Raw genomic sequence first — 143809 nt, forward strand, 5'->3', positions numbered from 1 at the left:
CAGGGCCTCAGACGACCGCAACCTCCACCAAATGAAAGGGGGTTCGCGTACTAGTGAACTCAGCGATGCAGTTCACCAAACAGCTGAGCGGACGGCAGCAAAATCACAGTCAGTCTACACAGCCAGAGAGCTGGAGCCGCAAGTGTGATTGCGGCTCCTTTCGCCTCTGCAGGCGAATTCGAATAGTGGCGGCGGCCCCCACTGTGCCGTCTTCATAGGCTGCGACTGCTGTGAAATATCCTGGTGTGGAATTTTATGCCGCGCCGACATAAAGGATATCGGAGCGGTTGCTGTATGTTTTGGTGTATTGCACGTCAAGATCCCCAGGTGGTCGACATTATACCGGAGACGTCCACTACGGCACCTCTTTCTCGCTTTCTTCTTTCCCTCCCGCCTTCCTCCCTTTTCTTAGGGCGAGGTTCAGGTGTCCGCCGAGATATGTGACAGATACTGCACCATTTCCTTTCCTCAAAAACCAATTTACCAATTTATCTTGGCCACTACAGTATGAAGCATTAAAGGCTTTCCCCTTAGTCTTAGAAAGCATGGAATTGAAGGTGCATGTGTCATCGGTCCGAACCCCTGTCGCAAGCTTCCCTCCAGCTTAACTAACACATGTAAGCTATAAGTCAAGAGAACTGCTATGACACCACCCGGAATGTTGTATTTCGAACGGCTGCTCAAAAGTTTGGTGCCAATGTAGTCGGGAATGTGGCCACCACATTGACGTCAGCCGGTGATCCCATCAGAGGTGTAGATGGTGGCGCTCGGATTTTATCTACGCGGTCATCCCATGTGTACGGTGCGGCTCCTGCCGTATTGAGTGTGTGGTGCGCGGTGTCGGTGCGCGTTCATCGTATTCAGTGAGCGTGCTTCCCCGCGATGCCTGGACATTATGGACCCTTTGAACATTTTGTGCTGTGAATGATTGTGTGTGAACGGCGGCAGCAGTCGCCGTCGTGTTCTTGTTTCATAGCTTTTTTGTACCGAGCGACACTAGTCGCTGCCTTGGTGTTTTTGTCTTTGTGAGGGACTATGGTCCCTTTGTATGAATAATCAGTCCAATAAACTTCTCTGCGAGTCATCTAATGTGGGTGTTGGATCAGTGGCAGTCCGTCGTAAACACTAGCAGCTAAGGGGGAGATCTCCCCTGCCAAGTAATGATCACATGCTTTTCGAGAGTCCGTAATATGATTCTCGAATTGGCGTGGGCGGCAGCAAGCGCTATCGCTACTTCCTCGGCTCGCAATGAATTCGGGGCTCGAAAGAAGAGTCTATCAACGTGCAGTTCCTCGTGAACGGCAGCGGCCGTGTAAAATCCCGTGGGCGATGGCCCTGCTACGTCTACATAATATACACCGGGTCGGGAGCCGTGTTGTCTCCAGTCTTGTCGGTAACGCGTTACAAGTAACGGCGTTACCGGTAACGCGTTACTTTTTTTGGTAACTTAGTAACGTACTCGTTACCATTTCGGAACTGTAACGGGTAACGTACTTACGTTAACATTTTTCGGTAATGTGAGGTGTCGCGTTACTAGTTACTGTTTATTTCAATTGTCCCCCTCCGCCTCATTTTCAAAAAAAAACGCCGAAAATGATGCTGCAAATAAACAAAATCTACCGGTGTTCTCGACGACCCTTGTTGCGGCTCGCATGCATGCCAGAAAACACCTGCCCTTGACGACGCACTCAACTAAATAAAAAAGAAAGCACGAACACGCATTCACAAATTTGTCTCCACCCCCAAAGCACTCACACACACAACTCTCTAAAGAGTGGACGCATGCCGAGCCACCAATTAATTGAACATTTGCAGAAATCTGTAAGTCAGTTTCTGCGTCAGCTTGTTTTCCAACCAAAAAGTCTCGTTCCCAGGTGACACTCTCGCATTCTTTGCGCAAGCAGTTCCCTCTTGTGAGCAAACTCAGGAATGCCGTCGAAAGAGGACTGTGATACACCTCAGAAAAGGGGATTGCAGTCAACCAACTGTTTCTATCTGCAACATCGGCTACGTTTCTGGTTATTGAGTTCCTAAGCGAGCGAAGCTGACCTTGAACACCTTGACGTAAACACTCGCATTTTTGCGATAATTATGCTGGTTCAAGTAAAAAAAATGTTTATGAGCGCAAATATATTTTTTCCGGAACTATGACATTTAACCGTTTCTTTATTGCTACACAATTTCTGCGTAATTTCGTAAGCAGAACGACACCAGAATTGCTGTATATTCATTGAGTTCAGCTATGTTTTCTTTGTGAAGTTGCAATTATATGAAATATGAGGTTTATAAAATTATCTTGAGTTCTTACAGCGAAGACGCACTGATTAAAATTTATGTCCATGGAGTAACGGCAAAGTAACGTGCGCTACTTTTTTCGGTAACGGTAACGCGTTACCTTTTTTTGTAGGTAAGGTAGGGCGGTAACGCGTTCTTTTTTTTTAGTGTAGTTAGTAACGTATTTAGTTACTTTTTTTCGGTAACGCCTACAGCACTGGCTGTCTCTGAAGAGCCCGAGCCCGCGCTTGTCGCCTGTTTACGTGCATGTCGGTGTCCATGTTACGGGGGAGCGGGGAGACCCAGAGCACATGGCGCCACATTACTGGGGTATGCACCGCCTCCTCTGGAGTACAGTCGTGCTGGATGTGTAAGCGGTTTAGCAGGCGGCGCCCAGGGGCCGTCAGCATGAGCCGCGAATATTGGTTCACGACGTGGGCCTCCCGCAGCTCCTAGTAGGAGTTTAGCACCCCCATTGCCTTAAGTTTGGCATTAGAGGTAGCCACCGGGAGATCCAGGGCTCGCTTAGTTGCCTTGCGGATGATGGCGTCTATTCGCGCCTCGTCTTGCTTAGTAGTGCGGAGATATGGCACGGCGTAGAGAATCCGGCTAGTCACGAAGGCATGGACGAGCCGAAGCGCGTCCCTGACCCGCATACCGCCCCGCTTGTTGGAAACGTGGCGGATCATGCGCCCTACCTGTTCGCCTACTCTCTTGAGTTTCGCAATAGTGGAGTCCGGTCTGAGTCCGTGGTGAATGAAAAGGCCCAGAATACGGAGCTCCTCTACCTCTCTAATAGGACCTCCTGACAGATACATGTGTATTGCTGTCCTATCCTTTGGTAAAACATTATGTTGGGCTAGTTGGTAACGGCTTGAAGGAATCATAGTCTTAGCGGTAAGAAACAGACACAACACCAAGAGACACACACACAGGAGGCCCGCTAGCGGGTGTCCTGTGTGTGTGTCTCTTGGTGTTGTGTCTGTTTCTTACCGCTAAGAATATGATTCCTTCTATCCTTTGGGTTCGCTCTGACATGCAGTAGCTCTGATTTCGATGGAGCACATTGGAGCTCACAGTCAATAGCATACGCATCCACTACGGAAGCCGCCTGCTGAAGGCGGTCCTCCATGTCCCCAAGGTTCCCCTGAGTGGTCCAAATTGTAATATCATCTGCATATAACGCGTGTTGAATGCCTTCCACCCGGGCCAATTGGCTTGGGAGGCGCATCATAGCTATGTTGAAGAGGAACAGTGATAACACCGTTCCCTGAGGGGCACTCCGCGTTCCCATCATGTAAGGGCCGTATTCCTCGTCCTCAATCCGAAGAAAGGCCTGGCGATTAGTCAAGAAATCTCTTACATACGCGTAGGCCCTACCCCCACAATCCGTAGAACTCAATTTGGCCAGGATACTTCCGTGTTTAACATTGTCGAAAGCCCCTTTCAGATCAAGGGCGGGGATGGCTTTGTCATTGTGTTGCATAGTTGTGGGTCGTATTACATCGCTGTGCAGCTGGAGGAGGACGTCCTGTGCAGACATGTGGGGCCGAAACCCGAACATGGTGACTGCAAAGAAGCCCTTGCACTCCAGGTATGGAGAGAGGCGATCCCGTATCATCGTCTCCCTAAGCTTGCCCGGACATGAAGTCAGTGATATGGGCCTCAGGTTGTCCGTATTCACGGCCTTACCTGTTTTAGGGATAAACGTCGCAAGTGACGTTTTCCACTCGGGAGAGAGTGGACGCCCGTCCCAGATCTGGTTGATGTATTCTAATAAATGGAGGTAGGCTCAGTCCGGTAGGTTCGCCAACAGGTTCACTGTTATGTGGTCCCGTCCCGGAGCCGTACCCCAGCGCATTTTTGCTAAGGCCGCCTTAAGGTCGTGCAACTCAAAAGGGGCATTGAGTGTTTCATTAGGCCTGCCAGAATACATGTACTCAGGCCCAGTCGGGTCCTCCGTACGACAGAGATATCTGTCGCACAGAGTGTCCGCAAGTTGGGCCGTCATACTTGATACCCTTGCAGAGCCCGCCGGAGCTGCTTTTGCGCCTCCCCTCTCGTTTGGGAGGGGTCGATTAGACTGCGAAAGAGACGCCAAGCCCCCTTCGAGCTCATCTGATGAGCTGCGGCGTCGCAGCGTGCTATCCAATTTGAATCTGAGAGTTCGGCAGCATACGCTGCAGCTTGCTCTGTGAGTTTGGCTATGCGGGCGCGTAATTTGCGATTAGTTTTCTGCTTTTTCCACCGTTTAGTTGAGCTCCGGCGCGCCTCCCACAAATGCAGGAGGTGGGTGTCCACTGCAGCGATCTCTTCGATGGTTTGTAGTGTTGTGACGTGTTGTTTCTGAATGTTGTATATGTGGTCAGCCCACTCCGCGTAGCCGCCGGAAAATAATACGGGAGGGATAGTGTGATTTCGGAATTTGTGCGAATCGGTCAGCTTTGCCTGACCCCATTTTTTGCGCGCTGCCTTTGCCACGAGTGTAATCCGGAGAAGGAGGTGATCGCTGCCTAGATAATCTTCCAAGTTCTCCCAGGCAGCCGCTCTAGCATTTTTAGCGAGAGAAAGGTCTGGAAACGTGTCGCGGGTTACCGAATTCCCCACTCGGGTGGGATACGCCGGGTCCGTGAGCAACGTGAGGCTGAGGGTGAAGATGAGCTCCGCCAGCTTACGTCCTCTTGCCTGTTCGAAGTGGTAGCCCCAATGAAGGCTGGGAGCATTGAAGTCACCAACGATCACTAGAGGCTCTTTGGCTGCCATTTTGATCGCGCGAAGGAAGATTTCATGGAAAGTTACGCGCGGCCTATGCGGAGGGCAGTGTATATAGTTGAGGATATGCATTGACGGGTCGCGGCGTCTGAGAGGCAGCGCCCGGACCATTGTATATTCTTGCTCGACGCTCAAGTCTAAGTCGACCTGAGCCTCGGTGTAAGCTATTTTCACCAGGATGCACGTAGAGGGGGCCCCTTGAAAGGTGCTGCTGCCCGAGAATTTAGCGTCTATGCCGGGCTCCAGGAAGGCAATGAGCGCCGGCATGTCACCTAGAGACTGTAAGTAAAGCTGGATGTGTGACCGCTTTTTCCAAGCTCTGAAACCCCTGCAGTTCCATTGGATGATCTGGAATTTTCAAGGTTTTTAGCAGTCCTGTTAGATCTGCTAGCCATCTTGTTGTATTTATTTACGGGCGGGCGGACTAGCTCTGGCCGGGAGCCGGCGCAACCCTAGTGAGGGGCCGCACCGACCCACCAGCTGCCGAGCCTGAACCGTGTTCCTCCGTTGCCTGGCGGGAGGCTGTCTTACGTTTGGGGTGAGGGGATTCGCAGCTAGTGGAGTTCTTAATTTGGGTGCTGACCCTGGGCTGCACGGCTTTAAGGACAGAGTCAGTGACCTGGGCCATAAGGTCGGGAAGTGCTGGCGTTAGAGCCGCCTTGAACATGTCCTGGAAGGACTCGCGGACTGCTGACATAATTTGATTCGGGAGGGCCGCCACTTGCTCCTCCAGTTGCTCGGTTTGGCGCTGCAGTGCCTCGACGCCGTCGACGCGACCAGCAGTGGAAACTGATCCAACTACCGTGTCCCCGGTCTGCCGCGAGACGCTAGTGAGGGAAGATGTCACGGATGATCCGTCATCCTCGTCATCTGGCTCGGCTTCCTTGATTGGTTCGGATGACCCGGCCTGTTTGGCCTCTAATTCTTGAATTTTACGTGCTAGAATTTGGTTCTGGCGCCTGAGATCCTCTACCTGCTGCTGTAGGGCGGTTTCGGTAGGGGAGGGACGGGTAGCGGCCCGGAGACTGCCCTGCTCCAACTGTTAACCTGTGGTTGGACGGGTGCCAAGGGCGGGAAGTCTCTGGCGTTGAGTACCAGAGCCACCGCCTGGGTCCCGGACTTGACGGGTTTCGATGGCCCGGTTGGGGCCTTGGGTTCCTTAGCGGCTGGCGCTTTCTTGTCCTTGGGCGGAGGAGCCTGCTTGGGCCCCGTCTTGGTCTTCGGCTTGGATCCGGATGGCGAGCTCGGTTTGATGGCTTTCCGCAACCGCCCGGCACAGCCAGGAGCTCCGGTTGGGTGGCCGCCTCCGCAGATGAGGCAGCTTGGAACGCAGTCTAGGGAGGAAATGCTCTGAATGTGAAGCCGTGATGCTGCGATATCACCGTTAAACTGGACGCTGTTGTCTGGCTATATTTTCGAAGCTTTCTCTCACCGTGGAATACGCAACTAGTGCGGTCGTGTTAATGCTTGGCCACGGCACTGGAAATGCAACGGACGCTATGCTGTTAGCCCGCTCAAGAAAGCACACTGCAGAAGTAATTAATTGGTCTTTGAGGCAAGAAAACGGAGCTGTATCTGTCTCGGTGGACACTTGAACCGAGCCGTACGGGAAGGAAGGTGGGAGTGAAAGAAAGAAAGAAAGAAAGAAAGAAGAAAGAAAGAAAGAAAGAAAGAAAGAAAGAAAGAAAGAAAGAAAGAAAGAAAGAAAGAAAGAAAGAAAGAAAGAAAGAAAGAAAGAAAGAAAGAAAGAAAGAAAGAAAGAAAGAAAGAAAGAAAGAAAGAAAGAAAGAAAGAAAGAAAGAAAGAAAGAAAGAAAGAAAGAGGTGCAAAGCGGAGGTTTCTGGAGTAATTTCGACCACCTTGGGATTTTTACGTGCACTGACATCGCACAGCACACGCGCGCCCTTTGCGTTCCGCCTCCATCGAAACGCAGCCGCCGCGGTCGGGTTCGAACACGGGCCCTCCGGCTCTGTAGACGTGCGTCTTAATCACTGGGCCACCGCGGAGGGTCCGCAGAAGTACAGTTACGCGTTTAGCACTGTGACGCAGACAGCAACGCTTGGCGCTGTGGTTAGGAGCATGCCATAAACAAAAATTCAGGGGGCACTTTGTTGACCTAAAGTGCGGTGAGGCGAAAGCCGCGCAGTGTTGCTGCTTTTGTCACTGATGTGCGGTTAAGAGGTTAAGCTTCGCCTCTAAGAGTGGAAAGCGACAGCGTCTTGCAACGCTGCCAGGGAGTTCACAGAACACCATCGACCATTCTGCTCAACGCCTTGCTCGTCGGTAAATTGGTTTTTGAGGAAAGGAAATGTATCTCTCTCTCTCTTTCTCAGATCTCGGTGGACACCTGAACCTCGCCGTAAGGGAAGGGAGGAAGATGGGAGTGAACGAAGACACCGTATTCGCCAGACGCGCCTTTGTTCATCCCAAACCATCGATCTGGCATGGCGGAGTGGTGAAGGTGCTCGTCTCGCACTCCGGAGACCCTGGCTCGATTCCCCAACTCGACCAATTTCCTACTCGCTTTTATTTATTATGGGGTCTGACTAGAAAGTGTATTTAGGCTAATTGATCTTTACCATTATTCAAATGCCATTAGACATGTCCTGTCACTCACCTGTGAAGTAATGGAACTGTCTGGAAAGTTCAAGAAAATGTCTATGAAACGTCTAGAAACGTCTAACTGTTAATGGTTGGTAATGAGAGTTAATCATGACTTGAACATTTAGTGATACTAGTTAACGTTGGGTTAGTGATAGTTACGTGACCTTAACTAGTACAATGATTAATTTGTGTTGTTAAGGTACCGGCGCAGTTCACAGTCCCACATGCCACTTAACTACTACTAATTACCAATCATTCATTTAGTCATTAAGTACAGTGACATACTCATGAAATCCCTTTACATCATGTCTCGATGTCTTTCGATTGCACGGGATTAAGTATCAGTTGGCTATTGATTGGCATATGCCCATATAAGGCATGCTTCTGAAACGCGGACACGTTTGCTAACACGTCTTGGTCACGACAGTAGGATGCATTGAAGGCTTTAAAAGCCTTGAAAGCACCAGGCGTGTTCCTGAAGCATGGCGCTGCGTTTGCCGCAGTGTCATTGCGCTAATCTTTTTCTTCGCGACTTAACACTGCGCTGAATTTAAATCTGCTGTAAACTGAACGTTGTGCTGTTTAGAAAAAAAATTATTTACATATGTACACATGCCAAGGTTACCAGATACATTGACATTTACAAGAACACATGACATTGAGCATGTAAGGCGAGCCAATTAACGAGGTACCACAAACATCTCGTGGAATTGCTCGTGGGCGATGTAATACCCCTGTCAGACGGGCACTTTCGATGCTCATTGAACTCGATCTGCATCGAGATTTTCAAGCACGCTTGGAACATCCGGTGCTACACGGCCATTTTCAATGCTCTTTGGGAAGTTTCCCTCATGTGTGTTAGGTGGCGCCAAATGTTCCTCCAACAGCCTTAACAAGGTGATGTCCAGCAACACTGTGCAGTCGGGAGCAGCGGCAGCCAAATCCGTAGCCGGACGTGCGACGCACCTCTGCTACCTCTGCTGTTGTGCGATAGAACCCGAAGGTCCGCAACGCCTCCGCGATTTCTGCGCTGACTACGGCGTTTCTCTTTTGGCGCCGTAAATTATCTAGGCGGTCTAGGAAGGAAGGAAGGAAAACTTTATTTACACTAGTGGTTTTTCCTGCGGTTTGGGGGCATCTTCAGAGACGTCTTGGTTCTACCCCCAGGAGCCATCTCTGTCGAAGTTGTCCGCCTCTAATCAGTGGTCGGTTGCCCTCAGTCCAGGGCTCCGCTGGCCACTACCGCCCGTTGAGCTCGCCGTACCAGACCTTGTTGGTCTTCACAGCGGTCGCTGGACAGCAGAGTCTCCCAATGCTCCGCACTCGGGTTTTGTATTTTGGGGACCACGTCTATGTTTTGGCAGGCCCATGTGATGTGGTATAGAGTAGGTTTTTCGTCGCACCAGGGACATTTGTTCGTGTATATCGTAGGGTGCATTTTGTTTAGTATATGTAGGTTTGGGAAAGAGCCTTTTTGTAATTGTCTCCAAGTGACAGCTTCCTTTCTGCTGAGAGATTTGTGCGGTGGGGGATATCGCATTCTTCTGCCTCTATAGTTTTGTAGTATGGCCGAGTATTCCCTGGGTGCTGGCGCGAGTTCCGCGGTCTCGTCGGATGCTCGGAAAGTAGCCAGCAGTCGATGAGAGCGGCTGTCTCGCGCTCGCTCCACAGTTTGCGCGTCGACGAGCAGGAGGACGCCATCTTTGTTGTTTACACTGACGTTATTAGGCAGTATACTATAGTGCCTAGAATATTACCAGTATATTCTAGGCACTATAACTATACTGACGTCGAAGCTTGGAGCGTGGTGTCGAGAATATTTATAAATATGTTTGCATATAAGCAGGCATAGTGCTTGAAAATGTTCTGTGCTGCATTTTAATCAATTACAACAACATCAGTTGTAGTTTTGTTTTGTTAACTAGTGTTTATTTTTATACCTTCGTGAGAGCGAGAGTGCTTTCGATTGTGCTTGGAACCTCAAGCACTCTCGAGGGGCCGGCATCGAGTCAAACAGGATCGAGCTCGATTGCGCTTGAAAGTGGCCGTGTGACAACCGTCGACCTGCATTGAGTTCGATGAGCATTGACTCAATGAGGATCGAAAGTGCCCGTGTGACAGGGGTATAAAACATGGATGGCATATTGACCTAATGACAGAAAAGCGAAAAGGCAATAATTTGATATTGAAACACCGAAGAGAAGACCTTAGCGCCAGTTTGGCCTAAAAAAAATCAGGGGGGCACTTTTTTGACCTAAAGTGCGGTGAGGCGAAAGCCTTAGGCGCGTTGTTGCTGCTTGTGTCACTGATGCGTTGTTGAGATGGATGGATGGAAACAACTTTATTACACCAAAAAAAAAAATCTTCCAGGGTGGTCCCCTACTGGCCCCTACTGGTCCCCTACTGGTCCACGGGCTTGCGCTTCACGTAAAGCCCGATCCACCAGCCATTTCTGGCCGGCGGGCTGAGCGGTCCGTAAAGCAGCCTCCCAGGAAGAATGAGTGGGATTGGGGATGGGGGGTACTGCCTTTGGGGAAGGACATTCCCAAAGGTAGTGGAAAAGTGTGGATCTGGGCACGCCACAGGTGGCACAATCAGGAGGAAAGGTGGGGTGAAAGCATGAGAGACGGTGGGGGGAAATAAAAATTGCACCTCTCCCGTAACCGAGAGTAGAGTAAGCATGAAATGTTTACGGGCCTAACACAGGCTCCATTGCTCGGCTTAAGCAGCTGTGACGGTGGCGGCATTGAAATCCAGGACGATGCAGAAGCGTACGCGGACACGACGAGACGCAGGCCTGACAAGAATGTATATGCAGCGCGTTCGAATACTCCGCGAGCCTGTATACATCTGCCTGCAAGAGGGGGAAAGGGCTTGAAGGCCAAGCGGCCGGTCTTTTACATGCGTGAGTGTGGGACCGCAGCGCCATCCTTGGGGAGGGAGCGAAAGTTTTCCGCTGAAAGCTCATCTCGCCCTCTTTCTCTAAGCGGCCTTCTCTCAAAGCCCCTAACAGATCACGTATGACAACGAAGTGTGTTGTGGCATGTATGTGCTTTTTCCACGCGTTATTAGAAATCGGAAATTATAATTCTGTGCATTATCAAATGCACAGCTCGACTGATATCTTGATAAACATTGAGAAGACACTGGCAGCTGTTTTAGGTGACTCGTTTGGAGAGCAACCGGCGCTTGTATGCCGGTCCCGTAGGAGGGCTTAGAGAGTCTCGTTGAATCTCGTTAAGTCTCGTACGGTGCCCGGATGTTCTCGTTTCAGAGCCCGGAGGAGTGGAATTCAGAGCCCGGATGAGTGGATTTCAGTGCCCGGGTGATGGCTCTCGGTCTCGGCCTGACGTCACCACAATGCCGACAACGGGAGCTAAAAGCATTTCATGCTAAAACAGCCTGTCTGTAATTGTCGCCATGTGGCGCTGGATGAGGGCGACAAGGTACTGTGGGGTGGTGGCAGTGCCATGCGGCTGAGTTTGTAGAATGTTGTAATTTGATGATATGTATACAGGACCGATGTAGCCTCTTTCACAGGGTTGGGTGCCTGATCATCCGGAGTCCGGGAGGAGAGTTCTCGGGCCAGCGCATGAACGCGCTCATTACCGGGGATCGAGGCATGCCCAGGGACCCACGACAGAGTAACCGTTCGGTCGAGAGAGGTCACTGTGGCAAGAATACGATGTGTTGCCGGCGTCGCCACGCCCTTTAGGTAGTGGCGGTACGCGGCCTGGGAATCTGTGCAAATTTCGGTTACGTTTTTGTCAATGGTGGAGTGGGCCAGAGCAAGTGCGATGGCGGCTCCTTCCGCTTCTGCAGGCGAATTAGTCTGGATAGTGGCGGCGGCCCCCACTGTGCCGTCTTCATAGGCTGCGACTGCCGTGAAATATTCTGGTTTCGAATTTTCTGCCGCCTCGACATAAAGGATATCGGAGCGGTTGCTGTATGTTTTCGTGTAATAGCTCGCTCGTGCCTGCCGCCTACCCAGATGGAGACTAGCGCTCATATTGCGTGGTAGGGGCTTCTGATATATGTGATCCTGAGTGCGCAGAGAGATCATGTAAGGTGTAGGACTTGTTGGGGTGGGAATGGGTGGATTGAGACGTAGCTGTCGCAGTAGGCGTTGTCCTGTTTCTGTGCGACTCAGGCGGACTCATTGGTTGGTGCGTTGAGCCTCTATTAATTCGGTCACTGTATTGTGGGTACCAGTGGCCAGGAGACGTTTCGTGCTAACCGTCCGTGGAAGACGTAGGGCGGAGGTGACAGCCGTGCGTATTAGGATGTCTGCCTGTTGTGTTTGCCGCTGAGTGAGTATGTGGTATGGAAGGTGGTATGTAATGCGGCTATATATGATTAGTGCATTTGTCCCGTTCAGACACCCCATGATTGCGTGCTGCCACCCGCCTGATAAGTGCAGCGACCTGTTTGGTCTGAAGAGCTGAAGGGTGTGGTTTCATCGAGTGTGTTGCTAATGAGAAGGCCGAGAATCTTCACCTGAGGCACAATGGGAACTGGATTGCCGTACATGTGTAGTTCGATCTGGGGGCCACTGAGGAGGGGCTTCAGTTGCAGGAGTTCCGATTTATTTGGAGAGGAACGGAGGCCTGTGTTTACTAAATGAGTGGTGGTGATGTCTATGGCAGATTGCAGGATATCCTGGGCTGTTCCAAGGGACCCTTCCGTTGTCCAGAGGGTTATATTATCTGCGTATATGGCTGTGTGCAGCCGTGGGATAGCAGCAAGGGCCTTTGCCAGTGGCACTAGGGCAATGTTAAAAAGTAAAGGTGACAGAACTGCCCCTTGTGGGGTACCCCGGTTAGGCAGGGGAAAAGGCTGGGAGGCAATATCCCCAAGGTGGAGTTCTGCTGTGCGTCCCTGAAGGAAGGCCCGAATATATTGCCATATGCGGGTGCCGCATCCCGTGGTGGCTAATGTCGTGAGGATATGGTCATGGCTTATTATTGTGTCGAAAGCCTTATGAATAGAAAGCCTGTTGTTTCTACAAACGGTTGCAGGCGATTGAGAATAACATGCTCGAAGAGCTTGCCGACACAGCTCGTTAAGGAGATGGGGCGCAAATTTTGAAGAGTGAGGGGTTTGCCCGGTTTGGGTATAAATCGCATGATGGCATGGGTCCAGGCTGATGGGAGCGTCCCAGCGTGCCAGTAGTTATTAAAGAGCTCCGTGAGTTCCTGGATTGAGTAGTGCCGTCCAGATTGAGTAGTGCCGTGTACGTTATGCCATCCGGCCCCGGCGCCGTAGAGCGGCGAATACTGAAGAGTGCTCGGCGGACTTCGTTTAAGGTGATGTCGGCATCAAGTTCTGGGTTAGGTGGAGGTAGATTGGGTGGATCTGCCGACTGAAGAGAAGTGGGTATATAAGTGTCCTGTAGTTGGCCAATTACGTCGGTGCCCTTTTGGAGCTCTAGTTGTATTAGACGTTGTGTGTTTACTTGTGTCTGAGATTTAGTGGCTGTTGGATCCAAGAGAGCACGTAGGAGGGACCACGTGCGTTTAGTGCTTAATGTACCCTTGAGGTCGTTACAAAATGTTACCCAGTTTGCGCGGGCTAGCGTGTTCGCATATTCTTCTGCCTCGCGAGTGAGAGCGGCTATGCGGAGTCTCAATTTACGATTGTGTCGCTGGTGACGCCAGCGCTTGAGAAGTCCCTGTCGGGCCTCCCATAGATGAGCAAGATGCGGATCAATCTGCGGTGCCTTAGGGGTATTTTTAATGCTTTTGCTGTTCGCGTGGATGGCCTTCACCAGACGGTCAGTCCAGTCAGTAACAGTACGGGGTTCTGTAGAATCAGCTGCCAAATATAAGCGCAATTTATCCCAGTGAGTGAGAAGCTGCGAACGAGGGTTGAAAATCTTGGAATCATAAGATATAATAGTGCAGACTGGAAAGTGGTCAATTCCAAGGCTGTCTTGGAGCACCGTGTGAGATTTAACGATTATGTTCGGTGTGGCCCATGTGAGATCGGGTGTGGTGTCGCGGGTGACGCTTGTGCCAATGCGAGTGGGTACGGTGGGGTTTGTGATCAGGCTAAGGTTGTAATCGTTGTAATCAGCCATTGCGGTAGAAATCAGGTTACCTTTGGGGGTATCCGAGGTGTATCCCCAGTGCGTGTGACGTGCATTAAAATCACCCACCACAAGGAGCTTTGAGGAACGGAAGGAGCCCAGGATGCCCGGAATAACTCTGATTTAACTTTAGGATAGCTGTATATGTTAATAATAGTGAGGCCATATGTGTGTCCTGGTGAGCTGAGCTCTATCGCGGTATATTGAGTGCCCTTGCTGTCTGGGGTGTTTGTAGGTGTGCGGTCTAGTACCGGCATGGATGCGAGTGTCAGGATTGCCGTACGTGGTGTAAGGGCTGCCGTGTGATAACCGCGGATATGAGTGTGATTTGTTTCCGTCTCTTGCAGAGTGATGACATGGGGGGATTAGGGGAGTTTGCTATATATGCGGCTAGTTGTGCTTGTTTTCGGCGTATGCTGCGACAGTTTCATTGCCATATAATTGTTTCTGTTGGTGTAGTGGACTGTCATCACCGCCGACCTTTTCGCGTGCTTATTGTTCTGCGCCATGTTGCTAGTCTGGAGATACTGAAGCAGCGGGTTGAACTGCACGCTGCTTGCGAGGCAATTCCTGATGCGGTACAAGTTCGAAAAGCTTGTTGATGCCGGCTTCATGTTTTTCCAAGCGTGTGTTAATCGTAGCTTCTATCCTGTCAGCCATGGACTGTATCAACTGTGCATGGGCTAGTATGAGCTGTTGCTGCCTTGCTCCAAGTTGTTAACTATAGTGTTTATTATGGTAGGGAATTCTGAGCGTGATTCAGCGGAACGTATGTACTTTTTAACCGCCTCTTGAGGTGTAATAGGGGGGTCAGGGTTTCTAAAAGAGGTAGAAGTGGAGGCTGCTTGGACGGACAACTCACCCTTTTTAGCAGGGCCGGCTTCTTTCTCGGGTGTAGCGTTCCGGAGTGACTGCGTCTCCTGGGTGTCCTGGATGTGGGCTGCGCAATCACTGGCTTTCGAGGTACAGGCCCGTGCCTCGGTGGCGTCTGTCTCGGTACCACTGGGCCCCCGAAGGGGTTGAAGTTCGTGTGATGTTGGGCTTCGCCTCTGAGTGAAACGCGACGGCGTCTTGCAACGCTGCCAGGGAGTCCATATAACACCATCGCCCGTTCGGTGCTACGCCTTGCTCGTCGGTAAATTGGTTTTTGCGGAAACGAAATGTATCTGTCTCGCATATCTGGGTGGACACCTAAACCTCGCCGTAACGGGAAGGGAAGAAGATGGGAGTGAACGAAGACACCGTATTGACTAGGCGCGCCTTTTTTCATTCCATACCATCGAGTTGGCATGGCGGAGTGGTTAGAGTGCTCGTCTCGCACTCCAGAGACCGGGGTTCGATTCCCGAACTCGACCAATTTCCTAATCGGTTTTATTTATCTGGCCTGACTAGAAGGGTTAATTAGGCCAATTGGGTAATTAAGGAGGAGGAGGATATAGAAGAGGAAAGTCAGGTAGGTTAACCGAAATAATAATCGGTTTGCTACCCTACACGGGGGGAAGGGGGTGAGGGGATAAAAAAAAGAAAGAGAAAGGAGAGTAACAGAAAATTGAAGTCACTATAAAACGTCACTGTTCGTTAAAGTCACAGCCTATCGTGCAGGCCAGAAGTTCTCAAGAAGCGGAGCAGTGCCTTGCAGGCCTTCTCCGCCGACGACCGCCGCGGCCAGGGGCCGAGAATCTTCATTTCCGTGAAAGGGCGTGTATCTAGGCGCTCCAGCGCACGGCTGAGAGACTGCCTTTCGGTGGTGTAGGCAGGGCAGTCGCAAAGAATGTGGGTTATGGTCTCGTCTTGCCCGCAGATGGAACATGCAGGACTATCAGCCATACCGATTAAGAATGAGTAGTGATTGGTGAACGCTACACCAAGCCAGAGGCGACACAGCAAAGTTTCTTCTCGTCGTGGTAGGCCTGATGGTAGCCGGAGCTTCAGGTCTGGGTCCAAGGATTGTAAACGGGAATTGCAAAATTGGCCGGAATTCCACGCGGCAAGCGTGATGTCCCGCGCAAGTGCGCGAAGCCTGCTCGCTGCATCCGATCTCGAAATGGGGATCGATACAAAATCGCCGTCGTCGTGCGCAGTTCGCGCGACCTCATCCGCGCGGTGATTACCTTCTATGCCGCTGTGCCCCGGTAGCCATTGGTAGATAATGTCATGCCGTTTGTTGATGGCAGAGTGATGTAGCTGTCGAATTTCTGAGACCAGTTGTTCATGGGCTCCACGGCGAAGAGCAGCTTGTAAGCCTTGGAGGGCAGCTTTCGAATCGGTGAAAATAGACCACCGCTGAGGGCGCTGCTGACTGATGCATTCAATGGCGACACGAAGAGCGGTGAGTTCTGCACCCGTCGAAGAAGTGCGGTGACCTGTCCTAACTCTAATTTCTGTAGTGCTTGCGGGTATGACGACGGAGCCAGAAGAAGATATAGGGTTCACTGAGCCGTCGGTGTAAACGTGCAACCGGTTTGCATGGTGCTCATGTAAATATTCAAGGGTGACTTGTTGTAGTTCTGTCGGCGATAAGTCTATCTTCTTCCTGATGCAAGGTATCGAAAGAAGCACACGGGGATTATGCAGGCTCCAAAGTGGCGAGGACGGTCTAGAGGCAGGTGTAAACTGGGACGGCAGAATGGCGGGATGTGCGTCAATGATGTCTGTAAACGATGTGCGTGGCCTGGTAATAGGAAGACTGGCAAGATGGTGAGAGGGAACCCGGGAAATGTGCCGGAAATGTGCCCTCAGTGCGTCAACTGTTAAGTAGGTAGGGATTGGATGCTCCTGGGCGATAAGTACAGATGCGGCCGTAGAGTCACATTTTGGCAATCTTAGGCAAGTCCGGAGAGCTTGAGCTTGAGCGCTCTGCAGACTTCGTATGTTTGTTTTTCGAATATTTCCAAGTACAGGGAGGCTGTAGCGAAGAAATCCCATGAATAAGGCGTTGTAGAGCTGCATCATCGACCGCACCGACGCTCCCCACGACTTTCCCCCAAGAAAGGCGAGAACGTGAGAAATCGCTGTCAGTCTCTTTTTCATGTATGAGATATGAGGGGTCCATGATAGATTTCGGTCGATGATTACTCCCAGAAACCGATGGCTCTTTACGTAGGGTATTGCTGTGCCGTTTATGCATACGGTATAAGGAGACATGTTCTTTCGTGTAAAGGCAACCAGCGAGCACTTTTCGGTTGAAATCTGTAGGCCTTGCTGGCGAAGGTAGGCAGCAAGAATACTTGACGCCTTTTGAAGTCTCGCTCGAACTTGTGGGCGCGTAACTCCAGATGCCCAGATACAGATGTCATCCGCATATATTGAGAGTTGCGCCGACTGTGGTAGTATATCGACAAGCCCGACAAGTGTAAGGTTAAACAGCGTTGGGCTGAGCACTCCACCCTGCGAGACTCCACGGGAAGTGAAATGAGAAGATGTTGGACCTTCCTCTGTCTGCACAAAGAGAGATCTGTTGGATAAATAACTACGTATCCAGCAGAATACGCGGCCACCAAGCTCGGCAGTTTCCAGAGCGTCCAAAATAGCCTGGTGGGTTACATTGTCGTATGCGCCCTTTACATCCAGGAACAACGCCGCGGTCAAGCGCTTCAAATGTTTTTGGCGCTGGACGGATGACACTAGGTCGACCACGCTGTCGATTGAAGAGCGTCCACGTCGAAACCCTGACATTATATCCGGATATATGCGGTAGCGCTCCAGGTACCACTCAATGCGTGTAAGTACCATCCTTTCCAGTACTTTGCCAACACAACTAGCCAGCGCAATTGGACGGTATGATGTCAGGTCAAGAGGCGATTTCCCTGGTTTCAGGAGCGGAACTAGACGACTGGACTTCCAATCGTCTGGGACTGTGCCCTCATTCCAAGATTTGTTGTAATGCTCCAGAAGGACACGCCTAGCTTCTTGTCCAAGGTTCGCAAGTGCAGTGTATGGCACACCGTCGGGTCCCGGCGATGATGATCGTCTGCAACAAGCCAGCGCAGAATCAAGTTCCTCCACGGAGAAGGGAAGGTCCATCCGAGAATCCCGAGAAGCAGGAACATCGCTGCAATGCAGCGTCGCAGATGGGGAAGATGGTCCTGCTACCCTAGCGCAGAAATCCTCAGCTACCTCGACCTCGCCACGTCGTTGGAAGAGTGAAAGAGACTTGAAAGGGTGCAGCTGGTGTGGGGATGTTCGAAGGCCACGAACTACATTCCAGATGCGTGACAACGGTTTCCGTGGATCAAGCGTTTCACAGAATGACCTCCAACGTTGTGCCTGTACTGCTTGAATTCTGCGCTGAATTTTCTTTTGCAGGCGCCTCGCATCTCTGAGGTCAAGACTCGACTTTGTGCGTCGGTACCTACGCTCGGCCCTACGCCGCAGTGATTGCAGGCGCTGCAATTCCATATCGAATTCCGTGTACTTTTTAATTGGGGTGAATAACCGTGTCGCGTTCTCCATGGCCTCCTTAACTTTCCCTTCAAAACTTGCGGATGAACCTTCTCTTGATGCATCTTCCATAAGTGCTTGAAACACTGACCAATCGATGCGTCGCATGCGTGTGGCAGAGGTGCATGTGGAAAGGCCAGTAATTGTCAGATATGTAGGGATATGGTCACTGCCGCGGGTTTCAATATCCGAAAACCACCGTACATCGCTGATAAGGCATCGAGAAACGAACGCCAAGTCAAGGCAGCTGCTGTAAGTTGTCCCTCGAATATAAGTTGGGGAGCCGTCATTTAAACACTGAAGATCATGGTCAGAAGCGAAGGACACAAGTTTCCGTCCCCTAATGTTGATTCTAACGCCTCCCCACATGGTGTGGTGAGCGTTAAAGTCACCCATGACGATCCAAGGGCCGGATGTAAGCGCGATCAGGTCACTCAGTCGTGCGGCGTCAAATCGACTTGATGGAGACAAATACGCACCCACAAGCGTAAACGTGAGATTACGCCTCTTCACTGTTAGACAAACGTACTGGTTGTCGTTATTAGGCGGAACTGGATGAAGCACATATGTAAGTTCACGCCGAATGTAGATGATGACTTTACTGTTCCCTCGGTGCGTGGGAGATGCAAACGCCTCGTAACCTGACAGTCGCAATATCTTCGGCACATTAGGCTCACAAATGATAAGGATGGGGAAATTGTTTACGTAAACATACTGCCGAATATCTGAAATTCGGGGCTGAAGTCCGCGGGCATTCCATTGAAAAATAGAGGCTTGCTTGGTAATTAAGAAATTAACTAAACTCAGGCCCACTTACTTGGAGCATCACTATAAGATCCCTTTAATTGGTTGTAAGGTTACTAGCCAAAGTGCAATTGGCCCCGATTGAAATTCGCGCACTGTGCAGTCACGACCGTTTCGACCAATTGAAAAGCGTGACATTTCTGTCGACAGCTCCTGCTTACAACGATGGGGCATTAAAGCCTTCCGCCTTAAAAACCAGAACAAGACGACCGTTTACTGAGGAAATGGTATGACCACTGCCCGAAAAAATTACCGACGATTACGTTACCTCCTAATGCGAAATTTCAGCGCAGCAAATAAGCTGTTTCACCTATGGTGCTCGGCTGCTGGCCCGAAAGACGCGGGTTCGATCCCGGCCGCGGCGGCTGAATTTCTTTGGAGGAGAAATTCGAGGCCCGTGTACTGTGCGATGTCAGTGCACGTTAAAGAACCCCAGGTGGTCGAAATTTCCAGAGCCCTCCACTACGGCGTCTCTCATAGCCTTAGTCGCTTTGGGACGTTAAACCCCATAAACCAAACCAAACCAACCTTTACGATAGATTGAGGCAAAGAAATCGAGCAACACATGTATGCGCTATCACAGAATTTTTTTTTATTTTTCACACGTATTCCTTTAACAAAGACTCCACTAACAGTTGTTGACAGTCATGAAGGAAGCTTTGTGGTCGGAGAAATAGAGTGATATATGTTCGAATTGGTACGCCAATGCTTGATTCTGTGGGTTTCTACGTGGACACAGGCCACCACCCACCGCGGGTTCGAGCTTCGCGCGAGCCAAGGGCCCCGATCAGCCGTCACCACACACACACTGGGACACCGCTGCAGCGCACTCAACCTCCGTAGGGAGGAGAGCGATTCGCCGCAAAGAAATAGGCCTCCAAGTTCACAAAGGAGACGTTTATTCACATCGTCCTTCAGCTGATACACACACACTCAATAGTCACCCCGTCCCGGGGGCGCGAGAGGAGCAAGGCTCCGCTGTGCGCACGAAGCGACTCGAGCAATGCGCGCCGCTAACACGCCGCTGCAGGAGAATGTCCCCGCGGCAGTGCTGTGATCTCTCTCTCGTGTCGACCGTTGGGCCGGTTGCGAGAGAGAGTGGGCAATCAACACAAGGTACGCCTGTCAGAGGTCGCTGGACCCCGCTGGACAGGCTCGAGCCGCTGCAGGTCAGAGGACACGTGCGGGCGAGCTCGAGTAAGCACTGGTCCGAGCGGCAAGGCCGGCACGGACAAACAGTAACGTACGCACCTTACGCTGTCTCGGAGGGATCTCTCTCTCTGGGCCCCGCTCGGACGGTCGCGGGATGCGCGGCCGCCAAAACGGGTCCCGGATTCCCGCCAAAAGGCGCCAATGGCAAAGGCCCTTGGGGAGCCGTGGCGGAGCTGTGGCTAAATGACAGTGATTACTCACCCAGCCGCCTCTCCACCGCCTGAGGCGGGAGCAAGGGAAAGAGGAGAAACAACGCGGGCGGCCGGCAAAGCCGCGCAAAGGCGACGGCGGAAAGCCAGATTCCCACAATTCTCAAAGACGAGATCTATACAAGTGCCTCGCGAGGTTGTCACAGCCGTGGGACGCGTTACGAGCGAGAGGAACGGGATGTTCTCCCGCATAAGTGTTAGGAAATTGCTGTTTGTCTTTATGTCAACATTAAAGTCCCCCACTACTAACATCGGTGTGGATCGATGGACGGTTAATTCGAGTTGCAGGAAGTGCACGACGTCTTTCGTGAGTGCGGTAGGGGCGAAGTAGGCAGCTACTACCAGCAAGCCGTTGGGTAACTTTGCGGCGCACAGTTCGCCAACTTCATGTGACGTGCCAAACATTTCGACTGGTATTGCAGAGAGACCTGTGCGCAAGTAGATAGCGACTCCCGCCGCTCTGTTGTGGTCTCTGCGAGCACCACAGCAGTATAGGAAATCTATGATTTCGAGAGGCTATTCGGGATCCATCCAGGTTTCAGCAAAGCAAAGTACAGAGGAATGGCGCAGAATGTGATCGTGGTGTACGTCCTTGGCATGTGCGGCAAGGGAGCGTACGTTAAGAATGTGGTTGTGAATGATGAATCAAGTGCTGCCAGCGAATGACGCGTCCATTGGCTGTCTGCGTGTGTTACTGATGTGTGGTTAACATGTTAAGCTTCGCCTGTAAGAGTGGAACGCGACAGCGTCTTGCAACGCTGCCAGGGAGTCCACAGAACGCCATCGCCAATTCGGCTGTACGCCTTGCTGGACGGTAAATTTATTTTTTGAGGAAAGGAAATGTATCTCTCTCGCATATCTGGGTGGACACCTGCACCTCGCCGTAAGGGAAAGGGGGAAGATGGGAGTGAACGAAGACGCCGTATTAGCTAGACGCGCCTTTGTTCATTCCAAACCATTCAGCTGGCATTACGGAGTGGCTAGCGTGCTCGGATCGCACTCCGGAGACCCTGGTTCGATTCCGCAACTCGACCAATTTCGTTCTCGGTTTTATTGATTTATGCGGTCTAACTAGAAAGGTTAATTAGGCTATTTCATATTTATATTATTGTATTTCTATCCATCGTGTTCTGTCATTAACCTGTCAATTGTTGGAACTGTCTAGGATGTTCGACACAACGTATATGAAACGAGCAACGTCTTACTGAGTGGGGAAGTGCGTGGTGGTGGAGGGAACGCGGGTTCGTACTTATTGTTTTTTTTCAGCAGCGTCTCCTTCCGCGGACGCTGTTGTCGCTGCGGCGCGCGTCTTTCTTTTCTTTTCTTTTCTTTTCTTCTGACCTCTTCATTCTCCTCTATATTAATTAGGCTAATTAATTAAGCAATTAACTAAACTCAGTTCAACTTAGGTGCAGCATCACTATACGATCCCTTTGATTGGTTGCATGGTTACTAGCCAAAGTACAATTGGCCCCATTTGAAATTCGCGCACTGTGACGTCACGAGCATTTCGACCAATTGAAAAGCGTGACATTGGGGGCGGAGCTGGTTATGAGGCCGACGACGACGCGAAACCCAGGAACGGACGCCAAAGAGCTGCGCTCTAAAACAACGTTGTGCCACCCCACGATAACAGTTGATCGCTCTCGACATGCGCCAAGTATGAGGCTTCGAATGACGAGAAATGTTCTTTTCTATTGATTACCAAGGTCTTATTGCCGGCAATGAAATATCGCTTTAATAAATGCGCATTTAATTGATATTATGCGCATTATACCCGACACAGCGCCCGGCTCTTCCTTGGCGCCGCCTTAGTAAGAAAACATTGTCAACATCCCTTCCCCACCTCAGCTGAAACCCGCAGATTAAATAAATTTCTTTTCAGGAAAGGAAATGGCGCAGTATCTGTCTCACATATCTAGGCGGACACTTGAACCGCGCCGTAAGGGAAGGGAGGAAGGTGGGAGTGAAAGAAGAGAGAAAGAGGTGCCGTAGTGAAGGTCTCCGTAATAATTTCGACCACCTGGGGGCCTTTAACGTGCACTGACATCGCACAGCACACGGGCGCCTCTTCGGCCGCCGCGGTCGGGTTCGAACCCAAAAACCGCAGAAGTACCGGTTACGCGTTTCAGCTGAGATGGGGAAGGAACGTTGACGCTGTTTTCTTACTAAGGCGGCCCCAAGGAAGGCATTGCGCTTTGTCGGGTATAACGCGCACACTAGTAATTAAATGCGCATTTTTTAAAGCGATATTTCATTGCCGGCAATAAGATCCTGGTAATCAATAGAAAAGAAAATTTCTCGTCATTCGAAGCCTCATACTGGGCGCATGTTAGTACTGCTCAGCTTAAAGAATACTAACACTGCTAGATAGGGACACTGGCTACTCATGTTTACAATGGTGATCTGGGAATTATATGCAGGATGTAATTTGCGATAGTGCCGTAGAAATAAGGTCATGGTGATTCTTGGTGGCCACCCACTTTGTATACATTTGTTTTCCCCTCAGTCATGAGTGTGTATGCAACGTTTTGTTTGTTTGCACTGTTCAATAAACTTCCATTTTACATAGCTAATTTAAATTCAGCTCAGTGTTAAGATCGCGCAGTGGGGCAGGCGTAGCGCCACGGCATGCCCGCAACTACAGCACCAAGAGTCCCTATCTTCCGCTCCGGTGGCACGTCACAGTGCTAATATTTTTACAGCGCAGCTTTCTGGCGCCCGTTCCTGCGTTTCGCAGCGTCGCCGTTGTCCCTTGTAACCAGCTGCGCATCCGGGGCAGCGCGCTGTTCTAGCTGCGCGCGCTCCTGGCACCATTTCTTCCGCACGCCCAAGCCTAGCTGCCGCCACTCGCCCGCCGTTCCCCTCAAGGACGCCCGCAGGTAGCCTGCAAGCGGATTATCAAGCCAGTGTGAGAAGCACCTGAATGGCTTTCTTAAAGCATGTTGTGGTCAAGGTCTTAAAAAAAATTAGTGGACACACAAACTTCGTCTTAAGAATATATAAGGTGATAGCGTAAGGTCTCAATTCTGGCCTTAAAGGGCCGCTGAAAAGAGCGTTCAAAGGTTGTCTATAATAGGCTTGCATTATGTAGAGTACAGGCCACCGAGTGTTCATGGCGCGTACTGGACCTCAAAAGCGAACTGATAATTTGCAACAAAATTTGTAAAAATTCCAGCTTTCGCGCCTCGGGGCGACCTGCAGTGCCGAGTTTTCGTCCGAATCCGGGCGAAACGCGTCATGCCACGCTCTTTACGTCACTAGTGAAGGGCTGCCATTGGTTCGTCGTGCCGCTTCTTTCTGACGTCACGCAGCTCCCATGGCTCCCCTCCTCCCGCGAACATCTGAAGTCGGCGCACGCCGGCGTCTGTGCCAAACGTTCCGAAAAGATTGTGCTTCACTGCCGCAATGCGAACTAATGGTTTCACCCAAACGGTATCATCTCAGTACACCCCTGTGCTTTCTTTCTCTTCCACTTTTTCTTTCGCTCTCTCTCCCAGACACTGAATCAGTGGCTCAGCCGTTCGGCTGCTGAAAACAAGGTCGCCGAATGGAATCCGAGCCGCAACGGCTGCATTTTAGTGGAGGGCACGTTGATGAACTAGACAATCAAAATTGGTGCTCAACCTTCCACTACGGTGTCACAGATGAGGAGCTTCAGGACGTTGAACACCTCATACAGTACCATGCCACAACCTTCTACGTTACTGTTACCATAGCGTTATGTGTTGAGGATTTTATTAAGGCGAAAGCCTTTAATGTCTCATCGTTGTAAGCAGCAGGTGTCGACAGAAATGTCACGCTTTTCAGTTGGTCGAAACGGTCGTGACGTCACAGTGCGCGAATTTCAAACGGGGCCAATTGTACTTTGGCTACTAACCATGCAACCAATTGAAGGTGATGCTCCAAGTGGGACTGAGCTTAGTTAATAGCTTAATTACCTAATTAGCCTAATTAAGTTTCCTAGTGAGGCCATATAAATAAATAAAACCGCGTAGGAAATTGGTAGAGCTCGGGAAGCGAACCCCGGTCTTCGGCGTGCGAGACGAGCGTGCTATCCACTCCGCCATGCCAGCTTTTTTTTTTCTTTATTAAACTCCGCCATGCCAGCGCGATGGTTTGGAAGGAACAAAGGCGCTTCTAGTTAATACGGTGTCTTCGCTCACTCCCATCCTCCTCCCTTTCTGCTGGCGAGGTTCAGGTGTCCACCGAGGTATGAGAGACAGACACATTTCCTTTCCTCAAAAACCAGTTTACCGACGAGCGAGGCGTAGAACCAAATGGGCGACGGCGTTCTATGGGCTCCATGGCAGCGTTTCAAGACGCTGTCGCGTTCCACACTCAGAGGCGAAGCTTAACATCTTAACCACACATCAGTGACCACACTTTAGGTCAAAAAAGTGCTCCCCTGAATTTTGACGGCTGTCCATCGAGATACGCGAGACAGTTACTGCGTAATTTCCTTTCCTCAAATACAATTTTCATTTTCTTCATTACGGGCCCTCTTTGTCTTCTTTCACTCCCACTTCCTCCCTTCCTCTACGGTGCGATTCAGGTGTCCACCGAGATGACAGAGAATTACTGCGCCATTTCCTTTCCTCAAAAAGCGTTGCGTTCAAAGGGCAAGGCATCGCGCCGAGCGGGTAGTGGCGTACTCTGTAACGATAGCTGTAAGATTATCATTCATTGTTTTGTAGGGCGTAAGCTGCTCGGAGATCCTGAGAGAAGAGGGGAGACAGGGAGCGCATGACAACGGACGCACTCCAGATGAGCTCCGCTGATTTCGTGTCTTCACCCTAGACAGTGAGATCCTGGTATGATTTCATCGATATCACCGGTTTCCTGAAGAGGAGAGGAATCCAGGGACACCAACCAGAAGTACGTACGACGAATTTTGACCATTTTAGGTCATCTTTTCCCTGCGACCAAGCCAGATGCCTCACTAGGCCTACCGCGCAGCGCCGAAGAACACGGAGCTCCGCGTCGCAGTGGCGTTCGCCACCTGCGTCGCAGCAGCGTTCGCCAGCTGGGCCGCGCCGTAGACCGTGCCCGCGCGCCGTAGTTCGTCATGAAGGTCACCGTAGAAAGCATCCCAATTTCTCAAGAAGAATTAGCAGCCAGTGATTGGTTGACTAAAGTTAACAAGCTCCGGGAAGCGCGAACAACATCAAGGCTATCCGTGCCCGATTTCCCTGGAGACAAAGCGTGACCGCGCCAAGCGTCCCAAATCACCAATGGGCTGCGTGTGAACAAGATGACAGCTGAACTCACGCCTCGGCAGCGAGGACGCCTACTAGCCAAGAAATCTGTAGCTTCGAACCAGCCTCGCTTACCCAGCAACGCTCTCAAGCTGATTGTGCGCCCACGCGGCGGACTGCTACTCTCCAAGATTACAACCTACCAACTACTGGAAGCGATCTGCACGGCTGCTCACTTCACCAGGGACGCTGTTCGTCACGAAGACCTAATACAAGCTAACCTGATTCAGAATACTTTCGCGTACTGCACCCCAGTCGTCGAAAGAGCTGGACGGGTCATGCAACTCAAAGAGATCACCGTCGACAACAAGGCGTATGAGATATCCGTCTACTGCGCTCCAGATGATAGTTCGAGCCGCGGTGTGATTCGTGGCGTCGATCTCCGACTGGATCGAAATACAATTCAAACAGAGTTACAAGACAACCGTAACCCACCCATTGTGGATTTTCGGCGGCTCGGGAACACCACCGCTGTACTCATCACGTTCGCTGAGCCCCAAGTGCCTACCTGGGTCTACTTCTGCAATAGTCGCCATAGGTGAAACTTATTCAAGAAGAAATACGAGGTGTGCTATCGCTGTGGTGAGCTCGGTCATCGAGCCGACGTTTGCGCAAGCCCAACTACTAAATGTAGAGGTTGCGGACTATCCAATCCTACCAAAGACCACACGTGCAAACCAATCTGCCGCCTGTGTGGCAAGGAACATCTCACGGGCGATAGTCGCTGCAGGGAAATCTTCAGGACTCCTTACGAAGTCAAGCGCAGGAAGTGGGAGAAAATCCAAAAAGCTGAGGCAGATAAACTCAAGTCCCAAGAGACCGCCAAGCGGGTCACGCTCCAGCACATCAGCCGATGGGACCGGCAACGCTCAGATAGCCAGCAACGGCAGCCCCGAGACCGCTCGAGTTCTTTTCCGCCACTCAAGTCTCCCGCTCCACGGATGGGGTCTCAGGATACCTCCCGGACCAGGCCCGGGCCACCTGCAGTCGTCCAGCAGACACGGGCCTCTTCTCAGCCTCAGCAACAGCCACCTGGGCTACCACCATCACTACCCGATCTACGACAACGTCATGAACCGGTGAGTACGCAGGGAGGGACTCCCACTACTCCGGACACACACAAAGCAATTATGGAACTGACAGCAGTCATCCAACAACTAATACTCAGAGTAGAGGCTCTCGAAAAGCCAACGGCCACAATCACTCCCCCGTATCCGCAGGGATCACCTGAAACAGTACCTATGGATATCGCTGCCCCCAACCGATCCGCACAAAAACGCAAAGCAACGCCCGACACTGACTCCCCCACGGATGGTTGGCAGGCGCGTTTTGTCAAAATCGAGGAAAGCTGCGCCCTCAGTCAAACTCGCATCACAGCTTTAGAAGCACACATTGAACGCTCACTCCACACAATCGGCTCACAAGTCACACGACAATTTGAGATTCTGAGCAAAACTATAGAAGCACAGGGCAAACTTCTCGCTGCTGTGGTACCCGTGGCCCCTGCGCCAACACCCGCTCCAACCCCACAGCTTTCCCAGCCTAATCATGGCGAACAGCTCGGGTAACACCACCATCTGGCAGTGGAACTGTCGCGGGTTCGCGCGTAAGCGTCCGGTCCTCGAGCAGTTCCTCACCGCGAGTGATCGCCCCGAACTAATAGTCCTACAGGAATGCGACAAGAACACGCAACTTGCCGGTTACACTACATACCTATCGGAACGAGTAAAGCCTCGATTAGCCACTCTCGTCAAACGTAATCTCACTGTCCTCCAACACAATATAAATCTAACTTTCCCCGGACACGTCTTCTTAGAAATATTACCTCGGCCCTCGCGCAAGCGTCGCACCAGTCTGTTTGTAATTAATGTCTATAGTCCTCCCCGAGCCCGTAGGGATATTTTCGGTCCTCTTTTCCTCAAAGCCCAGCAGCTAGCGCAGGGACAACCCCTCCTCATCCTCGGGAGGCGCGCCCCGCCGCTGCGAGAGGGAAAAGGGAGGAGAAGGAAAGAGCGCGCCAGATGCGGGGGCGCGCGGGGTGCGGTCGGGTTCCTTTGAAGGGACGCCGCAGACTTCGACCGCAACGGCGTTCACCTCACGTTGCCGGAGGCATAGGGAAGAAGCACGCGTAAGTTGTGCCGGCGAGGGCTGGCGCCATCGCTGGCGCACTACACGGCTCCCCCCCCCCCCCCCCCCGAGAGAGGAAGCCAAGGCGACGAACGATTTACTTCTTTGGGCAGCTGGGATGCCAGTGGACGCGACGAGCCGGAGGGGCTTGCTGTCGGTCGGAAATGAATGGGGCTGTCGCAAGTGCAGGCGCCGAAACGCAAGAGACTGGGGCCTCGATGTACGCTGGCTTGAGTCGTTCGAGGGCCACTGCATCTCGCGTTCCGTTCAAGTCTACCAGGAAAGTGGAAGGACGGCGCTCAAGGACGCGGAAGGGGCCGAGATAATGTGGTTGGAGGGAACCACGCACAGGGCCGTAACGCACGAAAACATGGGTTGCTGTCTTTAAGTCTGGAGTCACGTACACAGTGCGTTGGTGTTCTCGCGTCGGCTGTGGTTGAAGGTGGCGGAGGATATGCCGGAACCTGTCGACGTATTCACTTGCTGTGGACGGGACGGCGGGATTCGTGCTTTCCAAGAAATCGGCTGGAAGACGAAGAGAGGTTCCGTAAACAAGCTCGGCACAGGCGCACGAAAGGTCTTCTTTGAAGGCAGATCGGATTCCGAGCAGTGTGAGCGGAAGAGCTTCGAGCCACTTGACGGGGGGTCCGTGCGCCGTAAGTGCTGCTTTGAGGTGCCGATGGAAACGCTCTACGAGTCCGTTTGTTTGTGGATGGTAAGATGCAATCCGTAGCCGTGCTGCTCCGAGCAGTTTGAGGAGTTCTGTGAAAAGCGATGACTCGAACTGACGACCGCGGTCCGTGACGATGGTTGTGGGGCAGCCGAACCGCGCCACCCAAGTAGAGACGAAGGCCGCGGCGACAGTGGCTGCTGTGATGTCGGCGATTGGTGTAGCCTCAGGCCATCGGGTGAAGCGATCGATGCATGTCAATAAATACCGGTAGCCTTGGCAGTGGGGTAGGGGGCCAACGATGTCGATATGGACTACTGCGAAGCGTTGGTCGGGCTGCAGGAAACGCTGCATTGGGGGCACAGGGTACCGGTGTACTTTCGCACGCTGGCAGGGTGCACACGCGCGGACCCAGTCGCGAATGTCAGTGTTCATGCGGAACCAGACAAAGCGGGATTTTATCAGCTTTTGAGTTGCACGAATTCCAGGATGGGAAAGGGTGTGCAAGGATTCGAAGATTTTCTTGCGGAAATCGATGGGCAAAACGGGCCTTGGCGTACCGGTGGAGGTATCACAAACGATTGGCACGTCTTCAATGAGGACTGTCTCGAGCTTCAGGGATGTTTGCGCTGTATGTAGGCGGGAAAGCTCGGGGTCGCTTGCTTGCGCTGCAGACAGTTCATGTATGTCGAAGGGAAAGGAGGACGAAGTCGATGTTTCGGAACGACTGCGCGTGACGGCATCGACGCGACTGAGGGCGTCAGCCGGGGTGTTGTCGGCACCACTGATGTGTCGGATGTCAGTCGAAAACTCAGATATGAAGGAAAGTTGTCTCACTTCCCGTGGCGTATATAGGGATGCAGGACGGCCAATTGAGTAAGTAAGAGGCTTGTGATCCGTGAAAACGGTAAATGCTCTGCCCTCAAGCAAGTGGCGGAAATGACGCACTGCCAGGTATATGGCGAGAAGTTCGCGGCCAAAAACACTGTATCGTGTCTGGGCAGGAGTCATGCGTTTTGAGAAGAATGCGAGGGGTTGCCACACGCCACTGACCTGCTGCTGAAGGACAGCTCCGAGCGCTGTGTTGGAAGCGTCTGTCATGAGTGCCAGCGGATAATCGGGGTTTGGGTGGGCGAGTAGAGTGGCGTCGGCCAGAGCGCGCTTGATGCCATTGAAGGCATCGGCCGCAGTGGTGTCCCAGTGTAGTGTTTTCGCCGAGTCCTTGCCGCACAGCATGCGGTCAAGTGGTTCAAGCAGGGTGGCACAGTTTCTGATAAATCGGCGGTAAAAATTTACGAGGCCAAGAAACTGGCGGAGCTTCGTGCTTGAAGTGGGCTTGGGAAACTCGGTGATTGCTTTCACTTTTTCGGGAAGCCGGCGGATGCCGTTGTTGTCCAGGTGATGGCCGAGGAATACGAGAGCTGGTTGCCCAAACACTCTTTTCGGTGTTGACAACAATGCCGTTAGTCGAAAGACGCTCGAAAAGTTGGCGGAGGTGGTGCAGGTGTTCTTCAATACATGAACTTGCCACGAGAATATCATCCACGTAGGCGAACACGAAGGGAAGGCCACGTACGACGGAGTCGATGAAACGCTGGGAGGTCTGCGCAGCGTTGCGAAGTCCGAATGGCATTCTCAAGAATTCAAACAGTCCGAATGGTGTCGTGATCGCTGTTTTGGGGATATCTTCTTCTGTTACAGGGATTTGATGATATGCCCGAACAAGATCGATTTTTGAAAATATGGTTGCACCGTGCAGAGAAGACGTGAAATCTTGTATGTTGGGCAATGGGTATCGGTCTGGGACGGTCTTGGTGTTCAGAAAACGATAGTCTCCGCATGGTCTCCAGTCTCCTGACTTCTTCGGGACAAGATGGAGTGGAGATGCCCAGCTGCTGGATGAAGGTCTAATAATACCAAGTTCCAGCATATGCTCGAATTCTGCACGGGCCACCTTGAGTTTGTCTGGAGCCAGGCGTCGTGGGCGAGAGAAAGTAGGTGGTCCCGATGTTATGATGTGGTGCTGAACGTCGTGGCAGACGGGTTGAGTCCAATCCGGGGGTGACGTTAGCTGTGGAAATTCATTAATCAGGGCTGTAAACGGCTCTTTGGCAACTGTAGCACATGAGGGTGCTACATCGGTAGTTGCACGCGTTGCTATGCCGTGAATAAAGAGTTTCGTTGCGGAGTCAATGAGACGCTTCCGCTTGACGTCGATGAGGAGCTCGTGCTTCGTTAGAAAGTCGGCACCAATTATGGCAGAACCAACGTCTGCGACTAGAAATACCCACCGGAAGACCCTTCGAAGCCCGAGGTTGACCGTCACAGAGCGCTGTTTGTAAACAGGTATGCGCGTTCCGTTCACTGCTTGCAGGTACGAAATTGCAGCGGAAGCACGCTCTGCTTTTGTGGCTGGGAGAACGCTCACCTGGGCCCCGGTGTCGATAAGGAATTTCTGTCCGGTGGTTCTGTCGTAGACGTGGAAAAGGCGACACTCTTCTTGGCACAGACCGCTCGTCGCCGCTAGTGGTCGGCCGGCCGGTTTTCCGTCCAGCTGCAAGGCAGGAGGCAGTGGCGGGCGTTGGCGCCGAAGCGACGATGGTAATAGCAGATGCGTGGGCCTGCGGATGGACTTCGCTCACGCTGTCCGCGCTGTCCAGGCGTTGAGGAACGGTGACATTGGCGTCCACGGCGTAGAGGCGGCTCTGAGTGTCTAGTTGCCGCAATCAGTTTTTCGAGCTGCTGACAAAGGCGGTCAACTTCGGAAGGCGTAGCGGTGGTGGATGGAACATGCGACGGCTGAGGAGTGGTGATGGGGACGGCCAACGGCGACGACTGTGTGGGAGTACCAGGACAGCAGCTTGGGCATGTTGGTTATTCATTCTTGATGGAACAGCGCAAAACATCGGGACAAGAGACAAGCGCTGAGAGTGAAACACTGAAAAGAGCCCGAGGTACTAGAAATGAAATCAGCCAGGACAGCAGCTTGGGCATGTTGGTTATTCATTCTTGATGGAACAGCGCAAAACATCGGGACAAGAGACCGCGCTTGTCTCTTGTCCCGATGTTTTGCGCTGTTCCATCAAGAATGTGTGGGAGTGCTGACGGCAGCGACGGTCAAGTGCGGGGTGACCACTTCCATCACCTTGTCGGCTAGCGAGGCGAGTGATGTTAAGTCCATGGTTGTGGCTGTGGCAAGCACCATTTGGACGTTGGACGGCAGGCGCTGCAGAAAAAGTTCACGCAGCACAGCATTGTCCTTGGTCTGCGCACTGCTACCGAGAAGCTGCGTCATCCGCCGCAAGAGCTGACTTGGTCGCCGGTCACCGAGATCCTCGGAGGAGAGTAGCTGCTGTATTTTCGTCCTTTCCCAGTCAAAACGCACTACAGGAATTTACGACAGAAAACTTCTGTAGTCTGTCGTATTTTGGGCATGTTGTACTTCTGTAGTCTGTCTTCTGTAGTGTAGTATTTCTGTAGTCTGTCTTCTGTAGTGTAGTATTTCTGTAGTCTTTCTGCAGTGTAGTATTTCTGTAGTCTGTCTTCTGTAGTGACGTAATTCTGTAGTGTCGTATCTCTGTAGTCTGCCTTCTGTAGTGCATTTGTGTAGTGTGTTGTATTCCTGTAGTCATTACCAAGTACGCTTTATTTGTCAATTAATATGCAGCTAGAGAGCAGCAGTCTGACTCTGAACATTCGATGCATTCCTGCAGTACAGCCAGGTATAAAAACACCTCACTTGGAGCAAATCGACTATTTATTTACATATATACAGAATTTTTCTTCAGCAGGTCTCTCTTGTTCAGACTGTCCTAGGTGAAGAAAAAGAACAGTGATATATATAGTATGCTTACACAACAAATGCATGCAAATGTTACAAAAGTCATACAGTGGAATCTTGATTATGCATTCCCCTTTCATGCAACGATCCACATTTAACATAAAATTGGCACGGGCCCGACGTAAACCCATAGGAATAATGCATTAAAGCCTCAATTATACAACTGAAGAATATGCACACGCCGCTTCATACGATGGCTGGCGGGAACCGTCCGGAATGGGAGAGACATTGGCATGCAGAGCACTTTACTGACAGAAGTGACGTCAACCAAGCTGTTTCCAGAGAGAAATCAAGATGCAGACGTGCATGCAACGTGTGACCAAGTGCATCATGGCCTGTAATGACTGTTCTGCCAACGGCTCAGAATGAGTCCGTGCATGCAACCCGCATCTATCAGTGCGAGGCGGTCCGCCTGGCCCGTTTTTCCGCGCGCTTCACTTACGAAGACGTTGCGGGAATAAACTGCACGTTCATACCACCATAAAGTTATTGTAGAGGCGGTAAAAAGAGTAGACATTTCTGTGATCGCTGGTGGCTAGTTCAAAAGCGCTTCTCGCTACACCTTGAGTAAAGCACATGTTAGGCCTACAACACCAAGCAAGCGGTGTACTGTCAGCCGGCAGAACGCACATCACTGCAGAAATCGTGCCAAAGGTGGACATTGCGCTTTCTTTTTTCCTTTAAGATACGAATTCTTAGTACAACATGAACTGGTGGGCGAGTTGGTCTGACATATCTTAGTGAAGCAACGCAACGGCACAAGGCCAAGGGAAGAAGGGGACAAACAGCGCTGAACTGACAACAAATGTTTATTCCGGATGCTAACAGCATATATATACTCTTTTGCACCTTAGAAAAAACAAAGAAACAGAGAGCAGCAGAAAGTATCAATCCCAGTCATTGTGCGCATGCAGCTGTATCGCGTGTACATCGATCATTTGAAATCAGGAAGTTGTGCTCTTTCACCGAGATGGCAACGGAAGGAGTGCTGATACAATTCACACCCAGCTTCATGATCTCAGATGCCTCAATAATCTCTCGTGTAAGCTTATCCTTGTGTTTGGTAACAACTTGGCTGTTTTTGAATTCTGGGTAACATGAACAGTCACGACAGTGAGTACCTATGTGGCGGGCCGCATTCTTGACATTGTTTGCGTGCTCTTTAAGTCTTTCATTAAGACACCGGCCAGTTTGGCCGATGTATTACCCACCACACTTCAACGGGACTGAGTACACCACGTTGTCTTGGCATGGCACATACTTCATCCTGTGGTTTTTCTTGCAATTATGACCAGATTCCGATCTTTTATCCGGGCGATTAACTCTCGCACACAAGCCACTCAGTCTGACAGGAGCCGAAAAAACAACATCTACTCCAGCCTTTTTGCCTATTCTCTTCAAATTGTGGGACACAACATGAACATAAGGTATTACTGCCAGATTTTTTTGCTTGGAATGGGGGACAGCTTTGCCCTCCTTCAGCTTTTTCAATATCCCTTCTGCTACTGATGCCAGAATATGAAGGGGGTATTTTGCGTCTGTTAGCCTATCAACCTGATTGGAGAAACTAAATTCAAACTTGTGTGGGCAGGATTTTTGCATGGCATTTTGAAAGCATGACGCCACAATGCCTCTTTTAACAAGCTTCGAATGGGCTGAGCTGTATGGAAGTAAGGGCTTTTTAATCCTAGGATCAAATGCCCAGCATACAGGGAAATCAGTAAAATATAAGGTCAGATCAAGGAACTTAATGCGATCATTCACAGCCACTTCATGCGTAATTTCCAGCGGCGAAAGCACTTCACAGAATATCGCGCACAGGTCATTCACTTCTGCAGCGAAGCTAGCCGGGTCACAATCTAGTAAAATTAGGTAATCATCTACATATCGGAACACTCTTGCAACTGTTGAGCTCATGAGTGATTGTTCGAGTGCCCTGTCAAGCTTAGCAAGGAACATGTCACTTAGCAATGAAGCGATGCAAGATCCTATGCAGATCCCATTCTTTTGAACTGTTTTTATTCAAAAGAATGGGATCTGCATAGGATCTTGCATCGCTCCATTGCTAAGTGACATGTTCCTTGCTAAGCTTGACAGGGCACTCGAACAATCCCTCATGAGCTCAACAGTTGCAAGAGTGTTCCGATATGTAGATGATTACCTAATTTTACTAGATTGTGACCCGGCTAGCTTCGCTGCGGAAGTGAATGACCTGTGCGCGATATTCTGTGAAGTACTTTCGCCGCTGGAAATTACGCATGAAGTGGCTGTGAATGATCGCATTAAGTTCCTTGATCTGACCTTATATTTTACTGATTTCCATGTATGCTGGGCATTTGATCCTAGGGGTAAAAAGCCCTTACTTCCATACAGCTCAGCCCATTCGAAGCTTGTGAAAAGAGGCATTGTGGCGTCATGCTTTCAAAATGCCATGGAAAAATCCTGCCTACACAAGTTTGAATTTAGTTTCTCCAATCAGGTTGATAGGCTAACAGACGCAAAATACCCCCTTCATATTCTGGCATCAGTAGCAGAATGGATATTGAAAAAGCTGAAGGAGGGCAAAGCTGTCCCCCATTCCAAGCAAAAAAATCTGGCAGTAATACCTTATGTTCATGTTGTGTCCCACAATTTGAAGAGAATAGGCAAAAAGGCAGGAGTAGATGTTTTTTCGGCTCCTGTCAGACTGAGTGGCTTGTGTGCGAGAGTTAATCGCCCGGATAAAAGATCGGAATCTGGTCATAATTGCAAGAAAAACCACAGGATGAAGTATGTGCCATGCCAAGACAACGTGGTGTACTCAGTCCCGTTGAAGTGTGGTGGGTCATACATCGGCCAAACTGGCCGCTGTCTTAATGAAAGACTTAAACAGCACGCAAACAATGTCAAGAACGCGACCCGCCACATAGGTACTCACTGTCGTGACTGTTCATGTTACCCAGAATTCAAAAACAGCCAAGTTGTTACCAAACACAAGGATAAGCTTACACGAGAGATTATTGACGCATCTGAGATCATGAAGCTGGGTGCGAATTGTATCAGCACTCCTTCCGTTGCCATCTCGGTGAAAGAGCACAACTTCCTGATTTCAAATGATCGATGTACACGCGATACAGCTGCATGCGCATAATGACTGGGATTGATACTTTCTGCTGCTCTCTGTTTCTTTGTTTTTTCTAAGGTGCAAAAGAGTATATATATGCTGTAAGCATCCGGAATAAACATTTGTTGTCAGTTCAGCGCTGTTTTTGTCCCCTTTTTCCCTTGGCCTTGTGCCGTTGCGCTGCTTCACTAAGAGATTCTTAGTACAGATACTGCTACCTGCTTCTGCGTAGTGACAGCGGTTTTAGAGAAAGTTTGAACAGAAAGACATGTCGCTGGCATGGCCGTATACTGTGCACTGCACATCTCCGAAGGGTTGTAGTAGTCATATTCCTGGCGCGTCGTTCATATTTTTTCGAGATTCATCCGACATCTACTTAATGTGCAGGAACAGAGCGCTCGCCTGCCTTGTCTAAAGCCGCCTCTTCCACGCTGAAAAGCCTGGCTGCGTGCGGTCTCAGAACAGTCTGCTAATGTGGTCCATAAGTGCTGTTAACAGTGTGGTTCATAAATATAATCTTCTGTGCGTCATCGCAGTAGCAGACTATCCTTAAGCAGAACTTGGGTAAAGCAGTATCTCACTATAGTAGGCAAATTCCAGTGCGATTTGCAGGTTATTCCAGTGCCTAAGTGTACCATACAGACAGTTAGGAAATACAGTCAAGTTACGAGTTTTGTAAGCACATGAGCTTACCCAATCTATTCATGCATATAACAAGAGACTATTGGCTTGAACAGATATTTACCGCCGCAGGCCACAGCACTTCTGTGCCAGGTAGCGCGTCACCTTCTTGTGGTACTTTTGGAGATCCTCAGCCGAGCAACCCTTCAGCTTCAAATAGTGCCAGAAGGAATCTGCACAGATGGGGTAATAAGTAATGTTAGTGTTGTTGAATATAAAAAATGAGCAGATCGAATAATGAGCATTAATACACCTAACATAGGTTGTCAGTTCGAATCCGTGCTGCAAGAAAGGCTCTAACTTAACTAGTAAGTTTATGCTGCACGACAGGCTGAATCGTATGACACCATCTGGTACATTCATGCCAAACGGTTCACCCACTAATTTTACAGGAATGTCGTGACTAAGCAGCCAGACTTTAATGCCTGCCAGACAGATATACATATACTGATCGATATAGTTTAGTTTCGAGCTGTGGTGCTCGAGCATCACACTGCCACCTGCTATTATTTTATTCCATTATCTAACCACCTCGGCTCCCATGGCAACTACTGGGATACACTGCTGCATTGGAGGCTGCCAACTTGGGTTCTATCCGTGGAATCAGCACAACTCAGGCTCAAAACGCAACCAGGCTGAGAACGCAACGCAATGCTCTAAAATTACTACCTCGGGCTAATAGCTCTGGGAGCAAAGCTTCACACACTGGTGCATAATATTATACTTCAGATACACCCAGCAAAGCAGTAGAGAGAAAAGCCCTTTGATGAATAACAAAATTTAGCTGGAGTTTAAAAACCCACTTGCACTCTGCGTAGGTTTGGGACTTGGGGGAAAAAGAGAGGTGCAGGAAATTGCAAAGGTTTTCAAGCAATTTCAACAAAATTTCAAAAATTATACAGCCCCTGAATTAGGGATGGCATACATCAAAGTGGTGACAAATGGAGTGACAAAGTTCCTTACACAGTGTGTGCACTGATGACGAATGAGGAGGATTTGGTGTTTAACTGGAAGATTAACAGCAAATAAAGTTTATTGCGCATATCTGCTGCCTATGAAAGGCTAACCGCCGAATTCAGAAGTGCGCCTCAACTCGATACTCCGTCTCCACTCTGTGGAGTGGAGAAAACAACTGCTCTTCCATTTGATGGGCAGTTAGGATTGAAGAATGCCACTCGGCATTTCTTCAGACAAGGAGCTGCTCTAGAGACCTTCTTCCAACTGCCGTCCCTCGAGGAAGCATGAAAGGCAAATGATGATGAGAATAAGGCGAAAAATTGCCTTTGGCTACAAAAAAGCATGGCATGGCTATTAAGTGTCTGTTTTATCACGCTGCACCACCTTAAGAACACGAAGAACCTCACCGTTTATTAGCCTAGTAAAACATCTTTTGCAAGCTGCCTGACGAAAGCAACAGAGAAAAACTACCGGAAACGCTTGCACATCTGGCAACCTTTGCCACCAATGATGTAGCGTCTATGTAGGCATTTACGAATGGTGTAAAAACTGCCGTTCGTCAACTTGTGGGAGGTTTCGCTGGCCTGCAGAGGCCAGCGGCGAAGCTGAGAAGTACCAAAATGGGTTTGGATTTATGGGGTTTAATGTCCCAAGTGACTCAGGCTATGAGGGATGCCATAGTGAAGGGCTCTGATAATTTCATCCACATGGGGTTCTTTCACGTGCACTGACATCGCACAGTACACAAGCTTCCAGCATTTTGTCTCCATCAGAATGCGACTGCCGCGGCCAGGATCGATCCTGTGTCTTTGAAGTCAACAGCTGAGCACCGCAACCCCTGAGACTGCTTCATCATCAAATTATGCATTACATAAATGACACTGCATCACAGAAAAGGACTAACAGTCATGGCCAAACTGTAGTTACAGCCAAAAGTTGGCACCATGAACCTGCTCCCCACATCCAAAAGCTTAGATAGCTTCAGCCAACACACAGGAATCAGATTGTCTCCCAAACCCCATGACACTGCCTCCCAAAGAAGGTAGCAGCCAATAAGTGGGCAACAAAAAAGTAAACTGTGGGTAACAACTTGAACGTCTTGCATCACGCTACAAGGTGATGTGAAATTTGAGGAAAGGCCCCAAGAAGCACATAATTTTTAGATTTTCAGAGCACTCTTAGCCCTTTAAATGCCAAATGTTTTCCTAAAAAACATGCCAGAAATTTTAAGCAATCAATTTTTTTGTGTACATTATTCTTGAAGCCACTTCACTGCATACACATGGGTAGCTGCAGAGCAGTCAGCTCAATGCACCGATTGTGGTTGACAGCACTCAGACATACAGACAAGGGACAGAAACAAAAAAGATGATGGCACAGGCACTGAACTTAAAACTTTTCCCAGAACTGCCGACATACTGCATAAATACCCACACCACAGGCACCAACACGCAGCGATTTATGCACTCGTGGTAACAAGAAGTGGTATGAGAAGTAGTGGAAAAACAACAAAAGCTAGAAGCAAAAACTAGAGGACACAGCACAGGATAAAACCAGAACAAGGTGAGAGAAAAATTTGTAAGCAAGTCATTTTTAAAAGACTGCCAACAGTGGATAGGTTTGACCGAAAGAATATTTAAGAACTGGTCTGATAAAATGGAACTAAAAAACCTTATACACAAACACAGACCAAGCGCAGTGAAAAAAAAAATGAAGGAGAAATGGCAAGAAAAAACACGCAATAGAAGCAAAATGGCGATTGGGTAAGCAAACGAGAATTAAGCAACAAGCGAAGGTGAAGTGTGCTAAAAATTAAAAGGATAAAAGGGGAATAAAAACGCGCATGAGCCACAAAGGTGAAGCCAACAATTAAGATGGTTAAAAGTGGAAGATGACGTACAGTGAAGCCGAGAGATAAAATATAAAAAAGTGAAATTCAATAACCCGTATGAAGACAAAAATCAAGGAAAAACACCAAAAGAGGGAAGTTGGCAGAAGAGGCAAGGCATGTAACACACATGTAGAACCAGGGCTAGATCAAGTACGTCCACAAAGAAAGGCAATCCTCCGAGTGAAACCAAGCGTGTTCTTTACATTCACCCCGGAGCCTGAAAATCTCTGCGGCTTCCACCATTGCATTGCGTCAGCTTATTACGGGGCTCTATTAACACAGTGGCTTTCTCGAACTTTGGGCAGCATGGCTTTTTTGCGTCCCATTATCAGCAGTGGACTTGCAGGTACCTAAGAGATGTACCCGAGAAATCAGTGTAATGCTCTCTTAGCCTTCCATTGATGCCAATGTATACCTTGCAGCAAGAAAAAGGGATTGAGAAAGCACTTCTTGTGCATGCCACTAAGGGTTTCTGTGCAATGCAGTGCAGCCTGTTTCTTTTTTCTTTTTCATTGACGATCCTAGAGAGGTGTGATAGGTGATGGGGGGGGGCGGCAGCAAAAAAAGCATCTACTCTATCTCTCGAATTTTCTAAAGGTAAATTTCACAGAAACTTAAGAAAATCGGAGAGAAAGCAGGAGTAGACATTGCCTTTTCTGACCCCCTAGCACCTATTGCAGTTGCGGAATCCTAAATGAAAAAAAAAGACGCTGCACCACGCAGCACAGAAAACCCTTAGCGCCATGCGCAGAGGGCATTTAATCAATCCTTTTGTCTTGCGGCAAGGTATACATTGGCATCAATGAAAGGATAAGGGAGCATAAGATTGATTTATCGGGTACATTTCTCGGGAATCTGCCAGTCGGAAAGAGCAAAACCACAAAACTATCACACAGAGGAAGGTGACAACACAAGGCCGTACTGACAACTGAAAATTTATTGAACAGCAGTGCTTATATAGACAAGTCACGTGTGTAATCTGCAAACAATCGTAAAGAGGCAAAAAAATTCAATGGCAACCATAGAGCTGAGCAAATATGACAATCACCTGCTCAAAAACGAAACAAAAACAACCGGGGGAAACACAGACAGAAACGCTAATTTTCCTGAAAAATGAACACAGTAGGCGTGCTGACACACTTATCTGGCTCCGACCTCAAGATGGCAACAGCCTCGACAATTTCTCTTTCCAACTGCTTCTTTCTTCATCCAATAATCTGTGTGCAGTTCAGTTTGGGATAGCAGTCTACAATGAGACAGTGAGTGGGACGGCAAATGCCTCCGGGTCTACTCAAGGAACACGCATACTCTTGCAAACAAATGTGTAAACATCTACCACTTTGGACGATATAAAACTGGCCACAGCTGAGGGGAATCTCGTACAACATGCCCGTTGGCGGTACTTTTTGAATGCCTCATGCCATGTGCAACGGGGGTGGTGTACACGATTCCTCTCAGCTGTGGTCGATTTTATACCGGCCAAATTGGTAGATGGTGAAACACTCCCTTGCAAGAGTATTAGCATTCCTTGGGTAGGCCCGGACGACCTTGCCTGCCTGTCCACTGTCCCAGTTGTAAAGACTGTTAACCTAAACTGAACTGCACATTATTATTGGATGAATAAAGGGCCAGTTGGAAAGAAATTCTCAAGGCTGTTGCCATCCTGAGGTCGAAGCCAGATAGGTGGGATAGCACGCCTTCTGTGTCCATTTTTCAGAAAGAATTGGAATTTGTTTCCCTCCCTAGGTTGTTTTTGCAATGATTGTTTGCAGATTACATGCGCAACTCATCCATATGAGCACTCATTTCTTCAATAAATGTTCAGTTGTCGTACCGCCTTGTGTTTTGCCTGCCTTTGTCCCATTCTGTTTTGCGGTTTTTCTAACGATTTCCAACCAACTGGCCTACAAGCACGTCCTAAATCTGCAAGTCCATTGCCAAAACTGTGACCGAAAAAAGCCATGCCACCCATGTTCGAAAAAGTGCCATTGTGTTAAAAAAGCACCAGAATAAGCCGACATGACGAACTGGTGGGAGCCGCCGGGATTTTGAGGCTAGAGGATTAATGGGCAAGAACACCCTCAGAAAAAAAGATTGCCTTTCTTCAGGATGTTTGACCTAGCCCTGGTTTTAAAAACATCTTGCATGCCTTGACTTTTCTGCCAACTCCTCTATTTTCGCGTTTTTGTTTGCTTTTATCTTTAATACTAATTGAATTTCATATTTTGATATTTTATCTCTCTCGTTTTTACAGTAGCTCATCTTCCTCCTGTAGCCATGTTAATTCTTGGCTTCACTTTTGTTGCTCATGTGCATTTATTGCCCTTTTATTCTTTCAGTTTTTTAGCTCACTTCACCTTTGTAGACCAATTCTTGTTTGCTTGCCCAATCACCATTTTCTTTTCACGGCATGTTTTTTCTTGCCATTTTACTTTTATTTCACTGCCCTTGATCTGTGTTTGCGTGTAGTGTTTTAGTTCCGTGTTATCAGACCAGTACTTGAAAATTTTGGTCAAACCGTTCCACTGTTTCACGTGCTGGTGGTTTTAAAAATGACTTGCTTAAAACTATTCCTTTAACCTTGTTATGGTTTCATCCTTCCCTGCTCTATAGTCTTGGTTTCTGTTTCTAGTTTGTGTTGTTTTCCCACTATTGGCCATATCACTTATTGTTGCCACGAGTGCATAAAATTGCCACCTGTTGGCGCCTGTGTTTTGGTTATATATGCAGTGTTTCGGTGATTCTGGAATAAATCTGTAGTCAGCACCTGTGCCCTCATATTTTTTCTTTCTGACCCCAGTCTGTATTTCTAAGCTCTGTCAACCACAAAGGATCAGACCAACTAGACCGACAGCTTGTCCTATTCAAGCTCAATGCGTACTTTTCAAAGAAATGCTATGGCGAAAACACTGTACTTACAGTAAAGCCTGCTTGACTGAGCGAATACCACTGGCAATTCGCAAATTCCCAGCCTGCTCCTGATTGCTGGCTCAAGCCGCACGCAACTTTGTGGCTTGCACGACTTCCACGCAACTCTTGGTCCCTTGAAACTGAAACATAGAGGGATGAGTGAGAGATATCAGATTTGATATGCTTGTATTGCTGCAATGACTAAGAAAAAACGATATTTTCCATAAGAACAATTATTATTTCACACTAGCTTCGCAGAGTAAACCTCGTTTATCACGACCTCGTTAACACTGACATACTGCACAGTCCCAGCCTGACTGCATCTAGTTCTATGGTGTCATATGCTTGTTAGCTATGAGCCCTTGGCCTTGCACCGGTTAATACAGACAACCACGGAATGGGCAATCAGCTCCGACCTTTTGAGTCATAGATACTCACAAGCTCAGTGGTCCCAGGGGTTCTAGAAATATTGGCAGGGCGACACAGTAACAAGCATTCCGCACCACTTGCTCTCGCTTCATTGCAAAAAAACTCTCACAGCAGACCTGTCCTCCATTTTGCAGTGTGAAAATAATCAAATTCAAAGCATGCACACAAAATTTGGACCTCTCTTCGAACAGAGCTTCAGAAATATAGGTATAATTATTGTAATTAAACCTACCTGCAGTTTTCAATTTATCCTAAAATTTTATGCAACTCGACAAGCAATAAGCATTAAAAAGGAATTAAAATAGCCAGCACTGTTTAAACAATATAGCTACGAAGAAATACGAGACGTATCCACTACTCTCCAGTTGTTCTTTAGCTTCATGCATTATCAATCTACACTTTCTTACAGGCACATTTGCACGCGAAACTTGGGTTTAACCCAATCTTGATGAATCTTTCTGGAATGCAACAATCAGGAGAAACCAGTTTTACTCAAAAACAAAGGGCCCTATACAATGCATCACAAGGCCGGCTAGGCGCACTCAAGACTACAGCCCCTTCCACAAGTCTCCAATTTGCCTGTCCTCTACAAGTTGCAGGATCCCTGTTCACTGCTTGTCGAATTTCGCTATCCCGCCTTGCTAGTTCTCCCACTGCCCTTCTCAAACTCTTGGAATTCTGTTGCTCTAGCAGATCATCAGCTATTGTATTATTTTTTGTTTTAGCACTACACACTCCATGCCAACAATGCTGGATAATGTACTTTAAATAGGTTTGTAGAGCGTGCAAGTGGCTTGCAGCTTGACGAATAGGTGAGAAAAAAACGCGGAGCCTGACAAATAGGTGTGAAAAAAACGTGGGTTATTTGGAAGAAATGGGCTTGGGCAGGAGATGTAATGCAAAGGCAAGATAACCAGTGGTCCTTAAGAGTGATACAGTGGATTCCAAGAGAAGGCAAACGTAGCAGGGGGCAGCAGAAAGTTAGGCGGGCAGATGAGATTAAGAAGTTTGTGGGGATACGGTGGCCACAACTGGCGAAGGACAGGGTTAATTGGAGAGACATGGGAGAGGCCTCTGCCCTGCATTGTGTGTTAGACTGATGATGATTGCAACCTGGTGAATTTGCCTCGCAACAACCGCTGCAGCCTGATATTTTGTAGAGCAGCACAATGGCCTTCATTTTTTGAGTGGTGAAGTATTCAGCATTTTGTTTCAACCATGAGTGTAAAGGGAAGACATTTTATGTTGCACAAAATGAAGGAATTACATGCATACTGGGCTTTGGAAGAATGCCCTGTGGACATCACAAAACACTGCCATCCTTGCTTTATCTCTGCCAGGTAACAAATATCATTATTCTCCAAATACTTTGGACAAAGACAAGCTGCCGTGCACTCATTCGAGCTCAGTGGACTTTCCCTCAAACCAATCTTCAGTAAATAATATCAGGATTAGGCAAAAGTAACTGTAGTGTATTTCAGTGAGTCAGTGCCTTTTACAGAAAGTTTTGGAAACAGAAAAGTTTATGAGCTTTGTGAGCACATGATTGCCCAATCTATTTACATAGTCAAATGGGAAATTTGCCTTCCTATTCAATTTATGCACATTCAAACAATATTTACCGCTGTAGGCCACATCAGTTCTGTACCAGGTAGCACATGCCAAAAAAAAGCCTTGATAGCGTAATAAGTAATGTGTGGTTGACTATAGAACTTAAAATCTAGGCCATATCTCTTGGATCTAATCTTGACATATTTCTGCATAATACTATACTGCAGATACAAAAAGCAAAGCAATACAGAGAGACAGAGAAACTTTGCTAATGAAATGAACAAAATATTTACTTAAAATCACTGACCTGTTACTCAGCATGAGGGAGGAAATAAGAGGGAAAGACGAAGGAAAACAGGTGCAGAAAATTGTTAACGTTTAGAAAATAATAAATTTAAACAATTTTTGGAAATGATGTATCCATTACTTTACTTGGTTTTAAAGGGTTTAATGCCACAACGCGGGGCAGGCTATACAGGGCGCTATTGTAGAGGACTGGAAAATTCTTTAGGTGTGCTGACATCACACGGTACCTGGGCCTCTAGTATTTCGTCTCCATTGAAATGAGACTAGTACAGCTGGAATCAAAACTGGCTGGAATCGAACCTGCCTCTTCCGGGTCAGCAGCCAAGCACAATAACCACTCAGCCACCATGACGGCTCCCATTTGGGGTGACATGCATCAATGTGGTGACTGACGGGGCTGACAAAGTTCACTTCACAGAGGGTGTGCATTGATGAGGTTATATAGTTCAATTCTCCCTGTGCCACATAATTAGACAGGTAAAAATTTATTATGAGCATATGCTGCCTATGGCAGGCCAAGAGATGTAAGACACAAAGCATATGTCCATAAAATGAAAGCAAGAAGAGCACAATTTCCTGCTGTGAGTAACTGCTCCACTATCCAAAAGGATAGCCAGCTTCTTTAAAAAATGTATGTCCTGCCTATGTCCATTTATGATTCCCGCTCAGATTTTAATTCGCATTTATTTCCAACCAACTCAGTTCTCTCCCAATCTCTTATCATTAACCCTATGATTTTCCTGAGTGGTTCACCGCACTGTTCTCAATTTTAAGCCCTTTGTAAAGTACCCCACTTTTCCCGACAGCTTAGCAAAGGCAAAGCAGTTTAAAATTTCTTTTTGAGCATACTGCAAGGTGCTGCTCGTAACTTCTGAGTGCATGCCTAAGGCAATAAACCCGTTTCTTATTCTCCCAACCATTTCTTTCAAATGCTCTATATCTGTGCATGACCTGGCCGAGGTGTATTCTGTTTCGACTTCCAGTACCTTACTGCATTTCATAAAAAGGCCTCTTTCCTGATTATTAAGTATTGATTTAGCTCTCATTTTCACACTGAGTATTGATGTCCTCAATCATTTGCAAGAATTCATCACTTATACTACAACTCACCATTAATACTACAATAACATGAAATCAAATATAACTGAGCGGTTCTCCATGAGTCTTCGCATTTCCTGAACCAACCTGCTGCTATGCAGAGAGGGTCACCTCGTCTAGCATCATCACATCTTGTTCAGGGTATGTGGGTTGTGCAAAGTAAACAACCGTTGATTTCAGGTCACTGCAGTCAAAACTACAAAGTAGCTGGTGCAATGAAATGTTAGTTCTAAGAAGGTCTGCTCGTTTTTTTTTATGCGGGCCCAAGTGAACACAGGCTAAACTGCATGCTGTTTGATGTCAGTGCAGGATAAAGATCCCCAGGTGGCCAAAATTATTCTGCAGCCCTCTGCTACGGCACCTCTTTTCTTCTTTAACTCCCTCCTTTATCCCTTCCCTTGCATCATTGTTCAGGTGCCTATCAAGATGTGAGACAGTTACTCTGTCACTTCCTTGGCTCAAAAACCAATTTTAAATTTTTCAAGGATACTTTCAAGAACGTAGAGGTACAAACTGTACAGTATAACCACATGCCACAGCAATAAACCAGCAATACATCTGCGCTGACAGGAGCTTGCCAAGTACGCTGCAAGGATGCTATGCCACGCAAGATTTGGTGTCATCATACAATGTTACTTTACTGACTGACATTTCAGTGTACAAGCAAGAAATACCATTAAAGTATTATTGTACAGCACAACGTTTTTAAAAGATAAACGAACATTTTGGCCTTTTTAGAGGACACACATGCATAAAAGGCAACAGGTGTGGAATAGTCACTGCACCTGAAGCAGGCTCAACTTTATAATAACAGCGCAGTGTCAAGAGCTACATGAGCGGCTATATTTCGTACAAATTTGCAGTTCATGTAATAAGCTGAGGTACTGCTGTAAAGTGCATGTAGAGTTCTGCATGCATTTTTAAACACAGCAGTGAGCCTATGTTGAAAATATTTTTCAAAACAGGCAGGTAAGGTATGCGTAACTGAAAAAGATAATTACCATGAATGGCTTGGAGGGATGGCACAGATGAAGGCAGGAAGCACGCATGGCCCAGAAGATGCTGGCAGCTGGCAACTGCAGATAAATACGTCCCGACCAACAGCTGTCAGTGCCAGTGACAATGTCATGAATGACAACAAAACAAACTGTCGACTGCTTCAGAAACTAAAATGAGGTATTAATATAGGAACACAAAAAGCAATGAGGTGGCCCATGACAAAATAAATAAGGAGATTGTATGTGAAACACCCATACACATTCTTTGAGTACATTTACATGACTGTCATAACCACATTGAAAGATGAGCTGGCTGGAATACCGCTTTATTCTTATGCATAATGAAAAGAGCCCAACTATTCGAATATAGCATGCGCAGGCTTTAGTTAATTACTATTAGGGTGCCTTGCACCAGCGTCTAATGTATTCTTAAATTGAACATAGCACCCAGTCGACCAGTTTACCTTGCATAAATGAGAAGAGAAAATGCAAAAGACATGCATTCAATACCAAGGAGCCCGATATCTCACGTCACAACTGAGCATGATACGAAAATTAGTAGTGCATTTAACAAATTGCACACAAATAAAAACAGCAAAACATTTGTCGAGTGGTAATGCAAGTAGGGGCAAGAGCAAAAAAAAATACCGAAGAACACTGGTGAGTGAGGTGCAGGGAGGTCTGTGGGTAGGGTTCCGTGCCTGGGAACAGTTCCGAGCGCGGAGAACTGCTGCCGGCAGTCAACCAAGAATAAATAAGAGAAAGTGAAAATGAACAACAAACCATCACCAATTGCGAACGACCTGAAAGCGGGCCGCATAAGCGAGGCATACAGCAAAAAGCTTGAAATCCCAAATAAGTGTGCAGTTGCATCCCCAACAGTTCAGTGCCCTGAAGGAGAGGAAGCATGGACGCCTACAGTTCAGGGAAGACACAAGAACGACCTAACTGACATAATATTGCCAAATTCTGTTCCAATGGGGAAGCACAGATAAAAAGTTTACAAATGACTAGTGCATATGCGCCAGCCTTCCACATGCGATCACTGTCTTCAAAATAATTTGCATGACGAATATTAAGAAGTAAGCACTGATCCGATGAGCACCAACACCGAGCAAAACCATCCGTCGTCTGTTCGCAGTTCGCCTAGCGCGAGTGCTCCATCGCGCAGCACTGCCGCTCATAATAATCTTCTAAATAGCACAAATCCATCCGATGGGTACCAGCCGCGAGCAAAATCACCCGTTGTCAGTTCCCTCGCCTGTTCTCAGCTGTCCACGCAAAAGCGCTCTCACCCGCGGCACTGATCGTCGTCTTCTACGCAGTACAAATCCATGCCAGTTGAATGTAGTAAACATTGTCTGTAGTTTTTCGCAGCGCTAGCAAGCGACCGCATAACTCTGTTGTGATCTCTGGTGGCATTTTTATTTACCACGGCACCTGAGTACTAAACGCAGACATAGACTATGAAGCAAGACTTGTCACGCAGGCTATACGTCCGTTCTTTTCAGGCAACGCATTATAGCTGAGGCAACCGCACGCAGACTGCCTCCACTGCCATCCCTATATAGCCGCACACTAATAACGCGTGTGAATACAGATCAGTAATAGAGAAGCGGTGACGGTACTCACCAATCATGCAGCTCATCCAGGCTTAGTAAAACCGCGCCGTCGTCTTCATTGCCTTTCCAGATGACAAGACGTCGTAGCGCTGCCTTTCTTCATGGCTTTGCCCGTCCAAACTCACCGATGTTGACTGGGCGTAATACTCGTCGTTGGCTTCCAAAACACACTTCTGTTCTTCACACATGTCCGCCGCACAAGCACTCAAACAATGCCATGAAAAGCCAAATAACACAAAACGTGAGGCAACGCACGCACTGACATGGCGCCGGCGCCAGCGGCTTTGCCCTTGTTTTTGCGTCGTTGAAAAACTGCAACTCAAATGCGCTTTTTTACTACTAATATTTAAATTATGTTCAGAAGAAAAATATTTCATTTTTTTTAAATTTATTTTTTTATTAAGTGCGAACACTAAAGCGCTTTTAAATACTTTTGTAGAAGCTGCGATCCTGTGATCCCATCACCCAGGTACCCAGGGCAGGGCTGTGGCATGTTGCAAGTTGCGCGTCCGCGCCGAGGGTGGCGCCACGGTCGAAACGATTGCAGCGATCCTGGTATCGGCGGTAAACGCGGCTGCAGTTAAGCCTAATAAAAGTGAAATATTTCGGCCGTTATCAATAATAAAAACATGCTTATGAACTAAATTATAACCAGCCATAGGTGTTAAAAATAAGACATCAAAGAAATTAGTTGCGAACATGACGCCGCGGGCAACGCGGCAGCAGACGATAAGCAGACGACGCCCGGTCAGCCGCGCAAGCGAAAACGGCGACGTCGGCGACATTCGCACTGCAGCAGCGTCATTGGCGTCATGTCGAGTCACACAGTGAGCTTTTCTTGGAGTCTTTATACTAAGAACTAGCACTGCAGCATATTATGTTGTCCCTAGCCCAACGCACTGTGATTTCTTCTACACGAGTCAAAGGTTGAAAATTTTCGCTGCCTTTCTCTGCGTGTGTTTATTCATAGCCACAGACTGATGCGTTTCAATACATGTCCGATGTTTTACTTCCCTGCTATTTACCTGAATCTCTTACAAAGTCGCGTACAAACCTATATTCAGTCACGTAGCATTTTATTAGGTATACTGTATCTACCCTGATACCTTTTTTTATCCCCCATATATTCTCTGTGCGCTCATGTCTTCTAAGTTTACATAATGGCGTTTTTTATCTTGATTTTTAGTATGCCTGTTTCTGATACTGCAATGTAACTGATACCTAAAATCACTTTTTGAACATGGATGGTCACTGCTGATGTTCTTTTAATAAATTGTTCTTTCTACAAAACCATTTACGCTTTTCCTTCTCGAGCGAGCGCAGCTGCTAAGCAGTCGCGCCGCTCGCCAACATACACCATGCTACATCAACAGACACATCGAAATACAAAAGCGAGTGAGCAGATTTCGTAAGTACTTAGGAAATCAAGCGTGAATGCAGTGCGGGATCAGTTAATCACCAGTATTTACAAAGCTTGGATCGAGCTAGCGGCCGCCAGCACCAGGCACGCGCGAGTACAGTGCACTGTAGCGCGACCAACCGGCCACAACCAGCCGCCTAAACGCGCGCCGCCATATTGGATTTTTGACTGCGTTTACCGCCTCTCCCAGGTGTCGCCACCATCGTCTTCGAAAAAAAACGTCCCCATTGGCTCTATGAGAGTGTCACTCCCTTGCCCAGGGTGCCCCGGATGTTCTAGCAGACGACGGAGCAGACGACGGCGCAGACTACGCTGTTGACGGAATGAAATTTCGTTTGCTGCCAGCTAAAATCTCTTAATTGCGACAAAACGGGCAAAGAAATGCACCGTACCTCAAGCTGGTGCATATCAAGGATATGTTGGACGTGAGCGGTAGGACTGAGAGCAGCTGCGATGCAGTACTTTGACTGACGCGGGCATGCTCGACGGAGATTTACACGAAACTGAGGGTTAACTGTGACCCGTACAAGCGGATAACTTTGATATCAACTGCTTTGCGAAACTACGCCGATAGTTGCGTCACACTTTAGCTGATATGCAACAGCGGCTCGCACTCGCCGCATCTTGCTCGCGTGTACTTTCACAATTGAGCAAGAGCCCACATGGAAGCCGAAGCAACTGTGTTTTCGAGTTCAGATTGTTCCGCGAAATACGAGCAGCTTGTTTTAGCACGCACTCGAATTGTAGTTCTCAGCCAGTGCGTCACGAGCGGTGACGATGGCCTCGATGACGAGCGTAAGAATCACCTTAAGGTGGCCGCAACGAAGCCGGTATCCCAAGCGTATATATGTGAGCTAAAAGTTGTTTACCTGTGCTGCAAACGTGGGCTCAGTCGCAGTCCAGCCGCTAGCTGCTCAGTTTTCCAGCCTTGCGAGCCCAAGTCGCTGGCTGCTGAGCATTGCGGGAGCTGAGCTTTCAGAAATGACACTGCCCGCGAGCGCGCCGGGCGACAAGTTTGCACTGCTCCCTGGATGTCGTATTCGTCGCTAAGCCTGGCAGGTTTCATATCTTCTGAGTGCTGAGGCGGCTTCATAGGCAGGGTGATAGGGAGATATTTGAAGCATTTTGCATTGATAAGGCAGGGGACAAGTGCGTGAGCACACCCTCCGTAGCCCTCACGAGAAAAGAGTTAATCTATCTGTCGAAAAACTTGCGCGTCAATTTGGTTTAAATCTTTACTGTTTGCTTGACAACCTGCTTCGTGATAAAGAGAAGGGGGCGGGGGTACAGTCTCCTGAGCATGCGCCGAATAGAAGTGTAAAAATCTGTTATGTGTGCATTAAAACGTCAGTTGAAGTCTAGCGTGCTGTCCCGTCGGTTTCCTGTGTCGCTGTCCTTGTGTTTCCACGCTAGTTGCAATGTCGCAGTCATTAACGTTTCATATCGATGCCAGAGCTGAGAGTGCTTTCGAACTGGCTAGCGCTGAGGTGCTACTCTCTTCACTGTACGTTGTACTGTGAACCATGTCTCGTAGTGAAATAAAGATATGCGCGGTTTCCGCGCTAACGGTGACGTCGAGGACGAGCTTAATAAACGCTGTAAGGCAGCAGATATTCGATGCATATATGTGTGCTAAATTTGTTCACTTATGCTGCATGCAAACGTGAGAATAAAGTCTCGCTCAGTCGCAGGACAGACGCTCGCTGCTCGATTTTCCAGCCTTGCCTGCTCAGTTCGCGAGCTACTGAGCCAATCGTTGAGCGAGCCGAGCTTTCGGCGACGACGCCGCCGGCGGGCGCGCCGGCCGACGAACTGCGCGCTGCTCTCTAGCTACCCTTGTAGTCGCTATAGGCTTAGCCGATTGCACATCGACGCCTAAGCTGAGTGCGATTCGGAACTGGCTAGCACTGAGGTGCTACCCTCGCCACCGTTTTACTGTGAGCCCCGCGTCATAGTGAAATAAGCTCGGTTTCCGCGACCCCTTCAAGAGCAGAGCTAGCAGAAGCCAGGCGAGCTGCAATGGGCAGCAGAAGCGGCTGTGGGAGAAAATGTTTTGCTGTTATCGCTTCTACCAACAACTCGATATTGGCTAACGATACTCTATCCCAGAGCTTAGTAAATGGACGTGAACAAACAATACCAGTGAATTTTTCTGACGCCGGCTTCCAGGCTGGCAGGCCGGTCCCGAGAAGAGCGCCCTTACGCTTGCATGGCAGTGGTGCACGTCAAAACCGCCCCGACATTCTACTCTTCGCTCAGGTTGTCGTAGCACACTGTTAATAGCGAGGGACCAGAACACTTTAGTGGACCGAGCGTGAGGGACCAGAACACTCTAGAGGACGAGGCGCGAGGGCGCAGGAGACTGAACCAAAGCGCGCGATCGACTGACGTCAGTCCCAAGACTTCTCATTTCACGTGAGAATCAAACGAGCAGGCGAGCTGCAGGTCACTCTTGTAGGTGTGAGGAAGTGTCGTGGAGCTGCTGCCCGAACGCAAGCGACTGCTGGCCGCATGGCCTTTGCTATTGCGAGTGTGAATGGACATTAAACGCACGTTTACAGTAGGGAGTCACAGAGTTCGCGCGAGTTAATTAAGCCCCTTGGTCACGGAGGGGGAGCCCCGAACTAATACATCCTCATGGGGAAGTCACTCACTGACCGAATTCTTGCGGCGCGACTTCATGTCGCAGAACTCGCCACCCAATCCTTGGCGTCGCGGGATAACGCCACGTCGACTGGCAAATATTCGGGTTCTTGCTCCTCCGGGAAATTACAGCGCAGGCGCGACGCAACGGTCCACGCGCGCGCCCTTTCTAGGCGTCCGTGTTCAAACACGCTCAAGGCTGTACTGGGCCTTAGGATTCGTACGCTGTTCTCTATATTTAGCGAGATGGTTGTGTCACTGTCATGAAATTTTCAATGGAAGCAATGAACGAAGTCGTAAGAATATATATATATTTTTTCATATTTTATGATGATCTTGCAGCATGCGCGGCTAAAAACTGAAACGTGGAAACTTGATATGGGAGTCGCCTTGATCATTTATACAGGCAACAGGTCATGCGTGCGTAACATACATGCTGCCTTTGTGATAGCAGGACGATTACTGCGAGTAATCTTCCAGCTTTTTCGCCATCAGGTTACTCTCATTACGTGACGTTAAGCGACGCGTATATGTGACCTTAGCCTTTTCTCCGCATGTGGTAGTGGGTACAGTATGTTGCGAGACGCACAGGTCACAGCAGCCACGAGTACACTGACCTTCAGTAGCGCTATTCGTCATGCTCGCGCCGGATGGAATGAAGACGCTCGCGTGGCTCGCAGCATGCCACTACCGCAAGCACTGCCTCATTCACAGGCACCGCTAGCATTCTCGCTGGTGCATATGCTTTCTCTTGAGCATGGTCTTCTTTCGCTCACACTGTCATGTGCGAACTGAAGGGAAGATTGATTGCGAGCGGCGCCTCTCATCCCCGCCAATTTTCGTGCGGCCGGTAGCTAGGTAGGGAAGCGAGTTGCAAACTCGAGTCGCGTTTGTGAATTAACACTTCATTTAATTCCCTCGATGATCGTCGCCAATCGATCAAAGCAAGTCGCATCGTCTTCGTGGCTCGCCAAAGTGCAAGCGATTTAACACGAAATTGGTGAATGTCCGCCTATCACTATCCCACGATGGCGCTACAGAAATTCGAGATTTCTGTAGAAAACCACAATTACCATCGACTGCAACCTCTAACACGACACTTGCCTCGACAGATATTTGTCCCAAGACAGAACCCACGACAGATATTTGTCCCAAGACAGAACCCACGACAGGTATCTGTCGCAAGACAGACCCACGACAGGTATCTGTCGCAAGACAGATACCTCGACAGGCTGTAGTGTCGCGCGACTGAACCCGCGACAGGCAACTCTGTCGAGGCACGCCGGCCCTGTCGCGCGGCACGACTCTCCCTGAAGCACGACAGCACCTACGACAGAAACCTGTCGCGCGACAAATCCTGCGACAGGCACCTTCTGCACACTACAAAATACAGGAATGATGACTGTCGTGCGACAGAACCCACTACAAACACTTTTGTCGCGAGAAAGAACCCACGACACGAGCCCCTGTCGCACGACACAATGCACTACAAGAGAGCTTGTCGCGCGACACAAAATTTTGTCGCGCGACAGATACGCGACAAAAAATTCTGTCGTGCGTTTTGATCGGGTTCGGACGCCGCCGTTCGTTGCAGTAGGGCTGCCTTGAGGTCATCATATGGATGTGCCGGAGGATTTGTGCTGAAAGAGGTGAGTAAGTCGGACACCTCCTCTGCAGCTGTTGATGGCAGTGCGCTGACCACGTGGTGAAATTTCTGCTTCTGTGATGAAATTCTCGAAAGTTGGAATTGAGATTCCACTTGCAGGAACCACACGGCTGGGTTGCGTTCCCAGTACGGTGGCAGACGCACTGTGACTGCAGAGACGGCTTCGCCGGGCACATCTGGCGTTGTCTGGTTGAGGTTGGGCGTAAGTGGCTGATTTTGTTCCATTTCAGCTGCGTGCGTTGACGTCCTGTCTTCAGCGTGGAGAAAAGCTTGGCTCTACGTTTCTTAGGGGCGTCGAAAACCGGGTCACCAATTGTAGGGCGTAAGCTGCTCGGAGATCCTCAGAGAAGACAAGACGTGTGTGCTGTTCAACCGTTTATTCTCTGAGTAACGGAGCTGTGGCGGGGAGCGCGGGAGGCGCGCCCCGCCGCTGCAGAGGGAAAAGGGAGGAGAAGGAAAGAGCGCGCCAGATGCGGGGGCGCGCGGGGTGCGGTCGGGTCCCTTTGAAGGGACGCCGCAGACTTCGACCGCAACGGCGTTCACCTCACGTTGCCGGAGGCATAGGGAAGAAGCACGCGTAAGTTGTGCCGGCGAGGGCTGGCGCCATGGCTGGCGCACTACAGTTTCAACACTACGGTCGTCTTCTTCAGTTAAAGCGGAAAATCTGTTTTGCAGCGACATTCTGAATTCCTCTACCTTCCCTCTTAATGCTAACCCGTTAATAGCCTTTCGATTCCCCAGTTTCCTCCGTTCCCTCTTCAAATCTAAGCTAATACGAGACCTCACCATTCTGTGGTCGCTGCAACGGACCATACCGAGGACATCCACATCCTCTACGATGCCAGGGTGTGCACACAGTATGAAGTCTATTTCATTTTTAGTCTCACCATTGGGGCTCTTCCACGTCCACTTCCTGTTTGCTCGTTTGCGGAAGAAGGTATCCATAATCCGTAAATTATTTCTATCTGCGAACTCTACTAATAACTCTCCCCTACTGTTCCTAGAACCTATGCCATAGTCACCTACCGCCTTGTCTCCAGCCTGCTTTTTACATACCTTTGCATTAAGTCGCCCATCAGTACAGTGTACTGTGATTTTACTTTGGTCATTGCCGATTCCACATCCTCATAGAAGATTTCAACTGTCTGGTCATCATGGCTTGATGTAGGCGCGTAGGCCTGCACCACCTTCAACTTGTACCTCTTATTAAGCCTAATTACGATAGCTGCCACTCTTTCGTTAATACTGTAAAACTACTCGATGTTGCCAGCTATATCCTGATTTATGAGAAATCCCACACCTAGTTCTCACCTATCTGCTAATCCACGACAGCACAGTACATGGCCGCCCTTTAGTACTGTATACGCCTCATCTGTCCTGCTAACCTCACTAAGCCCTATGACATCCCATTTAATACTGGCTAATTCCTCCAGCAGCACTGCTAAGCTAGCCTCACTTGATAAGGTTCTTGCGTTAAACGTTGCCAGGTTCAGTTTCCAATGGCGGCCTGTCCGCAGCCAGAGATTCTTAGCACCCTCCGCTGCGTCACAGATCTGACCGCCGCCTTGGTCAGTTTGCCCCGCAGCCGCTGGGGACTGAGGGCCGAGGGTTAATTGGTTTGCTCATAGAAGGTTGTGGCCAAGTACTACTACAACAGGGTGGCCAGTTCCTGTTCTGATGAGGAAGTGCGTTGTCGGCTCTGGTAACCGAAATCAGGCCGCACTCCAAGCCTGGTTATTCAATTCCATCGACACGCGGAGTTTTTTAAGCATGAAATGCTTTTAGCCCCCGTTGTCGGCAGTGTGGTGACGTCACGCCGAGACCGAGATCCACTCATCCGGGCATTGAAATCCACTCATCCGGGCACTGAAATCCACTCATCCGGGCATTGAAATCCACTCATCCGGGCATTGAAATCCACTCATCCGGGCATTGAAATCCACTCATCCGGGCATTGAAATCCACTCATCCGGGCATTGAAATCCACTCACCCGGGCACTGAATTCCAGTCATCCGGGCACTGAATTCCAGTCATCCGGGCTCTGAAACGAGAACATCCGGGCACCGTACGAGACTTAACGAGATTTAACGAGACTCTCTAAGCCCCCCCTACGCGACCGGCATGCAAGCGCCGGTTGGTCTCCAAAGGAGTCACAAAAAATAACTGCTGCCAGTGCCTTCTCAATGTTTATCAAGATATCAGTCGCTGTGCGTTTGATAATGCACGGAATTATAATTTCCGATTTCTAATAACGCGTGCAAAAAGCACATAAATGTTACGATACACTTGGTTGTCGTACGTGATCTCTTAGGGGCTTCGCGCATCGAAGCAAAGCCGCGCAGGCGGACAGGGGCCCGGGGGAGAAGCGCTGCGTTCAAAGGGCAAGGCATCGCGCCGAACGGGTGGTGGCGTTCCTCCCTTCCTTTATGGTGCGGTTCGGGTGTCCACCGAGATGGCAGAGAATTACTCCACCATTTCCTTTCCTCAAAAAAACCTTGAGTTCAAATGGCAAGGCATCGCGCTGAACGGGTGGTGGCGTTCCTCCCTTCCTGTACGGTGCGATTAGGGTGTCCACCGAGATGATATTAGGCCCGTAAACATTTCATGCTTACTCTACTCTCGGTTACGGGAGAGGCAGAGATTTTTTTTTATATCCGGTGGACAATTGCGTGGCACCGGGATTCGAACCCGGTCCTCTTGCACGCGAGGCGGATGCTCTACCTCTACGCCATCGCTGCTCTTTTGGTGTAGATACTGCTGGGATTTCATCTACATTTGTGAGGTTATTTGTTGTTTGAGCTAGCGTACGTCTGGCAGTGGCAGCGAATTTCCATCTCTCGCTGTCAGAGCGCGCGTTCGTGATAAGATCGTCCGTGTGCGCGTCGCTCTTTTACATCGCCCGCGTCGCTTGCCCGCCGCGCACTTTTACGCGTCGTTTGGCCACACTATGTGGCAGTTTCTTCTGGGCGGGAAAGACGGAGTCCGTCGCTCGCGCGCTCCTCTGTCTTCCCACGAGCATGGGCGGGTTTAGCCTGCCCAACCTGCGCACTATGTGCAGCGTCCTTGCTGTTCGAGGCGTCCGCGACCTAGTCAACGCCACCGACTACCCGGGGAGAAGACTCCTCGCCTACCTTCTCGGGACTTCGCGGCGCCTCTTTTTAGAGCGCAGCTCTTTGGCGTCCATTCCTGGGTTTCGCGTCGTCGTCGGCGTCGGCCTCGTAACCAGCTCCGCCCCCAATGTCACGCTTTTCAATTGGTCGAAATGCTCGTGACGTCACAGTGCCCGAATTTCAAATGGGGCCAATTGTACTTTGGCTAGTAACCATGCAACCAATCAAAGGGATCGTATAGTGATGCTGCAACTAAGTTGGACTGAGTTTAGTTAATTGCTTAATTAATCAATTAGCCTAATTAATATAGAGGAGAATGAAGAGGTCAGAAGGAAAGAAAAGAAAGACGCGCGCCGCAGCGACAACAGCGTCCGCGGAAGGAGACGCTGCTGAAAAAAACATAAGTACGAAGCCGCGTTCCCTCCACCACCACGCACTTCCCCACTCAGTAAGACGTTGCTCGTTTCATATACGTTGTGTCGAACATCCTAGACAGTTCCAACAATTGACAGGTTAATGACAGAACACGATGGATAGAAATACAAGAATATAAATATGAAATAGCCTAATTAAACTTTCTAGTTAGACCGCATAAATCAATAAAACCGAGAACGAAATTGGTCGAGTTGGGGAATCGAACCAGGGTCTCCGGAGTGCGATACGAGCACGCTAGCCACTCCGTAATGCCAGCTGAATGGTTTGGAATGAACAAAGGCGCGTCTAGCTAATACGGCGTCTTCGTTCACTCCCATATTCCCCCTTTCCCTTACGGCGAGGTGCAGGTGTCCACCCAGATATGCGAAAGAGATACATTTCCTTTCCTCAAAAAATAAATTTACCGTCCAGCAAGGCGTACAGCCGAATTGGCGATGGCGTTCTGTGGACTCCCTGGCAGCGTTGCAAGACGCTGTCGCGTTGCACTCTTACAGGCGAAGCTTAACATGTTAACCACACATCAGTAACACACGCAGACAGCCAATGGACGCGTCATTCGCTGGCAGCACTTGATTCATCATTCACAACCACATTCTTAACGTACGCTCTCTTGCCGCACATGCCAAGGACGTACACCACGATCACATTCTGCGCCATTCCTCTGTACTTTGCTTTGCTGAAACCTGGATGGATCCCGAAGAGCCTCTCGAAATCATAGATTTCCTATACTGCTGTGGTGCTCGCAGAGACCACAACAGAGCGGCGGGAGTCGCTATCAACTTGCGCACAGGTCTCTCTGCAATACCAGTCGAAATGTTTGGCACGTCACATGAAGTTGGCGAACTGTGCGCCGCAAAGTTGCCCAACGGCTTGCTGGTAGTAGCTGCCTACTTCGCCCCTACCGCACTCACGAAAGACGTCGTGCACTGCCTGCAACTCGAATTAACCGTCCATCGATCCACACCGATGTTAGTAGTGGGGGACTTTAATGTTGACATAAAGACAAACAGCAATTTCCTAACACTTATGCGGGAGAACATCCCGTTCCTCTCGCTCGTAACGCGTCCCACGGCTGTGACAACCTCGCGAGGCACTTGTATAGATCTCGTCTTTGAGAATCAAGCATTGGTGTACCAAGTCGAACATATATCAGTCTATGTCTCTGACCACAAAGCTTCCTTCATGACAGTCAAGAACTGTTAGTGGAGTCTTTGTTAAAGGAATACGTGTGAAAAATAAAAAAAAAATTCTGTGATATCGCATACATGTGTTGCTCGATTTCTTTGCCTCAATCTATCGAAAAGGTGAAACAGCTTATTTGCTGCGCTCAAATTTCGCATTAGGAAGTAACGTAATCGTCGGTACTTTTTTGGTAATTGCACAGGTCCTTCAGCCGAACAGCAGCCGGGGTTCTTCCGGTATGTCTGCCGGACGGCCGAGTCCCTCACCGCCACCCTGCCCGAGGTTGACGTCTCTGAGACGCAGGCCTTCCGCGTTTGCGAGCTCCTGGCAATTCAGGAGGCTACACCCGACCAGCTACAGCGGAGCAGGCGGGTACGGTGGCGAGACTTGACGTCACACACGTTACCACCAGACGTCCGCGACTTCGGCTGGCTGCGAGGCTGGAGTGTCCTTCCGACGGGGGTCCGCATCGCCGCGTGGGGTATCGCTCCTCTTCGCGGTGTCCCCAGTGCGGTGCGACCGAGACCCTCGAGCACGCCATGTTGGAGTGCGTCGTGGCGCGCACTTTTTGGAGACTTTTGTCCCGCATGTTTTTTGTAACTCTCGACGCGCGCACTAGGCCGCGCGACTTTTTTGTGCGCCTGCTCCTTTGTGTGGGCGCTTTTGTGTTGTGGCGCCAGCGTGGCGTCGCGTCTCTACAGGGCCGACCGCAGCGAGCCATGTTCCCCCTGCTCCAGCGGGTTCGGGCACGCCTCTTCCAACAGGCGTGCCTGGACCGAGTGATGCTCCCCGAGGAAGAGTTCCTTCGGCGTTGGAGCACTGGCTTCATCGCCGTCGACAGGGGCCGCGTGGCCGTACGGCTCCTACCTTATTGAGTGTGTGCAGTGCGCGGTGTTGTTGCGCGTTTCTTATTTAGTTAGGGAGCGTGCTTCCCCCGCGGCATCCGGAATTTATGGACACTGTGGACATTATTACGTGCAGTGAATTACTTTTGTTTGCAGGGCGACAGGAGTCGCCGTCGTGTCTTGAGTGATCGCTTTTCCGTAATCGAGCGACATTAGTCGCGAACTGTACTCTTGTATTTTTTTGAGGGACTGTGGTCCCTTATCGTGTAACCATGAGGTCCAATAAAATTCTCTAGAGACCCAGGCGGAGACGACGAGAGTCCCATCTCTTGGGACGAGAGAAAAGCATCGTGGCAGGCGCTCTTAGTTCGCGAAGGCAGGGAGCGAAGGAGACGCATCACGGGCGAGATTAACACCACCCTCGCCCGTATACGTGCCGTCCAGCGAGGCGCGCCGCTCACCTTCGCGATGCGCGACTACTGAATGTTACTAAAGGCGCGCTATCACACGCTGCTACGCCAGTCATCGCGTGCGGCATCCCGAGCATTAGCACAGGGCAGACCCGTGTCCGACCCCACTCTACTACGCTAGGTACGGGCAGGTAACCTCGATGTATCGCGGCAGGTTCGCGTCGACGAGGTGGTTTTGCCAGACGGGACCAGGAGCAGCAGCGCGTCTGTCATCCGTGACGCATTTACGCGCCACTTTTCGCTGCTATTTGCTTCTGGGACCGAAAGCCGAGCCACAAGCCCTTTCACGGACGCCCTCCGTAGCTTTTGCTCCACTCTACCACAAGTTCCGGACGTTTTAGGCGCGCAGCATAGCACCCCGGTCACCCCCGACGAGCTGTTCGCCACGGTGAAACGCATGAACACCGCCTCAGCTCCAGGCCCTGGCGGCATACCCACCAGCTTCTATGCGAGGTTCTATCCGGGAGTCCAAGGAGATCCGCGTCCTTGGTCTCTTCATACACCACCAACGCAGAGTCGACACCACCCTAGCCAAACTTCGCACGGTGGGAGACCAGGTGGGCCGCATGGTCCGCCGGGTCTCCAACAAGCGGGGCGGATTACGAAGCAAGGATGCACTGCGGCTTGCCCATGCTTTCGTAACGAGTAGAATCCTCTACTCAACTCCCTACTTGCACCTGCGCAAACATGATGATGACCAACTGGAGGTCATGCACCGGAAAGTCATCAAGCGGGCTCTCGACCTCCCGGTCACCACGTCCAACCAGCGACTTCTGGCCTTGGGCGTGGTGAACACATTTCGGGAGCTTCGAGAGGCCCACTTAGTCAACCAATACACGCGTCTTGCACAGACCACGTCCGGTCGCCGCCTTTTGGACCGGCTACACATCAAACATGACTACCATATTAGGAAAGGGAGAGAGTGCCAGAACCCTGGAGACGCGCCCTCCGGGTCCGACCCCTTCCCCGCAACATGTCCAGAGAAGACCATAGCGGTCGTCGCCAGGCGCGCGCGGAAGCGTTGGCGCGATACTATGGTAACCAACATGTGTATTACGTGGACGTTGCCGGCCCACACCACGGGGTGTGGTACACGGCCGCAGTCGTACACAACACAAACACAGTCAACGGGCTCACTTTCAAAGCCTACAGCGCAACACACGCGGAGGAGATTGCCATTGCTCTTGCTCTCACTACTCCCAAGTCGAAACACATCATCACCGACTCGCGAGGGGCCTGTCGGAACTACGAGTTGGGCTGGGCTCCCCCGCTTGCCTGGCGCATACTGGAATATAGCTGTCGATCTGAAGATCCAACTCCACGCAACCTGATTTGGGCCCCCGGTCACCAGGGACTCCAGGTAAAACGAACAGGCCGATCAGGCCGCCCGCGCACTCTCTCCCCGGACTATCTCCCTGTCCTTGGAAGGGTACTCCCAATCAGACAATCTGGCCATTACATTCAAACAAATCACCGATTACTACAAGGAGGAGCACCGGCGCTACCCTGCCCCTTGTAAGGGTCTGGATCGCGCTCACGAGCGCCTCCTCATCAAAATTCTAACACTGTACTGTGCCCGGCGGTGCTTAAACATTTCAATACATCCTTTGATGGCGCGTGCCAGTTCTGTGGGGCGGTGGCTGACACCTTCCACATGGTTTGGGCGTGTCAATCAAACCCATCTATCCCCCCCAACCCCAACCCCACCAGAGAGGACTGGGAGGCGGCCCTGCTCGGCTGTCAGGACCTAGAGACCCAAAAGGCCTTGGTTCACCGGACGCGGGCGGCGTTGCTTGTCAATGGGGCCCCGGAATAGGGGCTCCACCTAGTATTGTTAGGGGAAAGGGCCAATAGGGCCTACCCCAATCACCTCTCTGTAAATATTTATTGTATTATAAATGTTTTTCACCACCACCACACCGTCTTGGAGTCCCACCTTCTCCAGATGGTTAACGCCTTTGTCAGGGATGGCGAGAGGCCGGAGTCTTTTAGAGAGAGCCTTGTAGTGCTCATCCTGAAGCCTGGCGGGTGCCCATCTGACCCGCAGGCGTGGCGCCCGATCACTCTGCTTAACGCAGATTACAAGATCGTGGCGTCACTGCTGGCGAAAAGGTTGAGCAAGGTTTTAGCGGTGCTTGTAAGCCCTGCGCAGACCTGCAGTGTGCCCGGACGCTCGGTTTTCTCGTCTCTCGCACTAACGCGTGACTTGTTCACGTTCACCTCGAGAACCGGAATCCCGGGTTGTTTCGTCTCGCTCGATCAGGCTAAAGCCTTTGATCGTGTCGAGCACCGCTACCTATTCGGCGTCCTCGGGGCTTTCGGCTTTCCGCCAGAGTTCGTGGAGCGTCTAGAGCAGCTGTATTCGGGCCTCACAACCCGTTTGCTTTTAAACGGCTCGTTAAGCGACCCGTTTAGTATAGAACGCGGCATTAGACAGGGCTGTCCCCTGTCGCCAATGTTGTTCGCCCTATACTTGGACCCATTCCTGCGCCGCATAGCAGCGAGTCCATCGGTGCGCGGATTCCCCATACCAGGTCAAGGTCAGGTCAAGGTTTCCGCATACGCCGACGACGTGTCCCTGTTTCTGCGGCACGAGGACAGCTACGTAGCGTGTTTACGGCTTTTCTCGAGTTATACCGAGCTGTCTGGTGCCCTGCTTAACAGGAGCAAGAGCAAAGCTTTGCGCTTTGGCTCTTTTTCGTCGGACCTGCTGGGCGACGTAGAGTGGGTATCGGCGGTAAAGGTGTTAGGTGTCGTGTTCCTCTCCTCAGGGGAGGTGGCCCGAAAAATGTGGTCCGAGTTGAGAGCGACCGCAGTGCGACGTCTGGCAGTGGCAGCGAATTTCCATCTCTCGCTGTCAGAGCGCTCGTTCGTGATAAGATCGTCCGTGTGCGCGTCGCTCTTTTACATCGCCCGCGTCGCTTGCCCGCCGCGCACTTTTACGCGTCGTTTGGCCACACTATGTGGCAGTTTTTTCTGGGCGGGAAAGACGGATCCCGTCGATCGCACGCTCCTCCGTCTTCCCACCAGCATGGGCGGGTTTAGCCTGCCCAACCTGCGCACTATGTGCAGCGTCCTTGCTGTTCGAGGCGTCCGCGGCCTAGTCAACGCCACCGACTGCCCGGGGAGAGGGCTCCTCGCCTACCTTCTCGGGACTTCGCGGCGCCTCTTTTTTGGTAATTGCACAGGTCCTTCAGCCGAACAGCAGCCGGGGTTCTTCCGGTATGTCTGCCGGACGGCCGAGACCCTCACCGCCACCCTGCCCGAGGTCGACGTCTCTGAGACGCAGGCCTCCCGCGTTTGCGAGCTCCTGGCAATTCAGGAGGCTACACCCGACCAGATACAGCGGAGCAGGCGGGTACGGTGGCGGGACTTGACGTCACACACGTTATCACCAGACGTCCGCGACTTCGGCTGGCTGCGAGGCTGGAGTGTCCTTCCGACGGGGGTCCGCATCGCCGCGTGGGGTATCGCTCCTTCTTCGCGGTGTCCCCAGTGCGGTGCGACCGAGACCCTCGAGCACGCTATGTTCGAGTGCGTCGTGGCGCGCACTTTTTGGAGACTTTTGTCCCGCATGTTTTTTGTAACTCTCGACGCGCGCACTAGGCCGCGCGACTTTTTTGTGCGCCTGCTCCTTTGTGTGGGCGCTTTTGTGTTGTGGCGCCAGCGTGGCGTCGCGTCTCTACAGGGCCGACCGCAGCGAACCATGTTCCCCCTGCTCCAGCGGGTTCGGGCGCGCCTCTTCCAACAGGCGTGCCTGGACCGAGTGATGCTCCCCGAGCAAGAGTTCCTTCGGCGTTGGAGCACTCGCTTCATCGCCGTCGACAGGGGCCGCGTGACCGTACGGCTCCTACCTTATTGAGTGTGTGCAGTGCGCGGTGTTGTTGCGCGTTTCTTATTTAGTTAGGGAGCGTGCTTCCCCCGCGGCATCCGGACATTATGGACACTGTGGGCATTATTACGTGCAGTGAATGACTTTTGTTTGCAGGGCGACAGGAGTCGCCGTCGTTTCTTGAGTGATCGCTGTTCCGTAATCGAGCGACACTAGTCGCGAACTGTACTCTTGTATTTTTTGAGGGACTGTGGTCCCTTATCGTGTAACCATGGGTGCAAATAAAATTCTCTTGAGAGCTGATTAAATGTGATGATGATGATATCAACTTTATTCTCCACCAGATAAGGAGGCAATCTACTCCCCTTCTCCGGCACGCCGGCCTGGGTGGCGGGGGCCGGGACCTCCGCGATTACAAGCAGGCAAAGAGGTATTCACTCATCGCGGCTACTTCCGCCGTGCGGATGGCTTGTTGCTGTGGAGCAAGGGCCTCGCTCCGCAGCAGGGCTTCCCAGATTTCCCTACAATTTATATTAAAGCGGAAGCCTTTAGTGCCTCATCGTTGCAAGCAGGAGTTGTCGACAGAAATGTCACGCTTTTCAATTGGCCGAAATGGTCGCGACGTCACAGTGCTCAAATTTGCAATCAATTAAACGGATGATATATTGATGTTCCGAGTTAAATAAATATATAAATATTCAAAGTCGAGTTGGGGAATCAATCCAGGGTCTCCGAAGTGCGAGACGAGCATGCTAACCACTCCGCCATGCCAGCTCATGGTTTGGAATGAACAAAGACGCGTCTAGTGAATACGGTGTCTTCGTTCACTCCTATCTTCTTCCTCCCTTCCCTTACGGCGAAGTTCAGGTGTCCACCGAGATATGCGAGACAGATACATTTCCTGTCCTCAGTAACCAATTTACCGTCGAGCAAGGCGTAGAGCCGAATGGGCGATGGCGTTCTGTGGACTTCCTGGACGCGTTGTAAAACGCTGCATCGTTTTGCTCTTATATGCAAAGCTTAACATCTTAACCACACATCAGTGACACAAGCAGCGACATCGAGCCTAAGGCTTTCGCCTCACCGCACTTTAGGTCAACAATGCGCCCCCCTGAAATTTTGCTCTAGCCATCAGGGAGCTAGCGCATTTCCAGGTTATGTGGTCGAGAGAGGGAGAAAAACTTTATTATAAGAGGAATTCAGGGCACGCCCCAGGGTCCCCGCACGACCCCACTGCACTCAAGTTTTTGTGTTCCTAAGGTCGATAACACTGGCTGCCCGGAAGGTGGTGATGGTCTGCACGGCCGGGTCCTCCGAGCGCAGCAGGGTCTCCCAGTCCTCCCAGGTCTTGAGGCTCTCCAGGCACCACGGGGAAAGGTCCGCGGGCCCCTCTCGAGCCACTGTGCTTGCACTCATTGTTTTCTTTCTCATCTCTCTGAACATATGCCCAGACCGGGTTTACGAAGTTCCCAGCTTGGAGGCGACTCCATGCGATTGCCTCCCTATTGTTTCGACATTTATCCGGTGGTGGCATCAGTCAGCATACTGACTGGGGATACACAACCACGACATATCGAGGTCGCAGGCTCTGGCTGCTCCTGCAGAACCTCCAACTCACTGTACACAACACGTTTCAGACGCCTGCGCGGATTGGCAACAGTGTCAGCATGGACACCAGGCCAGACCTGACGCTGAGCCGCTGTATCCGCGGCGTTACCTGGAACAGAACACAACATACACTGGGCAGTGATCATTAGATTATACAAATCAATGTCCCGTACAAACCACCCCGTCACGCAAATACAACACACAAACTCATCAACTGGGATGCATTTTGCACTACATGCACCGCCCTCCCAGACACTCCCATCGCAGACATCGACGCATGGGTGCAGTCACTCAATCATGACGTTCACCACAACACGCGACACATTGAAACTACAACCCAAACACCTACCCTTGACACACGCCTGGTCCACCTCTGGGAGGCTTATCACAACATCCTGGTATGCTTGAACGGCAGCAAACACAACAGAACGCTTAAAAAGCGGCTGGTCGCGCTGCAGCCATACAAATGTCACAGCACTCTGAGGAGCTCTGCCGATACAACTGGGGACAGATATGTGACGGCATCGCCGGAAACCTGTCCAGCAAACCCGCATGGCAACTCCTCCGACACCACATTGACCCCACACGCACCAAATCAGCAGCACAGCACCACGTGACACGCCTCACACATGAACACATTGACGATCCCGACACCCTTCTAGACACACTTCAAACCATGTACACATCTCCAGGCGGCCCCATACCTCTCCCGCACTACACAGGACAAGCAAATCCCACGCTCGACATCGACATCGCGGAGACGGAAGTCAGAGCGGCCCCCCTGATTCTCCGCGCCAGCTCCGCACCTGGTGCAGACCGATCACAAACTCGATGCTCCGTAATCTGGATGACCAATGGATCACCCACATTATGAAATACTTCAACCAGTGCTGGAGGGAGGGTAACCTCCCGCAGTCCTGGCGCCACGCGAAGTTAATATTCATACCTAATCCCAACAAAACACTTACACTTCAAAACCTTCGCCCGATTTCGCTAACATCATGCCTAGGGAAGCTCCTCGAGCACGTTGTGTTAGCGAGACTCACAAGTCACATGGCGGACAACAATCTTTACCCGCATAGCATGGTGGGATTTCGCCCCATCTATCCGCACAGGACGTCATGCTGCAACTCACACACGACATTTTCGACCAGCTTCTTCCACGTCACACCAAGGCAGTCTTAGCTTTAGATCTCTCCAAAGATTGTGATCGCATTGAACATCAGGCGATCATGACTGCTCTATCCCAATTGAATGTGGGTGCGCGCACGTATGCCTACATTCAAGTACTCCTCAGTGACCGCACGGCTGAGATGCACTTCCGCCCTCTGTCTTCCCCCTCCTACACGGTTCAGAGTGTCGGCACCCCTCAAGGGTCCGTCCTTTCACCCTTTCTCTTTAACATTACCCTCATCCTCCTTGCCCGAGAATTGGCAACTATTCCCCACCTGAAGCACACTCTTTATGCCGACGATATCACCCTGTGGACCACCCACGGCAGTGACGGCGACATAGAGAGCACCTTACAGGAAGCAGTCACCCTCACCTAAAATTACGCACGGACCATCGGACTGTCTTGCTCCCCAGAGAAGTCCGAACTGCTCCTATCCGGCCTAAGAACCACCGCTGTCCCCGCTCCCCCATTTCCATTGAACTTAATGGTGACCCGGTACCTGAGGTTGGCACCCTCCGTGTATTGGGCCTGCACATCCAGACCGATGGCAAAAACACCACTACCCTCAAGAAACTGAAGCAGGTTGTAGGCGCGATATCGCACCTCATCCGCAGGGTTCCGGGACGTCATAGAGGCATGAAGGAGCGCGACCTATGTCGCCTCATTCATGCCTTTGTCCTCAGCCGTGTGCTGTACATTAACCCATACTAACAACTATCCAAACATGACATAAACGCTTTGGATGCTTTGATTCGCACGGCATTCAAAGTAGCACTTCATCTTCCCCTCAACACACCCACACCCACATTACTAGGCCTGGGCCTCCACAACACGATCGGGGAACTGGTGGAGGCCCACCGACAGGTCCAATACATCAGGCTCACACAAACCTCCACAGGTAGGTATATCCTGGACTGCCTCGGCATCAGAATACCAGCCAACGACCCAACCATCCTCGCCATCCCACGACCCCTTCACCGGGAGCTTCTCCTTAGGCCGCTCCCGAGGAATATGCACCCGTCCCACCATGAGCAGCGCCGCAGAGCCCATGCGAAGGCACTCCATCGAGCGTACGGCCCCGAGCCGGACTCCGTATGGGTGGACGCTGCCTGCACGGGTGATGAAGCGATAGCAGCTGTGGTGGACTCTTCATCCACCCACCTCACACTACCTGTCCCTCCAGACACGTCCCCAGAGGCTGCAGAGGAAGCCGCCATTGCACCTGCAATCACCCGCACGGAAGCCCGGTACATTTTAAGTGATTCTAAAACTGCGATACTAAATTTTTCTCGAGGCCGATTTCATGTCCCTGCTTTTGGCATACTGGACTCGCCCGATGCACCCCTGCCCTGCCATGTGGAGCTGATATGGGCGCCTGCGCACTCCGGGAATCCCGGAAACGAGGCTGCCAACCTTTTAGCCCGAGGTTCTTTAAACCGGGCTCAGGTGGCATCGGATCGGGGATTCACGAAGAAGCGCATGCGCACATTCAGTGAGCTCACCCAGTCATACAGAGCCTCACGCCAGCTCTACCCCCGCCCCACCCCTCCCTAGATAACAAACACGCAACACTCTGGCGCGGACTACAGACACACACTCTCCCCTCACCCCTTAACCTAGCCCACTATCATCCATCATTTCCCCCTCCCGCATGTGCCCTATGCCCAGAACCGTTAGCTTCTTCCCTCCACATCTTTTCCCTCTGCCCGGCGGACCCTCCCCCGCGGGACCTAGAGAACCTCAAGACCTGGGAGGACTTGGAGACCCTGCTGCGCTCGGAGGACCCCGCCGTGCAGACCATCGCCACCGGCCGTGCTGCCAGTGTTATGGACCTCAGTAACATAAACACTTGAGTGCAGTGTTGTCGTGCGGGGACCCTGGGGCGTGCCCCGAATTCCTGTTGAAATAAAGTGTTCTCTCTCTCTCTCCTCTATAATCTATAATTTTCGACAATCTCCGTACAATTTTGCAGACGCTCGTCCATGTTCCGGCAGCCGGGCGGCTCCACAGTTACCCAGATGTAGAGAGCTCGGGCCAACTCGTGGGCCGCGTCATTGCCAGGAACGGACGCGTGTGCAAGAGCCCAAATTAGGCTAATGTTTCTGTTTACCCGTCTACTGGCCAGAATCCTAGCCGCTTCTGGCGAGATCCTACCCGTTGGAAATTTACGGATGGCCGTTTTATTTATTTATTTATTTATTTACAGAATACTGCAGACCCTAAGATGGGTCCAAGAAGGAGGGGCAAAAGCATAAAAAAAGAGGCGCGGCAGATTACATAGCACATTACATAGCACAAAACAGTAATATAACATAGGCCGCCGCGGTGGCTCAGTGGCTATGGTGCTCGGCTGCTGACCCGAAAGACGCGGGTTCGATCCCGGCAGCGGCGGTTGGAATTTCTTTGGAGGAGAAATTCTTGAGGCCCGTGTACTGTGCGATGTCAGTGCACGTTAAAGAACCCCAGGTGGTCAAAATTTCCGGAGCCCTTCACTACGGCGTCTCTCATAGCCTCAGTCGCTTTGGGACGTTAAACCCCATAAACAAACAAACAAGTAATAGAACATAGTAAAGAACAAAGGAAAAAAAACAAAAACAAAACAACTTAGCAATTATTAATAAGCAATTTTGTTAATGGCATCGATGCTGTTTACAACCTCAGGCGGGAGTTCATTCCATTGAGTTATTGTGTGAGGAAAAAATGAGTATTTAAAAGCATTGGTTCTAGCGCTTTAAGGTGTTAGTGATTCCGTGTGACGATGTCGTGTTAGTCGCGTTGTGATCGGTTTAAGAGATAAATCTGGGTTCATGGAGAGTTTGTTATTTTTGAGTAGGAAAAGAAATTTCAATTGTTGAATTTTTTTCGTGTTTGCAGTGTCTGTATGTTGTTTTGTGCCATAAGAGTGGTTGGAGAGTCAGTAGAACGATATTTATTAAAGATGAATCTAACACACTTTCGCTGGATCATTTCCAGTGCCTCAATGTTATGTTTTGTGTAAGGGTCCCAGACGGTGCATGCGTACTCAAGTTTCGGTCTGATGATGGATGTGGAGGCTAGAAGCTTAGCACTAGAAGGGACACCTTTTAATCTATGCCTAAGAAAGGAAAGTTTCTGAAAGGATGACGTACATATGTTGATTATGTGTTTGTTCCAGCTAAGTTTATTGGTTATAGTAACACCTAAGTATTTGTATTCGTTAACTTCCTGAAGCGGGTGATTTGGAAGGCCATACGGAAATGATAGGCTACTTTGTTTATTGGTCAGTTTCATAAAGACTGTTCTGTCATTGTTAAGCTCCATCTCCCATCGACTGCACCATGAATGAATGTTGTGAAGGTTAGAATTGAGGATGACTTGGTCTTCGTAGGACCTGACTTCATGAAATAAAACACAATCATCGGCAAAAAGCCTGATTTGCACTGGTTCACTAATTACATCCACAATGTCATTGATGTAGATCAAAAACAGTAATGGTCCAAGCACACTTCCTTGCGGCACGCCAGAAGTGACCGGAAGGTAATTGAAACAATGGGCATCAATACTGACGAACTGGGCGCGGTTGGAAAGGTAAGCAGAAACCCAGGAAATTATGAAAGAAGGAAGACCAATATTTTCAAGCTTATGTATTAGTTTGGCATGAGAAACAAGGTCAAACGCTTTCTTAAAATCTAGAAAAATGACGTCCATCTGCCCTGCTTTGTTTAGAATGTCAGCAAAACTATGTACAACAGAAGTTAATTGAGTGACGGTCGAAAAGCCCTTTCTAAATCTATGCTGGTGTGACGATAGAATGTCTTTGTCATTTAGAAAGGAAGTTATGTAAGTGGCTACAATGCGTTCGATTAGTTCACAAGAAGAAGATGTAAGTGATATCGGACGAAAATTACTAACAGATGAGGCTGTACCTTTTTTGAGTATTGGTACAATCCGCGCAACTCTCCAATCCGTGGGAACAGTGCCGGTTGATAGGCTGGCATGAAAAATTATGGCTAGAAATTGGGATAAAAGTTCACTATAACGGCGCAAGAACGTATTTGGAATTCCGTCTGGACCAGGAGCACTTTTGTTTTCAGATTCAACAACATTGAAAACACACCTGCAGAAGATACAATGCTTGGTTCGGGATGGCATGACACAGCAGGTTATCATAAGAGGGAATTTGGTTTCGTGAAAACACTGGAAATATCCGTTAAAATGCCCAGCAATGCTTGTTTTATCAGTGATGAGAACACCATTGTGTAGAATTTGGTCGACAGGTTTGTTTTTCCTGCACAAGTGTCTCCAAAACTTCTGCGGAGCATTCTGAATGAAGCTTGGTAGCGTGTGATCAAAATAATGTCGTTTTGATTGCCCCACAGCCTGTCGTAGAGCACCTTGCGCAGCTTCAACAGCGTTTCGGCAGGCACGTGTTCGTTTTAATCGCTTTAGTTTTAGTTTTAGGTGCAAGACTTTACGCGTAATCCAGGGATTATTTTTGCGTGTTTTCTTTACTTTGTTGGGAATAAATTTTTTTAGACAGTACGTGCAGATTTCTTTAAATTCATTCCATAGTGCAGAGACGTCATTTCCTTGAAAATCACTAAGGGATAGATCAAGGTAATCAAGTACGCTTTCGTCTCTGGCACGCAAAAAGTCTTTCACACAAACAAGCTTAGCATGGGGAGAGTTGTGGGGTTTTTGAATTCTACATGAAAAATAGACCATACTGTGGTCAGAAATGCCGTTTTCCACCGAGACGGAAACATTTTCTACCGCTAATTATAAAATTGGCTTCCGTTCCAACGCAAGCGAGCGCCATTGCAACATCCTCAGCAATCTCCGTGTTGCGGCATCTAATGTTTGGCTGCTGATACGGGGGAACTGTGGCCGTCGACCATTGAGGCTACCACCGCACCCGATTTGCCACTTGCCGCGTCCACGCACGCAACTGACTTGCTGGCCATCGGCTCGAAGTATCTCATTAGTGCTTCTGCTCTCTTGTCCCTCCTCTCAGTGTTTAATATTGGATACATTTTGCGAGGTAGTATAGGAATGATTCGATTTTCTCGGCAGTCCTGCGGAATGCTCGATTTGGCTCAAGGTGGAAAGCTGGGCTAGGTGTTGTCTCATTGTTAATTAAAAGACAAGCGCATAAAACTAGGACAAAGACATAGGAGACAGGACGAGCGCTATGTCTTTGTTGTATTTTTATGCGCTAGTCTTTTAATTAACGATTTGGCTCGTAGTCACCTATCTGTTTGCAGGCCTGCAATTTCAAGCATGGCTATACCTGTGGCTGTTCTGGTTAATCTTGCGAGCTGCGAAATTCGGACAGCCCATTTCGTCCTAGGTATTGTGCACTCCCATAGAGAACAGCTTCTCTGTGGAGGTGCTAATCGGTAATCCCAGGGCCCTCTTCATGCACCGTCGGAGCGAGTGTAGTCTCTTCCTCTCCTCCACCCTAATGTTTGAGATAGGCGTGGCATAGCTTACATGGCTTATTACGTATTCTTGGGTTAGTTTAAGCAAGCTTCTTTAATTCAGACCTCGTGCTTTCAGCGCGACCCTTCTAAATATGCCAAGAGCTAGCGTGGCAAATACCTCTAGCATTTTCATTATCGTGTAGCGCAGGACGTCTTCCAATGCGCTGCGTCGCGAAGGATTAGCGGAGCAGTTCAAGTAGAGACGAGAGGTAGCAGCCAGTTTAAGATGATGATGATGATGATGTCCTCGGGCTAAATGGCATATACCCACGGTGGGGGATTGGCCAGGGTTCATTCAGAGTACGCAGGAGCATTGGAACGCTGTTTCACTCTTCGTCGACTTCTGCCTTAAGCGCCAGCCGCCGATGGTTCGGGAGCCGAACGCCTTTCTTACATTGGATTGGAAAACGTTTATTGTCAGCACTGAGCCCTAGTGGGCATTATACTAGGTGGCTTCGAGCCCATGGCCCTTGGCGACCTTGTGAGCCCACTCAGTGGCCCGGACTTGCGTCAACGGGTCTGAGCTGGCCAGTATAGCCTCCCACCTCTCTAGATAAGGGACTGGTAGTAGGTCCGCCGGTGGCGGCGCCTTTTTGCAGCTCCATAAAATGTGGACATATCCGGCTATCTCGCCGCATTGTTTGCAAGTAGCGTTGTTTTGTGTTGGATACATGTGTGCTAGTCTCGACGGGCTAAAGAAGGCTCGCGTCTGGAGCCGACGCCACGTTACCTCCTGGCTTTTGTCGAGCTTTTTGTCTGGTGGCGGATAGATCCTCCTTTCCAGTTTAAATTGATTGGTGTATTCGTGAAATGATATGAATGAATCTCTCGTGAAATTTGGGGACTCAACCCGGCTCACTGCTCGGCTGACATAACCTCGAGCTATACTGTGAGCCAACTCGTTTCCCCTGTTCCCCGAGTGTGCCGGCACCCATATTAGTTCCACCTCTCTTTGGTCCCAGTATTTATGTCTTAATATTCGTTCTGCCTCCTGGGAGATCATACCCCGCGCAAAATTGTTGATAGCCACCTTGGAGTCGCTAATTATGGTGACTGCTTTGGTGCTGCCCATTGCCATGGCGATAGCCGCCTCCTCCGCTGTCCCTGAGTTTTTTGTTTTGACCGAACCGGCCGTTAATGTTTCACCCGAGTCGTTCACGGCCACGACCACAAAGGAGTCGCCTCCTTCGTATTCCGCCGCGTCTACAGAGGTTGTGTATTCCGAGCCTTCGAACTTGGCTTCAAGGGCCTTTGCTCTGGCTCTCCTCCTGCCTTCGTGAAAAGCAGGGTGCATGTTTTTTGGAAGCGGTTTAATAGTAAGTAATTTTCTAACTTTGGTCTGTAATTTCACCTGCGCGTTTCTTTCGGGAATTCTATCTTGTAATCCTAGGTTGCTCAGGATCTTTCTCCCCGGGGGTGAGGTCGCAAGCCTCCTTAATTGCGCAAATATATGTGCCTCGCATAGTTCCGTGGTGGTGTTGTAGATCCCCAGTTTAAGAAATCTTTCCGTAGGAGTGCACTGGGGCAGCCCCAATGCTGCTTTATATGCCTGCCTTATGATCCCGTCTATTTTGTTCTGTTCCGCCAGCCCTAGCTTGAGGTAGGGAACGGCGTAAACTATTCTGCTTATCACGAAAGCCTGAACCATTCGGCAGAGATCTTTCTCTTTGACTCCCCGTCTTTTGTTAGCTATTCGCCTTAGGAGCCTGGTTGTCATGTTGATTGTGGACTTATGCCTGTTTATTGTTTTTGTGTTCTTTCTATTCTCCTGTATTATAAGTCCTAGGACCCTGATTTTGTCAACTCTGGCTACCGGAGTCTCATTTACCAGTACGTGAATGTCTTCTGCGTTGGTATCGCGTTTGCTAGCTCCCCGGATCACCAGAAGTTCGGATTTGCTTGGCGAGCATTTTAATCCTGCCCATTCCGCGTATTCCTGGACAATATCGATCGCGTGTTGGAGATTTTGTTCTATTTCCCCATCTTTTCCTGTATGCGTCCATATTGTTATGTCATCCGCATATAGCGTATGGTTTATACCTTCGACAGTCTTCAATAGCGGCGGTAGGTTCTTCAACACCAGGTTGAATAAGAAAGGTGAGAGCACTGCGCCCTGCGGAGTTCCCTTGTCTCCCAGCTTAATAGTTTCTGACTGGATGTCCCCTAGATTTATTTCTGCGGTTCTGCCGGTTAGAAAGTCCCTTACGTAATCGTAGGTCCGCTTTCCAGGGGCAATCTCTGCCAGATTAGTTAGTATGACCTGGTGTTTGACGTTATCGAAGGCTTTATGTAGGTCTAGGCCCAGTATAGATTTGGCGCCCCCTTTGTTGGGCAGGTCTATGATGTCTGCTTTGAGCTGGAGCATGACGTCCTGCGTGGACAACTTGCTCCTGAAGCCTAGCATCGTTTCAGGAAATACCTCCCTTTCCTCTGCGTATTCCTGGAGTCTGTTTAATATGACATGTTCCATCAGCTTCCCCAGGCAGGACGTTAGCGATATCGGCCTGAGGTTGCCCACTTCAAGTTTCTTCCCGGGTTTTGGAATAACGATTACTTTGGCATGTTTCCATTGTGAAGGTAGACTACCTCGTTTCCATATCTCATTTAGGTAATCTGTGACTGCCGTGACCTAGACTAGATCTAGGTTCCTTAGCATTTTGTTGGTTACCCCATCTGCCCCCGCTGCCGACGTGGTTCTTAGTTGACTCATTGTTCTCCATACCTCCGCTATCGAGATGTCCTCATCTAGCTGTGTGTTCTCTGCTCTTTGGTAAGCTGGAGATGAACCCCCTTTGTCTGTGTTAAGGTACCTGCTCTTCAGTTCCTCTATTAGGTCCGCGGCTGTTCCCTGGTATTTGTGAATCAATCGTTTAAGCTGCCCTTGTGCCGCCGACTTTGTTTGTCCTGGGTCTAGTAAGTGGCGAAGAAGATGCCACGTGTTCTTGCACCCTAGCTTTCCATTCATTTCATCGCAAATTTGTCCCCAGTGTTGACGCTGAAGTTCGTTTGTGTAGTCTTCTATCTGTTTTTCGAGTGTCGATATTCTCTTCTTTAGCCTTCTATTGTGTTTCTGTTTTTTCCACCTCTTCAAGAGGCTCTCGTGGGCTTCCCACATGTGGGCCAGCCTCGAGTCTGTGATGTCATGTCAGGTGGTTGGGGTCTGTCTAGTGTGACTGTTTACGTCTCTTTTGAGTGTCTCAACCCATTGATTTAGATCCGATATCTCCCTCGGAGCGGTTCTGTCCCGGACTTTTCGGAGGGTGTCCCAGTCTGTCAGCTTCGTTTCGCGCAGCTTCCCCTTCATCGGCCTAGTCTGTGTTTCAATCTCTATGATGTAGTGATCGCTACCCAAGGTGTGTCCTGCGTTTGACCATCTTTCACCCTCATGGTCTTTGCCTAGCGTCAAGTCTGGGGACGTGTCTACGCTGACGCTATTGCCTATCCTCGTGGGGTCTTGCGGGTTGTTTAGTAGCGTGAGCCTTAAGTTTTGGATTTCTGTCCATAGTTTGTTTCCCTTAGGGGAGGCCGTCCGATATCCCCATGCCTGATGCGGGGCGTTGAAGTCCCCCGTGATTACTAATCCCTTCTTATAAGATAGTCTAATGGCTTTACGTAATAGGTCCGCCAGCCCTGTGCCCCGGTTTTTCGGTGAGTTGTATATATTTAGAATAAAGAGACTGTTGTCCCCTTTTCTGTTTGGGATTATTTCTAACATCACGTAGTCCTCGCTTGTGTTTTCGAGTGCGTGTTGTGTTGCCGTTAGATTTCTTTGCACTAGCGTGGCCGTGAACGACTTGAGTTTGTGCTCTTTTTGGACTTCTAGCGGGGTGTACGCGTCGTAGCCATATAGTTTGACCACGCCGCTTGCCTCCTGCAGCGTGATTACGTCCGGTGTGGTTATGTTTTTTTAATGTATGCCGGCAGGTTCCATCTTTTGGACTGGAAGCCTCTGCAGTTCCACTTCCAGATTCTAATTTGTTGGCGAGGGGCCATGATGTCCTATAGAGGCTGCTGCTGCGGTTGCAGCGAGGGGAGGGTGTTGCCGGCAACAGGGGGAAGCCTGGCTTCTATGTTTGCTAGTTGTTCCAGAATCTGCTGGAAGCAACCCATGGTTCGTTCCCTGAACATGACGAATTCCGCCGTCAGATTGTCAGCACGTTCGGCTATTTTGTCTACCCTAGCGGTAAGGGCATCAATTCTAGCGTCTTGAGCGTCAACCCTCTTCAATAGTGTGTTCATGTCCGAACTAACCTTGATGTGGGTTTTAGCCGATGCGTCCTCGTTAGGACTTTCTGCCGCCTTTTTGGGAGTACTGTCTTCTGTGTTTCCCTCTCTGGGTAGAGGCCTTTTCAAGGGGACTCTGGTGTCTGTATCCATTGCGTTTTGAATGTCTCCCCCTTCATATGTGTCACGCGGGGGCGCCTGACTCGCGTTTTGTGATTGCTGCCAAGGAGGTTTTTCGACCGCCTTCGGCTGTTTTGTGTTAGCGCTAATGAGTTTTCTCAGCTCCGCCATTTCCTTCTTTATGGTGTCTAGCTCTCTGTCTCTCTTAGCGAGCTGCTCTACCAGTTCCTTCTCCCGAGCGGTTTCCCAAGAAGAGGCCTTATCTAGCCAGCTCACCTTTTTTCCCGCGTCTCTGTTCTTGCTTGAGCCTCTTCCTCTGCTCGAGGTGCTTTCTCTGTCAGGACCCGAGCTGGCGCCTCCGGTCCCCGGTAATGGTGGGAAGGAGCTCGACCTGCTTCTCCCCCGGTGGCCTTGGCGGGTGCCGCTGTGGTCCCTGGTCTTCGGTCTTGGTTGGTGTCCGGAGTCAAGTTGCCCCAGGTCGTTCTTGGCTTTATAAGGTTCTTTCTTTGCCAGCCGATACTTGCAATTCCGGCTGCCGCTGTTGTGTGGCCCCCCGCATATGATGCATTCGGGATGCATGTCGGCAGTTCTCCCTCCGGTGGGTCTGGATGGTCTTCGCCGCATCTGCGGCAACGCTTTACCCATGGCTTATAGCACGCATCCGTCCTGTGTCCCGTCTTCCTGCAGTTTTAGCAGGTCTCTACCCGCTCTCGGTACGGGTAGACGATGAACACTGATCCCCAGTAGAAGACTTGTCTGGGAAGCTTTTTCTCTCCAAAGGTGATGAGAATAGATCTCGACTTGCCAATTCTTCTGGCGTTGAGTACTACAATGTCCGGGTTGCGATTGATCAATCCTTGACGGACTTCTTCCGGTGTTCCGATATCATAGGCGTTGTATACCACGCCCTTAATTGCGTCGTCGGGAGCCGCGACGTAGGGTGCCATGGCGAGGGTCTTCTCCCCGATAACTATCGTCTTTATCCCCGCGTAGGTGCTCGCGCGTTGACGATTCGGTGTGCTGATCGTGTACGTTTTGTTCACGGAGTTTATTCTTGAAGTGTCTTCGTCCAGGACATCTCCGTATGGTAGTCGCGCAGCCGCGCAGGTGGCCTGCAGTAGGTGACGTGGCACGTAATCGTTCAAGTTCCAGCCTCTGGGCCTGAAGATTATTTTTGTTGTGTCCCCTTATTGCTTTTGTGTGTGTGCGCCCCCTCCTAACGACCACTCGCATTCCCCTCCTAACGACAGTTCGCATCCCCTCCTAACGACCGCTTGCCCCTCGTCGCACGCTGTCGCCGGATGCCCCCCCACGGTGCGCCCCCGCACCCTCCTCCTGTTCTGGGAAGCCACTCCCTGCCGTGGACGCTTCTCCACTCCCTCCTTTCTTCGGGCGGCCAGTTCGGCTCCTGCCTCGGTCGACGCTGGTCGCACCCTCATCGGCTTTAAATAAACGAAGTCTAAAAGTACCGTGTGCGTCTTTCGCTGCATTCAACACAGCGACCGGACACGACAGTTTTTATAGTCGTTCTCCGGGAGCTTCGGCATTGCTGCCCTTTTTCGGATGTTCGGGTCTTGCCTCTTTTTCTGAGTGGCAGTCGATTTCTTCCCCCGGTGCCGTGATCGCCAGCGTTCCCGCCGGAATTCGCGGCGGCGTTCGTGCCAGCGTTTCCGCTGGCATTTCCAGGCTTCCCGCCTTTTTTCATCATGCGGTCGTGCATGCTGAGAACGGTCTCCCACTCACCGTTCTCAAATTGCGAGGGTGCCAGTTCATCTCCGTCGACGGCGTTGATCATCGTGGTGGTTACGGGGCCGCCCCATGTCGCCCCAGGGGCCGCCCCGAGAGATGAAAAGTTCCATGAAATGTGAAATAGTCCACCGTTTGCCCGAAATCCAGTGTCCCCTTGCACGGAGAGAGAATCCGGATCTGTTCGCGGTAGTTTCCGGCCCGCAGGCCCAAGTTGAACGCCGAAAAACAGCTGCTTGGCGGGAGCGCATGCGACGCACGTCTGCACCGCTCAGCCTTAGGTGATTGTTCAACTTACCCCGAGCGAAAAGGCTTGATCCTGGCGGCCTAGGGTGATGTGACGACGGCGGGATCGTAGTATTGTTTTAGACGGTTCATGTGGACAATTTCATGGCATCGGCGACGATGATCTGTGGAAGGAGTAAGGGGTAAGGGCCCTTGTACTTGCTGAGAAGTTTGGAGGAAAAACCAGGACTTGAGGAAGGCACCGAGAGCCAGACCAAAGAGTCAGGAAGACAAGTGGGAAGAAGTGCAGAGGGATGACGGGTGCTTTTCTGCTGCTGCTGGGCGTGTGGAGTGAAAGACCGGGCAAGCTGGCGGCATTCTGCGGCATCAGTGGCGGATTGAGAAAGAGTCCACAATTCAGAAGCATCAGGACGGTAAGGGAGAATGGTGTCCACTGTGCAAGGATCACAGCCGTGGAAGAGAAATGGTTTGGTTTATGGTTTGGTTTATGGGGTTTAACGTGCCAAAGCGACTCAGGCTATGAGAGACGCCGTAGTGGAGGGCTCCGGAAATTTCGACCACCTGGGGTTCTTTAACGTGCACTGACATCGCACAGTACACGGGCCTCTAGAATTTCTCCTCCAAAGAAATTCCAGCCGCCGCGGCCGGAATCGAACCCGCGTCTTTCGGGTCAGCAGCCGAGCACCATAACCACTGAGCCACCGCGGCGGCCGTAGAGGAGAAACTATGTCACCTATGCTTATAACTCCGCTGCTCAAGCCACCACCGGATTCTCTCCGTAGAGGAGAAACTATGGAGAGAATCCGGTGGTGGCTTGAGCAGTGGAGTTATAAGCATAGGTGACCAAATGTAGAACGCGGTCCCAGTTGCAGTGATCGGAAGCTACATACATGGCCAGCATGTCGCCAAGAGTGCGGTTGCCTTGCAAAAGTCCTGCCCAGAACTTATGGCCGCTAGCTTCTATGAACAAATCCTCCGGCTTTCTGCTTCTGGGTATCCTACTCATGTACTTGTCAGCGTCACGGAGGGCATTCTTAAACTGAAATGTGAAACACCGTAGTGGAAGGCTGCGTACCAGTCGCAGCCTTCCAGTCGCAGTACCACTCGCAGCTTCCGCAGGCGGGCGCCAGGTGCAACGATACGGCAGTAAATCGCGAAAAAAAACGTGCTATCCACCTTTATCGCTAAAATGCTTGCCGCATTTATAGAGTTTAGCAGTCAACCTCTTGTTCACATGTAAAAGAGCAGCTCCAAAAGTTTGGTTCCGTAACCCTTTAATGTCATGTATCTGTTGCTTTTGGTTTCGAAGTAATGTATTGGACCTTTGCTTGTTTGTGTTTATGTGCACTTGTTGATCGGCTGTTTGTGTCACGTGCTTGTTGTATATAAGTACTTATGCGCGTCCAATAAATTGGCAGTGGCTTAGCTCTCCTATGCCAGGATATACGTAGCGTGAGATGAGGGCGAGGTGTCGAAATCTCGGTGGACACCTGAAACAGTGTGAAGGCGCATAACTGCCCTCTTGGAACAGTGGACACCTCAACCATGTTCAAGCTAAGTGGCGGTAGTAACAGGTTCGTTGCACTTCTTGCACGTCGTACAAACCCTGGTCACGGCTCCACCTTCTTCGCCCCACTCAGACGCCGCCAAACTCAACGTTTCACGCATGTCGCTGCTCACCGGCGTCAAGTCTTTTAATTTGGCATAGTCTTTCACACACGTCGCACACATACCCAAACGGATTGTACACAAAGTCTTCCTGAAAGGCCCGAGTCGCTCTGGCACTTTCACTGAGTTTCATCGTATGGTCCGTCGATCCGCGAGTTTTGACATCGTCTTGAGGCTGCTGCTGAGAGGCTTCGGCACGCCGCTCAGCCTCCTGGCGACGCCACTTTGCTAGGCGTTCCTCTCATTGCTCTGGCGTCTCCGCTGCGCGCTTGGCCTTAGCCTGTTCGTTCATCCTCTGGTTGAACCGCTAACTGCCAGGCAAGAACTTCGGTATCCGGCAAATTCAACTTTTCCGCTCTTCTGCGCCGCTCAGCACCGGCATTGCTTTCCTACTCCATTGCTGTAGTAGTTCTTGTTATTAGCCTTTGAAAAGATAGCAAATACCTACACTGGGGGATCGGCCAAGAATTGGGAGGCACAGGTTGCTATTCACCTGCAGATACTAAAGGCAGAGCAACATCAACGGAGTCTACCACAAGGAGGGCAGGGAGTGTAAAAATATAACAGTTTAGATTGAAGAGAGAGAGAGAAAAAAGAAAAAAATGAGGAAGTGATTAATTCGAAATGCAATCAAGCATATAAAACAAAATACTGTAAGCTTTAGCAAGGCAGTCGATGAGAATCCAGCAAAAAATTTTGAAGAGCTTCACAAACAGGCCTGTGGCTGAACCCAAGCGTGGTGGCGCCAAATGACAGCAAGAGTGGGGTGATCAAACTAAGTCCAAGATGCTGTAACGGCAACTCCAGCAGACTTCTTCCTCATCATCCTCTCCTTCTTCTTGTTCAGTAAGGCGCACCAGCTGTGACGTCACTCGCTCCTCGCGCATGCGCAGCTTGGCTCATCCATGCTCACTCGAAACTGCTCATCCACAGCGCAGCTTGACTCATCCATGCTCACTCGAAACTGCTCATCCACAGCCAGTGTAGCTCACCCCACAATAAATTTCGTCTTTGTTCCGAGTTTGCATCGAGTATTGTGTTCATGCGGTCGCCTCCCCCGATACCACAGCACTCTACTTTGCTGAAAATTACAAATTTAAATTATCCTCATTGTGCGGGCTGACCTACGCGTTGTTCCCTCACCAGCATCATTATGGCCCTCAGCCTAACTATGCCCACTGCAAGACAAAGGCCCCTCCCATATACATCCGAATAACCCTTTGCTAAGCAAGCTGGGGCCAATTTTTCCAAAAGATGGCGCTAGTTGCTGAATGTCCAGGATAGCTGGGCATGTATTTTTGTCTTATTGCAAGTGTGTCTAGATTTCTGCTTTCTCTCAAAGTGGCGTATGCGCATCTTTAGAGAGGACTTCCTCGCTCATTGCACAGCAGCGCATCTGAAGGTGCCATATTTTTCGTCATGAAACTCCTCCCTGCAGCTTTGTTTCTGGCCCTTTAACGGAAAGTGAGCCTCGTGCATCACGCGCATTAGGTACTAAAGTTAGCATCAACAAATAGTGGTGCGTAAGCTCTACGGCACGGCTGTTTTCATACGACTACAAGCTTCGTAGTTCTCGACGGAGCAACAATGCATGGTGGCGGAAAATTTCTAAGCACTCGCTATGCTTTCAAATCACTGGCAACGAATATTCGAACTGTGCACCGTAGAAGGAACGGACAACGATTGTTAAATCGCAACAGCAACAATTAAGGCCACTATTTGCAAATTTCTTTCTCGGTCCTTCCACTTTTTCTTCGCCTACATGGCGCTTCCTCTTCCTTTGCATCGCTCCTGAGTTACGTCACGTCATTCGCTCGTGTCGTTCACGCGCCACCGTTCGACTGCGCCGCCAGCCTGGCTGACCGTTGCATCGCTGGCAGTTGTTCCGTCATCACTAGTTCTGCAGGTCCCAGCGTCGCACGAGGACCAAACCATGGACCCGTCCAAGCCCTCCACCTCAATTAGACTCCCAGGTCCCGCAGGACCCAGGTCCACGAAGATCCGAGTCCCCCAGGTTCCCATGACCCCAGGACCGAGGTCCCCCAGGGCCTCTCCGCTGGCCGAGACACAAGCCAGGCGTGTGTCGGTAGACGACAGCTTCGACTCCGATTTGTCATCCGAAGACGTAAGCCCCGGCGCTCTTTCCAACACCATCGGCGATCGTAGTGGACGCGATGGTCCCCGGTGGTAGCCCCGCGTGCCTTTAGATTCGCGCGACGAGGTTCAAATCCCGTGTTGGGCCGTCGGCACGAAGTGAAGGTTTCCCTCGCCTGAACACGAATGAGACCAGTTCTCGCTCTTTTTTGCCGCCCTAGCGCGGAGGGTCGGCATAATTAACGGACAATCCTAAAGTAACCGTTGCGCAACTTTGATATAGCGTAACATGGAAAGCGAGGGGAGGAATGAAGAAAGATCCGGGCGGCTGACTTTGATGTCTCTCTACGTCGGTACCCTCACTGCTCACTATGCCCATGCTGTCTAGAGTGCTGGTGCAGATCATTCTGCACAATTGGATAGATTCCGACGGGCTTTGAGGTGAGGGCTGAGCAAAGCCAGCGCTCAATGCCAAATCACGACTCATCGTTTCTTTTAATACACTTTTTCTTCAATACTTTTGGGAGTGTAGGGTTCCGTTGTGTTTGTTTGCATGTTTGTTTGCATTAAGTTGTACCATGCCTACTTTCGTGCTTTATTATGGGCTGCATTTATTAACAATTCTTGCTTCTGTAGAGCAACTGCCTTATGTTTGGTCCTTATTCCGCGTACTCAGCTTCACGCCCACGTGCTTGCAACGGCTCGTTCGTTCGTTTAGAGAGAGACAGCAGGCTGCTCTGCGTGTCCATCAGAACTGGGTAATGGGATTAAGCGTTCTTTCACGCTGTAGCTAATCGGTAGTTAACAAGGTGACGGTAGCCAGCCCAGCAAACTGTACTTGTCAAATAGCTGCATATTTCAATTAAAGGCGAAGGGCCCGTCACTTAGATGCAGTACCTCATTTGCGCGGCGAAAGATATGGCGAAATATATTCCGTCCCAAGTGTGCACGCGACAAATTGCAGATATCTTGGGAGCGATTGCTGCGAAAATGCTTCTAACGGTTGGCCACAGAACTTACAGCAGTCTGCCGAGGCTATCTTCTCCTCCCTCTTCCTCTCCTGCACCTTTCTTTTTATGCGAAGCATATTACTCGCACAACCGAGCTCTTCCTTGCTGCGCCGCGCACGGCCGCGTAGCTACCACTTGACCTTCATTGGCGCACCACGTGATATGACGTCACAACAGCTGTGAAAGCTGGGGCCTCGTGCGCTCGCTCGCGGACGCGCAGCCTCCACCGGCGGCCTAACTCCCGCTCCTACCGCTAGAAGATACTGACGTCACGCAAAAAGCGACGCACTCGTTGAGTCAGTTCAGCAGCGATATGTCGGCCAGGGAGAGGGCGGCTCGCCAGACCGAAAAACTATGCTTCGCATCCTAGGCTTAACCATAAGCTAAGCCAGGCCATTTTTTTTGCGCGTTCACCTGGACATTAAAAATTCAGGGGGCACTTTGACTGTCTAAAGTGCGTAGAGGCAAAAGCGTTTTCCGCACCACTTTGCTCATGGTGACGTCACCACTGGATGACATCACACATAATTGATGATGATGTAATGACTAATTACTAATTAAGGACTAATTTATGATTATTCACTCAGCACTAGTTGACTGCTAATTAATGACGCTTAGGCTTCGCCTTTAGCAGTGGAAAACGACAGCGTGTTGTAGCGCTGCCAGGGAGTCCACGGGACGCCACCATCCGTTCGGCGCGATGCCTTGCCCTTTGAACGCAACGCTTTTTGAGGAAAGGAAATGGAGCTGTAATTCTCAGTCATCGCAGTGGACACCTTAACCGCACCGTACAAGAAGGGAAGAAGTGGCAGTGAAAGAAGAAAGAGGAGCGGTAATGAAGAAACTGAAAATTGTATTTGAGGAAAGGAAATTACACAGTAACTGTCTCACATATCTCGGTGGACACACGTCAAAACGCAGACACATCTGTCAACACGGCTGCCGACACAGCTGTCGACACGCCTGCCGACACGGACGCAGACACGGCTGCCGACACGGATTGCTAACGGCAGCATGAGGCATTAAAGGCTTTCGCCTTAACCTGTCCTCCGGTCTGCGCGCCCATGTGTGAAGTGTACACGGAGCATAGCCATGCACATACTGCTTGTTTTGTAAAACAAATCGCTGTAGCTACAGCTATACAGATTGGACACAGAGTGGACACATTGCTTTTGGCACAAAGTGTAGGGCTGAAATGGACGAAAGTCTGGCGTATTAGGGCCAGAATGCATTGCAGCACTTAAGAGAGTAGGTCATGCATGCTAGCGTTGTGTGACCGCCAAAACGAGGAAGGTCCTTCAGGGCCTCACAGCGGGTGGGCAAGCGGAGGAGGACCGGAAAACGATGCTTTCATAATAAGAAATGCACCGCAAAAAGTTTTGTGAACCCTGTGTGCTGTTGGGATTCAGGTAGCGTGGTCGAGCCGGAGAAGGGACGAGGAAGTCGTAGACGCGTTATGAAGAAAACATGGAAAACTTTATGCAGGTGCCGGGACCTCGTCAGGCCAATTGGCCTTTTGCCCCGGCTCCCTCTTTCTGTAGAAAGAAAGAAAATAAATTTCAATTCAATTCAATTCAATTATTTGCGTAACGTACAAGTAAAAGAAGAAAGGCACCTTCTGAGTAAACGGGAGCCTCTCGGTCGCACTCGCTGCCGAGTTTTATAGTTTCTTCCTTCCCTGAAACGCCTGCATAAAGGCAGGGTTTCCCGAAGAACGTGTGTCCCCAAAAACTCGCTCTGGCACTAATCAAATACGTTCTCTCCAGTGGGCACGCCCCAGTCACGTGTTGAGCTTGAGGATGAGGAGGATGCCATCTACGTGGCGTAGTCAGCGTGAGTGGCGTCCCTACGATCTGCAGGCGGCCGCACTAGTGGCTTACACTTGCTTTATATGAGTGCAAGACCACAACGCCCCGGGCCACGTGCAAGGCAACGCGGTGAAAGGAAACCGCTCATTCGTGATGAATGGCGTGCTCAAACATGGAGACTGGCCCTAGCTGACCCCCGGGTCGCCTCTGGGGGGTCCATTACGGCACGAGCTGTATTCGTCATGCGGTCTCCCACCGGTGGTGGTGAAAAACATTTATAATGCAATAAATATTTACAGAGAGGTGATTGGGGTAGGCCCTATTGGCCCTTTCCCCTAACAATACTAGGTGGAGCCCCTATTCCGGGGCCCCATTGGCAAGCAACGCCGTACGCGTCCGGTGAACCAAGGCCTTTTGGGTCTTTAAGTCCTGACAGCCGAGCAGGGCCGCCTCCCAGTCCTCTCTGGTGGGGTTGGGGTTGGGGGGGATATATGGGTTTGACTGACACGCCCAAACCATGTGGAAGGTGTCAGCCACCTTCCCACAGAACTGGCACGCGCCATCAAAGGATGTATTGAAATGTTTAAGCACCGCCGGGCACAGTACAGTGTTAGTAAGAATTTTGATGAGGAGGCGCTCGTCAGCGCGATCCAGACCCTTACAATGGACCGGGTAGCGCCGGTGCTCCTCCTTGTAGTAATCGGTGATTTGTTTGAATGAAATGGCCAGATTGTCTGATTGGGAGTACCCTTCCAAGGACAGGGAGATAGCCCGGGGAGAGAGTGCGCGGGCGGCCTGATCGGCCTGTTCGTTTCCCTGGAGTCCCTGGTGACCGGGGGCCCAAATCAGGTTGCGTGGAGTTGGATCTTCAGATCGACAGCTATATTCCAGTATGCGCCAGGCAAGCGGGGGAGCCCAGCCCAACTCGTAGTTCCGACAGGCCCCTCGCGAGTCGGTGATGCTGTGTTTCGACTTGGGAGTAGTGAGAGCAAGAGCAATGGCAATCTCCTCCGCGTGTGTTGCGCTGTAGGCTTTGAAAGTGAGTCCGTTGACTGTGTTTGTGTTGTGTACGTTAAAACAGATGCTTGGGCAAGTTGGTAACTCATTTTCATCGGAACAGCGCGCACTAAGACACGGACAAGAAGGGAGACACGACACACACGAGCGCTGACTTTCAACTGGTGTTTATTGTTTGGAACGAGGCATATATACACAGTTCCAACAACACAAGGAAAACAACCATCCATTCATAGATTCATAGTCAATTCATGCATGTCACACTGAACAAGAACGATAACAACATTATCATTTTCCCTTCACTAAAAATGCCAATTCTTTTGAACTGATCGATAAAGAGGGGCTACTGACGCATGCGTCTTTAGACCAGGCGATGTGCGCTGCTTCGATTATTTCGCGTGTTAATTGGTCACTGTGTTTACTTAAAATTCGTGTGCTAGTGAAGTCAGGGTGGCAAGTTTTGTTTTCACAGTCTCTACAATGAATCCCGAGATGCCCTTTTACTGTGTTATGCACGTTATTATTATGCTCCTTCAGGCGTTCATTGAGGCATCTCCCCGTCTGACCAACATACAGCTTGCAGCATGACAAAGGAATGGCATACACTACACCTTCTTCACATGACACGAATCGATTTTCATGCTTGATGTCGCAATCTCTGGGAACGAAATCAGTATTAACCATTTTGCACATCTTCCCAAGCTTATCTGGAGCCGAAAATATAACCTTAACTCGTGCTCTATTCGCTATCTTTTTTAGTCTGTGGGAGAAATGATGAATGTAAGGTACAACAGTAAATTTTTCTTTTTCCTTCCGCGTCTCTGAATCTGCCTGCTTCCCTTTCCCATTTTGGCTCAAGCTACTGAGAATAGATTCGGACACTGATACTAGTAGCTGCTTCGGATAACCAGCCTTAACGAGCCGATCGGTTTGGAGAAGGAAACTATCTTGTATGGAGTGCATGCAGGATTTGTTAAGCGCGTTGTGATAGCATGACTTCCCCACGGCACGTTTCACCAGCTTAGAATGGGATGACATAAAAGAGAGCAATGGCTTTCTGCTTCGTGGCTGGTAAGACCAACACATGTGATGGTGCATTAATCTGAGTTTGAGGTCTAAAAATTGGATGACATTGTTTTCTGGCACTTCAGTAGTTAGTATGAGGGGATGAAGGCACTCAACAAAGTTAGCTTTGATCTGCGTACAGACTGCGTCAAATTCTTCCACATTAGAGTCTATAAGAACGAGAAAGTCATCTACATATCGAAAACATTGTACAACCTTTGACCCTTTCAATTTTTCTTGAAGCATTCTACCCTTTTGTGCTAACAACAAGTCACTAAGCACGGGAGCTATGCATGACCCGATGCAAACTCCTCGTTTTTGCAGGTAAAACTCACCATCCCAGGAAATGAAGGTAGAAGTTAAATACACTTGAAGTAGTTCTAAAAAGCCTTCGGCGGATATGCCGTTCTTGTTTTGGAATTCAATTACTCCTTGCTGGTCAATACATTCTTCTAAGCACGCGAAGAGCTCGTCATGTGGTAGTGAATAATATAGGTCCTTGACGTCAAAAGAGCAGGCCATCAGTCCCTTGTTCTTGTTAGTTTCTAAAAACTGGATTACATCCTGCGAATTTTTTACCTGGAAAGGATAGTCCAACGTGAGCGAATTTAAGATCTTCTTTAGAAAAACGGCTACATTTTTCTGCCAGGTGCCTCTCTCAGATACGATCACACGAAACGGACACTCTGGTTTGTGGGTTTTTGCGCTAAAAAACACTTGTAAACTAAGGCCTTCACTTTTATCGGCTCTTTTCGTTAACAGATCAAGGTTAAGTTTTTTGCACACTCTCTTGGCCTTAGCTTTAATTCTTTTCAGATTAAGGTTCTTGGCCACAGAAAACGAAGACAGAATAGCTTCCCTACCCTTCTTGACGTACAAATGGGAGGGTAGCACTAGGAATCCCCCTTCCTTGTCGGCTGGGAGCAAACGCAGCGAATTTCCCTTCAAATAGGAGACAGTTCGCCGAACCGAGACGGTGTTAACTGGGGCCTTGCAACGCAGAAGCGCATCAACTCCTTCAGACACGCACCTATCGGATTCTGCCACCGGTGCCAACCTGGACACCTGCCTCACCATGCTCAGAAGTTCTGCGGGCGACCTTTTGGGTTCCGTGGCGTACTTCGGCCCCTGGGAGAGAACACGACGCACTTCCGTAGGCAGCGACACGTTCCCTGCGGTGTGGATTACATTCTCTGTCGTGTGCTTCTTTCTGGCCGGTGATGCCCGGAGCTGGAAAAGGGTTTGGTGCCACAAGAAGTCAGCCGTTGTGTTCGCTAAATCAGAAAGCTCTTTCCATTTCTTCTTTCTATGTGGTGGGGCTTCGGTTCTTTGCAGCAGAAGAAAAAGACTGCGCCTGTAAAACCGAGCTTGTCTGTTCCATTCAGCCTTCAGGATGTGGCAAATTCTTGAGCAATGGCCCTGCGAAGGCTGGAATCCTCCAAACAGCTGCAGAACGTATGTTGGAACACGTTTTTCCTTGACGAGAAAAGCCAATGATCGAGCGTTGCATACGGCGACAGCAATGTAGGTGACGAGAATACATGGATGGACGGACAGACAATTAATAGGGCCCGATGTACTAGAAATGAAATTCGTTAAAACAGATGCTTGGGCAAGTTGGTAACTCATTTTCATCGGAACAGCGCGCACTAAGACACGGACAAGAAGGGAGACACGACACACACGAGCGCTGACTTTCAACTGGTGTTTATTGTTTGGAACGAGGCATATATACACAGTTCCAACAACACAAGGAAAACAACCATCCATTCATAGATTCATAGTCAATTCATGCATGTCACACTGAACAAGAACGATAACAACATTATCATTTTCCCTTCACTAAAAATGCCAATTCTTTTGAACTGATCGATAAAGATAAATTTTAAGTAAACATAAATTTTAAGTAAACGATAAATTTTAAGTAAACACAGTGACCAATTAACACGCGAAATAATCGAAGCAGCGCACATCGAAGCAGCGCACATTTTAAGTAAACGATAAATTTTAAGTAAACACAGTGACCAATTAACACGCGAAATAATCGAAGCAGCGCACATCGCCTGGTCTAAAGACGCATGCGTCAGTAGCCCCTCTTTATCGATCAGTTCAAAAGAATTGGCATTTTTAGTGAAGGGAAAATGATAATGTTGTTATCGTTCTTGTTCAGTGTGACATGCATGAATTGACTATGAATCTATGAATGGATGGTTGTTTTCCTTGTGTTGTTGGAACTGTGTATATATGCCTCGTTCCAAACAATAAACACCAGTTGAAAGTCAGCGCTCGTGTGTGTCGTGTCTCCCTTCTTGTCCGTGTCTTAGTGCGCGCTGTTCCGATGAAAATGTTGTGTACGACTGCGGCCGTGTACCACACCCCGTGGTGTGGGCCGGCAACGTCCTCGTAATACACATGTTGTTGGTTACCATAGCATCGCGCCAACGCTTCCGCGCGCGCCTGGCGACTACCGCTATGGTCTTCTAATCCACTTGGGCAGAAAGGGAGCGCGCGCATAATAGTACCACTTTTTTTCAAGGCCATGGGTGCTGAGCGGTAGCTGTCTAAGCGGATTTACGACACACAAACAAAATATGAAGCAGAAAACTTACGCCATGGTGTATCCATTAGCTGTTTCAGACACCGTTTCCTCTCTCGGGTGCGGAAACAGAGTGACGGCTACAGGTTAATGAAGCATCTGACCACTGCGTCACATGATCTATGCGCCAGACATGCCGCAATCAGTCATAGCGACATCTGATGTTGGAAAAAGGAATGGTACGCTTACAGACGTCGGGGGAATAGAGCTCCTAGTAGCACTGGGCGAACAGATAACGGCGCCAGGTGCGATTCGGAGTCTACGAGAGAATGGGACACCACACCACAATGAGTAATCAACCTCTTTTGTCTCCATGCAGCGGTACGGAATATCCATCTGGCAAAGAATAATCGCCCACATTCGGCCCGACGGGGAGGCTACCATGCATCGCTGCGAGGATTGCGAGAACTTCCACCTTCCAGGCAAACTCACTGCGCACAGTGTGTACCGGCATCAGGGCAACGAAGCCGCCCCGTGTGAAAGAAGAGTGCCATGTCGCCTGAGCCAGGCGCCGTGCAAGAGCAAACGAAGAATGGCTCTGTACGCTGGGACACACATCGGGGAGATGCTCTGCGCGAAGTGCGGAGCAGAGTTTGCTTGCGCAGCCACTCCGGCTGCACACAAGCAGTTTCACAAGACGGGCGGACGCTTCATGCGCGGCTTCTGCCAGAGGCTTTCCGCGCACAACAGCGATCGCGAGGAGCACATCCGCGTGGAGCACCCCCGCCAACGTCGGATGAAACGTCCCCGCTTTTCAACTACCAACTAGGCCAGCACGGGACATGAAGGCAGTGTGGACGTCGAACCAGAAATGGCCGCTGAAACTTGTGCCATAGAGTAAATGTCGCGGCTCGAATTAAGAGTAGCGTAACTATACTGTGAAATCAAGACCTATATTGTTTGATGTGGTTGAACGGATGTTTTCGTGCCAGAAAGCAAAAATCACAGAAAAAAAGAAATGAGAAAACTAAAAGTGTTTTGAATGGCAGGCTGCTCAAAGCTTTATGAAACAGAAACATTGCGCCAACGCGAAGTATCATAATAGGGACCGCAGGAACCAAACCCACTGTGGCCGAGCCCTCCGGCGCAGGAAATGCGCGCGAGACAAATAAATATTAGGCACATATTGGTAGTGTATATATATATCCACGTGAGCGACGTGACCCGCGTTGGACTAAGTCGTGCAATTGCGGCGGTGGCATAGATCCCCGCCGATGAAGCAAGTGAGGGCGTCGTGTGCCCCAACCTCCAGCAGAATATCGTCGTGGGGAGCACCTCCAAAAGAGAGCACGCCGACCGATACGCTGCAGTAGGAAAGATCGACATACGCTGCAGGGCACACGAAGTACCTACGAAGTGGCCCCCACGGCACGGTGGCCTCACGGATACGGCCCAGCAGACTCATGACAATGTTGTGCGCAAGTATAACCCAACGACCCTATAGGCAAACCGGATCGGTAAGATCCGGTCAATCGTCATTGCCTTCGAAGGGCACAAAGTACCCAATTACGTGACATACGGTAGCCTGCTCACGGAGTGCACGTTGCACAGAAAACAAATCGACGTATGCTAGGCGTGCGGAAGAGTGGGCCACAGAATGGACGTGAGCCCGGATCTTTCGAACAACTGCCTAGGGTGCGGAATCTCCTAACCCGCCGAAGACCACGGATGTGTCTCGAAGTGTTGCCTGTGCGGAGGCGAACACCTGACCGCGGACAAGGCTTGCAAAGCCCGCTTGAAGACGACCTACGTCGTCCGCTGGCGGCGCTGGGAACGCTGGCGGCGCTGGGAACGCTGGCGGCGCTGGGAACGGCGCCGAGCGAAGGAAGACGCCGCGGTAAGGAATCGAGGCCTTAAAGAGGACGATGCCGTGCGCTTTGTACGCGCGTTCGTCGCGTCACGAGTTACCTACTCCGCCCCGTATCTCCAGCGGAAGACGGCGAATAGGGAAACCTTAAACGCGATGCTTCGTAAGGCAACGAAGCAAACACTGGGCATCTCTATATACTCGTCCACGAAAAGACTGCTAGCAATGGGCGCCCACAACACGATTTAGGAGCGCATCAAAGCACACCTATCTAATCAGAGAATCCGGCTCAGTCACACGGAACACGGGCGAGCCGCCCTGCGCGCCATGGGATGGCAGATCGAGCCAGTACCCATCAAGGCGGCCTTCCGGAAGACTGGAATACGAATATTCAGACCAAACCCCTTCCCCGGAACATGACGCCGGTCAAGGACGACGAGAGGCGCACCGCGCGGGACAGTCATAGCCCGGTAACTGGAAGAGAACCCCAGGGTCCCCTACGCGGACGCCCCGCTCCGAAAACACAGTAACCGTGCAGCGGTGGTGATTATGTCAAAAGGCAGGCTGGTCGTCAGCGCGTCCCTGAAGACAACAGACCCTGTGGTTGCCGAAGAAGCGGCCGTGGTCCTCGCACTCGCACAACCCAGAGAGGACACCGTGATCGCCAACACAAAGACAGCCTATGGGAGCTTCGGCAGGAGGGTAATCTCCTCCGCGGCCAAGCCATTCTATTCAAGTGCAAGCCTCCGGGAAGAGCCATAGAGCTCGTGTGGGTCCCGGCTCACTCGCAGGTAGCAGGCAACACCATCATCGACTATCAGGCCCGAGAAATGTCAATCCGGGCCGAGCACGAGCCGGAAGAGCTACCGCGGCTAGTTACCAGCTTTCGGGACATTACCCGAATGTACCAAGAGGAAAGGTGCAGACAGCCAGAACCGCACCTCAAACTCACCAGGCAACAACAGATGATCCTGCGTCGAGCGCAGGGTGGATGGCTTGCGCATCCCCTACTGATGAACCGCATGTACCGTGCTGAACACGGTGCGCTCTGTCCTTTTTTAAAAAAAGAGAAAACGGCACCGTGCCGCGCGTCTTGGCAGAGTGCACAGAACTCAAGACCCTACCCCTTCCTCCCCTATCCGCCAACACCCCCAGTCCCCAACCCCTTCAGCGATGGGAGACCTTGTTGTGCAGCCCCGCCCTACTGATTCTGAAGCTCGCACTGACGGACAGGGGCCAGGAGCTGTTTGGAACGTATGGGCCCGTCTGGTGTCTGCGTTCACCGATTTATTTCGGGCCCAGTGAATGCTGATTCATCATTCATCATCATCTCTGTACTGCCAAAATGAGATACAATGGTTAGTCGTGTGTGCAAATGCGAATAATATCCGCGAAGAATATACCGGACTCAACGCAGTACCATTTACAGCGACAATTGTAATACGTGCTAAGCGTATGGAATTGACGGATGATGATAAGAATTTGAGGACACTTAAGTCTGCTTTCCTGGAAGAACGCGAACGCATGTCCTTGATCATGATTTTTTATTGCGAAAGCAATACTACTCGCACTTTCAAGCCTTCGCGTGGCCCGGTGCCTTCTTGTAGGCTTCTTGGCCCAGTGCCTCCTTGTAGGCTGTTCTGATTATGACGTCTAGGTGCCTGATGTCACGCTTTTTTAGGCGGAGGTAGGGTGCTGCGTAGACGACGCGGCTTACGACGAAAGCCTGCACCAGTCGCAGGGTATATTCTTCTCGCATCCCTGATTTCCGCGTCGTTATCCTGGCGATCATCCTGGCGACTTGCTCGCTCACAAGCCGTAGTTTTTAGAGGGTGAGAAGTTTGTTGCCGTTGTTATTTATCTACGGACCCAGTATCTTGAGGGTTTGAACTTCCTTGATGGGCGAGTTGTCAACGCGGACGTTGATGGTGTCCTGATTATTGCGTTGACGAAAGACTATGAGTTCAGATTTTTCGGGAGAGCAGGTGAGTCCACACACCTGTGCATAATTTTGAACTGTTGTCGCCGGTGTTTGTAGCTGTTCTTCAATCATTCCCATACTTCCTGTGGTTGTCCAGATGGTTATATCATCAACGTACAGGGCGTGGCGTATGCCCTGTACCTGATTGAGAAGAGGTGGGAGATTTAGTAGTGCAATGTTGAAGAGAAGTGGGGATAGTACTGCCCCTTGCGGAGTGCCTCTCGTGCCCATCTTCACTTGCGTTGTGTGTTTTGTGCCGGTGCTGATGTTGACGGTTCTGTCCGTAAGGAAATCGCAGATGTATGAGTGAACTATATCACACCATACTACGACAGGAATTGGAAACCTACGGTTTTAGAGGGAAAATTTGTGATCTAATTAAAAGCTATTTTACCGGACGGAAACAATATGTTGTCGTGAACAATTTAGCCTCACTACCGCAAAGCATTAATCTAGGTGTGCCTCAGGGCTCCGTGCTTGGGCCGCTATTCTTTTCCCTGTATATTAATGACTTTCCATCAACGCTGAAATATTCGAAAGCTGTAATATATGCCGATGACACTGCATTACTTTTTACAGGGGAAAATTTAGAGGCACTTAAATGTATCATTAATGAAGAGCGTAGTGAAGTTTCGCAGTGGTTTAAAAGTAATCGGTTAACCCTTAATACTGAGAAAATAAAGTACACCGTGTTTCACTAGCGCAGGAAGAACATGAACTACGAACATATATCTGTAACTATCGACAACACCACTCTGCTTAAGGTGCCCCAATACAAGTATCTTGGTGTCCTGTTCGCGTCTGATATGCACTGGAAAGAACAAATTAATAATATTTGCTCCAAATTAGCCTATGGTTGTCATGTTTTACTAAAGGCCAGGGACTGCTTTGATCTTCCAATTCTACGCATTCTGTATTTCGCCTTTGTGCACAGTCAATTATCTTATTGCTAGGAAGCATGGGGTGGTACATATAAAACATACCTAGATCCTGTTTCTCGCCTTCAAAAACGAGCTATTCGTATGATAACTTATTCAAATAATACATACCCCAGCAGGCCACTCTTTCAGCAGCTTCGTATCTTACCCCTATCAATGGCATATAAACTGAAGATAGCTGAAATAGTAAACAATGTAATAAAATCTAACAACCCCCTGCCCCTTAGTTTATTTAGATTACCATTGAAACAAACAAGAGCTGCAACTAACAATCTATTTAATTTACCACCTTGTTACAATATGTACGGCCGGAGACTCCTAGAATACAGAGGAGGCCATGTGTGGAATGAAATCCCGAATGAAGTTAAAGAAAAAAAAACTTTTCGGCATCTTTAAAACACTAACTTCCATGGAAATGTAGGAATCAATTGTGTGTGTTAATCTTGAAGTTTTTTATTTTACACGGTCTGCAGTAGTATTGTCTTGTTTTGTATTTGGACCCCTCTCTAGCCGTAAAGGCTATGGGTCCAATCAATAGTTTGTGTACTGTTTCTGAGAACAAATAAAGAAAAAATTAAATAAAAACTCGCTTGCCACAGTTCGTGCTGTGGAGGTTGTTTAAGATCGTGGAGTGCTTGACATTGTCAAACGCTCCTTTGACGTCGAGGGTTAGAAGCGCTCGGTCACTGTTTCTACGTGCGGGATCAATGACTTCCCGTTTAAGTTGCAGAAGCACATCATGGGTGGACAAGTGTGCCCGGAATCCAAACATCGTGTGTGGCAGTAGCTCATTGTCCTCAAGATAAATGGAGAGACGCGTGTGGACTGCCTTTTCCATGAGTTTGCCTGGGCACGACGTGAGGGGTATGGGGCGCAGGTTTTCGATGCTGATATTCTTTCCGGGTTTGGGGATAAAGTGTACATTGGCTGTTTTTCATGCTTGTGGAATGGTGCCCGGTACGCCAGCATTCGTTTATGTAATCCGTGAGTTGCTGCAGAGCCTCCGTGCCGAGGTTGGCCACAAGTCCGACAGTAATTTTGTCTTGTCCCGGGGCTCTGCCTCGGCGCATATCTGCTAGTGCTACAATGATTTCCTCTGAAGTGAAATCTCTGTCTAGGTCTTCGTTCGGTTCCCCACGGTACTCCTTATTGTAGGGTTGCGGGTCTCGCGCGGTGCAGATATAGCGACGCGTGAGTTCATCCACGAGTTCATGATCCGCGCCTTGAAAGCTGTGTAGGGCTCGATGCAAATTTCTGTGTTGTTCACTCTTCGCTTTCGGAGGGTCAATTAGGTATCGCAGTAGGTTTCATGTAGCCTTGGTGTCTAGGCGACCTTTGAGGGATTCGCACTTCGTTAGCCAATTGGTGCGAGCGAGGTCCCATGCGTATTGGTCTGCTTGAATAGTAAGCTTGGCTATCGAAGTCTTAGTTTCCGATTGTGTCTTTGTTTTTTCCACCGTTTTATAAGACTACGTCTTGCTTCACAAAGGTGTAGGAGGTGGTTGTCAATAGCTGGGTGGTCCTCCGTGGTGGCGAGGGACTTTGTGAGCTTTTCTTTAAGTTAGTTTGGTGTCCTTCCTGAATGTCTCCTAGTCTGTAATTCTGGCTTGCCCTCGTGGTTTGCTATGCTTGTTGCTTTCGAAGATGGTCTGCAGCACGCAGTGATCGCTGCTTAGGGTCTCTCCCGTATTGAGCCACTCATAGTTGCGGGCATTGCGGACGAGCCTGAGGTCGAGGGAAGTATCCAGCGTTAAGCTGGTGCCGACTCGCGTCGGGTGCTGCGGGTCTGTGAGTAGGGTCAGGGCTATGTCAGCGATGACGGATGCTAGTTTTCTGCCTTTTGTGTCTTCCCTGGGGTATCCCCATAGGGGCTAGAAGCCTTAAAGTCGCCAGCTATAGCTAGGGGAGCTTTTTGGGCTTCTCTTAGGGATTTAAGAAAGATCACGTCGAAGGCTACGCAGTGCTGTTTGGGGCGACTATATATATTGAGCATATAGGTGCCCTTACTGTTTCTGTGCTGTGGCAGTATTTTTATGAAGGTATATTCAATGTCGCTGTCTAGATTAAGGTCTACAGTGACTGCCGTGCATGATTTGTGGACCAAGATGCATGTCGAGGGATTCGTTTGATGTGTTGAGTATCCTCTGATCTTAGCCTCCATATTCACTTCTTGCAGGGCTATTATTTGCGGCGTATCGGGATAAGCGTCTATGTATTGCTGTAATGTTTCCCTCTTCCGTTTTAGTCCCCTGCAGTTCCACTGTAGGATGGTAAGTTTATGTCTACGTTGTGGAGCCATGCTGAACACTAGAATCGTGGGTCTCATCATGTAGTGCGCACTCAGGTTGTAGATCTACCTCAGTGCTTAGCAGGCGACGAGTTCCCGTTTTTCCCTGTAGCTTTGTGCCCTTGTTGTGAGAAACATCTGGTAATTCCTGAAGTTTGCGGTCAATTCTAATCTCCTGCGCTTGCATCCTTATTAGAGCTGGTTCGATGTTTTCCATCATGGGTTTAATAACCGATTCGAACATGCTTTTGACTGTCATCTAGATCATAATTTGTAGTTTATTTTTAATGAGGTCTTGAATTGTTTTTTCCAAGCGATTGATGCGTTCATGGGTTTGGGGGTGCTCTGTATATTGCTGCTTTAGTGCCTGCGGTGGTGGTGCCTGCGGAGTTGGTGCCTGGTGGGGTGCGTCTGGTGAAGTTTCTTGCCTTTCGGGGGTGCTAGCACCTAAAACCCGTGCCACACGTACAGATTTAACGCCATTAAGTGCTTACTGCCTTAAATTTCAATGCCATTCGTGCGGTGCCAAACGCATAAACTTAATGGCATTAGCCTTACTGCCATTCGCGACCTACTGAGTTCGCCACAACTCATTCGCCCATGCAATGCGTACTGTCGTTCCCATTCCACACGCAGAAAAGCATGCAGCTTTGTTAGTAACAACTTCCTAACCAGTAGGAAATAGTTAATTCTTAACTTTCAGTCAGATGAGGGAATTATACCGCATTTTCGATGCGAAGAGCGCCATTTTAACCAGCCCTATTGACAAGTACTCTCGACTTGGGTGCTGACATGCGAGTGTGTGGCTACTTTTTCGACTTGTAAAGCAGGAATAGCCGTATTTTCTGGAAAATCGTTTTTATATTACATTTGAACAACGTTTCCCATATATTGTGCTCATTAGCAATGTTTATATTCAGATGAAACTTTTGACTACCTTGCAAGCGTTACCGTCATCGTCACTTTCGATAATGGCATTAAATGTGGACGTGTAGCACCAACTCCGAAAATAATGACATTAACAAACTTAAGGCCTTAAGCATTTACTGTCATTTCTTGTGAGCGTGTGGCACGGTATAACTGGTGTGTAGACGGAGGGTGTAGCTCTGCCCTATCGTCTTCCATCGGACATGCCTGTTGCGTCGATGGAGGTAATGTGTTGTTTGGATTGACTGCGATGCGTAACTGCTGTTTAAATGCGCTATTTTCTGATTTTAGTTGTTCAATCTCTGCTTTAAGTCGTTTGTTAGCCAACGCTTCGGGGGAGGAGGCAGCTACATCTGCCCAGCTCACCTTGCTGCCGTTGCGCTGCTCCTTGTTATGGGGTCCGGTTGTCTTCTCGGCTGGACGACTGCCGTTGTTGTGCGACACCTTATCGGTAGTCCCTGGTCCATTGCTTGTAGAGCGGGAGCCGGGTGGTGCTGAGTTGTTGCTGGAGGACTGGGCCTGGTGGGTCAGCCGGTCCCCGCTGCTCGATGGGCCTCTGCTGCCGGACCGGTTGCGAAGCCTGGATCTTGACCGGTGGTTGACTTGTCCTGTCTTGGGCTTGGTTGTTTGTGATGTTCGGTACTTGTACTTGCAATAATTCGACCCCATGGGATGTGGACCTTCGCAGATTGTGCACTTGGGTTGGCAGTCGTGGGATTCTGGAACATCTTGCTGACCGCACTGCGGATATCTTGACTTCGAAGGGCAAGGGCAAACATCCGCCCGGTGTCCAAGTTTCCCGCACAGTGCGCAGGCTGGCGTTGTTTTCTTGTATAGGCGTACAGGAACCGCTTCACCGCAGTAGAAGACGTGAAACGGAACCTTTCTTCCTTCAAACGTGATGGCCGCCACGTTGGAGGAACCTAATTTCCTCACGCTCACCACTGGTGCGTCCGGGGAGCGAAGCGCTATCGTGATGTCTTCGTCGGAAATCCTCGGGTCCACTTTAACTCCTTTGCAAGTGTCGTCGGAGGGGCGGAGGTAGGAGTACACTGCGCGTGCCTTGTCCCCAAGCTGAATTTCTTGAATTGCCGGGATCTTTCTGATTATTTGGGCGTCTCGCACCCCGACGACGATGATGTTCTGTTCCCATATGGGCCAAACGCTGAGCTCGGCTGAGTCAATACCTCCTAGAAAGACTTCGTTTACCGCGCTGCGCATCTGTGGCGCTACTGCCGCTGGGACGTCATACCAGCTGTAGATTGTTTTCTTTCTCTCAGTTGCAACAACATCAAAAACAAAAAATGGCTGAGGCTTAGCTAAGGTTAAGCCTAGTCAGATGCGAAGCATATTGGTGGCTAGGCTTGGTAATACATGGCTTTCCTTGGTTGAATACTTGGTCATTTTAATACAACCACTAGAAGCCTTCGTCGTGGGGGAAGACAACGGCATGGCTACAGCGGAACGCCGACTAACCCCGAGACGCGCGTTGGGTGAGCGCCTGGATTGCCACGGAAGCCGCGTCTGCCTGCCCGGTGGAGCGAGCGTTTCACCTACACCGAGTGTGAACGCGCGTTCGAAATGCGCGGGAATGCCGCTCGAGGACATTCAGGCGTCTGTGCGATGGCATCGTTCTCCTTCTCCCAGCGCGTGACGGCGATCTGTCATGACGTCATGTTTCACGTGGTATGTCACGTGGTGTGACGTCACTGTACCACGTGGTCTGCACGGCGTGCAACCACAGCGACGGCGCGAGGTGGACCCCCATCTTCCTCTGTCGTGACGTCATGTGTCACATGGTATGTCACGTGGTGTGACGTCACTGTACCACGTGGTCTGCACGGCGTGTAACCACGGCGAAGGGCTGTAGTGTACCTCTAGTAATATGCTTCGCATAAAAATTTGTGCCTCCCCCGTAACCGAGAGTAGGTTAAGCATGAAATGCAGAACGATGCAGAAGCGTACGCGGACATGACGAGACGCAGGCCTGACAAGAATGTATATGCAGCGCGTTCGAAACTGTCTAAAGTGCGTAGAGGCGAAAGCGTTTTCGCGCCACTTTGCCTATGTGACACTGGTGACGTCACCACTGGATTACGTCACATATAATTGATGACGAAGTAATGACAAATTACTAATTGGTGAGTAATTCTGATTAATGACAAATACTAACTGCTACTTAATGACGCTTGAGCTTCGCCTTTCAGAGTGGAACGCGACAGCGTGTTGTAGCGCTGCCAGGCAGTCCACGGAACGCCACCACCTGTTCGGCGCGATGCCCATCGAACGCGACGCTTTTTGAGGAAAGGAAATGGCGCAGTAATTCTCTGTCATCTCAGTGGACACCCGAACCGCACCGTAAAGGAAGGGAGGAACGCCACCACCTGTTCGGCGCGATGCCTTGCCCTTTGAACGCAACGCTTTTTGAGGAAAGGAAATGGCGCAGTAATTCAATATCATCTCGGTGGACACCCGAACCGCACCGTACAGGAAGAAGGAACGCCACCACCCGTTCGGCGCGAAGCTACCGGCGCTTGTATGCCGGTCCTATAGGAGGGCTTAGAGTGTCTCGTTAAATCTCGTACGGTGCCCGGATGTTCTCGTTTCAGTGCCCGGATGAGTGGAATTCAGTGCCCGGATGTTGGCTCTCGGTCTCGGCGTGACGTCACCCCACTGCCGACAACGGGAGCTAAAAGCATTTCATGCTTAAAAATTGCTGAGGCTCAGCTTGGCTAAGCCTGGGGAATGTGAAGCATATTAGTGGCTAGGCTTGGTAATACATGGCTTTCCTTGGTTGATTACTTGGTCATTTTAATACAACCACTAGAAGCCTTCGTCGTGGGGGAAGACAACGGCATGGCTACAGCGGAACGCCGACTAACCCCGAGACGCGCGTTGGGTGAGCGCCCGGATTGCCACGGAAGCCGCGTCTGCCTGCGGTGGAGCGAGCGTTTCACCTACACCGAGTGTGAACGCGCGTTCGAAATGCGCGGGTGTGACGGCTAGGGGTCCCACGGCGACGGCGCGAGGTGGAGGCCGGCTCTTTCATCCGATGTCACGTGGTGTGACGTCACGGTGTCACGTGGTGTCACGGCTAGGGGTCCCACGGCGACGGCGTGAGTGGTAGCTCTAGCAATATGCTTCGCATAAAAAAAATTCAGGGGGCACTTTGGCTCTCTAAAGTGCTGCAAGGCGAAAGCGTTTCCTGGCGCAGTTTGTTTTTTTACTTGTTTATTTTTCATATTTTTCATTTTTGCTCTTTTTTTATTGTTTATTTTTATTTTCATATCTGTTTTGTTTCTATTTTGTTTGTTTTCTTATTTTTATTTTTTATTTTTCCTTTTCGTGACTTTATTCCTTTTATTTTATTTATGAAACGCATGCATTCACTAGATGCGCCTTTATTCATCCTCGAACCTTGAGCCTTCGTGGCGGAGTGGTAGTGTCTCCGCTTCAAATGCCAAAGGCGCTGGTTCGATTTCTACCCTCGGCGCAGTTTCTTTTATACGTAGTATATTGCAATCACTCAGTTCAGCCCTTGGGCGCGGCAGGCAGCCACCAAACCACGTGACGCGACGTGACGTCACCAAACCACGTAAAGAAAAAAAAAACGGCTGAGCATGGTGGCGGTTGCCACCGCCTCGTTTCAAAGGGGGCGCTCCTATACATCCATCCATCCATACGTCACGGAGGAAAAGCTGCTGAGAAAATCGAGTGCCGCCAAGAAATACCTCGCGCAAATAGACCGCGCAGTATGCAACGCATTCTTGGCTTAACCAAGCTAAGCCTGGGCATCTTTTTAAGCAGTGACGCCGAAAGGCGGACAAATCTGCCGACACGGCTGCCGACGCGTCTGTCGACACGGCTGCAGACGTGTCTGCTAACGACAGTATTAGGCATTAAAGGCTTTCGCCTTAATATAAAAAGAATTACCGAAGACGCTTTGAGTCGTCGCGCAGCGGCGGCCGGTAGCCACGCGCGACCTGTAGGCGCGGCGCACTGCGTCCCAAGACGCTTTCGGCGCGCGCCCGCCGTCGCGTCAGTCTCTGTGCCCGCAACCGCGCCAGCGTCTTTGCGCAGGGCCTGTATGCGGTCAAGATGCCTCCAAACGCTAAGGACATGCTTCGCATCCACTGGGGCTTAACCTTGATAAGCCTCCAATTTTTTTTTTCAGTCTGGTAACGTGGGGTGTGGCATTTCGCGATTGCTGATTACGACATACTGGATCGTCATTGCCCCGCTGCGGTGGCTCAGTGGTTACGGCGCTCGGCTGCTGACCCTAAAGACGCGGGTTCGATCCCGGCTGCGGCGGCCGAATTTCGATGAAGGTGAAATTCTAGAGGCCCGTGTACTGTTCGATGTCACTGCACGTTAAAGAACTCCAGGTGGTCGAAATTTCTGGAGCCCTTCACTGCGGCGTCCCTCATAGACTCAGTCGCTTTGGGAAGTTAGACTCCAATAAACCAAACCAAACCAAACCAAATCAGTTCGTCATCACCGGTTGCGTCACCTTTTTAACATGAAAATTAGTGAGGATTCCGCCGCTAGACTCCGACGGGAGCGGACGCTCTCTCGATGGGCTACGTCGACTACGACCGCTCACGCTCTACCTCGGTCACCGGATCTCGGACTCTGCGTGAATCAAGGAGTAGAAACATAGATACAGCCCAGGAGGTCGCAATAGCGCTTGCTTGCGCCGGAACCAAGGCTAGTTTGATTGTTAGTGACAGCAAAACAGCAATCTGCAACATATGAAAGGGCAGGGCCTCGCCAGAAACATCTCGAATTCTGTCCGCAGCCAAAATTTATCTCAAGATCACCGTAATTTGGGTCCCAGCACACACATCCGTCCCCGGTAACGAGGCGGCCCGCGTGTTAGACCGAGATCTCTACTTCCGGGCGACTGTAGAGCCACCCGACCCACACGGGATGGACGAACGTTTGCAAACGTACGCGGAAATCGCCGTGCACTGCAGGTTAGGCAGGCGTATAATCCCACCACCAGATCCAAACTTAACCAATACAGAGGCCATCACCTGGCGATGATTACAGGCGGGAAGTTTCGTTAACCCCGTCTGGTTATTTCAAACCACGTTGGCCGATAAAAATGATGACAAATGTTAGACCTACAGAGCGAGGGGTACCCTCGATCATATAATTTGGCAATGCCCTGGATCCCCGGGTGCTGAGGACAATATTAAGAGTAGAGCAGCCTGGGAGGCCCTTCTTCGAAGCGAGGTCCTCGCCGACCAGAAACGAGCTGTCCGCCTGGCAGCTGAAGCCCGCCAGTCTATAGTCGCGGAGGTCCCGTCCCCCGTCTCCTTAGCTGCAACACACACTAGATCGGAATACATTCTTACAGATTCACAGACAGCGTATCGCAATTACCTCAGGGGCAGGATCGCACCACTAGCAGCTAAAATCCTGCAAGATAGCTACAGCCGTAGCTACCAACCCACACACAAACACTTAATATGGGTACCAGGTCACCAGGGCATCCCAGGGAACGAGAGCGCACATGGCTCAGCCCGAGCATTTCTCCCCCGGGGCACCCACTGCGGATGCCGTGGAACCTCCTATCCCACTACTAACTTCTAACGACATACTTCAGCACTTAAGATTATCCCGTCGGGTCTACCCTCCGCCGGCTAAGACACTAGATAAAGGGGAGGAACAACACCTCCGAAAGCTACAGACCAACACTTACAACAACCCACGAAGACTACATGCCATAGACCCGGAGTCATTTGACTCACAATGCAAATTCTGCGGGGAGAAGGCGGACCTGTACCATATGGTATGGGCCTGCCAACGAAATCAGGCGATCACTGTTAATAACCAGCCAACGCAGGAGGGGTGGGAGGCAGCTCTGTCCAGCTCGGACGAAAAGAGTCAAAAGCAACTCATCGAAAGAGCCTGGACAGCAGCCTACGCCAATGGGGTTCCGGACTGAGAGCTCCAACCACCGCTACAACCTCCTAAACCATTTCATTAAACTATTTTCACCATCACCACCTGCGTGCCAGGGACGAGGAGTAGGGGGCCTCCTACATAGCTGGAAATAAAAGTTATCAATAAATCAAGAAAATTGGTTTGTGAAGAAAGGAAAGAGCGCAGTAGCTGTCACATGTCATGGAGGTGGAAATCCTAATGACGCCTTAAGGGAAAAGGTATTCTCGCAAAGAATGCAATTGAAGGTGCATATGTCATCGGTCCGAACCCCTGTCGCAAGCTAACCTCCAACGTGACTAAAACATGTAAGCTATAAGCCAAGAGAACTGCTATGACACCACTCGGAATGTTGAACTTCGAACGGCTGCTCAAAGTTTTGGTGCCAGTGTAGTCGGGAATGCGGGCACCACATTGAGGTCAGCCAGTGATACCATCGGAGGTGTAGATAATGCTGGGAATTCAGCTACATTTGTGAGGTTGTGTTGTTTCAGGTCGCGTGCTTCCCCGCGATGCTTGGACATTATGGAGAGAGAGAGAGAAAACTTTATTTACAAAGGAATTCGGGGCACGCCCCAGGGTCCCCGCACGACCCCACTGCACTCAAGTGTTTATGTTCCTGAGCTCCATAACACTGGCAGCACGGCCGGTGGCGATGGTCTGCACGGCCGGGTCCTCCGAGTGCAGCAGGGTCTCCCAGTCCTCCCAGGTCTTGAGGTTCTCTAGGTCCCGCGGGGGAGGGTCCGCCGGGCAGAGGGAAAGGATGTGGAGGGAAGAAGCGAAGGGTTCTGGGCATAGGGCGCAATCAGGAGTGGGGAAGGAGGGATGATAGTGGGTTAGGGTAAGGGGCCAGGGGAGAGTATGTGTTTGTAATCTGCGCCAGAGTGTTGCGTGTCTGTTATCTAGGGAGGGGTGGGGCGGGGGGTAGAGCTGGCGAGAGGCTCTGTATGCCTGGGTCAGCTCACTGAATGAGTGCATGCGATCCTTCGTGAATCCCCGATCCGAGGCCACCTGAGCCCGGTTTAAAGAACCTCGGGCTAAAAGGTTGGTGGCCTCGTTTCCGGGATTCCCGGAGTGCGCAGGCACCCATATCAGCTCCACTTGAGGGGCGGGGGTGCATCGGGCGAGTCCAGTATGCCAAAAGCAGGGACATGAACTCGGCCTCGAGCAAAATTTAGAATCGCAGTTTTAGAGTCAGTTAAAATATACCGGGCTTCCGTGCAGGTTATAGCAAGTGCAATGGCGGCTTCCTCTGCAGCCTCTGGGGACGTATCTGGAGGGAGAGGTAGTGTGAGGAGGGTGGATGAAGAGGAGTCCACCGCAGCTGCTGTCGCTTCATCACCCGTGCAGGCAGCGTCCACCCATACGGCGTCCGGCTGGGGGCCGTACGCTCGATGGAGTGCCTTCGCACGGGCTCTGCGGCGCTGCTCATGGTGGGACGGGTGCATATTCCTCGGGAGCGGCCTGATGAGAAGCTCTCGGTGAAGGGATCGTGGGATGGCGAGAAGGGTTGGGTCGTTGGCCGGTATTTTGATTCCGAGGGAGTCCAGGATATACCGACCTGTGGAAGTTTTTGTGAGCCTGATGTATTGGGCCTGTCGGTGGGCCTCCACCAGTTCCCCGATCGTGTTGTGGAGGCCCAGGCCTAGTAATCTGTCTGTGGGTGTGTTGAGGGGAAGATGAAGTGCTACCTTGAATGCCTTGCGAATCAAAGCATCCAAAGCGTTTATGTCATGTTTGGATAGTTGTAAGTATGGGGTAGTGTACAGTACACGGCTGAGGACAAAGGCATGAATGAGGCGACATAGGTCGCGCTCCTTCATGCCTCTATGATGTCCCGAAACCCTGCGGATGAGGTGCGATATCGCGCCTGCAACCTGCTTGAGTTTCTTGAGGGTAGTGGTGTTTTTGCCATCGTTCTGGATGTGCAAGCCCAATACACGGAGGGTGCCAACCTCAGGTACCGGGTAACCATTCAATTCAATGGCAATGGGGGAGCGGGGACAGCGGTGGTTCTTAGGCCGGATGAGGAGCAGTTCGGACTTCTCTGGGGAGCAAGACAGTCCGATGGTCCGTGCGTAATTTTGGGTGAGGGTGGCTGCTTCCTGTAAGGTGTTCTCTATGTCGCCGTCACTGCCGTGGGTGGTCCACAGGGTGATATCGTCGGCATAAAGAGTGTGCTTGAGGTGGGGAATAGTTGCCAATTTCCGGGCGAGGGGTATGAGGGTTATGTTAAAGAGAAAGGGGGAAAGAACGGACCCTTGAGGGGTGCCGATACTCTGAAGTGTGTAGGAGGTGGAAGACAGAGGGCCGAAGTGTATCTCAGCCGTGCGGTCAGCCAGGAATGCTTGAATGTAGGCATACGTGCGCACACCCACATTCAATGGGGATACAGCAGTCATGACCGCCTGATGTTCAATGCGATCAAAAGCTTTGGAGAGATCCAAAGCTAAGACTGCCTTGGTGTGACCTGGAAGAAGCGGGTCAAAAAGGTCGTGTGTGAGTTGCAGCATGGCATCCTGTGCGGATAGATGAGGGCGGAATCCCACCATGCTATGCGGGTAGAGATTGTTGTCCGCCATGTGACTTGTGAGTCTCGCTAACACAACATGCTCGAGGAGCTTCCCGAGGCATGAGGTTAGCGAAATCGGGCGAAGGTTTTGAATGGTGAGTGGTTTGTTGGGTTTTGGTATAAATATTACCTTCGCGTGGCGCCAGGACTGCGGGAGGTTACCCTCCCTCCAGCACTGGTTGAAGTATTTCGTAATGTGGGTGATCGATTGGTCATCCAGATTATGGAGCATGGAGTTTGTGATTTGGTCTGCACCAGGTGCGGAGTTGGCGCGGAGAGTCAGGAGGGCCGCTCTGACTTCCGTCTCCGTGATGTCGGTGTCGACTGTTGGATTTGCTTGTCCTGTGTAGTGCGGTAGAGGTATGGGGCCGCCTGGAGATGTGTACATGGTTTGAAGTGTGTCTAGAAGGGTGTCGGGATCGTCAATGTGTTCATGTGTGAGGCGTGTCACGTGGTGCTGTGCTGCTGATTTGGTGCGTGTGGGGTCAATGAGGTGTCGGAGGAGTTGCCATGCACGTTTGCTGGACAGGTTTCCGGCGATGCCGTCACATGTCTGTCCCCAGTTGGATCGACAGAGCTCCTCAGAGTGCTGTTGGATTTGTGTCTGCAGCGCGGCCAGCCGCTTTTTAAGCGTTCTGTTGTGTTTGTTGCCTTTCCAGCGTTCCAGGATGCTGTGATAAGCCTCCCAGAGGTGGGCTAGGCGTGTGTCAAGGGTCGGTGTTTCGGTTGTAGTTTCAATGTGTCGCGTGTTGTGGTGAACGTCATGCTTGAGTGATTGCACCCATGCATCGATGTCTGCGATGGAAGTGTCTGGGAGGGCGGTGCGTGCAGCGCGAAAGGCATCCCAGTTAATGAGTTCGTGTGTCATATTTGCGTGACGGGGTGGTTTGTATGGGACAGTGATTTGTATAATGTAATGATCACTGCCCAGTGTATGTTGTGTTCTGTTCCAGGTAACGCCGCGGATACAGCGGCTCAGCGTCAGGTCCGGAGTGGTGTCCATGCTGACACTGTTGCCGATCCGCGTAGGCGTCTGAAACGTGTTGTGCACAGTGAGTTGGAGGTTCTGCAGGAGCAGCCAGAGCCTGCGACCTCGATGTGTCGTGGTTGTGTATCCCCAGTCAGTATGCTGACTGTTGAAGTCCCCACCGATGAGTAGGGGATGTTTCCCTGCTAGATGGTGTAGCTTTCGCAGAAGTGATTCTAGCGGGGCCATCGGCAGGGACGGGGGGTGGTATATGTTTGCTATAAATATAGAAGGAAGTGAATGTGTGTGATGTATAATTTCCGTGATCACGCAGGGCGTCTCAGACGTAATGTGATGAGTTTTGTAGGTGAGGCTGCGGTGGATGAGTGTGGACGCCCTGGGTGTGTTAGTGGCATCCGAGTGTGTAGATGTGTAGCTGGGGAGGGTTGCTCGGTGTGCAGTCTCCTGGAGAAGAAGTATGTGGGGCGTGGGTGTGATGGTGGGAAGGAGAAGTTGCAGAGGTGCGCGCTTTGCCCGGAAGCCGCGGCAGTTCCAAGTTATAATGGGGAGATAATTAGTGTTCCCCCCCGCCATATTGGATGGTGGGGGGATTGAGGAGGGTATTAAGACGGGTGTCAATTGGTATGTGTGGCTCAGGGAAGGTGTTTTGTGCTTGTGGAGGTAGGATGGGGGGAGTGGAGGGGTTTGAAGTTGGGTGAAGCGATGGGTAAGATTATGCTCCAAGAGCTCCATCATCTTGGTAAGCATAGCGTCCATGCGCTGCTCAAGTTTTTCGGTGAGGGCGGCGGCAAGGTGATTGAATCTGGCCTCGAGGCGGGCGTCTAGCTCCTTTAGTTTATGGTCAAATTTTGCTTCGAGTGCTGCTAATTTAGCGTCTATTTCTGGGGGCACGGGAGGGGGTGTGGCGTCTGTGGTGCGCTGTTTCTTTGCAGGAGGGGTGCTCGAAGTGTCTGTGGATGATGAGCTCGAATTAATAACAGGGGGTGCGGGTTGAGGGGGCATGGAGGGGGCGGGGGTGCTTAGGAGAGAGGAAAGCCGGCTTACCTCGTCACGCAAGGCCTTGAGTTCCTGGTCTCTCGGGTCTGCCTGGGAGGACTGGGGTGGTGGGGGTTGACGGGTGGTTTTGCCGGAAACGCGGTCTGCCCAGGTGAGACGCGTGGCGTTCTTGCTGCCATTCTGCCGGCTTGTAGAAGGCGACCGGGAAGCCGTCGAGCTGCGTCTGCTGGCTGTGCCTGGTTGATCGCAGCGGGAAAGCCGCGATGTACCCGGAGGAGAGAGAGCGTTCTTCGGGGACGCTAGTTTGCGGCCCCGTCCCTTGCAGTTCCTGGTGCCGGTCATATGAGGGCCTCCGCAGAGAATGCAGCTGGGGGTGCATGAGGGCACATCTTCCTTTGGGTGGGACTGCCCACAGCGGGGGCACTTATGGGATCTTGGGTGGACACACACGTCTGCCCGGTGACCAGGGACGCGGCAGTTAGTGCAGGCGTCTATATGCCCTCGATAGGGTGTGCACCTGTGGAGGGCTCCTCCATAAAGGACGGCGCGTGGGACAGGTCCACCTCGGAAAGTGATGATGATGGAACGCGTGGAGCCCATTCGGGGGGCGTCCACGATGAGGGCGTCTGGGTTGCCGGTGATCAGGTCTTGCAGGAGCTCTGTCGGGGTCTCATTCCAATAAGCATTGGAGATGACTCCGCGTACCGCTCCATCCGGCGGGGCTATGTAAGCTGCGACTGCGAAGTCCTTGCCTTGGTTTTTGATGCTGGTTACGCTAACCAGGACAAGCGCGTCAGCTTTTATGGGCGTGCTTACGGTGCACGTATTGTTTACGGGGTGTACCCTGATTTGGGTACGCGTTGGTTCGTGTAGCTGGGACGCCGCTTGAAGGATGGCTTCCCGTAGTTGTCGGGGTGGAAGCAGGTCCAGCTGCAGCCCGCCTCGTGATCTGAACACGACCTTGTAGTCTGCAGCAGGAAGCGGCGGCTGCTGCCGCGAACGCTGCGCAGCTGTGCGCGTTGCTTGTAGGTGCGCTGACTTGTCAAGGCGCGCAGACTTGGGGGCACCGGTAGCAGAGGCTGCGGCCTCCTGGCTTCGGGATGGTGAAAGGACGTCCTTGGAGCGGGCAGGCACACTAAGAATGTGCGTCCAGTCCCTTGGGTCGTAGTCGTGGGGGTTAAGAACCTCTCCCTGCACCTGCACCTCCATGATGGTGTTGGTGGCGGAAGCGTCCGACGCAGTAGGCCTAGCTCCCAGCGGAGCGAGGCCTAGCTCAGGCGAAGAGGTCACAAAGAAAGGGCCGTGGGCGCCCGAAAAATGGCTTAGGCGGGCCAAAAATTGATGGCGTGCGGCACTCACATTCGTAGATCAGTGGATGGTGAAATTTGGGCCGATGATGCTGGCGATTGGCGAATTCCGCTGTCTTTGTGCGGAGCCGATGTGGGGTGCGTCTGTACTACTCGGCCCCCTAGCGGCCAATCCTCGACATTATGGACCCTTTGAACATTCTGCGCTGTGAATGATTTTGTGTGAACGGCGACAGCAGTCGCCGTCGTGTACTTGTTTCATAGCTTGTTTGTACCGAGCGACACTAGTCGCTGCCTTGTTGTTTTTGTCTTTGTGAGGGACTATGGTCCCTTTGTATGAATAATGAGTCCAATAAACTTCTCTTCAAAGCCAGCGTCTTCGCTTCGGCAGACGCGGTTGTTGGGAGGCGTCTCTGTTCGTTTCCTTTTTCGAGACACATCTTTCAACTCTCCTCCATATGCACGTGGCAGCGGAGGTCGCTCGGCTCGAGCCAGTGGGGAGGCCCGTGCGCTTTCCTTTTCATTCTTTATTCAGTCGCAACAACATCTACACTTTCATCTACTTTGAGCTTTATCGAGCCGATTAAATCTGATGGTGATGATATCAATTTTATTTTCTACCGGATAAGGAGGTCCCCTACTACCCATCCCCGGCACGCAGGCCTCGGTAACGGGGGCCCGGAACGTCTGCAATTAGAGGCAGGCAATGAGGTCGTGATTTCTCACGGCTTCTTCCGCCAGGCGGATGGCTTGTTGCTGTGGAGCCGGGGCCTCGCTCCGCAGCAGGGCTTTCCATGTTTCCCTACAATTTATATTTGCTTTAGCCCCCGGGGAGCTAGCGCATTCCCAAGGCAACTGGTGGAGGCCCACCGACAGGCGCAGTACATCAGGCTCACACAAACCTACACAGGCCGGTATATCCTGGACTCCCTCGGAATCAGAATGCCGGCCATCACCCAACCTTCCTCGCCATCCCCCGAACCCTTCACCGGGAGCTCCTCTTCAAGCCGCTCCCGAGGAATATGCACCCGTCCCATCATGAGCAGTGCCGCAGAGCCGTGCGAAGGCACTCCATCGAGCTTACGGCTCTGAGCCGGACGCCGTTTGGGTGGACGCTGCCTGCACGGGTGATGAAGCGACAGCAGCTGCGGTGGAGGGTGATGAAGCGACACCAGCTGCGGTGGACTCCCTTCATCCACCCTCCTCACACTACCTGTCCCCCCAGACACCACCCCAGAGGCTGCAGAGGTAGCCGCCATTGCAATTGCTATCACCCGCATGGATGCCCGGTATATTTTAACGGACTCTGAAACTGCGATTCTAAATTTTGCTCGAGGCCGCGTCCATGTCCCTCCCATGCACCCCCACCCCTCCGAGTGGAGCTGGTATGGGTGCCTGCGCACACCGGGAATCCAGGAAACGAGGCCGCGAACTTTTTAGCCCAATGTTATTTAAACAGTGCTAAGGTGGCCTCGGATCGGGGATTCACGAAGGAGCGCATGCACTCATTCAGTGAGCTGACCCAGGCATACAGAGCCTTACGCCAGCTCTACCCCCCGCCCCACCCCTCCCTAGATAACAAACACACAAAACTCTGGCGCAGGCTACAGACACACACTCTCCCCTCACCCCTTACCTTAGCCCACTATCATCCCTTCTTCATCACTCCTGCTTGCGCCCTATGCCCAGAACCCTTCTCCTATTCCCTCCACATCATTTTCCTCTGCCCGGCGGACCCTCCCCCGCAGGACCTAGAGAACCTGAAGACCTGGGAGGACTGGAGACCCTGCTGCGCTCGCCACCAGCCGGGCTGCCAGTGTTATAGACCTTAGGAACATAAACACTTGAGAGCAGTGGGGTCGTGCGGGGACCCTGGGAACTGCCCCGATTTCCTCTAATAATAAAGTTTCTATCTCTCTCGGCCAGGGGAGAGAGAAAGCTTTATTATAAGAGGAATTCGGGGCACGCCCCAGCGACGCCCCAAGACCCCGCTGTACTCAAGTGTTTATGTTCCTAAGGTCCATAACACTGGCAGCCCGGCCGGTGGCTATAGTCTGCATGGCCGCGTCCTCCGAGCGCAACAAGGCCTCCCAGACCTCCTAGGTCTTGAGGTTCTCTAGGCCCCGCAGGGGAGGGTCCGCGGGTCCCTATCGCCCCACAGTGCCTGCACTTATCGTTTTTGCTCATATCTCTGAACATATGCTCAGACCAGGTTTACGAAGTTCCTAGCTTGGAGGCGCTCCCATGCGATTGCCTGCCTATTGTTTAGACGTTTATCCGGTGGCGGCACCAGTCTCCTCTGTAGCCTATAACTTTCGACAATCTCCGTACAATTTTGCAGACACCCGTTCATGTTCCGGCAGTCGGCCGGCTCCACAGTTACCCGGAAGTAGAGAGCTCGGGCTAACTCACGGGCCGCGTCGTTACCAGGAACGGACGCGTGTGCGGTTGTCCAAATTAGGCTAATTTTTCTGTTCAACCGTCTACTGGTCAGAATGCTTGCCGCTTCCGGCGAGATCCTACCCTTTCCAAATTTACAGATGGCCGTTTTGCTACCGCTAATTATAAAATTGGCTTCCATTCCAACGCAAGCGAGCGCTATCGCAACTTCCTCAGCAGTTTTCGTGTTGCGGCTTCTAATGGTGGCTTCCGATACGGGGCGCCGCGGCCGTCGACCACTGAGGCGACCGCCGCACCCGACTTGCCACTTGCCGCGTCCACGTGCGCAACTTACATGCTGGCCATCAGATCGAAGCATCTGGTCAGTCCTTCTGTTCTCTTCTTCGTCCTCTCAGTGTTGAATATGGGATGCGTGTTACGAGGGAGCGGGGGAATGATTATATTTTTTAAGGCGAAAGCCTTTAATGCCTCATACTGTCGTTAGCAGACGCGTCGGCAGGAGTGTCGACAGACGCGTCGGCAGCCGTGTCGACAGACGCGTCGGCAGCCGTGTCGACAGACGCGTCGGCAGCCGTGTCGACTGACGCGTCGGCAGGATTGTCGACAGACGCGTCGGCAGACGCGTCGGCAGCCGTGTCGACAGACGCGTCGGCAGCCGTGTCGACTGACGCGTCGGCAGATTCGTCCACCTTTCGGCGTCACTGCTTAAAAGGCTCAAGGTTCCAGCATGAATAAAGGCGCATCTAGTGAATGCATGGGCTTCATAAATAAAATAAAAGGAGTAAAGTCAAGAAAAGGAAAATAAAAAATGGAAATAAGAAATAAACAAAATAAAAACAAAATAGAAATAAGATGTGAAAATAAAAATAAAAAATAATAAAATCAAGGAAATGAGCAAAAAATAAATAAAAATGAAAAATAAAAAGTAAATAAAAACAAACAGTGGCCAGGAAACGCTTTCGCCTTGCAGCACTTAAGACAACCAAAGTGCCCCCTGAATTTTTCTCGGCAGTCCTGCAGAATGCTCTATTTGGCTCGTAGTCCGCTATCTGCTTGCAGGCCTACCATTCCAAGGATGGCTCTGCGTGTGGTTGTTAGGCTTAATCTTTCGAGATATAAAATTCTGACTGCCTCCGCTTTCGTACCAGGTATTCTGCAAGCCTATAGAGAGGAGCTCCTCTGTGGAGGCGCTAATCGGTAAGCCCACGACCCTCTTTATGCACCGTCAAATCAGCGAGTCTAGTTTCTTCCTCGCCTCAGCCCTAATGTTTAAGAAAGGCATGGTATAGCTCACGTGATTACGTATTTTTGGGTTAGTTTAAGCAAGCTTCTTTAATTCAAACCTCGTGTTTTCAGCGCGACCCTTCTAAATGTGCCGAGGGCTAGCGTGGCCAATCCCTCTAGCATTTTGATTGTCCTGTAGCGCAGGACGTCTTCCAATGCGCTGCGCTCCGGCCCCCACCACGGGGGATGGTACACGGTCGCAGTCGTCCACCAATCCAAAACAGTGAACGGCCTTACTTTCCGAGCCCGTGACATAACACACACGGAGGAGGTCGCCATTGCGTTGGCTGCATCTGATTCCAATTCAAAAACAATTATTTCCGACTGGCGAGGGGCATGTCGGAACGTCGAGCAGGGCTGGGTACCGTATCTAGCCTACCGCATTCTCCAAAACAGCGTCTACACCGGGGACCCCGCGCACCGGCGTATCGTTTGGGCTCCTGCTCACATGGGCCTTGAGGGAAATGAGGCAGCTGACGCCGCCGCCCGCGCGCTCTCTCACCGGACATTCCCCTCCGACCCCGACGATCAGGAACTCGAATTCACTCCCGCTTACTCCTTTAAAGACATTGTTTTACATTATCAATCTGGCCATTGTCTTTATCCCCGCCCGTGTAAAGGTCTCTCAAGGGCGGAGGAGCGGCTTTTGCTTCGCCTGTATACCAATACTTTGCTGTGCCCGGCAGCTCTCAAACACTTCGACCCTTCTTTCTCGGGCAGCTGTCCGCACTGTGCGGAGAAGTCTTCGGACATTTACCACATGGTGTGGGCTTGCCCCTCCAACCCTGCTATCCCCCCTCACCCCAACCCAACCCGGGAGGACTGGGAGGCGACCCTGCTCGGCTGCTCTGACCTGCAGGCCCAACGGGCCTTGGTCGCGCGAGCCCGGGTGGCGGCCGACGCCTCTGGGGTCCCGAACTAGGGACCTCCACCTATTACTTGTAAGGGCTGGCCCCCCCTGTGTCAGCTCATGCAATACCTCCAGTAGTGCATGTGTAAATAAATGTTTTCCACCACCACCGTCGCGAACGATTAGCGGAACAGTTCAGGTACAGATCAGAGGCAGCGGCCAGTCCAGAGCACGCACGAGCATTGGAACGCTGTTTCACTCTTCGTCGACTTCTGCCTTAAGCGCCAGCCGCCGGTGGTTCGGGAGGCGAAAGCCTGTCTTACAACTTACCCCGAGCGAAAAGGCGTCATCCTGTCGGCCTAGGGTGATGTGACGGCGGCGGGGTCGTAGTATGGTTTGAGACGGCCCATGTGGGCAATTTCGTGGCCTCGGCGACGATGACCTGTGGAAGGAGTAAGGGGTTCGATCAGGTAATTGACGGGGGAGGTCTGCTTAAGAACGCGGTAAGGGCCCTGGTGCTTGCCGAGAAGTTTGGAGGAAAGGCCAGGACTTGAGGAAGGCACCCAGAGCCAGACCAAAGAGTCAGGAAGATAAGTGGGAAGAAGTGCAGAGGGATCATGGGTGCTTTTTGCTGCTGCTGCTGCTGCTGCTGCTGGGCGTGTGAAATGAACGACCGGGCAAACTTTCTGCATTCTTCGGCATCAGTGGCGGATTGAGAGAGAGTCGTAAATTCAGAAGCATCAGGGCGGTATGGGAGAATGGTGTCCATTGTGCACGAAGGATTACGGCCGTAGAGGAGAAAGTATGGAGAGTATCCGGTGGTGGCTTGAGCAGCGGAGCTATAAGCATAGGTGACGAAAGGTGGAACGCGGTCCCAGTTGCAGTGATCGGAAGCTACATACATGGCCAGCATGTCGCCAAGAGTGCGGTTGCCTTGTAAAAGTCCTGCCCAGAACTTATGGCCGCTAGCTTCAATGAACAAATCCTCCCGCTTTCTGCTTGTGGGTATCCTACTCATCTACTTGTCAGCGTCACGGAGGGCATTCTTAAACGGAAGGGTTCATCCCAGCCAGACGCTTTCCAGGATTCTTCTGGAAAGAACAACACTGCGGTAATCCCGTACATACACGGCTTGTCCCAGAGGCTAAAAACGATTGGGCAAAATCTGGATCTCCGAGTGGTTTTTTTCTGCTCCGGACAAGCTTCAAAAACTGTGCACAACGACAACCCCAGGCGACTCTCACAAGCTCCGGTGCAAGAAGCAGCACAGGGACAAGTTCGTCAAATGTGCGGAATCTGTTGTGTATTGCCTACCGATTTCATGCGGCAAGACATATGAAGGACAAAGTGGGAGGTGCGTTAACGACCGCCTCCGTGAACATCGTAGAAATGAAAGGGAAAAGTGCGGAGGGTCCTTGGAGGCGCACTGTAGAAAGTGTGAGTCAAGCGATCATCACAGTGAAGCGCCCAGTTCCGGCCAGAGTGCAGAACCGTGTGTCAAATCCAGCTGCGTGCATCTATACAAAGAATGCACCATTGTCACCAGAAGTAGCTGCCAACTAACGCGTGAAATTATCGAAGCAGAGATAAACGATAGTTTAAGGGAAAACAGCGTGTCCAAGCCGTCCAGGGCTTTATCCCGCAAGGAATAACAGTATCTGCGTCATCATTCAATGGTTGCGAACTGCGCATCTGTGATGACCGGCCATGATATTAGCCTTTATATGCTGCTTCGCGGTTCACCATAAACTGTCGAAAGTAAGCGCTCGTTTGCCTCTTGTGTCTTTCACCGCCTTCGTCTCGTTGTGCGCTTCAACTTTATATCATGTCTCACCAACACGCTCAAACTCCAACTTTGCTGAACTTTAGTATGCGGCCTCAGATCACTAGAACTGAGATGCCTTATCATCTTCTATCGCCTACGCTTTCAACACCTCTAGCCATAAGACGACTGGATGCTATTCTACATCCACTTGCACGTCCGTTTACATGTAGCTACATCCTGTGCACCATCTTGCCATTTGTCATCAATGACGACCACTGCTTCATCGCATCCCTGTCTCTTGCCGAAGCTCGGCGGGTCGCCCGTCTGCCAACTATTCCTTCTCCAGTGTTCTTCAAGGCACGCTACGATGACTGCCACCGGTTCGGCTTTGGAGACCGCTGAGACAGCGCGGCCAGCTCTAGAAGTTGCTTGCGAGCAACGTTAACAATGCTTCTCATGTGGTTGTGGACAGACTCAGTGACGTTACGTACCGAATTGCACGCCTCACCGCAGCTGGTCGACATTGATCCAAATCCGAACTTTCTCACGTTTCCAGTTTGAAGACCTGACACTCTCGCGAGTTTCCTTAGCCCGCCCAGTAGGCTCCGTTTAGGCGGAAAGTGTAACAGCCGCGAAGATCTATGTAGAAGCGCGATTTCCGCGCGCAAGTTAACCACAAAACCGAGGCTCAGTAGCCTTCGCCTATCCAGGGACACCCAACTCATCGGGCGTCTGACTACATACCGTCTGTATAATAAAAGCCTCAAGACATAACAATATAATCATCATCATCATCAGCCTGACTACACCCACTTCAGGGCAAAGGCCTCTCCCATGTCTCTCCAACTGACCCTGCCCTTAGCCAGTTGCGGCCACTGTATCCGCGCAAACTTCTTATTCTCATCCGCCCACCTAACTTTCTGCCGACCCCTACTACGTTTGCCTTCTCTTGGAATATACTCCGGTACCTTTAAGGACCACCGGTTATCTTGACTTCGCATTACATGTCCTGCCCAATCCCATTTCTTCCTCTTGATTTCAGCTAGGATGTCATCAACGCGCGTTTGTTCCCTCACCCACTCCGCCCTCTTCCGATCTCATAACGTTACACCTATCATTTTCCTTTCCCTAGCTCGCTGCGTTGTTCTTAACTTAAGCTGAACCCTCTTACTTAGCCTCCACGTTTATGCCCCATAGGTGAGTACCGGTAAGATAGAGCTGTTGTAACACTATGTTACACTATGGTAGCAGTAACGTAGTAAGTTGTGGCATGGTATTGTGTGAGGTGTTCAACGTCCTGAAGCTCCCCATGTGAGACATCGCAGCGAAAGGCTGAATACCAATTTTGATTTCCTAGTTCATCAACGTGAGCTCCACTAAAATGCAGCCGTTGCGGCTCGGATTCCATTCGGCGACCTTGTTTTCAGCAGCCGAACGGCTTTGCCACTGATTCAGTGTCTGGGAAAGAGAGGGAAACGGAAAGTGGAAGAAAAAGAAAGCGCAGGGGTATACTGAGTTGATACCATTAGTTCGCCTTGCGGCAGTGAAGCACATTCTTTTCGGAATGTCTGGCACAGACGCCGGCGCGCGCCTGCTTCAGATGCTCGCGGGACGAGGGGAGCCATGGGAGCTGCGTGACGTCAGAAGCGGCATGACGAACCAATGGCAGCCCTTCGCTAGTGACGTAAAGAGCGCGGCATGACGCGTTGCGCCCGGATTCGGGCGAAAGCTCGGCACTGGAGGTCGCCCCGAGGCTCGGAAGCTCGAATTTTTGCAAATTTTATTGTCAATTATCAGTTCGCTTTTCAGGTCCAGTACGCGCATGAACACTCGGTGGCCTGTACTCTACATAATGCAAGCCTATTTAGACAACCTTTGAACGCCCTTTTCAGCGGCCCTTTAAGGCCGGAATTGAGACCTTACGCTATCGCGTCATATATTCTTAAGGCGAAGTTTCTGTGTCCCCTTAATTTTTATTGCGAAAGCAATACTACTCGCACTTTCAAGCCTTCTCGCGACCCGGCCGCAGTTACGTTTGACCTTCAGCGGAGTGAATATGGGTGACCAACTCGCTCCTTCAGAGAGCCCGGCTGCAGTTACGCCGCGCCGCGCACCTGTAGCGCTACTGCCGCTGTGACGTCATACCAGCTGTAGATTATGGGCGATCAACTCGCTCCTTCAGAGAGCCCGGCTGCAGTTACGATGTGTGTTTGCCGCGCTGCGCACCTGTGGCGCTACCGCCGCTGTGACGTCATACCAGCTGAAGATTATGTTTTCTTTCTCTCAGTCGCAACAACATCAAAAACAAAATACAAAAAAAATTACCGAAGACGCTTTGAGTCGTCGCGCAGCGGCCGCCGGTAGCCACGCGTCACCTGTACACGCGGCGCACTGCGTTCCTTCAGTTGCAGGCGCTGCGCTTTTGCTTTCGCAACCTAACAGGCTTAACCAAAGCTAAGCCCCCTTAATTTTTTATTGCGAAAGCAATACTACGCTAGGTTTTGAGCCGTCAGTGTGGTCCCGGCGGTAACCACGTTTGACCTTTAGACGACCCCCGTAGTGACGTCACACCGAGCGGAGGAAAAACTGGAGACCAGCTCGGCTCGTCGGCGCGGTCCCAGGGTAACCACGGCGCGCCGCGTATCTGCTGCGCGTCGCAGCCGCGAGGAGGCGCTCGCTGTGGTGACGTCATACCAGCTGCGAAAAAAAAAGGCACCCAGCTCGGCTCGTCGGCGCGGTCCCAGGGTAACCACGGCGCGCCGCGCACCTGCTGCGCGTCGCAGCCGCGAGGAGGCGCTCGCTGTGGTAACGTCACACCAAGCGGAGACACCGGCAGCAGCAGTGGCACTGACAAGCACCTGTGCTAAGAATCTGTGTCATTGCAGGTGGCAACGAAGCCGGCGTGGCCGTGCCCGGCCGCGGCGATATCGCCGCTTTTCGACAAACGTATAAACCTGCCTGAAGACACGTCACAGCGCACACATCGTCGCTGCATCGAGCGGGCGCTGCTGTCAACTAAAGAACCCATTTAAAGAAGCACGAGGGGAGGCGACCGACACACCGGCAGCAGCAGTGGCACCGAGAAGCACCTGTGCTAAGAATCTGTATTATTACAGGTTAGTGTTTTTCTTTCCACTGAATATTGTGCTTCCTAGTGCTCCTGCTGCCAAGGTGTACTTATACCTTCAGTTATGAACTGTCTAGGATGCGATGAGCAGATTTCTGAAGCAGAGGGTGTCATTGAGTGTAGTGAGTGCAATGGTACATATACACAGGGAAATGTGCGGGCATCTCAGACGCCACGTTGAAAGCTAGGGGTGAAGTTTATCGTAAACCGTGGCGCTGCACAGCCTGCCGACGCGCAAAAACTCATGCAGAAGCAACCGCACTTCCGAGCACCGAGCCTGACTGACGAGATGTACGACTGTGGTTGCAGGAAATCAGCGCCAAACTTGACCAGTTGTTGCCCTTGACGGAAACTGTTCACAGCATTGAGGAGGCGTTGCACTTCATGAGTGAAAAATACGACAACCTCTTAGCACGTACAGAACAGCATGAAAAAGACATAACAGATGTCAAACAAAGGCTCCAAAAAGTTGAATAACAGGACGCAGTAACCAAGCTCAAAGCCGATGTCGATGCTCTTGAATGGCGAAGCCGAAAGTTGAACCATGTTGAACCTTGAAATCCACGGAATTCCGGCAACGCAGGATGAAAATCTGCTGACTAATATCAATGACCTGGCTGCGCAGACTCAGCTGCCACAGCTATTAGATCAAAATGTAGTTGCTGTACATCGCCTTCCATCTAAGAAAGATAAAACACCGGGTATAATCTGCCGGTTCGCAAAACAAGCTGACCGAGACAAGTGATGGCAGAGCAGAAAGGAACTGCAGAAAAGCGACGATAAAATCTGCGTGCAGGAAAATTTGACGAAACAGGCCCGCGATCTACTTTTTCATGTAAAGAACTGGGCCAAACAGAACAATTTTATGTACGCTTGGCACTCAAGTGGACGAAATCTACTTAGAAAGCATGTCGGAGAAACGGCAGTTGTCATCTCAAGTTGCCTTGATCTTGAGAAACTCAGTTAAAGTCACACACTATGGCAGGCTCCGACCCTGACGCCTACCTACTCCCACAATCGTTTGGAAGCTGCGTCGGAAAACAGTTCCTCAAGTTATTTAAATGCTTTCACCTTAATCTTCGGTCTGTTAACAATAAGGAATCGGATTTAAGCTTGTTATTTGATCAAATAGGGCAACCTTCTGACCAGGGTGTGTTGCTGGGCAAGTTGGTTTGACATCCTTAACATGCAGCGCTGGCAGACGAGGGACAAAGGAGAGACCACACCCTGTGTGTGTCGCCCTGCGCCCTGTGTGTGTCGTCTCTCCTTTGTCCCTCGTCTGCCAGCGCTGCATGTTCAGAACCTTTTGACGTCATTATGCTCACGGAAACGTGGAGCACTGATGAAACAAACGTCTACCGACTTCCGTCTCATGAAACATTCTATTTAAATCGTCCCTTTGGTCGAGGTGGCGGGATATGTACTCTGGTTAGAAAAAACTACGACTGTGAAATACTCTCAGAGTGTTCGGTAATAACAAGTGACTATGAGATCCTGACAATTAAATTACAAAACACAGCACTTGTGTGTTATCGCCCGCCGAATGGTTCAACGTTGAGTTTCTTCAACTATTTGGATAAACTGTTTAGCTTTATTACTAATAGTAACCTGAGTCTCATCTGCGGTCGGGAAATGAAAATTGGTATGATTAAAAATGATACTACAAAAAAAGAATTTTGAAGTCCTGTGAAATGCTAATGGGCTTAGGAATGTAATTAGCCTCCCGACAAGAGTAACTGCAAATTCACAGTCGCTCATTGACCTGTTTCTTACAAATGTAAGTCAAGATAAACTTAGGTCGGGAGTACTTTCTTTCGACCTTAGTGACCACTTACCGATATTCCTTTGCACTAAAGGATATGTACGGAGTGAGCTGTCAAGACCCGCGCTAACAGTCCAACATATTACAGAACAAAACATTTCGATATTTCGGAAAAAAAATAGAAAAGCTACCCTGGAAGGACGGCTTAGAAGTAATGATGTCAACGTAGCTTATGATACGTTTCTTGAAATACTGCAGCCTGTATACGCAGCTAGCTTTCCGGAAGTGTGTATTAAACAAAAGAGAAAGATTAGGAAGCCTTGGGTCACAGCTGAACTGAGAACGAGAATTCATTAAAAAAATTACCTTTACAATCTCTTTATCAAAACTAAAGATGTAAATAAATATAAAGATTTTAAAGTCTATCGAAATCGCCTGAACAAGGACTTAGCAATAGCACGTCGTAAACATTTTGCAAATCTTCTGGAATTTAAACCAGGATCCACAGACGTCACATGGAAGAGATTATCTTCACTATTGAATCATAAGGCATCACCGAATGTGATTGAGAAACTGAATATAGACAGCGCCGAACTAACTGGAAAACCATTTGCAGATGCGTTTAATAAATATCTCGTCAATCTTAAGGTGCAAGATACCGTTCACAACAATCTGGAAAACCTTCGATGGAATAGAGAGACAATTTTTCTGCACACAACAAGCGAGGCTGAAGTGTTCACATTTATGACGAGCCTAAACAACAGTAATGCTAGTATGTCGATGGTTTTAAAACAAAACCTCTTAAATATGTTGCTGATCTCCTTGCCTCAGTTATAGCACATATCTTCAACCTTGGTCTTAGCCAAGGTGTCTTTCCTCACAAAATGCAGCTTGCAAGAGTAACTGTTGTTCACAAAAAGGGCAACAAGAATCACATGAACAGCTATAGGCCTATCTTTATCTTACCTATTTTATCTAAAGCTCTCGAGAAAGTGATTTTGTGCCGCTTTAGCAAACTTGAAGAAAAACATAAGATAATAACTAACTCTCAGTATGGCTTTCGGAGACCATCTCGGCTCGTCGCCGCAGTCCCAGGGTAACCACACCGCTGCTGCTCTCTCTCTCTCCTTCCCCTCCTCTCTCTGAGAGAAGATTACGTGTGGATGTGTATATATAAGGTGTTTCGACCAAGGCCTCGTTTGCTTTCGCAACCTACCGGGCTTAACTAAGCTAGCCTCTGCCAATTTTCTTCCTTTCATTTCTTCCTTGATCCCTTCCCTTAAGGCGCAGTTCGGGTGTCCACCGAGATATGTGAGAGAGAGAGAGAGAGAGAAAAAAGCTTTATTGTAACAGGAATTCGGGGCACGCCCCAGGGTCCCCGCACGACCCTACTGCACTTAAGTGTGAGACATATGCTACGCCATTTCGTTTTTTTTTAAGACCTTGACCACAACATGCATTTAAGAAAGCCATTCAGGTGCTTCTCACACTGGCTTGAGAATCCGCTTGCAGGCTGCCTGCGGGCGGCCTTGAGGGGAACGGCGGGCGAGTGGCGGCAGCTAGGCGTTTGGGCTCAGGCGTGCGGAAGAAATGGCGCCAGGAGCGCGCGCTGCTAGAGCAGCGCGCTGCCCCGGCTGCGCAGCTGGTTACGAGGGACAACGGCGACACCGCGAAACCAGGAACGGGCGCCAAAGAGCTGCGCTCTAAAAAGATTAGCACTGTGACGTGCCACCGAAGGTGGTGGTGGTGGTGAAAACATTTATTACGAATGAGCAGGAGGTATGTTTGGATCAGCCCGTAAGGGACCGATCCTTACAAACACTAGGTGGAGGTCCCTAGTATGGGACCCCAGTAGCGGTTGCCGCCGCCCGGGCGCGCCCGACTAAGGCTTGTTGGGCCTGTAAGTCGTGGCAGCCGAGCAGGGTCGACTCCCAGTCCTCCCGGGTTGGGTTGGGGATGGGGGGAATAGCGGGGTTGGAGGGGCAGGCCCACACCATGTGATAAGTGTCAGAAGACACTGCACTACAGTGTGGGCAGCTGCCGCTAAAGGAGGAGTCAAAATGTTTTAGCGCTGCCGGGCACAGCAATGTATTGGTGAGAAGGCGGAGAAGGAGCCGCTCATCCGCCTTCTTAAGGCCTTTACATGGGCTAGGGTAAAGGCGATGACAATTTTGATAATATGTTGTAATATCTTTGAATGTATAGACCGGATTAAAATCGGGTTCCTGATCGGAAGATAGGGACCCTTGGTGCTGTCGTTGCGGGCATGCCATGGCGCTGCGCCTGCCCCACTGTGCGATTTTCTTCGCTTCAGTGACGACAACGTGATCTTTTTTCATCGCGACTGCACACGACTTAACACTGCGCTGAATTTAAATTAGCTATGTAAAAGGAAAGTTTATTGAGCAGTGCCAACAAACAAAACGTTGCATGCACACTCATGACTGAGGGCAAAACAAATGTATACAAAGTGGGTGGCCACCCAGAAACACCATGACCTTGGCCACCCTGAAACCTTATCTCTACGGCATTGTACATATCGCAAATTACAGCCTATAGTGCATAAAATGAGCAGTGAGCAAAGAAGTGATTCACAGATCATCATTGTAAACATGAGTAGCCAGTGTCCCTATCTAGCAGTGTTAGTATTCTTTAAACTTAGAAGTACTAACATGCGCCAAGTATGAGGCTTCGAATGACGAGAAATTTTCTTTTCTATTGATTACCACGATTTTATTGCCGGAAATGAAATCTCGCTTCAATGAAGGCGCGTTTAAATACTATTATGCACGTTATACCCGACAAAGCGCAATGCTCTTCCTTGGCGCCGCCTTGGTAAGAAAACAGCGTAAACGTTCCTTCCCCATCTCAGCTGAAACGCGTAACTGGTACTTCTGTGGTTTTTGGGTTCGAACCCGACCGCGGCGTCCGCGTTTCGATGGAGGCGAAGCGCAAGAGGCGCCCGTGTGCTGTGCGATGTCAGTACACGTTAAAGATCCCCAGGGGGTCGAAATTAATCCGGAGACCTCCACTACGTGCAACACAAGCAGAAGAGGTCGCGATTGCTCTCGCGGCCTCACATTCCAATTCAAAATACATAATCACCGACTCGCGAGGGGCCTGTCGGAACGTCGAACAAGGCTGCACTCCCTTCCTAGCCTATCGAATATACCAAAATTGCATACGGGATACGGACCCCGCACACCGTTACCTCATATGGGCCCCTGCTCATCAGCGGTTGGCAGGAAACGAGGCAGCAGACGCAGCCGCCCGCGCGCTCTCTCGCCGGGTGGTTTTCTCCTCCCCATCCGATCAGGAACCCGATTTTAATCCGGTCTATACATTCAAAGATATTACAACATATTATCAAAATTGTCATCGCCTTTACCCTAGCCCATGTAAAGGCCTGAAGAAGGCGGATGAGCGGCTCCTTCTCCGCCTTCTCACCAATACATTGCTGTGCCCGGCAGCGCTAAAACATTTTGACCCCTCCTTTAGCGGCAGCTGCCCACACTGTAGTGCGGTGTCTTCTGACACCTATCACATGGTGTAGGCCTGCCCTTCCAACCCCGCTATTCCCCATCCCCAACCCAACCCGGGAGGACTGGGAGGCGACCCTGCTCGGCTGCCACGACTTACAGGCCCAACAAGCCTTAGTCGGGCGCGCCCGGGCGGCGGCAACCGCCACTGGGGTCCCATACTAGGGACCTCCACCTAGTGTTTGTAAGGATCGGTCCCTTACGGGCTGATCCAAACATACCTCCTGTTCATTCGTAATAAATGTTTTCACCACCACCACCACCACCACCCACTACGGCACCTCCCTCTTTTATGCGAAGCATACTAAAATAGCCCAACCCAGCTCCTCGAGCGCGGCGGTGTCGTTACCATTGACCTTTCGTGACCTCCATGTCATACCACGAAATGCGTCACCTCACAGCACATGAAAAACGGGGGCCATACTCGCGCCGTCGCGCGAGGCGTCGTGACCAAGGATGACCACGTGGTGCGTGACGTCACAGTAGATGTGAGACGGGGGCCCAGCTCTCGCCGTCGTGCGAGGCGTCGCGACCAAGGAGGACCACGTGATGCGTGACGTAACGACATAGGAGAAACGGGGCCCCAGCTCGCGCCGTCGCGCGAGGCGTCGCGACCAATGTGTTTCCTGCTTTATCCGCTAGGTGCGCGGTAGTGAACACGTGATGCTGGAGCGGCGGTATACAAGGGGGTGCGCCTGCCTCTGCTCCGCGTACACGGGATAGAGATGCCTCCTGGAGACAGGGCTGCTCGTTGGAATGAGAAGCAAAAGTTGCGGCGTGCTACAGAGACTGATGAAGAGCGTGAAGAACGTCTAGCCAAGCGGCGTGCTCGATATGCAACTCGGCGACAATATGCTTCGCATCTGACTAGGCTTAACCTAAGCTAAGCCTCAGCCATTTTTTAAGCATGAAATGCTTTTAGCGCCCGTTGACGGCAGTGTGGTGGCGTCACGCCGAGACCGACAGCAAACATCCGGGCACTGAATTCCACTCATCCGGGCACTGAAACGAGAGCATCCGAGCATCGTACGAGATTTAACGAGACTCTCTAAGCCCTCCTACAGGACCGGCATAAAAGCGCCGGTAGCTTCGCGCCGAACGGGTGGTGGCGTTCCTCCCTTCCTGTACGGTGCGGTTCGGGTGTCCACCGAGATGACAGAGAATTACTGCGCCATTTGCTTTCCTCAGAAAGCGTCGCGTTCAAAGGGCAAGGCATCGCGCCGAACGGGTGGTGGCGTTCCTCCCTTCCTGCACGGTGAGATTCGGGTGTCCACCGAGATGACAGAGAATTACTGCGCCATTTCCTTTCCTCAAAAAGCGTTGCGTTCAAAGGGCAAGGCATCGCGCCGAACGGGTGGTGGCGTTCCTCCCTTCCTGTACGGTGCGGTTCGGGTGTCCACCGAGATGACAGAGAATTACTGCGCCATTTGCTTTCCTCAAAAAGCGTTGCGTTCAAAGGGCAAGGCATCGCGCCGAACGGGTGGTGGCGTTCCTCCCTTCCTCTACGGTGCGGTTCGGGTGTCCACCGAGATGACAGAGAATTACTGCGCCATTTCCTTTCCTCAAAAAGCGTTGCGTTCAAAGGGCAAGGCATCGCGCCGAACGGGTGGTGGTGTTCCTCCCTTCCTCTACGGTGCGGTTCGGGTGTCCACCGAGATGACAGAGAATTACTGCACCATTTCCTTTCCTCAAAAAGCGTTGCGTTCAAAGGGCAAGGCATCGCGCCGAACGCGTGGTGGCGTTCCTGCCTTCCTGTGGTTCGTGTGTCCACCGAGGTGGTGGTGAAAATATTTAATGAAATGGTTTAGGAGGTTGTAGCCGTGGTTGGAGCTCTCAGTCCGGAACCCCATTGGCGTAGGCTGCTGTCCGGGCTCTTTCGATGAGTTGCTTTTGACTCTTTTCGTCCGAGCTGGACAGAGCTGCCTCCCACCCCTCCTGCGTTGGCTGGTTATTAACAGTGATCGCCTGATTTCGTTGGCAGGCCCATACCATATGGTACAGGTCCGCCTTCTCCCCGAAGAATTTGCATTGTGAGTCAAATGACTCCGGGTCTATGGCATGTAGTCTTCGTGGGTTGTTGTAAGTGTTGGTCTGTAGCTTTCGGAGGTGTTGTTCCTGCCCTTTATCTAGTGTCTTAGCCGGGGGAGGGTAGACCCGACGGGATAAACTTAAGTGCTGAAGTATGTCATTGTAAGTTAGTAGTGGGGTAGGAGGTTCCACGGCATCCGCACTGGGTGCCCGGGGGAGAAATGCTCGGGCTGAGACATGTGCGCTCTAGTTCCCTGGGATGCCCTGGTGACCTGGTACCCATATTAAGTGTTTGTGTGTGGGTTGGTAGCCACGGATGTAGCTATCTTGCAGGATTTTAGCTGCTAGCGGTGCGACCCTGCCCCTGAGGTAATTGCGATACGCTGTCTGTGAATCTGTGAGTATGTATATTGAGCTAGTGTGTGTTGCAGCTAGAGCAATCGCCACTTCTTCCGCAGCCAGTATGTCCTGGCTAGCCAATACTAGTCCGTCGACTGTTGTATTTTGGTGCACTACCGCGACGGCCGTCATTCCCTGCTCGGGACCCGCAGCATCGACATAGAACACGCCCTCGCGCCCGCCGTAGTGTCTTTTCATGGCTTCGGCTCGTGCTTGTCGTCTTGACTGGTGAAAATCAGGGTGCATATTCCTGGGTAGTGGAGCTGCCTTAAGTTGTCCTCTCCATGAGGCTGGGATGTCGGATTTGGTGTCTAGCTGTCGGGGGCAATTGATGTTTAAATCACTCAGGACTTGTCGGCCAGTTCGAGTTGTGGAGAGCCGTACCACCTGCGCCGTAAGGTGTGCCTCTATCAGCTCATCGATCGTGTTGTGCACACCCAGTCGCAAGAGCCGGTCCGTCGATGTCGCAAGAGGGAGTCCCAGGGCCTTCTTGTAGGCAGTTCTGATTATGATGTCGAGGTTTTTGATGTCACGCTTCTTAAGGCGGAGGTAGGGCGCTACGTTGACGACGCGGCTTACAACGAAAGCCTGCACCAGTCGCAGAGTATCGTCTTCTCGCATCCCCGATCTGCGCGTCGTTATCCTGGCGATCATCCTGGCGACTTGCTCGCTCACGAGCCGTAGTTTCTGGAGGGCAAGAAGGTTGTTGCCGTTGTTATTTATGTACAGACCCAGTATCTTCATGGTCTGAACTTCCTTGATGGGTGAGTTGTCTACGCGGATATTGATGGTGTCTTGATTCTTGCGCTGACGGAAGACTATCAGTTCGGATTTTTCGGGTGAGCACGTTAGTCCACACGCCCGGGCATAATTTTGAACTGTTGTCGCCGCGGTTTGTAGTTGTTCTTCAATCATTCCCATACTTCCTGTGGTTGTCCAGATGGTTATATCATCAGCGTACAGGGCGTGGCGTATGCCCTGTACCTGATTGAGAAGAGGTGGGAGATTTAGGAGTGCAATGTTGAAGAGAAGTGGGGATAGTACTGCCCCTTGCGGAGTGCCTCTCGTGCCCATCTTCACTTGCGTTGTGTGTTTTGAGCCGGTGCTGATGTTGACGGTTCTGTCCGTAAGGAAATCGCAGATGTACGAGTAGGCTCGCTGTCCGCAGTTCATGCTGTGGGGGTTGTTGAGGATTGTGGAGTGTTTGACATTGTCAAACGCGCCCTTGAGGTCAAGTGTTAGAAGCGCTCGGTTACTGTTTGTGCGTGCGGGATCAATGACTTCACGTTTGATTTGCAGAAGCACATCATGGGTGGACAAGTGTGCCCGGAATCCAAACATCGTGTGTGGCAGTAGCTCATTGTCCTCAAGATAATTGGAGAGACGCGTGTCGACTGCCTTTTCCATGAGTTTGCCTGCGCACGACGTGAGGGATATGGGGCGCAGGTTTTCGATGCTGATTTTCTTGCCGGGTTTGGGAATAAAGTGTACATTGGCTGTTTTCCATGCTTGTGGAATGGTGCCGGTACGCCAACATTCGTTTATGTAATCCGTGAGTTGCTGCAGAGCCTCCGTGCCGAGGATGGCCATAAGTCCGACAGTAATTTTGTCTTGTCCCGGAGCTGTGCCTCGGCGCATATCTGCTAGTGCTGCAATGATTTCCTCTGAAGTGAAATCTCTGTCTAGGTCTTCGTTCGGTTCCCCACGGTACTCCTTATTGTAGGGTTGTGGGTCTCGCGCGGTGCAGATATAGCGACGCGTGAGTTCATCCCCGAGTTCATGATCCGTGCCTTGAAAGCTGTGTAGGGCTCGATGCAAATTTCTGTGTTGTTCACTCTTCGCTTTCGGAGGGTAAATTAGGCATCGCAGAAGGTTCCATCTAGCCTTGGTGTCTAGGCGGCCTTTGAGGGATTCGCACTTCGTTAGCCAATTGGTGCGAGCGAGGTCCCATGCGTATTGGTCTGCTTGAATAGTAAGCTTGGCTATTCGAAGTCTTAGTTTCCGATTGTGTCTGTTTTTTCCACCGTTTTATAAGACTACGTCTTGCTTCCCAAAGGTGTAGGAGGTGGTTGTCAACAGCTGGGTGGTCCTCCGTGGTGGCAAGAGACTTTGTGAGCTTTTCTTTAAGGTCGAGAATGGAAGCCGCCCAATCTTCGTAGCTGGTTATTTGTTCGGATGTGGTTAGTTTGGTGTCCTTTCTGAATGTCTCCCAGTCTGTAATTCTGGCTTGCCCACGTGGTTTGCTATGCTTGTTGCTTTCGAAGATGGTCTGCAGCACGCAGTGATCGCTGCTTAGGGTCTCTCCCGTATTGAGCCACTCATAGTTGCGGGCATTGCGGACGAGCGTGAGGTCGGGAGAAGTATCCCGCGTTACGCTGGTGCCGACTCGCGTCGGGTGCTGCGGGTCCGTGAGTAGGGTCAGGGCCATGTCAGCGATGGCGGATGCTAGTTTTCTGCCTTTCGTGTCTTCCCTGGGGTATCCCCATAGGGGGCTAGAAGCATTAAAGTCGCCAACTATAGCTAGGGGAGCTTTTTGGGCTTCTCTTATGGCTTTAAGAAAGATCACGTCGAAGGCTACGCGGTGCTGTTTGGGGCGACTATATATATTGAGTATATAGGTGCCCTTGCTGTTTCTGTGCTGTGGCAGTATTTTTATGAAGGTATATTCAATGTCGCTGTCTAGATTAAGGTCTACAGTGATTGCCGTGCATGATTTGTGGACCAAGATGCATGTCGAGGGATTTGTTTGATGTGTTGAGTATCCTCTGATCTTAGCCTCCATATTCACTTCTTGCAGGGCTATTATTTGCGGCGTATCGGGATAAGCGTCTATGTATTGCTGTAATGTTTCCCTCTTCCGTTTTAGTCCCCTGCAGTTCCACTGTAGGATGGTAAGTTTATGTCTACGTTGTGGAGCCATGCTGAACACTAGAAACTTGTGCCTCATCATGTGGTGCGCCCTCAGGTTGTAGATCTGGCTGAGTGCTTGGCAGACGACGAGTTCCCATTTTACCCTGCAGCTTTGTGGCCCTGTTGTGAGAAACATCTGATAATTCCTGAAGTTTGCGGTCAATTCTGATCTCCTGCGATTGCATCCTTATTAAAACTGGTTCGAGGTTTTCCATCATGGGTTTAATAACCGATTCGAACATGCTTTTGACTGTCATCTAGATCATAATTTGTAGTTTATTTTCAATGAGGTCTTGAATTGTTTTTTCCAAGCGAGTGATGCGTTCCTGGGTTTGGGGGTGCTCTGTATATTGGTGCTTTAGTGCCTGCGATGGTGGTGCCTGCGGAGTTGGTGCCTGGTGGGGTGCGTCTGGTGTAGTTGCTTGCCTCTCGGGGGTGCTAGCATCTAACTGGTGTGGAGACGGAGGGTGTAGCTCTGCCCTATCTTCTTCCATCGGACATGCCTGTTGCGTCGATGGAGGTAATGTGTTGTTTGGATTGACTGCGATGACTAACTGCTGTTTCAATGTGCTATTTTCTGATTTTAGTTGTTCAATCTCTGCTTTAAGTCGTTTGTAAGCCAACGCTTCGGGGGAGGAGGCAGCTACATCTGCCCAGCTCACCTTGCTGCCGTTGCGCTGCTCCTTGTTATGGGGTCCTGTTGTCTTCTCGGCTGGACGACTGCCGTTGTTGTGCGACACATTATCGGTAGGTCCATTGCTTGAAGAGTGTGAGCCGGGTGGTGCTGAGTTGTTGCTGGACTGGTCCTGGTGGGTCAGTCGGTCCCCGCTGCTCGATGGACCTCTGCTGCCGGACCGGTTCCGAAGCCTGGATCTTGACCGGTGGTTGACTTCTCCTGTCTTGGGCTTGGTTTTTTGTGGTGGTCGGTACTTGTACTTGCACTGATTTGACCCCATGGGATGTGGACCTTCGCAGACCGTGCACTTGGGTTGGCAGTCGTGGGATTCTGGAACATCTTGCTGACCGCACTGCGGACATCTTGACTTCGAAGGGCAAGGGCAAACATCCGCCCGGTGTCCAAGTTTCCCGCACAGTGCGCAGGCTGGCGTTGTTTTCTTGTATAGGCGTACTGGAACCGCTTCACCGTAGTAGAAGACGTGAAACGGAACCTTTCTTCCTTCAAACGTGATGGCCGCCACGTTGGAGGAACCTAATTTTCTCACGCTCACCACTGGTGCGTCCGGGGAGCGAAGCGCGTTCGTGATGTCATCGTTGGAAACCCTCGGGTCCACTTGTATTACTCCTTTGCAAGTGTCGTCGGAGGGGCGGAGGTAGGAGTACACTGCCTGTGCCTTGTCCCCAAGCTGAATTTCGTGAATTGCCAGGATCTTTCTGATTATTTGGGCGTCTCGCACCCCGACGACGACGATGTCCTGTTCCCATATGGGCCAAACGCTGAGCTCGGCTGAGCCCTTGTCGACGCCAGCAGCACTGTGCAAGGCGTTTCCGACCGCTTTCCTTCCCCTGAATTTGCTGAGATCCAGCGTTCCTTTAGGTTTGATTATGATCACTGCATCCTGCTTGTCCAGACGCGGCTGCGGAGGAGGCTTCCAACGCTTGACTTGCGTGCGGGGCGTCTGCTGCAGCGGCGTATCCCCTGCCGCGGTGACGCGTCCATCTGGCGTTCGACCTTTTTGCCGTGCCGAGTGGTTGTCACGGGCTGATGCGCGTTCCCACTCTTCTATCTTGCGTTGGATAATCGCCTCCGTAACCTTGTCGAAAACTGGGGTTTTCGCCTGCGGCATGGTGACAATCTGCATCCCCTCCGGGTCGTATCCCATCAGGGTCGTCATGGTTTGCGGCAGAATTTGCCCGCGGAGCCGCGGCGGGCAGCTGAGTCGTGGCCTAACTTTTAGGCTTAGCAACCCGCGCGATCCGCTTGGTCTTCAAATTCTCGAAGGATTTGAGAAAACGGTCCCACCTGAACAAGGGTGGGTGGTCTCCTCGTTGTTCTGGAAGTGTAGCCAGATGGTGTCGCAGCGCTTCGGCAAATGCTTCGGGAAAGGATCATAAAATTCGGCGGAGCAGACGTGAGACACGTCCGCTCTTCCCGATTGCTGAGGCGCGTCCGTGTGTCCACCGAGATGACAGAGAATTACTGCGCCATTTCCTTTCCTCAAAAAGCGTTGCGTTCAAAGGGCAAGGCATCGCGCCGAACGGGTGGTGGCGTTCCTCCCTTCCTGTACGGTGCGGTTCGGGTGTCCGCCGAGAGGACAGAGAATTACTGCGTCATACCGCGGCTGCCGCGTTTCGATGGAGGCGAAACGCAAGAGGCGCCCGTGTGCTGTGCGATGTCAGTGCACGTTAAAGATCCCCAGGCTTTGAAATTATTCCGGAGACCTCCACTACGGCACCTCTTTCTTTCTTTCTTCTTTCACTCCCACCTTCCTCCCTCCCCTTGCGGCACGGTTCACAGGTGTCCGCCGAGATATGTGAGACAGATACTGCGCCATTTCCTTTCCCCCAAAAAAATCCAGGGGGCACTTTGGCTCTCTAAAGTGCTGCAAGGCGAAAGCATTTCCTGGCCACTCTTTGTTTTTATTTGCTTTTTATTTTTGACATTTTGTTTTCTTTTATTTATTTTTGCTCCTTTTTCTTAATTTTATTGTTTTATTTTAATTTCCACATCTTATTTCTATTTTGTTCTTGTTTTTGTTTATTTTCTTATTTTTATCTTTTATTTTCCTTTTCTTGACTTTACTCCTTTTATTTTATATATGAAGCCCATGCATTCACTAGATGCGCCTTTATTCATGCTGGAACCTTGAGCCTTTTAAGCAGTGACGCCGAAAGGCGGACGAATTAGCCGACGTGTCTGTCGACACGGCTGCCGACGCGTCTGTCGACACGGCTGCCGACGCGTCTGGTAACGACAGTATGAGGCATTAAAGGATTTCGCCTTAAAACCAATTTAACCATTTCCTTTCCTCAAAAACTGTTGCGTTCAAAGGGCAAGGCATCGCGCCGAACGGGTGGTGGCGTTCCGTGGACTGCCTGGCAGCGCTACACGCTGTCGCGTTCCACTCCTAAAGGCGGAGCTTAAGCGTCATTAAATAACAGTTAATTATTATTTAGTCATTAATTAGCAATTTGTCATTGCTTCGTCATCAATTATGTGTGACGTAATCCAGCGGTGACGTCACCAGTGCCACATAGCCAAAGTGGTGCGGAAAACGCTTTCGCCTCTACGCACTGCAGACAGTGTCGAAAGCGCTGCGTATACATTCTTGTCAGGCCTGCGTCTCGTTGTGTCCGCGTACGCTTCGTGTTATGCCCGCAAACATTTCATGCTTACTCTACTCTCGGTTACGGGAGAGGCAGAGATTTTATGCGAAGCATATTACAATAGGTAACCCAAGCCCTTCGTGACGGTTACACCAACGCCTCCTAGGAGGTATTGGTTACACGCCCTGCACACCACGTGACACAATGACGTCACGACAGATGAGAGACAGGGCTCCAACTTGTGCCGTCGCTGCGGTTGCACGCCGTGTAGACCACGTGGTATGGTGACGTCACAGCACGTGACACAATGACGTCACGACAGATCGCCGTCACGCGCTGGGAGAGGGAGAACGATGCCATCGCACAGACGCCGGAATGTCCTCGAGCGGCATTCCCGCCCATTTCGAACGCGCGTTCACACTCGGTGTGTAGGTGTCATCCTCAATAGGCTCCAAAACTATGCGGAGGACATGAACCTCCTATCTGAAACAATGTTAGGATTCAGGGCCCAACTATCTACCCAGGACATACTCTTGCAGCTTAACAAGGACATAATTGAAGCTGACGAGGGAACAGGAACGAAAGCAATATTGGGTTTATACCTTGTTAAAGCTTTCGACAACGTCACCCACAAAGCCATTTTGACAAACTTGTCAGAAATCAACCCCGGAGAAAGGACGTACAACTACATCCGATCCTTCCTCACTAACAGAACAGCAGTGATAACGGTCGGAAGAGTCTGCCCCAATCACACTAGGAAGTAAAGGAACGCCACAGGGCTCCGTCCTGTCCCCTTTCCTTTTTAACCTCTCCCTCATAAAAATTCCCCCAAACTGGCACAAATACCAGACCTACATCACACGTTCTATGCAGATGACATCACACTTTGGGTAACCAAAGGATGCGAAGGCTACATAGAAGACACACTCCAAGCAGCAGTGGACATCACTGAGGCATGCGCATGGGAATCCGGCCTCACTTGTTCTGAGCAAAAATCTCAACTCTTCGTGATCCGTCGTAAACAAAGAGGTAGGCGTACCACGACATCCCCCCCGCAAATAAACGTCTATGTTAATGGACGATCTGTCAAAGAGGTACAGACCATGAGAACACTGGGGTTGTATTTACAAACAAATGGAAAGAATACTGACACACTCACTAAGCTAAAACGCACGGTAGAAGCGACGGCGCGATTAATCCGCCGCATAGCTAACCGCAGACAAGGGGTGAGGGAAAGAGATTTATGCCGCCTAGTGCATGCCTTTGCGCTAAGCAGGATACTCTACGCCACCCCTTATCTCAAATTTTCGAAAGCAGAAAAGGACAAATTGGATAGCATGATACGGCAGGCCTATAAGGCTGCGTTAGGACTCCCACTAAATGCCTCAACCGAAAGGCTTATGAGGTTAGGAATACATAACACCTACAATGAACTGAAAGAAGCCCATTTAATGGCTCAAACAGCGCGATTAGCCAATTCCAGAACTGGCAGGAGTATTCTTACCAGGATCGGAATTAACTTTCGACCTACGAATAACGATGCTAAAGTAGACTTACCCCGCGACTATAGGACGGCCCTACTAATCAAACCACTCCCCAAAAACATGCACCCCTTACACCATGAGGGTAGAAGACAAGCACGAGCCAAAGCCTTACATAACAGATACAGACAGTGCGCTGCAACACTTTATGTAGATGCGGCAGAATACAAAAATACCAATGCCTTTGCAATTGTGGTTGTGAACGAGAATGGTGACCACATCGTCTCGGCGACAATCAAAACGAAATCCTCTGAAACGGCAGAAGAGGCGGCTATAGCCCTCGCCCTAGCACATACCCAAGGGAGCATCATCCTCAGCGATTCCAAAATGGGTATCAATAATTTCGCTAAAGGGCGAATTACAAACACCTCCCTTAGAATCCTTAACAAAACCAAATTCTCATCAAATTATTCCGAATTGATACGGGTCCCAGCCCATTCGGGGAATCCGGGGAACGAGGCAGCCCACAATAAAGCCCGAGGTTTCGTCGACCGGGCAGTGGATGAGTCTGGCTCCCTGAATTTCACGAAGGACTCCATGATCACATATCATGATCTCGCCAATCATTTTAAATTAGAGAGGAGAATTTTCCCCCCTCCAGACAAAAGACACTAAAGAACAAGAGGTTGCGTGGCGTCGTCTACAGACGAGATCGATACGCACCCCATCACTCCTCGCGCACATTTATCCAGATCTTTACAACCCAAACTGCAAATACTGTGGCCAACGTGCTACCTACGATCACATCCTGTGGGACTGCAAAATAGAGCCACCTCCGGGTGATCTAGTTACAGCTCCTTCTCTCGAGCGGTGGGAGACCGTGCTGGCTAGCTCTGACCCCAGAACGCAAGTTTTGGCGGTGGAGTGGGCTGACAAAGTCGTCGAGGGCTATGTTACCTCGACCACTTAACGCGACCTCTTGCCAAGCTCTTCCCGGCGAATAAAATGTTTTACAATCAATCAATAGGTGAAACGCTCGCTCCACCGAGGGAGAACGATGCTATCGCACAGACGCCGGAATGTCCTCGAGCGGCATTCCCGCGCATTTCGAACGCGCGTTCACACTCCGTGTAGGTGAAACGCTCGCTCCACCGGGCAGGCGGACGCGGCTTCCGTGGCAATCCAGGCGCTCACTCAACGCGCGTCTCGGGGTTAGTCGGCGTTCCGCTGTAGCCATGCCGTTGTCTTCCCCCACGACGAAGGCTTCTAGTGGTTGTATTAAAATGACCAAGTATTCAACCAAGGAAAGCCATGTATTACCAAGCCTAGCCATCAATATGCTTCGCATCTGAGAGAGAGAGAGAGAGAAAAAACTTTATTGTACAAGGAATTCGGGGCACGCCCCAGGGTCCCCGCACGACCCCACTGCACTCAAGTGTTTATGTTCCTAAGGTCCATAACACTGGCAGCCCGGCCGGTTGCGATGGTCTGCACGGCCGGGTCCTCCGAGCGCAGCAGGGTCTCCCAGTCCTCCCAGGCATCTGACTAGGCTTAACCTTAGCTAAGCATCAGCCATTTTTTCAAAGCGAAAGCTTTACTACTTGCACTTTTAGCCTTTGGCGTGGCGCGGCGGTGCCACCACCACCGGCGCCTACCGCCTGCGCTCTCCGCTAGGAGCGTAACAGATGCTTTGTGACGTCACGCCGAAGAGAAGGGCGACCGACTCGCGCCGTCGCAAGCCGCGGCGGTGCCACCACGGCGTGGCCTCCGCGATCGAAGCGCGCTTTTAAGGCGGAAGCCTTTAATGCCTCATCGTTGTAAGCAGGAGCTGTCGACAGAAATGTCACGCTTTTCAATTGGTCGAAACGGTCGTGACGTCACAGTGCGCGAATTTCAAACGGGGCCAATTGTACTTTGGCTACTAACCATGCAACCAATTAAAGGGATCGTTTAGTGAGGCTCCAAGTTTGACTGAGTTTAATTAATTCCCTACTTAACCAATTAGTCAAACCTTTCTAGTCAAACCAAATAAATAAAACCCAGTAAGAAATTTGCAGAGCTTGGGAATCGAACCCCGGTCTCCGGAGTGCAAGTCGAGCACGCTACCACTCCGCCATGCCAGCTCGATGGTTTGGAATGAACAAAGGTGCGTCTAGTGAATACGGTGTCTTCGTTCCCTCCCATCTTCCTCCCTTCCCGTTACGGCGAGGTTTAGGTGTCCACCGAGATATGAGAGACAGATACATTTCCTTTCCTCAAAAACCAATTCACCGACGAGCAAGGCGTATTTGTCCGCGTTTCAGATTGACCCAAGTTGTCGTGACGTCATCGCGCACGAAATTTGACGGGTGTCCACCGAAATATGTGAGACAGTTACTGCGCAACTTCCTTTCCTCAAATACAATTTTCGACTAGTGTCTACTGAGATATGTGAGACAGTTAATGAGTAATTTCCTTTCCTCAAATACAATTTTCATTTTGTTCATTACGGCCCCTCTTTCTTCTTTCACTCACACTTCCTCCCTTCCTGTACGGTGCGGCTCAGGTGTCCACCGAGATGACAGAGAATTACAGACCATTTCCTTTCCTCAAAAAACGTTGTGTTCGAAGGGCAACGCACCGCGCCGAACAGGTGGTGGCGTTCTTTGGACTCCGTGACAGCGCTACACGCTGTCGCGTTCCACTCCTAAAGGCGAAGCTTAAGCGTCATTAAGTGCCAGTTAATTAATGTACCAACAAAATGTGCAGTGAACACTCGCGTAGCAGAATGCAGCACTCAGGCTTTCGCCTTTCAACTTGGATTTACCAGGACACTTACCATGAGTGCCAAGCATGCCGTTGTAGCCAGTGCAGGAACAGCAGTTCTACAGTCTGCATTAACATCACCAGCAACCAAGTACATCCTCACAGCGCAGCGATTATAGTTCCACTACTAGTTGTACATAGAATAGCCAAGTGATCACCACAGCAGCACCAGGGTATACAACAAGTTTCACACAAGCACCACAACAGCACGACTATCATGTGAGCGAGGGCGTAGCCATGGGTATTGCTTTCGCGATTTCCCGGCTTAACCAAGTTGAGCCACAGCCATTTTTTTTTCTTCTTTCACTCCCACCTTCCTCCCTTCCCTTGCGGCACGGTTCAGGTGTCCGCAGAGATATGTGAGACAGATACTGCGCCATTTCCTTTCCTCAAAAACCAATTTATTTAATTTACTTCCGCGGGTTTCGGCTGAGGTGGGGAAGGGACGTTCACGCTGTTTCTTACTAAGGCGGCGTCAAGGAAGAGCGCTGCGCTTTGTCGGGTATAATGGACATAATAGTAATTAAATGCGCATTTATTAAAGCGATATTTCATTGCCGGCAGTAAGATCCTGGTAATCAATAGAAAAGAAAAATTCAGGGGGCACTTTGACGGTCTAAAGTGGGTAGAGGCGGAAGCGTTTTCCGCACCACCTTCGCTGTTTCTGTGGCACCGGTGGCGTCCCATATATTTGACTACTAATTACTAAGTGATGACAAATCACTAATTAGTGGTTAATTACTGATTAATGCCTGAATACTAATTAACTGCTAATTAATTACGCTTAAGCTTCGCCTTTAGGAGTGGAACGCGACAGCGCGTTGTAGCGCTGCCAGGGAGTCCACGGAACACCACCCGTTCAGCGCGATGCCTTGCCCTTTGAACGCAACGCTTTTTGAGGAAAGGAACTGGCGCAGTAATTCTTTCATCTCGGTGGACACCTGAACCGCACCGTAGAGGAAGGGAGGAAGTGGGTGTGAAAGAAGATAAAGAGGAGCCGTAATGAAGAAAATGAAAATTGTATTTGCGGAAAGGAAATTACGCAGTAAGTGTCTCACAAAATTCAGGGGTGTGGGGGGGGGGGCACTTTTTTGACCTAAAGTGTGGTCACTGATGCCCCTAAGAGTGGAACACGACAGCGTCTTGCAACGCTGCCAAGGAGTCCATAGAACGCCATCACCCATTCGGTTCTACGCCTCGCTCGTCAGTAAATTGGTTTTTGAGGAAAGGAAATGTATCTGTCTCTCATTCGTCGGTGGACACCTAAATCTCGCGGGAAGGGAATGGAGGAGGATGAGAGTGAGTTAAGACACCGTATTCACTAGACGCGCCTTTGTCTATTCCAAACCATCGAGCTGGCATGGCGGAGTGGATAGCATGCTCGTCTCTCACGCCGAAGACCGGGGTTCGATTCCTGAGCTCGACCAATTTCTTAATCGGTTTTATTTATTTATATGGCCTGACTAGTAAAGTTAATTAGGCTAATTGGGTAATTAAGCAATTAACTAAGCTCAGTCCCACTTAATTGGAGCATCACTATACGATCCCTTCAAGTGGTTGCATGGTTACTAGCCAAAGTACAATTGGCCCCGTTTGAAATTCGCGCACTGTGACGTCACGACCGTTTCCACCAATTGAAAAGCGTGACATTTTCTGTCGACAACTGCTGCTTACAACGATGAGACATTAAAGGCTTCCGCCTTAAAATTTCTCGTCATTCGAAGCCTGATACTTGACATGTTATTACTGCTAAGCTTAAAGAATACTAACACGGGCTACTCATGTCTATAGTGATCAAATGTTGTCGTGGGGTGGCATAACGTTCAATTTACTGCGCACTGCTGAACAAGGACAAGAGTAGAGCGCTGCGCTTTGGCGCGTTCTCCGCAGACCTGTTGGGCAACGTACAGTGGGTTTCGGCCGTGAAAGTTCTGGGGGTTTATTTCCTCGCGTCCGGTGAGCCGGCTCGCGAGACGTGGACTCGCCTTAGAGAGACCGCCGAGAAACGGTTGACAGTGGCGGCGCGATTACGCCTCTCCCTCGCGGAGCGCGCATTTATCATCCGCGCGTCGGTGTGCGCCCCACTGTACGATGTCGCTCAAGTTGCCCATCCACCCCGCACCTTCACGCGCCGTTTGGCCACTTTATGTGGCTCGTTCTTCTGGGCAGGAAAGACGGAGTCTGTAGCGCGCGCGCTCCTCCGGCTTCCCACTAACATGGGGGATTCAGCCTTCCCCACTTGCCCACGATATGCAATGTGCTCGCTTTGCGGGCCACCAATGACCTGGCTAACCAGGCCGGCTACCAGGGTAGGGGGCTACTGGCTTACCTACTCGGCACGTCACGCTCCCTTTTTTTCTCTGAGCAGAGTGTTGGCCCGAATTGCAGCAGCCTAGGTTTTACCAGAGAATAAACAGATTCACAACAGCGCTACGGAACGAGGACAGAAGGAACACGAAAAACACAGGACGGGCGCTGACTACCAACTCTTTATTGCGTGAAAAACCAGCACATATTTATACTATTTCCTGGACCACGTGATGCACTGTCAGCCACGGGACACAGCGAGTGCATCACGTGGTCCAGGAAATAGTATAAATATGTGCTGGTTTTTCACGCAATAAAGAGTTGGTAGTCAGCGCCCGTCCTGTGTTTTTCGTGTTCCTTCTGTCCTCGTTCCGTAGCGCTGTTGTGAATCTGTTCATTAAGCATGAACCAACTAGCCCACACCAGAATCCTCTTTACCAGAGAGCCTGCCAGACGCTCAGGTCCCTCATCGCAGCACTGCCAGAGGTAGAGTTATTTTCAACTCCCGCCTCTCGGACATGCGAACTCCTGGCCATCAAAGAAGCCCCACTGGAGAAATTGGCGATAAGCAGAGAGGTGCGATGGCGGGACCTGACGTCTTCATCTCTTCCCGCAGATGTGCGAGACTTCGGCTGGCTGCGGGGCTGGCGGGCCCTGCCTACGGCAGATCGCCTGGCGGCTTGGGGCGTGGCCCCCTCCTCCCGATGTCCACAGTGCGGACTTGTAGAGACCTTGTCACACGCGATCTTTGAGTGTTCGGTAGCTAGGACATTTTGGGTCCTTGTGTCGCGAATGTTCGGGGCGACCCTTGGCCCCAATTCAAGGTTCCGCGACCCTTTTGTGCGTATGCTTCTTTGTGTCGGGGCGTTCGTACTGTGGCACCAGAGAGGTAGGTGCAGCGGCTCTACAATAACGGCCGCAGAGGGCCATGTATATACCCCATGTTGCGGCGGGTGCGTGCGCGCATGTTCGCCCAGGCGTGCGTGGACCTCGTGTCACTGGAGGAGCACCAATTCCTTCGGCGCTGGTCTACCCGCTTCATCGTAGTAGGCAGGGGCCGTATTACGGTGCGGCCCCTGCCATATTAAGTGTGGCGCGCGTGTGTGGTGCGCGTTGTTCGTGCGCGGGTTTTTGTGCGCGGTTTTCAACCCGGCGTGCTTCCCCCGCGTATGGACCCACTAGAACTTTCTTGGACACTTTTTTTTGTTTTTGGACACTTACGTTCCCTGTGAGTGTGTGTGCATAGGGCGACATCAGTTGCCGCAATGTATCTTTGTTTTTGTAGAGGGACGGATGTCCCTTTCTGATCGTGAGTCCAAATAAACTTCTCTCATACTGCACAGTTAAATTCAGCGCAATTTGAAGTCGCGTACAGTCGCGACGAAAAAGATAGCACAATGACACTGCGGCAAGCGCAGCGGCGTGCTTCTGGCGTGCTTCAGGAACACACCTGATACTTTTGTTTATGGCATACTCGTAACCACAGCGCCAAGCGTTGCTGTCTGCGTCACAGTGCTAAACGCGCAGCTGTACTTCTGTGGACCCACCACTGTGGATCAGCGGTTAAGGCGCTCGTCTACCGAGCCGGAGTACCCGGGTTCGAACCCGACCGCGGCGGCCGCGTTTCGATGGAGGCGAAACGCAAAGGGCGCCCGTGTGCTGTGCGATGTCAGTGCACGTTAAAGGTCCCCAGGTGGTCGAAGTTATTATTGTGTAAGCAATATTACGCCAGGTCTCAGCCTCTTCGTGTGGCCACGGTTGTAGGCATGTTTGACCTTCAGAGCGACCGCAGATGGCTCCCCACTTCAAGCCGTCGGGTGGTCGCGGCGGTAGGCACGCCGCGTTGCAGCTGGCCCATGCTTTCGTAATCAGCCGAATTCTCTATTCCGTCCCTTATGTACACTTCCGGAAGCACGAAGAAGACAAAGTTGAGGTAATACTCCGTAAAATGATGAAGAGGGCACTTGACCTTCCTGTCTCCCCCTCCAATGCGAGACTTCTTGCATTGGGAGTAGTGAACACCTTTCAGGAACTCAAGGAAGCCCATCTCACAAATCAATACACGAGGCTAGCCCAAACGAAGTCGGGCCGGGACTTGCTAGCCCGGCTTCACATCCAACACGATTTCCACATTCAGGAGCGGGTCCGAGTGCCCGAACTATGGATACGCGCCGTCAGAGTTCGACCCCTCCCCACTAAGATGGATAAGGAAGACCATAGTGGTCGTCGCCAGGCTAGGACGGAAGCCTTAGCGCGCCACTATGGCAACAAGCATGGTGTCTACTACGTAGATGTAGCCGGGCCGATCCACGGGGGGTGGTACACGGCCGCGGTCATACATCAAGAAATACAGGTGGGTGGGCTCTCCTTTCGAGCCCAAGGCACAACACAAGCTGAAGAGGTTGCTATCGCCCTAGCTGCTTCTGATACCAAATCAAAACACATCATAACAGACTCGCGTTCGGCGTGTAAAAATTATGAGGCTGGCTGGATAACTCCACTAGCTGAACGGATACTAAGGAACTGCAGCCGAGACACCGATCCTACTCCCCGCTGCATAGTTTGGACTCCGGGCCATCAGGGCCTAGCAGGAAACTAAGCTGCAGACGCGGCGGCCCGAGCACTCATTCACCGGGCGTTCCCATTGGCTCCTGATCACCTGAAACCTGAAGGTGGCTCTTTACTCTCGTTCAAAGATATAACATCTTATTATAAGGATAGGCACCGCCTGTACCCAGCCCCGCAAAGGGTTTGGGGAAAGCAAACGAACGCGTTCTACTTAGACTATTCACTAATACAATGCTGTTCCCGGCAGTATTAAAACACTTCGATCCCGCGTTCACTGGCAGGTGCAAACACTGTGGCGAGGTGGCTGACACCTACCACATGGTTTGGGCTTGCCAGCGCAGCTCAGCTCTCTTGCCGCCGCGGTGGCTCAGTGGTTATGGTGCTCGGCTGCTGACCCGAAAGACGCGGGTGCGATCCCGGCCGCGGCGGTTGAATTTCTTTGAAGGAGAAATTCTAGAGGCCCGTGTACTGTGCGATGACAGTGCACGTTAAAGAACCCCAGGTGGTCGAAATTTCCGGAGCCCTCCACTACGGCGTCTCTCATAGCCTTAGTCGCTTTGGGACGTTAAACCCCATAAATCAAACTAAACCAGCAACTCAGCTCTCCCCCCCCCCCCCCCAACCCTACCAGAGAGGAATGGGAGGCGGCCCTGCTTGGATGCTCGGACCTTCAGGCCCAAAAGGCTTTGGTCAAGAGGGCTAAGCTGGCGGCTTCGACCATTGGGGTTCCGGAATAGGGACTCCACCCATTGCGGGGCTCTTTAAGAGAGCCTCACCTCTTTTATTGTCAGTGCACGTTAAAGAACTCCAGGTGGTCGAAATTTCCGCAGCCCTCCACTACGGCGTCTCTCATAGCCTTAGTCGCTTTGGGACGTTAAACTCCATAAACCATACCAAACCTCTTTTATTAAATAAAGGCTTATCATCTACCGAGTGGAGGCGCTGTTGCGCTGCTCTATCGCCAGATGTGAGGGGGAAGAATGGGTATAAAGCGCATTCGCTTGCTTGTTGCTGCGACGCGCGTCTTTTCTTTTCCTCTTTCCTCTGATCTTCAAAACTCTCCTCTATCTGCACGTGGCAGCGGTGGTGGCTCGGCTTGAGCCAGTCGGCAGGCCCGTGCACTTTCCTTTTCATTCTTCTCTCAGTCGCCTCAACTGGATTCATTCGGCATGCTACCCAATAAACAGAAAGAGAAGCTACGCCGACTTGCAGCAGCCAGGAAGCAACAGCGGGCCCAAGAGACCGATGAAAAGCGTGAGCAGCGGCTTGCTAAACGGCGAGCTCAGGATGCTGGTAGACGGGCGCGCTGTGCGCTGCGCTTACGCAGCCTACCGGGTTTAACCAAAGCTAAACCTCAGCTAGATTCTTCCAGAGACCTCCACTTTGCACCTCTTCCTTTCTTTCTTCTTTCACTGCCACCTTCCTTCCCTTACGGCGCAGTTCAGGTGCCCACCAAGACGTACGTGACAGATACTGCACCGTTTTTTTTCCTCAAACACCAATTTAATTAATTACTTCTGCGGTGTGTTTTCTTGAGCGAGTTAACAGAATAGCTTGGTTTGGTTTATGAGGGTTTAACGTCCCAAAGCGACTCGGGCTATGAGAGACGCCGTAGTGAAGGGCTTTAACGTGCACTGACATCGCACAGTACACGGGCCTCTACAATTTCGCCTGCATCTAAATTCGACCACCGCGGCCGGGATCAAACCCGCGTCCTTCGGGTCAGCAGCCGAGCACCATAACCACTGAGCCACCGCGGCGGCGCACTAACAGAATAGCGTCCGTTGCGTTCCGAGTGCCGTACGAAGCATTAACACAGCCGCACTAGTTGCGTATTCCACGGTGAGAGAAAGCTCCGAAAATATAGCCAGACAACAGCGTCCAGTTTAACTGATATCGCGGCATCACGATTTCAAATTAAGAGCATTTCATCCCTATGAAACGCACGTGAATCTATGTTCTGGGCACCAACACTGTTGGGACGGTAATGGGCGTTGCAGCAGTGCCCCGTCAGTTTGATCACGAGAAAGCGCAGACTTCGACAAAGCGTGCACACAGCTCCGCGTAGGTGGTGGTGGTGTAAAACATTTATTTATACTATATACAAGAGAGGTATTGCTTGGACCGTGCCTGAAGAGCCCGGCCCTCACAATCACCAGAAGGGATCCCTAGTCCGGGACCCCTGTGGCCTCCGCGGCGGTCCGGACTCTTCTGACTTGGGCTAGTTGGTCCTGGAGAGTTGAGCAGCCAAGCAGGGCAG

General features: G+C 50.8%; 1 protein-coding gene, 1 long non-coding RNA gene and 1 pseudogene across 7 annotated transcripts; 2 read left to right on the forward strand and 1 right to left on the reverse strand.

Moving 5' to 3' along the window:
* The first annotated feature begins 24701 nt into the window (after nucleotides 1-24701).
* Nucleotides 24702-118389, forward strand: LOC149328267 (uncharacterized). Of its 3 annotated transcripts, none has more exons than XR_016285540.1 (2): nucleotides 24702-26740; nucleotides 58505-64318. It is a non-coding gene; the product is annotated as an uncharacterized LOC149328267 (long non-coding RNA). The 3 variants fall into 3 exon arrangements; XR_016285539.1 differs by having other exon boundaries at nucleotides 63794-64318; XR_016285538.1 differs by lacking the exon at nucleotides 58505-64318 and adding an exon at nucleotides 118224-118389 and having other exon boundaries at nucleotides 24987-26740.
* On the reverse strand, nucleotides 32198-48186 carry LOC149328268 (uncharacterized). Of its 4 annotated transcripts, none has more exons than XM_089560067.1 (6): nucleotides 47856-48186; nucleotides 46872-46953; nucleotides 46227-46301; nucleotides 41851-41981; nucleotides 36148-36256; nucleotides 32198-32265 (listed from the first exon to the last, which is right to left on the reverse strand). In XM_089560067.1, exons 1-6 carry the CDS (start codon nucleotides 47869-47871, stop codon nucleotides 32220-32222), a joined length of 459 nt encoding a protein of 152 aa, XP_089416193.1. In that variant the 5' UTR covers nucleotides 47872-48186; the 3' UTR covers nucleotides 32198-32219. The 4 variants fall into 4 exon arrangements, with proteins under 4 accessions (XP_089416193.1, XP_089416194.1, XP_089416195.1 ...); XM_089560068.1 differs by having other exon boundaries at nucleotides 46872-46950; nucleotides 47856-48185; XM_089560069.1 differs by having other exon boundaries at nucleotides 32198-32270; nucleotides 47856-48179.
* Nucleotides 89024-92917, forward strand: LOC149328269 (uncharacterized; annotated as a pseudogene).
* Nucleotides 118390-143809: the final 25420 nt, after the last annotated feature.

Source organism: Amblyomma mixtum, chromosome 9 (assembly GCF_055824585.1).
Source record: "Amblyomma mixtum isolate Tamu chromosome 9, ASM5582458v1, whole genome shotgun sequence".
Taxonomy (NCBI): domain Eukaryota; kingdom Metazoa; phylum Arthropoda; class Arachnida; order Ixodida; family Ixodidae; genus Amblyomma; species Amblyomma mixtum.

Bases quoted from the DNA above. Each gene is read 5' to 3' on its own strand.
- LOC149328268 (XM_089560067.1), bottom strand. The intron at 46,302-46,871 runs GTATTTTTTTTT...ATTTATCTGCAG, and splicing joins TCACTCACCAGTGTTCTTCG to TTGCCAGCTGCCAGCATCTT. The intron at 36,257-41,850 runs GTAAGTACAGTG...CCATCTGTGCAG, and splicing joins TCAGTCAAGCAGGCTTTACT to ATTCCTTCTGGCACTATTTG.